The 140,728-nt window shown below is 37.5% G+C and overlaps 5 protein-coding genes across 5 annotated transcripts; 2 read left to right on the top strand and 3 right to left on the bottom strand.

Annotated features, from left to right (window-relative positions):
• Nucleotides 1-23,834: 23,834 nt before the first annotated feature.
• LOC139708390 (uncharacterized) lies at nt 23,835-28,878 on the bottom strand. Its single transcript, XM_071620343.1, has 5 exons — nt 28,873-28,878; nt 28,675-28,813; nt 26,444-27,553; nt 24,541-24,959; nt 23,835-23,942 (listed from the first exon to the last, which is right to left on the bottom strand). The coding sequence occupies exons 1-5, from the start codon at nt 28,876-28,878 to the stop codon at nt 23,835-23,837; spliced, it is 1,782 nt and encodes a 593-aa protein (XP_071476444.1).
• A 2,205-nt stretch (nt 28,879-31,083) lies between these two features.
• On the top strand, nt 31,084-31,804 carry LOC139708387 (uncharacterized). Its single transcript, XM_071620340.1, has one exon. It carries the CDS (start codon nt 31,103-31,105, stop codon nt 31,802-31,804), a length of 702 nt encoding a protein of 233 aa, XP_071476441.1. The 5' UTR covers nt 31,084-31,102.
• An 11,481-nt stretch (nt 31,805-43,285) lies between these two features.
• On the top strand, nt 43,286-73,675 carry LOC139708386 (inactive ubiquitin carboxyl-terminal hydrolase MINDY-4B-like). The gene is made up of 12 exons (XM_071620339.1): nt 43,286-43,459; nt 46,109-46,207; nt 47,015-47,134; nt 54,424-54,524; nt 56,239-56,419; nt 57,815-57,880; nt 60,450-60,520; nt 60,882-61,026; nt 64,570-64,668; nt 69,899-70,079; nt 71,960-72,038; nt 73,627-73,675. Exons 1-12 carry the CDS (start codon nt 43,343-43,345, stop codon nt 73,673-73,675), a joined length of 1,308 nt encoding a protein of 435 aa, XP_071476440.1. The 5' UTR covers nt 43,286-43,342.
• Nucleotides 73,676-81,258: 7,583 nt separating this feature from the next.
• LOC139708388 (dnaJ homolog subfamily C member 3-like) lies at nt 81,259-96,031 on the bottom strand. The gene is made up of 11 exons (XM_071620341.1): nt 95,843-96,031; nt 94,643-94,753; nt 93,036-93,235; nt 91,566-91,709; nt 90,422-90,603; nt 89,920-90,039; nt 88,988-89,093; nt 87,710-87,830; nt 86,416-86,545; nt 85,410-85,555; nt 81,259-84,696 (listed from the first exon to the last, which is right to left on the bottom strand). Exons 1-11 carry the CDS (start codon nt 96,015-96,017, stop codon nt 84,560-84,562), a joined length of 1,572 nt encoding a protein of 523 aa, XP_071476442.1. The 5' UTR covers nt 96,018-96,031; the 3' UTR covers nt 81,259-84,559.
• Nucleotides 96,032-103,467: 7,436 nt separating this feature from the next.
• Nucleotides 103,468-122,548, bottom strand: LOC139708389 (aminopeptidase NAALADL1-like). Its single transcript, XM_071620342.1, has 13 exons — nt 122,361-122,548; nt 118,762-118,975; nt 116,228-116,606; nt 115,427-115,549; nt 114,103-114,253; nt 113,126-113,296; nt 111,078-111,176; nt 109,543-109,742; nt 108,905-109,033; nt 107,313-107,441; nt 106,555-106,750; nt 105,314-105,476; nt 103,468-105,103 (listed from the first exon to the last, which is right to left on the bottom strand). Exons 1-13 carry the CDS (start codon nt 122,530-122,532, stop codon nt 104,938-104,940), a joined length of 2,292 nt encoding a protein of 763 aa, XP_071476443.1. The 5' UTR covers nt 122,533-122,548; the 3' UTR covers nt 103,468-104,937.
• Between the last annotated feature and the right edge of the window lie 18,180 nt (nt 122,549-140,728).

The following is a 140,728-nucleotide window of genomic DNA, read 5'->3' as shown; positions in this document are numbered from 1 at the left end:
AGTGGCAACTTTAATGCCCTTCTCATTCTCACCCGACGAAATTAGCAATACACTCAGGTCTGCATTATGTGTTGGCTGACCTGTGATTTGGCAGAGAACGTATTTGAAGTCAAAGTGAGCTGGAATGTGATTCTGCGTAGTTAAGATTTGCGATACACTTCACCAAAATTCTTTCAAACAAATTCATCTTTGTGTATGGTATATCTATTAGGTAAATAAGAACTTATAGGCCTACAACAGAAGATTAATTTGGGGGGAAAGAGTATACCTCAAACATCATTAGGGATATTTGTAGAGTAGCCTGCGTCAAGTAAAGTTAAAGTCGATATATTATAAATGAGAGAAGCAGACAGACAGACATGCAATCGAGCAGAAGGATATTGTAAACACGATGCCTGTGCGAATCTGATGCAGGGTGTAGGGAAAGTAAGGGGGTCTAGGAGAGAGACCAGCAATCGTCAATCATTATGCCCACAGTGTTGTGACATTCTGACAAGGGTGCGACTAACCCCCCTCCCACCCCCCCCCCCCCCCCCACCCCCCTTTCATTTCCAAGCAATATGTTCTTCACCTAGTCTTTGGACAGGCCCAACTGCACCTGAACATACAGCTTACACTCAAGTCTGTCAAGATTCAGCATAATATAGTAACATGATTTCCATGATGATAAATTGTCATAAAAGGAAAGGACACCTCTCATAAGACAGGCCCTGATTATTTTCTTTATATGCCTAACAATTTATTGGTCAGTCCTCCAATACAATTTTGTATAGCCTGGGTATTTGAAAGCTATTAGCCTAAAATTAAGAAATGGTTGGTTAAAAAAAAAGAGATCCAGCAATTCCATGCATGAAGAGGGTTCCAAGAACTTAGTGTAGATGTCCATGCATTTTGCACTCGTTGAAGTTCCATCTGTAAATCTATATCACACCTTCACAATGCAAGCTGTTGCCCCTGGATAAAATTAGTTTTCTACTTGAAGTGTGAGCTGCACAAACAAGTACAAATTACCTTTCTAAATGAAAAGGAAGAATTCTTTTCTTGTGGGGCTAGGTGGGGGGGGGGGGGGGGGGGGGGGGGGGGGCTTAGCCCCACCGTTAGTACTGGACTTTCCTTAGCCCACTTTCTGTTTACACTTGTTTTTGCCAAAGTGGGCTAGCCCCACCGATAATCCCGTACTATCTGGCCCTGCAAAATAGCAGGGTTAGCACAGCAATTGTGGTGCCAAGCAAGCGAGTGTAAACAGAACGAAAAAATAATCCGGGGCTAAGCGACGAAGACGAAGTCCGACCCCCCACTGACCAATCAGAAACGAGGTAATCAAGTGCTGCCGGTGCATGCGTGTACTTGTACCGTGCACAGCATTATCATGAATATTCATGTGGTTTGGAAAGTCCGGGGCTAAGAAATACAAGTGTAAAAAGGTCAGTTTTCTCCGTAGCCCAGGACAAGAGCTTAGTACGGGATTTATTGGCGAATGTAAAAAGCTGAAAAAATTGGTACGGGACTAACGATAGTCCTGGGTCAGAGAAAGTACGGGGTTAAGAAACACAAGTGTAAAAAGGGCTTAAGAGTACTGCTCCCCCCACCCCCCCCCCCACCCCCTTTGGGGTAAGATATCATAAACAGTGGATTAAAAACATCCTCACAATCTAAAAAGAAGCAACAAGGGTAGGCTTTCTTCATATCATGTGAACCTTTGACAAAACTGCTAATTTTCAACAGAAATTTGAGCTCTCTATGTAACATTACTGAAAATATATCTGTGATTCATTGAGATGTAGTAATTGAAGGAGTTTTAGGTTTCCCTGAAATATCTCTAAAACGAAGGCTAAACTTGCATTACTATGCATTCTTGCACAAATGTGTGAATTCCAGGGAAATATATAGACAAAGTAAGCTGCAGGCTTTCCCACAAACAAAGAACATAAAAGCAAAAGTAATCCCTTAATCCAATGTGAGACACTAATAGCCAATAACATATCCACAATGAACTAGAGATTGTAATTTGTCATCACTGACAAATTAAGGTGATCCGATTTTTTTTTTAATCAATGATTCGAGTCCTGATCGTAATAGGCATGACAATACAAGTTTCATCTGTGTTTAGAGACATTGGCCGTGTGAGGTTTGGATTCTCATTTAGAAAAGGGAGTCATATCTGCCATCTTTGGTACCAATTCTGTATACACTGAATAACGAAGATACAGCAACGAATACATATGACCTTTGACCCACCTTTACACTCCCAAGATGGCATCTGAGGAAAAAGTGGTTATTTTGTGAAATGATTCTTGCGACATCGTCTATATTCGTGTGCAAAATATGGCAAAGATAGGACAGGTATTCACCAAGATGCAAAATGCAAAGTCTTAGGTACAACATAAAATCTGGGAGAAATTCACCGAAGGGTAAGTGAGAGCTAGTGCTCGATAAAGAAAAGCATGTCGATTTTCACATTAAAAAAAAATCCCTCCCATAGAGATAACACGTCATAACGAAAATACAGAAAGAAGTACATATGACCTTTGACCTCACTTTGCACACCCAAGATGGCGTCTGAGCAAAAAGTGGTTATTTTGTGAAATGATCCTTGTTACATGGTCTTTGTGTGTGCAAAATATGGGAAAGATAGGACATGTATTCACCAAGATACAGGATGAAACATTTATGACCTTTGACCCTAATTTACTTACCCAAGATGGTGTCTGATTAAGTAGTTGTTATTTTATGAAATAATGTACGTGACATGAACTAAACATGTGCAAAATATGGGATTGATAGCCATTGTTGTTGTTCATCTATTGCACAGAAAGTAGTAGAAAGAAAGAAAAATAAAGAAAAAAATATGTTATTTTATAGAAATTTGAAGGAGAAGCATAAAAAAATCAGAAAAAGATAAAGTTAGGAAGGGAGATTAAGACTAACTAAAGAAAAAGAAGAAAAAAAGTGTTTAAAAAAATGAAAAAAAAAATATTGGCAGGGGTGAGCCTCGAACCAGGGACCTTAGGATTACGAGTCGGATGCGCTATGCAATGACCTATTTCATGCTCCATAGGCCCTGTGTATTAAGCAAAATGACGCTGCATCGAAGCCACGTGCCATTTTCAACCAAGTTTTTCGACGTGATGCCGACGTCGTATGAAAAAATGAAGGGCACACTTACGATAGCCCAAAGTCTCAGCTACAACATACTAAAATCTGGGAAAAATTCACCAAAGCATAAGTGAGCTAGTGCTCGAAAAAGAGAGTCATGTCAATTTTCACTGCCAGAAAAACTGCTCTCCCATAGAGATAACACGTAAACTGGTCAAATTCTACAAGGATACATTCAATCCATTTTTACGAGGCGATGACGTCATCCAATCAAAATGTTGTTTTTACATTAATGAAAGAACATTTCATAAGCTACAACATACTGAAATATGGGAGAAAATTGGCAGAGGATAAGTGAGATACGCTCGAGTAAACTTGTAATTTGATGACGTCATTTTGAAAATTTACTTTTTTTACTTTATTAAGAAATTTGATATCTTTTAATCATTTTGTCAGCATTGCCTACCCATGAAATGACATGTACAACTCATCAGCTTTCAATATATGTAAAGAAAATGAGGGGTCACCGTCCATCCTGACGAGTAAAATCGGATTTAAAATTGGCAGTTTTTTGGCATAGTTGCACTGTATATCGCCATTGACGCGCGCGCGGAATTTCAACTTTGACGGCCCCGTATGACGTCATATTGAGTCGGATTGACTTGAAACGTGGTATAAATATTCCTTGACATTTCAGACATGCGATCAAAGTAAAAAAACTGGAAATTTCAATTGCATATGAGCTGTGCGTGCGTATATGCGCGCGCGCGTACGCGTCCGTCCGATTTTTTCAATTTTTCAAAAAATGCTCCAAATGGTCTGAAACGTGTGCAAAAAAATTTTGAGCTCGATTGGAGCATACAAATATTTCAACGCGCGCGTACGCGCACGTTTTAAGAGAAAATATGAATTTTGAGAACATGAGTAGAATGCGCATAACTTTAAATATATGTGACGTAAATTTCATTGAAAAATTCTATTTCATTAATGAGATATGATTGAGAATGTGTTTTCATATAATGACGTCATAGTGACGTCACGGTCGACTGATCACAATGATACATTAGATTTGCCGTCTTTGGGACATGATGCATACATGATATAATTTTGAAATTGACAGGCAGCGGACTTTCTGAGCTAACCTCTGCACAACTTTTGAGGAGAAATAAAGAAGAAGAACTAGAGATTGTAATTTGTCATCACTGACAAATTAAGGTGATCCGATCTTTTTTTTAATCAATGATTGAAGTCCTGATCGCAATAGGCATGACCATGCAGGTTTCATCTGTGGTCAGAGACATTGGCCGTGTGATGTTTGGATTCTCATTTAGAAAAGGGAGTCATATCTGCTATCTTTGGTACCAAATCTGTATACACTATAACGAAGATACAACAACAAGTACATATGACCTTTGACCCCACTTTGCACAACCTAGATGGCATCTGAGCAAAAAGTGGTTATTTTGTGAAATGATTCTTGTAACATGATCTTTGCGTGTGCAAAATATGGGAAAGATAAGACATGTATTCACCAAGATACAGGATGAAACATTTGTGACCTTTGACCCTAATTTACATACCCAAGATGTTGTCCGATCAAGTAGTTGTTATTTTATGAAATAATGTACGTGACATGAACTAAACATGTGCAAAATATGGGAGTGATAGGGGCTGTTTTTCTTGAGTTATTGCAAAGAAAGTTGCAGAAACATAGATATATCTCAATACATCGAAGATAAGCTTTAATTTCAACCAAGTTTTTTAACATGATTCCGAAATTGTATGAAGAAAGGAAGGCACACATTCGATAGCGCACAGTCTCAGCTACAACATATTAAAATCGAGGAGAAATTCACCGAAGGGTAAGTGAGCTAGTGCTCGATAAAGACAATCATGTCAATTTTCACATTTAAAAAAATTCCCTCCCATAGAGATACCACGTCATAACGAAGATAAAGAAAGAAGTACATATGACCTTTGACACAACTTTGCATAGACAAGATGACATCTGAGCAAGAAGTAGTTAATTTGTGAAATGATCCTTGTAACATGGTTTTTACGTGTGCAAAATATGGGAAAGATAGGATATGTATTCACCAAGATACAGGATGAAACATTTGTGACCCGCTACAACAAAATGGTCCTAAAGTCGCGAACGGTCGAAGCCGTGAAAATCGAGTTTGAAGTCAGAGCATCAAAATTGGTCAAAACTTACGATTTTCTGAATTTGACATATTATTAGAGTCTAACATGTCTTCTATCATCTGTAGAAATTTTGAAGGAAAATGATGAAAGGAAAGACCAAAAAATAGCGATTTTCTGGGCCATGTTTTTTTTTTTGGCGTTTCAACGAAGCAGAAACGGGTTCGAACATTTGGATTGAGCGCCACACATAGGCTCCGCCCCTAACAACGACCAGAGTGATCTCATTGGTCAGTTTGCTGCTTGCTGCTAACCGAAGCGTGAAGCTCGCACATTGCCCAGTCGACTGGTGCGTGCAGGCGGGGTGCGCTATGCCCAGCTGCTTCTACTGGCATCCTAGTTTATACTGATTGGTCGGTGAGGAGACCGCCGACGCTGTGTTTGAATGAGCATTTCGGGGGTTGCTAGGGCTTACCTTCTATTGTCCGGAGACTTGCGTGTCCCTTGATCGCGTTTGTTTCACAATGAGAACTTTTAGGGCGCTTTTCTCGAAACAGTGATTTCCCGGACGTCTCGACATACTCTCTTTTAAACATAGATATATCCGCAGCTGATTATTTCTATAAGATGTGTTACACATCAATTTAAAGCAGAAAGAATAGGGAATTGTGTCATGCAATTTTCAAATAATCGACTGCGCCCGACTTTAGGATCATTTTGTTGTAGCGGGTCACATTTATGACCTTTGACCCTAATTTACATACCCAAGATGGCGTCTGATCAAGTAGTTGTTATTTTATGAAATAATGTTCGTGACATGAACTAAACATGTGCAAAATATGGTGGTGATAGGGTATGTTTTTCTTGAGTTATTGCATATAAAGTTGCAAAAAGAAAGAAATATTTCAATACATCGAAGATAAACTTTAATTTCAACCAAGTTTTTTGACGTGATCCCGACATCGTATGAAAAAACGAAGGGCACACTCACGATAGCCCAAAGTCTCCGCTACAACATATCAAAATCTTGTAGAAATTCACCGAAGCATAAGTGAGCTAGTGCTCGATAAAGATAGTAATGTCAATTTTCATTTCCAGAAAAACTGCACTGCCATAGAGATTACACGTAAACTGGTCAAATTTGACAAGGTTACTTTCAATCCATTTTTACGAGGTGATGCCGTCATTAAATCAAAATTGTGTTTTTACATTTATGAAAGAACATTTCATAAGCTTCAACATATTGAAATTTGGGTGAAAAATGGCAAAGGATAAGTGAGATACGCTCGAGTAAACTTGGAATTTGATGACGTCATTTTGAAAATTTACTTTTTTGACTTTATTAAGAAATTTGATATCTTTTAATCATTTTGTCAGCATAGCCAACCCATGAAATAACATGTACAACTCATCAGCTTTCAGAATATGTCAAGAAAATGGGGGGTCACCGTCCATCCTGACGAGTAAAATCCGATTTAAAATTGGCGGTTGTTTGGCATAGTTGCACTGTGTATCCCCATTGACGCACGCGCGGAATTTTGAGTTTGACGGGCCCGTATGACGTCATATTGAGTCGGATCGACTTGAAACTTGGTAGAAATATTCCGTGACATTTTGGACATCCCATCCGTGTAAAAAAACTGAAAATTTCTATTGCATACTAGCTGTGCGTGCGAATATGTGCGCGCGCGTACGCGTCCGTCCAATTTTTTCAATTTTTCAAAAAATGCTCCAAATGATCTGAAACGTGTGCAAAAAAATTTTGAGCTCGATTTGAGCATACAAATATTTCAACGCGCGCGTACGCGCGCGTTTTAAGATAAATATGAATTTTTGAGAAAATGAGTAGAACCCGCTTGACTTGAAATATATGTGACGTAATTTACATTAAAAAATTCCATTCCATTTATGAGATATGCATGAAAATGTGTTTTCATATAATGACGTCATAGTGACGTCACGGTCGACTGATCACTATGATTTTACTTGAGCTGTCGTCTTTGCGACATGATACATATATGGTATAAGTTTGACATTGATAGCCAATGCACTTTCTGAGCTAACTCTTGCACAACTTTTGCGGAGAAATAAAGAAATAAAGAAAGAAGAATAAAGAATCAGTACAGATACAGAAGGTGATCCGAGAGGATACTCGGATCACCTAATTAATGCATCTTCTCTTGAAACCCTCTTAACCTTCCAACAGAGCCTGATCATTACCTTTAAAATGTTTCCTAATGTATTTTCAAGGATGAAATTTCCCTCAATTCCAATACACACAGGACTCATCACATTAATCTCCAGCAGCATCCTGTACCAGGTAAAACGATCCTACGAGAATCTCTTTATCATCGCAATAAATTGAGTTTATCACATCCAATGAGGTAATAAGATGGGGTTGCTATTTGCATAAAAGTCAGGTTCAAGGAACGAGTGCCTCTAGAGTTGCATCCACCTGAAATAGATACCACAGAGATAAAACAGGAAAATAATTATCACAGTAAAAAAAGTAAACTAATCCCTTAATTCATCTCTTGTGGCTACTATTCATCAATTGCAGAAGCCAGATGATACATTATGTATTTCTTTAATGTTTGTTTCATCTTGATGAAATCAAAAGACAGCAAGCGGTTCTTGGTTTTATTCCCTATCAGTTATGGGGTACATGTCTTGTGAGTTAGAGACGAATTTAGATCAAAAAGAGAGAGAAAGAGATAATGGAGAAGAAAGTACAGATATATTCATCTCACACACACACCCACACACTTAGATGAATGCAAATACTTTTGTTGTGACAGCTACTCCACATTTGACATATTATATGGCTTTTAGCAAACAATTAGTAGTCTGGGAAGAGAATAAGACATGGTGGCTTTAATCCAGTGAAATTAAAATGCGGTGTTTTGTGTTCCTTTTTTATTTTTGCTACCATTTTTTATGATACTCTCTTTTATATTTATTGAAGGCAACAAACTGGGCTGAGAAAATGAATACTAGAAGGGAATTTACAAAGATGATCAGATGTTTCTCTGCAAATCAAGACCCGTAGAACTAAACATCTGGCACCATATGTTACAATAATTTCAAACGAGCAAGACACTATAAAGGCATAACTACAGAGCTCTGTAAAGTCTACTGAATAGATGAAAACATGTGCAACGGTTCTTACCGTTTGTGATTATGTTAATCAATAAAAGCAACGACAATGTGAATGCAATAAAAAATGACATTATTGTATAATGTATCTGCATATAACTCAATACAGCTACATCTCAATTTCTAAAACTCTCAAACTTGAGTTATGACCTTTTGTTTCTCACAGAACAAAGGATAACAGTGGCTCTACTTTATTGCTAGAGGCTTGGTGAATAGGAAGGACTCTTCCAGTCTAATGCACTATCACATACTTGCAAGTACTATAAGTTATCATAGGCCTGTAGGCCACCACTTTTTCAATGAAAGCTTCACTGTACAAGAACTGTATTCTGGTTCCACTGATACTTTTTCTCCCTTTCTTTCATCAAAGCACATCCAGGCATCTCAAATTTGAAGCACCTAGTGCCACGCTGATAACAAACCTATAATTAAATCACTTTGCTTCGTTATAGCGGGATCCGGTCTTTTGTCACCCATGGAGGAAGACCAGTGATAAATCTCGTCTGCCGGAATTCACGGGGAAACATGATGCCGTGATCCTGACTGGAACATTCTCTCTCCGGCTTTTCAATGGTTTCTATCACGACCCATCTCTCCCTCTCTCGCCCTATCTCTCTCTTTATCTCTTTGAATCTGTCTCTGTCTCCTTATTTCTCTCTCTTTCTCTTCTTTAAGCTCATTTTCCATCTTTCTCTCCCTGTTTTCTAACCTTTTCCCCCACTAGACTTTGATCACAGTCACCTCAAAAATTCTGGCAAAAAATTGACTGCATGTTTGAGCATTCTAATCCATACCATTGTTCGTAAAGAACCAAGGGGAATAAATCCCCTTATTGCATGCAAATTCTAGCGGTATATATGGAAGGTGAACAACTTGATCCTTCTCATCCTTGATGAAATTTTTCCAGAGCATATTACTAATTCCCTCTCTCATGTTACATGAATAAATGCTGCTATTACTCTTGGGCAAAAGAATTGAAAAAAAAAACACACCACAATTTTTTATGGCATTAAAATATTAGGAATGAGTTAACAGATCTTTAGATTGTATAAGAATTAGAACCCTCGGCAAGAGTTCCTTGAAACAGCCACCAAAATAGTTGAATGTGTGTATTACCCCCCCCCCAAAAAAAAAGAATATATATATATATATATATATATATATATATATATATATATATATATATATATATATTTATTATTTTCAATAGTTTTTAATATATTTCAATGAATACTTGATAGCTTTTATAGGTTTGGGTTGGTTGGGGTTAGGGCTATGAATGGTTGCACTTCAATACTGCATTTTTGTTTGGTGGCTGTCCCAAAAGGAACTCTAACTGAATCTTTCTTCAGCAGCTACATGTAGTTTAATTTAGCACCTCCCTTTCAAGATGACACTATATCCTCAATTTCAAATCTGCTGTCACTGTGTCTTTCGAGATGCTTGAATACTAATCACACAATCATTTAATATTTCAATAATAACTTGGCTGCTTGATGCTGTCATAAGTTCATGATAGCTTTATGGTACCAAAGATACTTACTTGAACTTTTCTTTGAGTGTAGAACTTAATTGGGTGGTCACACATATGATCTTTATCACACATATATATAGGAATGAGGTTTAGGCCTATTGTCTACTTCATTGTTAATCTTAATTGCCAGTACCGGTACAATGTTCACCAGCAACATTCTAAGCCCAATCCTAAATACAACACACTGCTATAATCATTTGAGTCAACAGTGGTATTTTCACTATTTTCAATGATGAATAAGATTAAGAGACTCCAAGTTTTCATATAGACTTCATTCTATTTCCCTGTGTCTTAAATTGCTCTAGATCTAGTTAGGATCTATATTTCCCATACCTTCAAATTCCATTATAATTAATCATGCATCTACATGTCTACCACCTGTAGATCTATTAAACAGTTACATCTACCAAGATTTAGCATCCTTCGACGGATGTTGAAGTCATATAATTGAAATTCTAAACACCACAGAAAACTCTCACCGAATAGGAAGAGATTGAGTACGTCAGAAGTAAGCAATCTAAAGGAACCTTTTCCTTCATTTACTGGCGAGTAGTTACTTCACACAATCGATTGCAAAGTGCCCCTCTCCTGCTGGGCTGTGGTTTGGGGGAGAGCCGCTTGCCTTGATGGGACCCCTACTGTTTTCACTTCCTGTTGCCAAAACTTTTCCCCCGTCAGTCATCGAAATAAAGCAGAACAGCTTAAAGTTTACATCACAGTCAACATTCCTCATGTCAAAAATTCACGCTTCCACCAAGCCGTAAATCACTCAACAAGCCATCCTCACTTACCTATTCTAATTTCTGTCCAGGGAGGGATTCGCAAGATCACGGGCACTCCGCCTCACCGAGAAACTGGCTTGGGGTCCGGCAGGGCAGACGACACACAGCTCAGGCGTACACAGCAGAACGTCGATGTAATAAACCTTGAGAGAGCGAGCTCTATGTTCATCGAGAGACAACCCAGTCAGAACAAACGAAGCATGCCAGCAATGCCGCGAAAATACCAAGTTGACATTCCAATGCACACAAGTTAGTCGGTGGTTTCATTCACTCGCATCGCCAGCATTGTCGATGCTCGGTCATGCCTGTCTCCGACACAAGACGGTGTGGAGGAGGAGGTTCAGTTTCTTTCAAGCGCCTAGCGCCATCTACGCTACAAACATTATAATGGCTATAAAAGAGACCAATATGAACTCAGTATACTGTAGACTGAAAGTTCCTGAAGAGGGTGACACGACATTTTGCTCTATCGACAATTGCTCCGGTCTTATTTTCTCCAAGGACTTCAAAGGGTTAGGGAGAGGGTTGTGATAGGGATTTAGGTTAAGTTTGATGTGAGGATGAGGATTAGGGTTAGGGTTATGTTTGAGGGGAAATTTAGGTTTGGCTTAGCATGTAGATATTTTCATGACAGCAATTGTCACAGGAGCAAATGTCATGGAACGCCTGTAGATGTCAGCAAAACCTTTTATCAGCTTTTTTTTTCACTCAAAGTTGGTTGTTTAGATGCTTTCTGCTACAATCTAGTAGGCTTATATCATAAGATTGCTTCTTCTTCTTCTTCTTCTTCTTCTTCTTCTTCTTCTTCTTCTTCTTCTCCTCCTCCTCCTCCTCCTCCTCCTCCTCCTCCTCCTCCTCCTCCTCCTCTCCCTCCCTCCCCCTCCTTTTTTTTTTTTGGGGGGGGGGTGCATGATTTTGGGAGCACGAGGTAACCTTGGCTATTTTGGGGTTCATATGACACCTGTGAGAATTCATGTTCGCATGTTATTTTTTCATTTCATTTATTCATATCTTTTTACATTCATTTTTTATAAATGGCAAAATTCAACAGAGGCACATGTCCTTCGAACATGCATACAATATCAGCAAGTTTCCCCTTAGAAACATACAAATGTGATATCTTTTTTGTTTAATTTCTGAGACTCTCTATTGTCCAATCATCTCTCTCACTCACTGTCTGTCTCTTCCTCTTTTTTACTGGATCCAACAAGATCCCAGGTTATCTCTTACCATAATCTTCTTTTTTTTTTCATTTGTATTCAACACTTTTATACAATCACTCATTTAGACATAAAAATACACTCACTCTTATCTTTTAAAACTCTGATATACTACAGTATAGGTACAACTAGTCAATATTAATTTGACACACATTTACACACCTGCACACACACACACACACACACACACGCACACACACACACACACACACACACACATCAAACCTAACATGATGTTGACTCATAAATAATACAGATTAATATTTCTTCCAATGTCACGTATCTCAGACATTGATATTGATATCATATTGTTATATAAATTTCTTATAATTATGTGACCCTGCACCACAAAACCAACAAAAAGTCGCCAGACATAGATTTTTAGTTAAGGTCAGATTCTGAAAGAGCAAACTCTAAGCTTTAAAATGATGTCTAACTCAATTCAGATGGACTCACCTAACCTATCTAAATATTGGAAAGAATGCACACACTCTGGAAAAGTGTGAACCGAGAAAAAGAGGCTCTGAAGTACAGTCTATTCAAGCGCTTAATCTTTACCAAGCAGCGCTAAATGTGCAATGAATGGAACAAATAACAGGATGATAACCATCAGAGCAAAACAATGAAGGGATTATAAGATTAAGCTGAAATTGTGCATGCATTATTAACACAATCGTGCATGCATTATTAACACATTCTGTTGATGATCAATGCCAACTTCCGAAGAAGTAGCATCATTCTTTCTAAAGTTATTGGAGTTGAAAGTGATAAGCATGGACAAGGTTTTTAAGAAATGAAAAGAGGACTCTTTGAGAAACACCTAATCACACTATTCTACCACAAAGTGTTCTAGAAAAACTGCTAAAACCCCAATTTCCTCGTTTTATGATCCCAAACTTTAGTATAATGTACAAGAAGACTTGCTCTTTCAGAAACTATGAAAAAGTCAAGATTGGCAAGGTTGACCTATTCCACCTATTTTCATCTCTCACACAAAATCAGTGCGTGCGACTTTTTGTTCGTTTTGTGATGCACGGTCACATATGTTTATATCTATGTATTTATGTTACACCTGTGTTCGGTATGTATGCATTCTATGTTTGTACCACTCTAATGTGTATGCATGCAAACAAAACAAATTTCCCGAAATGGACAACAAAATGAAACTGAATTGAATCGTACTCGAAATTCTGCTACTGAGAGACGAATCCAACCCCTGACATAAAACGGTGAAATCTTGTTACACTAAGGACCATGCAAATTACCTCGTTTTATCATGGTAACAAAAGTAAACAAACAAGGACACAAAAGAGTTGGGACCGGCAATATTACTTTGTTATAACATGATTTTCTTACCAGTATATCCACTCTCTATTTGACGGGCTTCCACCGTACAAAACAAATTTCCTGGAAGACAGTCTTGTAAGTTTGGCAAATTGCAAAGTTTTATTTCATCAGTGTTTACTCTATCTAGCAGCAATAAGGCACATGTATCTATTCCATTTGCTTCTTTGCACTCACTTATTGAGTGGTGGCGAGTGCAGATTTCATTAACTTCCATGATCTTTATAACATAAGAAGATTTGATTGCAATATGGGTTAAATGCCATTCTTAAACATTTGTAAGTATAAGTCCATCATCAGAGCAAAATAAAACCATTCCAATGATACCTTACTTGTTGCATAACAAGGAATATTCTTGAAGTTACGACTAAATATATTCCATATTTTCTTATAATTTTCTTTGTCTTGCTAACAGGTTTACTCATAAATATTTAACATTGACACAAATGGAGTTAAGTCATTTTGCGATGAAACTCTTCATGTGATAACAACACCTGTATGGCATTGTGTGAAACATTGTGTCACAATGTCCATACAATAGGGAGCTTTAGATTTTGACGCGCGGACGTTTGAGACAACAAGTGCGCTGGACGTTCTCCTCTCCCCTACATCGCGTTGAAAAGTAGCTTTAGATTACGCTGGGACGCAACGTATAAAAAATAAAATGGCGCCCCCATATGATCGGTGCATGAAGTAGTTCTCTACGTTGCAAACTGTGTGGACGTAAAAATAGCCCAGTATGCGTAGTGAAAAACTCAGGCGACGCAAGTTAAAAATAGATCAACTTAACGCGCGCTTCTGCGCACGCTCAGAGCATGTTTTTTTCCTTTGACGTCCGCGCGTCTAAAATCTAAAGCTCCCTAGTATCAAACACAACTGACGATATTATATTTCATACATATTCCTGGTGTAAACTCTTTGTATAGGTAAATGGTTGATTTACCGTAACATAAAAAGAAAAAACAAAACAAAACCAAAATCTTAAGCTTCCCACATCCAGCAGCGCACAACATGATCCAGAGATAAAATGCAGCCAATAATGCCAGAATCACATATAAAGCTAAACATTTTGTTGCAGTATTTACACAGCCATAGTTTCCCTTGTACATGTTATTTCATATGCAAAGCTAAGACAATGCAGACAACAACAAAACAAAAAAACCAAAACAAAACAAAACAATGCAAAAAAAAAAAAGAAGCCCCAAAATGTCCCCAGCAGAAAGCTCTTGGCAAATTGATGAAAATGCTCGGAATGGTCATAGTACCTTTTTTGCAAACAAGTAATTTCACACAGGCTTATACTGAGTCAATTACAGTATCATTTACATCCCACATTCAGTTATACAATACAAACACACGTCAGGGAAGTGTTAGAAAAGGAGAGACAACTCTTCGTAATTCATGCAAACACATGTTTTGATTCAAAGCGTTACAATGGGATGTCTAGTATTCCACTATCCGCTTTGAAGTCATGCTCTGCACCGCTCTAGTTGCAAGGCGAAGTTTGGAGACGAAGAACGCATTTCACCTTTCGTTGAATTACAAGCTTTATTTCCACGTAAAATTTTAAATGAAATACTCAAATTGATTAAGAGTAGTTTAGGAAAGAATTCAATATATAAACATGTATTTCTAGTTTCTTCGTAATGCGCAAATTGAAATGAAATGAAAATTAGGCCATCTTAAAAACCTAATATTTTTCTATAATGCGCACATTTCCGCATGTTAGTTTTGTATCCTTTAATCTGGGATATTTTGATCTTTCAAATAAAGTACTCCGCTAAAGCGTGCACCAGCGTGCTTTTAAACTATTTGCTCTTAAAATTGTCAGTTTTACACTGCATTTTGATTCGCTGCTCCAATTCAAGGTACACAAATTCATTGTTGCCATCAAATTGAAAGAGAGAGAGCGAAATGCAGTAGGGGCAAGTATTTCTAGATGTGAGAGCGCTTGTCCCGATTATTGATGCTCTCTTTTGTCAAAGCACCTGATTTCCACCTGTAGTTAAGCGCATAACTTCTCGGTGGTGCCGCGCATGACTTCAAAGGAAAGCAGCAGTTGTCTCTCCTTTTCTAACACCTCCCTGCACACGTTATGCATCCATCCTTTGTCTGTTACCTACAACGTTGTACATAGAGTGTCCAATACGAGCCTGTTTTACAACTCCTGTGGACGTCCATAGATCACTGTACTCACTTTGTATCCAATGTTACACCCTATTTTGTACTGTCTTATGTGCACATGCACATACTATGTGGTGAATTGATGTCATCCCCTCACAACTTGCTTTACAGTTTGTACATAAAGTTTTGAAATTTCTGGTTTTTCCTTCAAACATAATACAGTGGAATGCCCCAGTCTAATATCCTGATATATCTGACAAATTATTATTGGGAAGATATTCCACCAGGAAAAACATTTTGTGTTACACTTTTATACCACAAAATAAAATTTTCATCATTTTTTTGTACACAAGCAACAGAAAATTGTGAGGTGATGACATCATCAGCTTACTCATTTACATATTCATATCAACTGTTCAAGAACTGTTTTGCACAAACTAGCACATCTTTGACATTTCACACAAATTCCCTTACTTTTGATCAAATTTTGACCAAATTTTCCCTGTTGTGCTTGTCTCATTTTACTCTTTCTTTTCAGTTAAATTTAACTGGTCTGGAATCCCCCCTTTAAACATACAAACTCACTTCAGCATGTACTCTGACACACCTAAACATATCCAGGGGCTAATGATTTTAATTGATAAATAGTGAAGAATTGGATGGAATTAGACAGCATGGCAAATTCATTCAATCTATCCATGATACAAATTATATTGTACTTGGATGGCCTTATAATTAATGGACTATGAGAAAATATTGCCCTCATTAGGACCATAATTATATTAACATGTCTGTGACACAGCAATATATGGCCCTAGCTTGTCCAATGCAGTTTTTTTGGTATCCCATTCAATGACATCTAATATAACATACTCATCATTTCATGGTATAATTACATGACAAAATACATCTCTGCTGGAAGCAAACTTGTTCACTGAAAGTGTTTCCACATCATGTAAATACTCTTGTCAATGTCGTCTTTTTCCCTTAAAAAACAAAAACAAAACAAAACAGAAAAGAAGAAGCTATTCTTATTGCTGACTTCACAAACATCATTCCCATCAGCTGTGGCCCCTTTCTCAATAAAATCACATATAACACAGACAAATTAAATAATTTTAATTTTTGGCACATTAGGAGAAAGATTTTGATTCATTGAAAATGCATTACAAGACCTGATTCCCCCCCCCCCCTTTGAATATTCATGTAGAAATCTCGATTTTATCACACATTTCAAGGTAATTCTTCCTGACAATGCTAACCTATAGAAACAAAGAGAAATGCAACTTTTTTTTTTCAGATGTAATGTCGCCTGAAGCATTGCAGCTGATGGTTTGGAAATGTATGATAGAGGCTCAAATTAAAATAGAACAAAACAGAACAAAAATCTACTCGTAAAAGTCTCTGAGACTTTATGTGTTGATTGAAGCTAAACAAGGGTTGATGTGGTAGAACTTATAGCATCAAAATAATTCATTTTGTCACTTGATGTGATAAACCTAAATACATCTCACACATTGAATAACTGGAAGACATTTGGCAAAGACAAAGGTAAATTTGATAACTCTCATATTCTCAGTGTTAAAACCACCTGTTGCAAATTAAATTGTAAAAAAATATGAGAATTGGTAGAAACTGGATAGATTGCAAAATGGAACTACATTCTGTATCACCTTCTAATACAGTGGACTCTTATAATAAAGAATGCTTAAGAAACCAAATCTAGCATTGATAATGTTTTGTTGTATTTTTTTCTTGCAGAAAAGATAAAATCTTTGTGTTTGACTGTTTTTCAAACCCCGATATAAAAAAAATACAAAGAAAAAATGATATAACAACATTATTTCACTGGTCTTAGAGAGTATGATGTTATTTCAGTATCAGCATCACTTTATTGCTTTCAGCAAGCATCTGATTTCCTCGTTTGATTTCTACCTTTCGTGTGCAGCAGTCACAAGAGGCAAGTTATGATGAGTGCAGAAGATGAACAAGTTGCTAAATTCATCATAGACTCTCCTACAAACATCGCATCCCATCTGGCACATCAAACTTATATCCCGTTTCAAGTTCCCCTGTCTAGGAGGATCTCTGGAGGACACCTGAAGGACATGCCAGACGAAAACAAGCATTTTTTTTTTTAATACTACCTCAACGGGGGGTGAGAGAGACCCTTGTTTACAGTCCCCCAGTCGTCTAGTGCAAGGTCGGTATACGTTTCTATGGAAACCAGTGGGCAGGAGTTTCTCCTCGAGAGAGAGCTGGCAGTTTCTCATGTGCACATACTGTATGCGCACTCCGCCACAAACACCGCATCACCGGAAGTACCGGTATGTGCTGTGTTCACCCTGGAGACCATTTAGAGTTCCCTCATCTAGCGCAAGTCTAGCACAAATCCCGAAGGTTGTGCTAGACTCACGCTAGGCTGTCTAGCGCAATCTTTACCTAAGAGTCAACCCAGATGCTTTGTGCCGTGATCATTTAGAGTCCAAATATTCTGGGGTGAACACAGAATGTCTCTCAGAGGTTGTACCATGTTTGGGGGGACTCTTAACGGGGCATATGACTTCCTCCCCAAAATACACACCTAGAACACACATCAAAACGTGTCAAACTGATCTTAGTACCAATATCTAAGGTAACTCAATGAATACCCAATAGTCAAAATTACAATCAATTACGAATCCTGATCTGGTGAGGGCCCTTGTGTAATAATAGCATTACTAAAACATGTTTTTATCATGAAATGCAGAGATGATCTTAATACACAAGCAGTTCACGCCTATGGAACAAAAACTTCATAAAACATTTGCAAAATATGAATTCATCTTTACTTTACTTAAATATATGCTTGACTTCCTCTCAACCAGGTTCAATTATCTTTGTATGATCTAGCTGGGGGATGACTAGTAGTGGTAGCACCATAAAGTACAAGTAAAACAGAAAGGTGAGTAACCTTTATCAGCAATACCTTCATCATCATTATCATCATCACCACCATCATTGGTATCATCATTTATCATCATCATCATCATCACCATCATCATCATCATCATCACCATCGTCACTATCATCATCATCATCACCATCGTCATCACCATCATCATCATCATCACCATCGTCATCATCATCATCACCATCATCATCATCATCACATTCATCATCATAACTATGATTTATCATTAGCATTAGCAGCAGTAGCTTCATCAGCATCAGAAATTACTATCATTCCCACCACCATTACAACATTCATCATCACTGCCATCATTGATGTTTAGAATTTCTCATAAGTCCAAGTCTTTTCAGAGACATCACTGTCTTCTCGAATGAAAAACTTTTCGTACACTATTGATATGGACATGCGCATCTCAAATAGGCATCACAACTGAAAACCACCACCACGGAAATTGAGAAACAGTTCGTTGGCATGTGTTAACTTGCTTTCTTTGAAAATTGTGGCTTTCTTCTGTATGCTCGTCTAACTGAAAGTGTTATACATTCATTGAGCTTTTCAAACACCATTCTTGTATCCAAGACAGAACCCCCATGACTTTGTTTGCCACTCAATCACAGCTGATTCATCAATAGATTCAGTTGTCAAAATTAAGAACGAGGAAATTTAGAAATATGACATTTCATTCATAACCATCGTGGCTCCAATGTTTATTTATTTGTCTTCTTTTTGTATTTTTAACAAATATGTTTTATTTGGGGATAGTGGGAGGTGGAATTTGCTGCAGTTTTCAGAAGTTTAAGATCCATGAGCATCATAGGATGTCTCAATGATTAGATGAAGCAGAGCTAATGAATTTGATGACATTTTACTGAAAGAAAATATAGTGATTTAAAATCTGAATACATTCTCATATGCATACTTACAAGTTGCCAAGCAATCCTCACAAACATATAAAGAGTGTTACACCATGCTTTCAGTTCACTTCTTTCAGAGGAAAATAAATCCTTTAAAATTATCCGGGTTTGAGAGGAACACCTACTGACACTTCTCATTATTACAGCTGACGACTGCTTTGGTGTGGAACACACTAAACTTTCTACCAAAACAGTTTGTAAAATGCTACTGAGGGACATAATTATAACCTCCCCAAAAATGGAATTTTATCAAACCCTGAGGATGGAAAATTCTATACATTCCCTTCCAACAAGAGCCATCATCTATTATATTACATTGTATATGGGTTGGTCAGCAAGTGGTGGCATATGACTAAGTCATCCAAAACCTGACTGGTCTTTGACTGACCAATACACAAAAGTAAAAGAAAACAAAATAAGGCAAGTTGAAAGCACAAAAAAAAAATATATATATATTTTCCTGGTATAAGACAGTGGACAAGGGATGATTGTCACACCACGCATAGGGACTGAGTTGTTCATCTAGGGAATATACAATGTAACCACTCTCCAAGAGGGCTTCTCCTGGGATTGTCATGTGACCTTATCAGGTCAGGTGACAATGAGAAGGTCATGTGACACATGGTCACATGACAGGACAGAGTCTTATCCTCTGGTGACAGGATCCCCAAGGCTGTTCCTGAGAGGCTGCTTGGGTCTGGACCCCCAAGATGAAAAGTAGAACTGGAGGAAACTCAGTGATACGGGGTCTCAATTCATGATGGCGTGTCAACAGTGGCACTCCTCATCTCATCTGTATTTATGGATGTAAAAGGGGGGGGGGGTGAGCAGGAGAAAATTTACATCCTGTGTCTAGACTTTTTCTATCAGAGAAAATGGATCATCATGTGAACTACATGTAACATGGAAGAGGACAGCCAGTCTTCATAACACTGCAAGCTTGCTTCATACTTTGTGTATGAAAATTTATAGAATCAGCTTGATTATGAATGGAAAAAAAAAATTCTTTGCCTTGAAAGGTTGTCATGCACATCCCCATACATTTTGAAATGGCTAAAACAGCATGAAACACTCATAACGACCAACTTGGAAACGGGCTAGTGGGACTACAGCATCTAGTGACGGTTTCTGCCATTTGCTTTACAAGATTCTGCCACAATGGTTTTTTTTTATTCATTTGACAAACCATATCACATATCATATCATCAGCTTTTCAATAATATAATATGATTGCAGAAAAAGCAAAATCCTTTAATGTTTTGTCAAAAGTGTAACTTCATACATGTAACTTCATGTTCATTGCTCTTGTTCTTTAACTCTTTATGTGCCAGGTTTGCACCTCCGACTCAGACGACGGCGTGCCAACTTTGCATATTCTGCTCAAACGCACAAACCCGCCCAAACAGATCGATAAATCGCCAAAATGCCACAGTACAATGAAAGCGTTTCTCGGGATTCCATTCCTCTCGTCTATAGCTTGCATTTTATGTGGGGATTGACTAACAAGCAGTGTTTCCTACTGGATTTGCATGTAAATTCTAAGTTTCTGTCACTGCTTTGTGTGCAAAAGTCATACATTTACAGTAATACAGCTACTGGGCATTTGAAAGAAAAGCAATTATAGATTTGCCATAGAATTTACATCGATGCAAAGCTTGGCATTTTCTTTACAACTTTGCTCACTTCGTCTGCAATTTCACATAAATCTATAAAAGTTATATAGATTTGAAAAACAGAATGTTTTCTCAACGCACGACTACATTGGTGTCTCAGAATAATGTGGCACACGGGGGGTTTCCACCATGGCACATAAAGAGTTAAAGGAGGATATATAGCAACACCATAACGACTCACCGGAGGAGGAGTCTGTCTCTTCATTCTCCCCAGTCACCATGGAGTACACGGGGTCTGCCTCAGCGGTACTGCTTGGATGCAGCTCTGATCTTTGTGATACCTCATGCTGCAAAAGTTGAATCTTTCAGGAACAAAAATGACAAAGGACGGTACCCTTCGGTCACAGCTTTGTCACATTATGAATTTAAGCATCTGTTTCTAGGGGCATTTCTTCTCTTTATGAAATGACATTAAGAAAAAAACAAAACAAAACAAAACAGGGAAGATGAATCATGTACATATAGGCCCAAATACACAAAGATATTTCAAATCAAATCCATGGTTTGAATTTAGTCCATGGACTGACACAAGCACAAAATAATAGGCATACCTTTCACATGCACGTGTCAGCGCACTTTCACTATTGGATATCTATTTGCGCATGTAATTTGCATAATCCATGGACTAGATTTGAGCAATCTTTGTGAATTCTGGCCAAAGAGTCATTCCGATTTCCTATTTTTCCCTTTCTTAACGCTGTCCTCAGAATGACTGTGATATTAAAAACTGGAAAATGCACATTTGCTTCTCCTTTCCAACTGGTGTAGCAGTGTAATTAAGCAGGACATAGGCTTTGTACTCCTCTGAGGGTGTAAACCCCAATTCATTATCAACCATCCATACGTCTAGAGTTCAGTTGTACGTTTAATGGTCACTGGATGCGGCCATATGCCTCAAAATATTGTCAGTATCATTCAAAACTAGAAATGTCGCAATGGCGACTGGTATGCCTCCGTCATAATGCATGGTTCTCCTAATAGGTGTATAGTGCAATGCCTTCACAATGTGTGATGACAGTTTCACATATCTGGCAAAATATTGAAATGACAGGTTTGTCTCAAATGTGCTGAATGTTCACTTTTCTTGAACTAGGTTTGCTATATCGTCTAAGAGTGCAGGTACATGTATTTGGGGATTTGAGGATTTTTACTTGACCATGTTTATGCATTGAGTAATTTTCAAGGTAAGAAACGTGTAATTTCAGTATAAAATAGAACAATTTTTGCATTTTAGCCTGGCATTTGACCATTAACCTTTCACCTTTTGACCCTTGACCTTCTGGCAGGAAATTTCCCAGAGAATCTCCATTAGGTAATACACGCATTTATTAAGTTTCAAGAAAAATCCTGCATGCATTGCATATGAGGGAAATAGTGAAAGTTTGAGGGGTTGACCTTGACCTTTGACCCATGACCATTGACCCATGACCTTCTGAATTCCCTAAATAATCCCTGCTAGTCAGTACATGCATATGTACCAAGTTCCATGAAGATACCTTGAAGAAATTGCAAGATATGGAAAAAAAGTTAAATTTTAACATTTTCACCTGACCTTGGACCTTTTGACCTGGGACCTTATGACCTGAAACTCTCTCTGGAGAATCTTTATTCAGTAGTACACATTTACACTAGGTTTCACGAAAATACCTTCACGCATTGCATAGATATGGGGGAAATAGCAACATTTTTAGCATTTGACCTTGACCTTATTGACTTCTTGCCAATTTCACTCAAAAACTACTGACTTATTTATCCCATCATACATCATCAATGGACCAAGTTTGGTGAAAGTTGCTTCATCCAGTCTTAAGCTATCGTGTAAACAGATAAATTTGATTTGACCTTGATTTTTGACGTTTGACCTCTGGCCGATTTCACTAAAAAAATAATCAAGTAATTGCATCATCATACGTCATCCTTGGACTAAGTTTGGTGAAATTTGCTAGATCCAGTCTTGAGATAACTCGTAAACAGATAAATTTTAGGATTTGACCTTGATCTTTGACCTTTGACCTCTGGCCAATTTCACTAAAAAACTAATGAAATAAAAAGAAAATACACAGGGTTTAAATGTTAACTTAACCCTAAAAAGACTGGGCTATTTTGGTAGCTCGAAAGACTGGGGGGGGGGGGGGCCTAAAGGGCCCCCCCTTAAGATCTCGGCCGCGGATCGCGCGATCGCCGCGAAAATTTGCACAATGGTAGTGTGCGATGTAATCTACAAGATCATATATTTAAATTTTCCAAAATAGTCTTCTTTTATTTTATTTTGATTAATTATGTTAATTTATGCGAGAAATCAGACTCTTTGATCTAAATCAGTAAATAAAGCTCCAAAAGTGCTCATTTTTGGTCTAATTATTCTTTGTGGCATTCTTAGCAAATGTACTTGAAAAAAAAATCGGTATCAAAATTAATTTCTTATTTATTTTATTGTTTTATGAATTTCTTATGTATTTCTCTGTTTTTTCGACCTTTTATTTTTGTTGTTTTTTTAAACAAAATTTGTGGCAGACACTTTTTGAAGCATAATACTCCTAAAACAAATTAATTTTAGCCATTGAGAGTAAAAATAAGCATATTTATATGAACCATGTGAAAAAACTCAATTTGCATCGACTTTGTACACAAAATCACATTTTTGAGCCGTTTTCGGCCTCACGTGCATGTACAAAAAGTTACGTAACTTCAGAACCATACCCCCGGGCGTCACAAATTTGGTGTCAAAATGTGCGGGAAACTCGAAAGAAAAAAGTCATAGAGCATGGCGGCGAGAGCATTGCGTGTTGCAGAGTAATCGCGCGAAATGTCGAGGGGGGGCCTTTTAGGCCCCCCCCCCAGTCTTTTTAGGGTTAAGCAATACTAAAACAGCTGATGGGCCTCACCATGAAGACTATCATACCTGTCTTCCTATCTCCTCACTGACAATGATAACATTGCCTTCTTCCTTGCCACCTTTGACTTGTCCTACATTCAACTGCATCGTCTCGTCCACAATGTTGTCCTGGAAACAGCCACAGAAAGTAATAATGGTAATGATAATATGCTCTTGTAGTTGTGGGAGGCATTACACACTGATGTCCCAGGGCTACCAACCTCTGCAGATCAAAAAACATACTGATGCACAGTTACAAACCCATTTTGGAGGAAAAAATCATGCTTGGATTTTTTTTTTAAATGACATAATACATCAAAGATTTCAAATCAAATTTCATTTAAAAAAATATAATAAATGAATAATTAAAATCACCTTTAAACCATTTTTCCTTACTTTCGATAAAAAAAAACCCAAATTATTGTAAAGACACACTAGCTGCCACCTCTGGTGTTCCTATGCACTACTACTAAAGCAAAAAGATTCCTCCATTATCATGAGACAGTGCTGTTTTACTTTGAAAGTGACCTGTTACCCAAAATGCAGACTTGTAACAGTTTTCTCATTGTGACTCTGTCAACAATTACGCCATCAGGCATTTGCCAATGAGCAAAGGTAATGCAAGGTAATACTATGTTAGCCTTCACGACAAAACACACTGTATGGTTCCATTTCTCTTCCACCAATATCAAATGAAATGTAACTCTGTCGTCAACAAAATTCTTACCGCTACCACCATCACTGCATCATTGCTTGCAACGTCCCCATCACCACTCGATTCTTCAACGCTATCTTGCGATTCTTGATCGGCTCCTAGAACCTCGATGCCGTCAATCACGAGGTAGCTGCCCGCATCGGGCTCCGGCACGTCGTCCGACGCAGGCGGCACGGTCATGGTGTCGTCTGAGTCCGATGGCGGCTTGACCCTGACGGTGTAGGACGTGTGGATGGGTTGGGAGCTGGTGTTGAAGATGCGCCCCTCTTGGTGCGCCTTCAGGTGGATGCGCATGCGGTCCTTCCACGCCGTCATGAAGCCGCACTTGATGCACTGGAGCCGGAGGTGCGAGTGCTTGGACATGTGGGTAATGAGATGCTGCTTGTTGGCCGTGGCATAGCTGCAGACGTGGCACTGGTGGGGCTTGATCCCTAGGGGGAAGCATGAAGCACACTGAAGAATATATGTAATTTATATAATATTGGATGCACTTGAGTGGTATATCAGATATATTGCATTCATCAACATGAATATTGCACGAGTCGAAGACGAGTGCAATATTCATGTTGATGAATGCAATATATCTGATATACCACGAAAGAAATCCAATATCATTATTATTACACATACAAACCACTTTCCACGACGTCAACACCACATTCAATTTCAAAAAAAAAAAATGAAAAAGGGTTTCACTCACATTCAACATGAAAGTGATCAAAACGTCCACGGCAATTCCTTCTCTGTTAAATATGCTCTAAAAACATCTAGAGCACTTTTTGTTGCCTTTCGTGTGTTCAACGCGTCTTTTTCTTTCAGAATGTTTTCGAATTCGTCAGAGTCTAGAGTCGCGAACCGTGGAGGCCGCCATTGTTGTTTACAAAATCTAACCTTTCAACTTGTACACGGAGGAACAATATAGTACAGTACAGTACAGCATATCAGCGAGCGGACCGCAGACCGGGCCGCACAGACGATTTACGTGTACTCCTATGGCATTTCTCAACCTCATCGCGCATTTCTCAACCTCATCGCCCAATGCCACTGCACTTTGCTTTCTTTGCAAGCGATACTGCGCATGTGTATAAAGAAACATTTGAGTGCGTTATTGACAGCAGAGTACAATATTGGAAACAATATTGTACTCTTTTTCTCCATTGATACGGGTAATGTAAAATGCATAGGACAGGTATTATGCTAACAATATTGCATGCCATTAAGCAAACCCCTTGCAGGAATATTGATACATGGTTTTATTGTATCGAAAAAGTGGCTTGTATGTATAATAATTTTGAATATCATAATTGTATATATGCTTATTTCATGTTTTAACCCGTTGAGGATGGACTGATTTTACTACGACACACATTTTCCATAGACACTTGCCCAAGTATACTGTAAAACGAGGAATTTTTGCGTGCATTTTAATTTCGCGAATTATGCGAGCGCCAAAATTCGCGAAATTAAAATGCACGCGAAAGCTTTTGTCTACACTACATGCATTGAATGCCAGTAGCAATTCGCGAAAATTTCATGCCACAAAAAAGGCTGTCGGCTCCAATTCGCGAAAATTTCATGCCGCGAATATATCATGTTTTACAGTACTCGGGACTCGTTCTCAATGGGTTAAGAAAATATCTGCACTGCACATGTACACTATTTTGCAAGGGTGTTCTCTATCTTTCAATTTCTTTTTTTTTTGTGGGAGCAGGAATAAAATATTACTATTTACGTAATAAAAAAAGTTTTGATAAAAAAGACAAATCATATAGATAACACTTTTAAAAAAATTTCAAGAGGCCCAGCGTTAGACTCTGTTACTTCTCACTTATCATGATTACCCATTTTGTACCTATATGAAAGTGGAGTTTGTTTTGCAACAGCAGTATTTTGTACCCACTAGTCAATACTTTACCTGTGTGCTTGGCTATGTGCACACGCATCTGTGACATGTTGATGGCGGTGTAATCACAGTGTCCACATTTGAACGGTTTCACCAGCGAGTGTCTGGCCATGTGTCTCTTGAGGCTCGTCTTGTAGGCCGTCGCGTACCCACAGTACTCACACGTGAATGCCTTTTCGGGCATCAGTCGGTTTGGTTCGTGTCGCTCGCTGTGCCGTTTTAAACTGTGCTTGCTTTTCGTTCTGAAGTCACAGCTTGGACATTTATATTCAAAGGTGACCCCATCTGAACCATCATTTGACTTCACTGGTATGGGAGTGACTGGAATGCTTTGCTTTTCCCCACACCTGTGCTTCTCCAGTTTCTTTGCGGTGGTGGCTTCGATGCCGCACTTGTCGCACCGGAATTTCTTGCTGTGCCGTTCCATGTGGGCTTTCAGGTTGGCTTTGGTGGTGGTGGAGAAGTGGCATCCTTTCATGTCGCACTGGTAGGCGCGCACTCCCTTGTGTTTGTCCACGTGGGACTGGAAGCTGAGCTTGTACTGGGTCTCGTAGTCGCACTCAGGACACTTGAACCGTTTCTGCTTGGAGTGCCGCCACATGTGGGTGTCGAGGTCCTGCTTGCGGGCCGCCGAGTAGGGGCAGTGGGGGCAGGCGTGGGGGCGGAGACCCTGGTGCCTGGAGAGGTTGTGCTGCACCAGGCTCTGCCTGTAGATGCTGGTGAAGTCGCAGTGGAGGCAGCGGAACTGCTTCTCCGGGTCGTGCTTCTTGCTGTGGGTCATCAGGTCGTGCTTGTACATGGTGGTGTAGTCGCACTTGTCGCACTTGAAGATCTCCGAGTCCTCCAGATCGCTGAAGTCCATGTGGCGCTTCAGGTGAGTCTTGAGGTTGTACCGGTGGGGCGTGGTGTAGGAGCACTCCACACAGTGGTACAGCTGCTCTTTGTCCGGTCTGGTATGGGTCACTCGGTGACTGAGGAAGGCGTGTCTCTTGGTCGTGGTGAAGTCACAGTCTTCGCACGACCATGTGACAGGACCTGATTTTTGTGGTGCTATCTCCACGGGAGCAGCTTGATCCTCCTCCTCGTTTCTAGCAGGATCGCCCGAATTGTTCAGAAGAAAATCTGCAGAGGATGACAAGACATCAACCCCTTATTCTTTTTATTACAAAACTAGAAATGATGCTATAGTGGCTGGTATGCCTCCGTCATATGGCATTATTCTCTCAGTAAGTCTGCAGTACTTTGCCAGTACGTTGTGCCACTGTGAGACGACAGTTTCACATGATTGGTAAATAATCATTGTCTGGTAATAACATACAAGTTTTCATGACACTATTTTGAGCATCTTTCATTTTTGACCTTTCCTGCCATGGCCTATTCAAAATTTTCCCTTCATAATCTTAACTGGTAATAAATGCAAACAGTATTTTTCTTGAAACACCTTTAGGCATTGCACAGATATGAGAAATATAGTGAAATTTAGAACTTGACCTTGACTTCATGACCTTTGATCTTGAGCATGTGAACCCACACGTTGATAGGCACAGCTTTGTCCACTTGTAAATATTGTACACATGCCAAGTTTCATTTAGATACCTCTAACGATTCTTAAGTTACCTCATCCACAAAATTTGATAACAGGTGGCAGGACGGGTGGACAGACAGACAGACAGATGGATGGACAACCCAAAGACATTATGCCTCTGGCGACACTTTGCAGCAGAGGTATAAAAAATATTATGAGAGGGGGAAAACTACTCACAGGCACAAAAAGAGTAGACTTTCAATGTTGTTTTTCCCCCATGAGGGGAATATAGGAAAAATAACAGAAAAACATAAAAGCAAGACAATTCATTCCTTGAAACTTTAATACCTGTTTTGATCATAAGAACATCAGGATTACTCGTTTCTGCTTGATCGTTTTCTTTAAATGCATTTGTAAGGTTTGTTGTCTGGAATATTGTCAAATTGTGACAAAGAATAAAACAGTCACTACTAAATTTAGCGTGTTTCATTGCCTCCTTTATACTGTCAGTAACTTTTATCTTTTGGTATTTTAATGTTTAAATTGCAATATGTATACGATCTGATTTCTGTTCAATGTCTTGTGAGTACATTCTATTTCAAAAAGTCTCCGGCTTTACACTGTGATTTCTACATGATTGTTATTACTCAATAAACGTATGAATTAAAGAATTCTAATGAACCATTTAATGCCATTTCTGCTTTACTTGTCGTCTCACCATCCTTCGCCTCCTCCATCTGTCGGGGAGCAGGAGCAGCTTCAGGCGTCATGGAGATCACTTTCATCTTCACCTCGCTGCTGGACGAAGTCCGGTCCTCGTAGACCAACAGAGTGGTTCCTGCTCCTCCTCCTTCCCCCTGGCCAAGGGACAGCGTGTAAGACGGATTCTGTCCTCCAAAGTCACCCGTGACTTCACCTCCATTGTCTTGGGATCTCGGGGTCGGGTTGGAGGCAGAGGCATCATTCTGTATCTCCTTCTCGCTCTCCTTTGCCCGTTTATCTGCGTTCTCTTCATTTTGGTTCTTCTGTGCCCTGGGCATCCTCACCTCCATCATAGCAACCCTCCTGCTCTGTCTTCTACCACTCCTTGATTTTTCATGAGTGGATAAGCTCTCAATTCAGATTGGAGTTCTGTTAAAGAAAGGATAATCATATACAAAATTTGTAAATAAAACTCGAAACATTATTAAAAAAATCACAGGAACAAACCCAAGGCTAATAAAATCCCTGTATCTAGAATTTGATTTTTGTTTTTGCTCTATACCAACATTCTACAAGAGGAGGGCAACACTTTTGAGGGGGTCAAGTAAAAACTGGTGTGTGTCATCTTTAGGGGGAACATTTATTACGAAAGAAATAATTATTGACCCAAAACCCTAGCTGCCTACTGGAGTAGATCCTACGGTATTCTGGAATCCAGCATAGCGTTCTATTAAAGCAAGCTGCCCATAATTTGACCATAAACCGACCCTGTCCAAAATTTGACTGCCAGTTACATGTGAAACCAATCATGCACGCGCACGCAGTCGCATTTTGGCACAGGAGGTCACCGGTCAAACCTTCACTTGCAGCTCGTGCAGGTTTTTTAAACCCCATTTTGCAAGCTTTTCCCCCTTGCTTGTTATTAATACCAACTTTTATTAATATCAACTCACTCGAACAAGTACAAAAGTCTGCAGCCCGTTTTGTCCTATGTGATTACAGCCCAACATCATCTTCCACAGCCCTAGTAACAGCACTCGCATGGGATAGCCTTCACTCTCGCCGCCTTCTTGCACAATGCACACTTTTTCACAAAATCCAACATCACCTGGTTGCCATGCCCCTCCCACCCGATATCACCCCAGCTAACTACATTGGAAGACAAGATCACCAACTCAAATACACAATCCCTAGATCCATCACTGACTCCCACAAGTATTCATTCTACCCAAGAGCCATAAGACTATGGAATCGCCTGCCGGGACCCGTAGTAAGCACCGCCAACCCAACATTATTCCAAGGAGCTGCTTTGCCCATCCTCAGGGCAATGCAGCCTCCTGCTGGATCAGCCACTGCGTAAGAGGATCGACGCTGTTTTTACTCGCACTGAGCACCTATACTCACATTTTATTGTATGATAGTGAGACATCTTTACATACACTGAATGACACCCCCTCATGACACACAGTTCGAGTTCATCCCAGTATAGCTTCATGTACAAGCTGCTCCAAGGGATTACTACATCAAGGTATCAAGGTAACAGCTAAAAAACAGTTAGTTAGACAGCGACAGTCTAGAGTAGTCTAGATAGCCAACTGTCAAGTTAGATGAAATAATAGTGGTAGTAGAACCTATCATGCAGACTCTATGACTATGCTATGTTGATTGCGATGCCATTGCGGTCACTACTCCAGATACTTGCTCATCTCGGCTCACCAGGATCAGGAAGAAGACAAATTTTGTCATGAAGACTTAACACACTGTATGTCAACCCCTTTTGAACCCGACTGGATCTAGACTAGATATAGACACAGTCTAGTCGAAATTTACTCTAGACCACTGTAGACTAGTTATTGAGATTTGACTTGAATATGAAATGAATCTCCCTTACATGCATCTCCTGTAAGCTGATGGAGCACATCCTAGCAAGCAACATCATGGCGCATTGAAATCACCAAGACATCCTGTACCCACTCCAACATGGTTTCAGACAACAAAGATCATGTGAGCTCCAGTTGTTGGGGTTGGTGAGTGACCTGATGAAAAGCCTACAAGAAGGAAAACAGACAGACATCCTGGTGCTGGACTTCAGCAAAGCTTTTGACAAGGTCGGCCACCAGCGCCTCCTTCAGAAGCTTGACTACTATGGAGTTAGAGGACTCAGCCATCGTTGGATTACCAGCTTTCTGAAGAACCGAAAACAACAGGTACTTCTCGATGGCTGTAGATCATCACATGTTGACCTAGACTCTGGAGTACCGCAGGGGTCCGTACTAGGTCCGTGTCTCTTCCTGTACTTCATAAATGACCTGCCTGACCAACTTAGATCAAAGGTCCGAATGTTTGCTGACGATGCCATTGTCTACCTCACAATCCACTCGGATGCGGACACCAAACAGCTGCAACAAGATCTTGACATGCTCGGTGAATGGACAGACAAATGGATGATGGAGCTGAACACCAGTAAGTGTGAAGTGATATCAGTCACTAGGAAGAGGAAACGGATAGTACATCAGTACAAACTCAACAACTCAATCCTGACCCCTGTGGAAGCCACAAAGTACCTCGGCGTCACAATAACATCAGACTTAAACTGGAATAAGCATGTTGACAATGTCTGCCAAAAAGCTAATAACACCCTGGCCTTCCTGAGAAGAAATCTGCACCTCAACTCACCGAAACTCAAAACCACAGCATACAGAACACTGGTCAGACCTCTAGTTGAATATGCCTCCTCCGTGTGGGATCCATCAACTGCAAGGAATATCAGCAAGATTGAGATGATCCAGCGGAGGGCAGCCAGATACACTCTAAACCGATATCGGAATACATCAAGTGTATCATCAATGCTGCAGGAGCTGGGATGGACATCACTACAACAGAGACGTGAACATCTGCATCTTGTGATGTTCTACAAGATCCACACCCAGCTTGTACCATTCAACTGTGAGGCTTTCATCACCAAATCCACCAGACCATCCAGAGGTGTGAACACCCAAGGCTACCACATCCCTCAATCCCGGACACAACAGCACCAAAACTCGTTCTTTCCTAGAACTGTTAGATCCTGGAATGCCCTCCCTGACGATGTTGTGACGGCCTCTTCAGTTAAAGGACAAGTTCACCTTCATAAACATAAGGATTGAGAAAATGCAACAATATTAGTAGAACACATCAGTGAAAGTTTGAGGAAAATTGGACAATCGATTCAACATATTTTCACTTTTTTCGCATAATAAAAGAGCAATTGACTTGCCTCTTTCTAAAGGCAGGGGGAATAATATTACCCATAACATTTATCGGTAACGAGTCAGGGGAATGTGTACTTTTTTCAAAAGATGGAATTTTGTGAAATTCTCTTTATATTTTCCTTATATTGTTGTACGCATGTGACATCTAAGTTATTCATACACTGCAGTAGTCTTCTCATCCAGCGGGTACTGCACAAAAACTTCAAAAATTCATAACTTTTGAACGGATTGTCTGATTTTCCTCAAACTTTCAATGATGTGTTCTACTAATATTGCTACATTCTCTCAATCCTTATGTTTATGAAGGTGAACTTGTCCTTTAACGCCTTTTGTCTCCTGCTATCTAACGGAAGGCAGCAACAGCTAGAATCGAGGCAGTTTTTACTTGCACCCTGTAAATTATTGGCACATGCACCTTACCCCTATGACACACACTATCACCAAGTTCTGCAAAAGTCTTCAAGGTTGAAGGAAGCAGACTACTGACAAGAAGAAGAAGAAGAAGGGAATATGGCAACACGATATTCCAACAGTCCCACACCTTTACTTTCCTGTGAACTCGGCTAATCATTGCACTGATGCGGATACGGGTGACTACAAATTTCTGTTGCCATGGCCATGGATTCTGTTGCCTAATATTTCTTCCCTAGTCATGGTACATCATGCAGATACGCCACTTACATAAGACAGAAACGGCAATATGGTTTGTGGTAACATGATCATCGAATTACCATTTTCACAAACGAGGTCTGCCAGTTCCGACTGGCCGCTTGGCGTTTCCTTGGATGAAAAGCAAAGCACGCACAATCAAATCCGCAACACACACCACTGCACTATATGTATACCGAACCAATAGAGGGCGGAGTGCGTCAACGATGTACGGTAGTGCATCTAGTGCATCCAAAGAGCTTTTCCCAAGTAAAGTGGAGAGGAGAAAAATTTCTTTGAGTACATCTTAGTCTTCTTCAGAGAAAGGGTGGATGGTGATGGCATAAGGTCTTTCTAACTGACTTCCATTGGTTAAATACACCTTATTCAAAAGCACGTTACATTGATAAATCCTTAATACCACCATCATCGAGATCATTATCATCGTTGATTCGTTACCATCGTCACCACCACCACCATCGTCACCACCTCCACCAGCATCATGGGGGTTCAAGTCGATTGTCGTCTTCTTCACAATCTCATTGTGTCGCACATGTTTTCTTTCTTTCATTTTTTTTTCTTCTGTGTACTACTACTGATTACCACTAGCACACCCAATATAAAGAAATTTACTCTTATCGTTGGCATCAGGGTGCCACTCTGTCACTGACATCATTATCACTGTTACCTTCACTATCTCTGCCATATCACCAATGCCGTCATCAGGAATCTTCATTTGCATTTTCATTATTCCTCATTGTAGCATATCCTAGGCCCGTAACTAGGGGGCTGGGGGGGGGGGGGGGGGGGTTCCTTTGGGTGTTTTTTTTTCTTCCTCTTCTTTTGCTTGTCAGCTGATTAAACCCGGAAGTGGCACCAGAATCACTTTTGCCCCCCCCCTAGTAAAATAACGTAACTGAACAAAAACTTGAAATAAAAAAGTTCCACTTTTTCTAATATTCTTAATCCCCAATAAAAATCCCGATGCATCTTTACTGTCACTTAAGGCCTAAATCACCTACATCATCAGAGTATCATTGTCACCATTATCTTTCGATCATCTCTCAGTATGCGTATAATGTCCTCTTTTGAACTTCCTCACATTCTTCTTTCGCAGAACAGTCTTCTTCTTCATTTCCTTGTATAATATGCTCTAAATTTGATATCGAGGGGTCAGGGTAAATAATGTGAGCTACACAGTGTCAGAGAATCGCCAGCTCAGCAAATGTAAGTGAATGAAATAATAATGTTCAATATTCCGAAGGTTCATAAAATCCGAAAATGAATTAAGGTTCGTTATTCCGAAGGTTTGTTATATTATATTCCGAAACACCAAATTCCCTGTACATACTCTTTAAATTACTTAGATTGAGATGAGGGACAAATCCCAAATAAGATTGAAAGTGTCAGTCTAAATTTAGAAGTCAATCAATTTTCTCAGTCTAATTTTGAATTTACTAACTTACTTGGATATTCTTGGGTGTATAAAGAGACTGGAAGCAAAGCTTAACTACTGTCCCTATACGATATTTACTGTTCTGCCCCGTCTCAGGTATAGGGTTCAAACTTGATTGGGTTATTTCTCCGATATCTTTCTAGGGAAGACTTGAATTGGTTTATGGTGGTAGCGTTGATGACTTCCTTAGGTATAGCGCATTACAATTGTTTACATTTCTTATTGAGAAAGCAGACTGCCTCAGACTAGAACGGACACGTTGTTTGAGACCATGACCTCTTGTTGTTGAACCACTGGCCAACTGGAAGAATTTTAAAGGATTTCATAGTACTCTGTCGAAGCCTTTCAGGATTTTGAATATCCAAGATATGAGAGTAGTGTGGGACGGGGATTTCCCCCTCCCAATCGAGGGAGCGTTTGCATTTTTAGAATGGAAATTCAACGATCTGCATGGTGCACACATTTTTTGGAAAATGTGGGAATTTTTTCCGATCCAGTAAGTTAGATGATACTTTTTTTATTATCAAGGTTGCCAGAGAAAGCCCCCAACAAACTCAATTCTATGATTGTTGCTTGACGAAGGAGATAACCCTCTCTTTCATGCGACAGCCTTTTCTTTTGTTGGAAGAAACTCAGCGATCTGGTGCACACTAGTCTTTTGGCGGCATATTTGGAAAATTTTCAATAAAACATGTAAAAAGCTACGATGGTTACCTATTCTGGTTTGAAAAAAAAAAAAAAGTTCCAAACAAGTTAAATTGCGTAATCGCAGTGCGATTCTCTACTTATACGCAACAAATTGATTTGAAATCTCATTGTATCTATAAGCGCATGCACGCAGCTCACAGACTCAGCGGGGGAGTTTGGGATGGGGATATGTAGGCCTACCCTTCCCACACAATGGAGCTTTTGAATTGACTTTAGAATTGGCATTTTGAAAGTCTTTTGGAACTTTTTAATCAGTTAAGCAAGCAAAATTATATCCAGGGGAAATGTGAATGGCTACATCGTTGTATACATATACATGCTGTAGGCCTATATCTTTCACGTCTTATCAGGGATGTGCGTCTTCACTGTATATAATATAGATTATGGAAAATAATAGCGCTCCCTGGAGATGACAAAACAAACGGCAGTGAATGGAGTGGTGATAGATATCACGATAATGCCATGTGTAGTATTCTCACACCACTACATTCTTTTTACTGTTAATTAACTGATCAGATATAGGCCTAGTATAATAATGTGACAATATAACAGTTTGAGGAATGGGGGGGGGGGGGGGGCACTGCGAGGTACCTCCTTGGTTTGGGGACTGGCTCTCTCGATATCTCGCCCAGCCATTCACTCGGAGTCAAGTTCTCAACCATAAACACCAACCTATAGCGGGGTGGGGGTTAACCTAGGTTGTTTGTACAGAGTTGGACTTTATCTTAAAATTGTGAAATGTAAGATCATTCCTCTGTTTCATTTGGAGCTACTATTATGGGAAAAGATTTTATGGCTTTCTATTCTTTTTTTTTTAATGGCGCGGGGGGGGGGGGGGGGTGTTGTCAAGCTGACCCTAGGCAGCATGGGGGGGGGGGGGGTGTTTGAACTCCCTGAACACCGTCCCTCCCCCACCCAGTTACGGGCCTGTACTAAATAAACTACTGTCTTTTTTATCTATCTATTTTTAAACCAATTTCTAGACCCTTCTCTTCCGATAGGCTCTAGCACCAATATAATTCCTTGTTTTTACCATGGAGCTACAAGAGAAGTTTCGTGCTTTTACCGATATGGACCTATAATGTGTTTATACCAGTGTATAAAATATGGAGAAACCCCCCCCCCCCCCTACACACACACACACACACACACACACACCTCCTACCAGTACCACCTCCCTACCAGGGAGGTGGTCTTTCACTATTCCTTCACGAGAAACTGTTCTCATCAAGTGGCAAGTCAGTATACTATTGCTGAATTAACACGAAAGTGTAAGTAATACGACCCGGCTAGCTCTGTATGGATGTTTTTGTTCTCTTCCTCGCGGCTTGGCCTCACCCCTGTCATGTTTTGGTAACCGCAGAAGTCGACCCGACCTGCATCCATTCCTATACTGTACAACCAATCACTTTATGCCCTTTATCACATCAGGTTCATGATGTACAAAAGGCGAAGTTCGGTCTGCCAGCTTTTCACAGGAGTCAATGGCCTTGGAGGCAACTGAAGCGGCATACCCAACACCAATACGATAAACAGGATCACCGGATCATACGGTGCACCGTTGATGCGATGCAGACTGCCAGTTGAGATGCAGCATATTTGTTCCTGACGGACGTCCACGCCGGCTGAAACTGTTGTTACTGTGAATTTGTGCATCTGGTGGTTTAAAGTTACTGACAGGTGAATTGATCGAAGGTAAGGTTTGAATTTGTCAGTCTAATTTATGTCGGGGTTATGATGTGTTTTCAAGATATTTCGTAAGACGTAATTTAGGGCGAATACACTACAACAAACTTCAGGCCTTCGGCCGTGCGACCCTGCGACACAAGCGCTCTTCCGAGAGCGGAACTCTATTGATTTCTCCCCCGACACGCGGGGACGAACATTTTGAAAACCCGCTGGCTGTCACTCTCCTCTGCGGGATGTGAAAATCTAAACCCGTATTTTTTGATGCGGGATGTTTGTACTTGTAGGGTGTAAGCTATACCTCTATCTATTGTTTTTGAATACGGAGTGCAGATGTGATAGATATCTTTATAGGGGTAGAATACCACTTTTTCCGTACTTCCCAATGCCTTCCCCATGCAATTTTTAGAATTAATTTCATTATTACTGCATTTTTTTCGTACAACTGGACACTACACTGGTCCACAGCTGTCAGTTACTGTTAGTATGCTTTTTGAATATTACTTTAGAAAATATGTTTTAGATGATAACATATTTTATGAGAATTCTTTTTATTAAGTATGAGTAAAGTGTGTGAAATTTAAGCCAGTGTAAGATGTTTGCCATATTTATGTGCATTTTACCATGCATGTAATAGTGTGGTTGTTTGTTGAATTGTTTGTTTGTTTGTTTGTTTGTTTTTGTGTGCAGAAGACGACAGCCCTTGGACACAATTTAAGAATATGATTTTGTTGCTTCATGTCTCTCTATTGTATAGAAGAGTCTGGATATGTATGTGGATAGAATTATCATAATGCCAAAGGTCCAGTTTACCTTTGGGAGCAGTGATTTCAAAAATGTTCAAGATATCACATTTGATGCATATGTGTAGGTCTGTTGTATCACAAAACATCCTGCCATATAAATTTTTTGCATTAAAGCCTAAAATATAAGGAGATATCAGTGTTTTTCTCAATAAACCATAACTGTAGACAGTTTAGTCTGGAAACATTTTTATTGTAACTATTGTTCACATTTTGTGTATTTAACAACACTTAAATACAGATTCAAATTTTGACAGTGGTTGTTTCTATATAACTCACATATTAGAACTATTTTAAAGTACTAATGCTAGATTTTTGTTTCATCTGCAAATGGTAAATTATGCCTTTAAACTGATATAGCTGATACATTTCATTTCATAGTACATGTATATCTCTCTCTTTCTATTTTTCTATTATATTGCCATCTCTGCCCATCTATCACTGTCTGTATCAGTCTGGCATTTATTTCAGTCAATCCGTCAGTCTAGAAGGCTGCCCTATTTAACAATCTAGAATATTCTGTAATCAATAACCATCTTCTAACAATTAGATATTCAAACTGTCGAGAGTGAAATCTCTCTCTCTCTCCCTCTCTCTCTCTCTGTCTATATGAAGAGTTTGATTGCAAAAAGGAGTAAGTGACATTTTTCAGAATTTTAAAATTGTCCACAATCAGATCCGAACAAACTAAAACCTTTCCAAGGAATATTCTTGAAGTTATGATTAAAATAGCCCTTATTTTTTATATTTTTTCCATTTCCTATTCTTTAATTCATTATACATTTCTATCATCTATCATCTGCATTCCTTTTATTCTTTCAATTATACTTGCACAAATCTTACAATAATTCAGTTAATCTTCCATGTACTGTGTGCTAGAAAACATAGTAAAAAAAAGAATTTAAAGATGAAATGTATAGAAATACAGCATGTGAATGTGACATGTATTTCTTTAGAATGGGAAGGAAAGAATATGAATCCATATCAACAACTCACATTAGAAAGATTCCAGATATCATAAGATGGCAGAAAAAGAAAATTCTTTGGAAGAGAGAGGTATCTTTTACACAGACAGTCAACATGATTTTGTTGATTTACTTTTAAAAATCCATATGAGCTAAAATTTTCAGTAAGATCTCTCATTTGCCACTTAGATGTCAAAGTTAATATTGCCCTGAGTCTTTATTGTTTTGTTATGAGAGTTTGAATGTTTTCATAACATTCATACTGCTATAGGGAAAAAAAGAAATACAATTCAAAAATCTCACAGTGCAATTTTACATACTCATCTACCATAATAAAAACTCATGCTATTGTGAGTGAGGCTCTAACACTAAAAATAGACAAATGTAGGTTCTGTTTTTCAGCATGTTGCCTTTTCTTCAGCATTTTGAGAATTGAACTTTTGCGGTCATCGTTGATATTCATTGATGCTTCAAAAGACAGATGTAATGTTTTGTACAATGCACAAAATGTATTATCTCAATATGTGATGATATATTTCACTTTTGTTTGTAGGGACACTCTATATCATCATATTATAGCCATGGGACAGATATGATCTGTAATTTCTGTCTACTGCAAACAAAGTCCACGGATATTAAAGGGAAGGTAAACCCAAAGAACAATGTGGATTGAGTGAAAGCAACAACATTAGCAGAACACATCAGTGAAAGTTTGAGGAAAATCGGACAATCGATGCAAAAGTTATGAATGTTTAAACTTTTGGTGTTGGAACCGCTGGATGAGGAGACTACTAGAGGTTATGACGTATGAGTGGACAGCAATATAAAGAAAATATAAAGGAATATCAACAAAAATTCACTTTTCTAGCATTATGAAATGGCACTTGCCTAACCGCTTTCAGAAAGCAGGGGGAATAATTGCTACCCTTAACATATGTCAGTATCAAGTTGATGGAATTTGTGGTTTTCATGAAAAATAATTTTTTTGTGAAAATTTCTTTATATTTCCTTTATATTGTTGTCCTCTCATACGTCATAACCTCTAGTAGTCTCCTCATCCAGCGGTTCCAACACCAAAACTTTAAAAATTCATAACTTTTGCATCGATTGTCCGATTTTCTTCAAACTTTCACTGATGTGTTCTACTAATGTTGCTGCTTTCACTCAATCCACATTGCTCTTTGGGTTTACCTTCCCTTTAAATTGTATAGGCATTGTATATGATCAAAACAGATGAGCTCAGAGTTCCCACACATCTTGATACAGCAAAGAAATACGAGAGCTTACATTATGTATAGCTTCTGCAGTTTAAGAGTTCAAATGGAGCTACCCAGCCATTGTGCAGCAGTTGTAGAATTTTCTCACCCAAGTTTTCTTTGTCAACCATAGTTTAGTGTGTCAATGATTCCTTGATGGAGCTTGTCCCACAGTGGTTTGGCTTCTGTGCACAAAGAGGTAATCAATACTTGGTGATCCCTTTTGAGGAATCTCTTTGAGGGCGGCCATTGTTTGTTAACACACAGAGCCACCAATAAGCTTCTGTTTGATGATTGAACTGCTGTTTAGTGTGTGTGTAACTGCAGTATTTCCCCCCCCCCCTTTTCTTTTGGCCCATGATGACTTGCATATTTCCGTCTCTTGGGATACCAAAATCTCAGACTTAGATTTCCATTGCATAAAAGAGCAGTGAGTGTTCACCTTAATGTCCTAGTAATAGACATATTTACAGAAGTGATATGGTGTGTTTAGTCTACTGTTCCCATTCAACATGCGCAAAATTATGTCACTTACTTACACGGTATCAAAGACTGAGGACAAATCTGTAAGATCAATACACTGTTATTTCCCCAAACAAAGAGAAGGTTTACATAGCCTTGTCGTTGTCTTATGCCTGCACGCTCACACCCTAACCCACACAAACACACACACATGAGGGACTACATAATGAAACATATTTTGCACAGATGTTTCAACTACGATTCTATCTTCATTCTGCAGCTGTTATGAGTAAAGCATGCTTATACAAATGGTCCATGTTTTTTTTCACCTGCATTTTATTGATGCAAAAGCATTAGACATATTTTTGTCAGGACATGCACCTTATTCAGTTGGTATATGAATATATCTTTCTATTCACAACAAAAGCATAGAAGGAAAATATATTTCAAAAGATATGCCATTATCAACAAGCAAATGTTAAATTATAGTCAAACATCAATGACATGAACTATTAGCCAAAGTCCATTTCACTTAGGTTGGGTGTGTGAAGCACAAATTGGAAAAAAAAAAATGTATAAATGAATGGAAGTATTCTATGGATCAAAAGAAAATGAAATACTGGTAATGAGATAAAATATAAAAAAAAGTCAGCACCTACTGCCACATGATCTTTATGAGCTAACTGTTTTCCTGATTGATGATTTGAAGATAGTGTGATGAACTTCCTGACATGGACATGGACACCCAAAGAGAACATGAATTATGAATGAGACAAGAAGGTTGAATTAGCGTATGTAAGAAATGAAAGGACAGAAGCAGAGAGAGATAATTATATAAAGTTGTGTTTAGATAGATGTCGTAATAAAAAATACATCAAAGTGAATCTGATTTGAATGAGAGAAATTGGAGTAGAGAGCACACAAGTAGCAAACAAGGAAAAAAAAATTGTAAAAATCACTCAGGTCTGTAGATAGATAGATGAATAGAGAGAGAGAGAGAGAGAAAGAGGGAGAGAGAGAAGGAGAGAAGTCTGTACAGTAATATAGAAAGAGAATGAAAAATAAAAAGAGACAGACATACAAAAGTGAGATTGACAAGTATCATGCAATTACTCTAATTCCCAGATGGCAAGATATTAAAAAGTGGTGTTTGAATTGCTGCGGTTATAAAATGCTGTCGCCAGGCGAATTCAATTTGCAGAATTGCCCCGGCCATGAAAGTTTAACCAGGTTTTGTGTCCATTCAACGAGGATAGATTGATGGATGTCATGGAAATGGGATGCACGTCCACGGCAGGCTTTCGTGACGCTATGATGACAGTGAGCGCACAGATATGCAGTTAATTTCATGATTAGACAGCTCTGTCTATAGAGGAAACCCACTTGATGGAAATTTGAAATGCTGAATAGGAACAGTCGTAATATATACAGCAGCATAATTGCTCTGGGAACTAGACGTATAGGCACAATAACTCTGAATGTGGCCCATCTATTTAGATTTGTTATCAGTTGTTGCTAGGTCTATATATTTCCATATTTCCCATTGTTATGAATGGGCAAAAAGAAAAGACCCCAAGAAATATTGTTCTATTCATCAAAATGCCACTAACGTATCTGTTAATGGTTATCATAATAGCCTCTCTGTAAAATTAGGTACAATGTATAATCTGACCTCAATTCTTGTATCATCCAGGTGCTGTCACACTGTGAAGTTGAGGGAAAAAAATTATTTCATACTCCATTGGAACTCCTACAAACCCACACCAACAAAAACATGTTCTGAATTTTACATTGGGGAAAATGTTTCAATTTTCTGGAGCAAAAAAAAAAAAAAAAAAATCTTTAAAAGTTAACCTGTTGAAGACGAGTCCCGAGAATACTTGGGCAGGTGTCTATGGGAAATGTGTGTTATAGCAAAATTAGTTCGTCCTCAATGGGTTTAAAAGTACGGTGGGCTGCGTGTACAGCATATAGACTACACAACAGTTGTGATGTGCGCTACCTACTGATGTACATTGTAGCTACCGCTGGGTCGGTAGCTTTCACATGTAAATGCACATAAATATCGTTTCTCCCATATCCAGCCAAATTGCTCATATGGGCGGGCGCCGGTCGCGACATCTAGCCAGATAATAGAGGTCGCGCTGTATGTTGGTATTGACCTTGATGGGACCTCTGTCAGGGTATAGAGAGTGAAACAATTTAGGAGGATTACATTGAGATTACAGGTGGAAATGCCATGGTCGCATTAATGTTGTCACTACCAGTTATCCTTTAGAGATGTCTGAATACCAAAGCAGCCTATTTTTTCCCCCATTGCTACTCATGGACAAATTTTGAATTCATGTCATGATACACAGGGGTTTCATTACTACAATGCTCTGTCTGTTTCCTTCTCGTTTACATGCAAACTTAGTAATGATTTTTGCATCATTAGTGATGGTAATAACAGTAGTGGTAGTGATTGGTTGTAGAATCAATTAGTATCATTATTGTTAGAGTAGTGTTGTATGAACAGTTATTATCACTGTTATAGTAGTAGTTCTTTTTGTTTTTGTCAAAGTAGTAAATCATGTACAGCTGTACAATGTTCTTGTACACTAATTGTACACTAATTGTTCCTGAAATGATCTACATTTGCATGGCATGCCATGCAATTAGATGAGGTTATCAATTTTCCTACCATAAGGGTAGATAAGTTACTAATGTATGTGTTGTTGTTTTTTTCAGTGAAATACTTTTTTCTGCATTTCCCTTGCTTTCCATATCCTTACCCCCCCCAAAAAAAAATTCTCTACAATAATTATTATACTGATTTGTATAGCCTCTGTCATGCTTCTGCTAGTGTGAAGACATTACTTCATTCTTTCATCTGCTGCACTTGTTGCTGTTGCAGATTACAAACCAATCCTTGCTTGTGGGAGGATCCAAACAGTCTTTATTTGTGGGCAGACCCAACTTTTATTTATTTATTTATTTATTTATTTATTCATTTATTTATTTACTTATTCATTATCATTTATTTATTTATTTAGTTATTTATTTATTCATTTATTTATTTATTTATTTATTCATTTATTTATTTACTTATTCATTATTTATTTATTTAGTTATTTATTTATTCATTTATTTACTTATTTATTAGTATTCATTTATCAATTAATTAATTAATTAATTTATTTATTTATTTATTTATCTATTTATTTATTTGTTCATGTATGTATGTATATTTGCATTTATTTATTTATTGTTTATCTATTTATTTATTTATTTATTTATTTATTTATTTATTCATTCATTCATTCATTCATTCATTCATTCTTTCATTCATTTTTTTTTTTCAGGTGGTGTCATCCAGTCTTGGGGTGTTGGGAGGAGCCATTCAACAAACAAACAGAGGTATTGGCATCTACTGAGGGTGGGGGCAGGACCCAGCAGGGACCATCAGGATGTCTGCCAAGGGTGCGGTCCCGGCAGCCTCCCCCCCGCCAGCTCTCTACAAGCTGGCTGCAGCCCTAGAGAATGCCACGCCTACCAACCTGTTCGCCTCTGCTGCCCGACCTATGGTAAGCTAGCTTTGGGGCATTATAACCTGTTGTGCTCAGCTGGAAAGCAATATTGTCTGGAAAATAATATTGAACAGTGAAGTGATATTACATAATCCTAATCCTTATTATGTCACCCTGGCCCTCTTGTTGGACCAATGCACATTGCTACACTAAGTGGGCTTGCCAACTTTACAGGTCAAATTAACCTGTTCTGTACAAAATTCTGAAATTCCCATAGACTTAATACACAGGCCACCAGGTTCCCAGATGGAACGCATTAAGATGGATTACCGGTACTGAATGCTGATGATAAAGCTTGGTATGTCAAGTTGTGTGTGCCTGAGCACATACTGAGTTAATGTATGCAAAAAGTTTTCAAAATTGCTCAAGAAATGCTGTGACCTAGCTCTTCATTTTGTCCCTTCCCTTACTAAAAGGAATTCATAGAACTCGCATAGGCTATATAAACCTGGGCCCTGTTGCATAAAAAGATACCATCATACGTACGGGCCCAGGTATGGCAATATGTCACAAAATGAACTTCTTCAGCTATAATGGTTATTTCTCTTATTTTAAAAGGAAAATTACTTGTAACAATGCAGTAAGCATGAAATGAAGATTATATATTTGAAGGAAGAAAATCATTAGTATTTTTAATTATCACTTATATGTGGTATCAAGGAAACCGAAAAGCCTGAGAAACATGCTTGAAACTACAATGGAAGCAAACTGTGCTGCATTACACTTAGACATGACTGGAATCTTCAAATAAATGGTTCTGCTTTACTACCAAACCAGTGCTAGGTTTTGCTGTTCAGAGTGTTATTTGAGATATGCTAAAGGCAGAAGACCCTTCTTTTTTTTCCTTTTGTCTCAAATCTTCTGAAAAGAAGGGTGTCCATAGAAATGTGTTTAAAGTTCTTGAAAAAACCTCAAAAGGTCAGTGTCAATAAGACTGAAATTTAAATATAGATCGAATTGATTTCCACAAGTTTGGTTCAATACATGCATATTGATTTGATACACAAATGAATGACAGGCAGAGATTAATAGATATAGAGAGAACAAAAAAAGAAAGATAGATTTAAATAGATACAGAGAGAGATAGAGATAGTGTGTATGTGTGTGTGTGCGTGTGTGTGTGTATGTGTTAATAGCGTGAGATGTTGTCCTGTCTATATGTGTGTGTGTGTGTGTGTGTGTGTGTCTGTCTGTCTGTCTGTCTGTCTTTGTGCATGTGTCTCTTATTTGTGCTTAAAAGCATACATCATCCAAACATATTGCGTGCAGGTGTCCGAGATTGGATGTAATGATGCCTGAAATACGACTGCATATGAGAGCGTTTACAAGGTGCGCCAGGCACCATTGCCATGGTAACTGATCAACTTTGCACGTCCAGCCAGACGTGGCACAATGAATTATGCACCAGTGACTGCAGGGACTGCCCAACCTGCAAACAATTTGGATGCTATTAAAACCAAAATGTGCTTCATCAACGTCACGACCATCTTTTATTAATGTTAAGTCACTTCAGATGAAATTCTTGTCTTGCTTTACGGTGGTATGACGAAGATGATTCTCAGCATTTGAATTGTATGGGGCCATGTTTCTGTTTAAAGAGAGAGAGAAAAAAAAAAACATTCAAAGGGGCAGACTCTTCTAAGAGGGGTATGCAGGGTTCGACATAGACGGTGGCCTCGAGGCCACAAAGAATTGATATCAGGCCACCAAATTTCCAAAAAAAGAATATCTTTTGGTGGCCCTATCGGGCACGTAAGAATCAAAATGGATTGATATATTTCTATTCAATTTGGCCACTATTTTCTTCTTTTTTTTGGGGGGGGGGGGGCACAAACATTTCAGATAAAAGATTTTAGTGGCCCAAATGGACCGCCAGAAAAAAAAGTTTGTGTCGAGAACTTAGGCAACATTGCATTGAATATAACATATTTTCTTTCATGTATTTATAATGTGTGGATCTATGAAAAAAACTAACGCAGAATACATGTAAATGTGTACAAATTAATATATTTTCTATCTTGTGGAATGATATACATAATCAATATGTATGATCCATATTAAGACTTCAAAGGCTTTTGTCATATGTATGAGAGCTCATCATCACTTTTTTGAACAACAACAAAGAAAAACATTGAAAAATTTAATAACACAATAGAAATGACAGAATTATTTCATCAATATGTTACCCAGGATTAGACATGAGTATAAAATAGACATATCGGAATCCTAAAGAAAAGTAAAACACAGTATAAAGTTATGTTTGGATCTCATATCAGAATAGCCCCCCCCCCCCCCCCATCCCCCTGCAAAAAAAAAAATAATATCAAACTTAAATAGTGTAATGTATGTGTTCTCTTTCTTGTATTACTGATGATCCATGGATTGTGAAAAGAATATAGGATTTCAGGTATTATACTCTATCATGTATTGATGAATAGATTTTTGACATAAGTCGAGAAACAGTGGCGGATCCAGAAGGGGCTGCACCAGCGGGTGACCTCTTTATTTTTTGTTAAAACCAATGATATAAAAAGAAAAAAAGTGGGATGCTGGCGCCCCCTTTAATTTTGTAACTAGTGCCTCCCCTTTATGGAATTCCTGGATCCACCGCTGTGTAAATATTCTATTTCTTCAATTCTTATGCAGACTTCTAAAGAGGAGTTTAAAGTGACAAGGACCAAGGAGCAGGCAGAGCTGGAAGAAGGGGAAGAAGCAGGAGAAGATATCTCGTATGAAACGGCACTGGTGAGTTTTCTTCTTTTTATTCTACTGTAAAGCAAGAAATATTTGCGGTATGAAATTTTCGGAACTTGGAGCTGACAGCCTTTTTTTCATGGCATGGCATTATTATGAATTGCCACTAGCATCCAGTGCATCATTCATAGTGTAGACAAGATCTTTTGTGTGCCTGTTAAATTTGCGAATCTTTGCTGTCATGAAATTCATGAAATCAAAATGCATGGAAATTTCTGGTTTTACCGTAATGCTATGTGTGCCAAGGTGAACACCCCCTGTTTGCCAGATTATTCCAAGACAGCAATACTTGAGCACTTTTTAAGAATATACTGTATTTCAAAGCCATATTATATAACAAAGTTATCTCATAAGCAAAAGGGTAAACATTGCCATATGAAGATGGATGTAAAACACGATCCATATTGTGGGCCATGGTGTTTGAAGCAGTTATTATTATTTATTACTTCTTTTGCAGACCTAAATGCCAGTACATTATAAAAAAAAGATAGTTATGAGAACACCTCATTATTTATTGCAGTCAAAGTCCACTTCATGCTAAAAAGAGGTAAAAGTGATGTGTTTTTTATTGTAGTTTTGTGCTCTGGCTCGTTTCTGGGCAGTGGTCATCAATCAGGAATGCCTTTGTCATATACCATTCAGATATGAAGACGAGTTTGATCTGTCCACATAGCAGGACAATAGGGATATTTTGTATTTGAAGCTTACCAATCATCAGGGAGTTAAGTTTGCATGACCTCTGACCTGTGCATGACCTTTGACCCTAACTCCCGCTTGGTTGTTACCCTATACTTGTAGGGTATCAAACGCATGATCTATGGCTCCAGGATGTTTATGGTGGACCACGAATGGAAGAAGGCCTCGTTCCTGAGGCGGCCTATAGGGGGCACTTTTCCTTACGGACTACTCATGCCTAAGGTGAGTTTGTGAGAAACATGACAAAAATGCTTTTAAAACCTCATGGAAATTGTGGAGAAAGAATAAAAAACAATGTACACGAAGAAAAGCAAAGTATTGATAGCACCTAAAATGGTTGCCACTCTTGAAAAATCATCTACTTATGGACACCTTTAACCCTATAGTGCCCAGGCACCTAGCACCTTTGTTTGTCTAGCTCTCAGTTAACCCTTTTTGTGCCAGGGACTTTGGAGTGTGTGTACAATGGTATTAGTAGGGCAGATATGTAACAGAAATTGGTCGAAATGCTCACATCCGGCGGAAAGTATGAAATTTTGCATATAGGGGTATTTTGGGGCGCTGATTTCAAATATTGCCGGATCCAAGAGATCTGACCACGGGGTCGGCCGCCATTTTGAATTCCAATATGGCCGCCATTACAAAACAAATTCAAAGATCACTATCTTCAGTTCTGAATGACCTGTGGCACCAAAATTTGGTACACATGAGCGTTTTGACACATTGAATTTGATGACAGATTGATTCGGAGTGTCTGACAAACATCGAATGGCCGCCATTTTGAATTCCAATATGGCCGCCTCGACGAAATATTCAAAATCCCTCTCTCGATTTCTAAGTGGTGAGTGACCCTGAAATTAGGTGTAAACAAGTATTTTAACATACTGAGTTAAAATATTAACTGATGTGATGTGTCTGACAAACGCAACGCCTGCTATTTTGAATTCCAATGTGGCTACGGAGGCAAACATCACGACTAACATTCACGGGCATGTCAAAAAGTGCAGCAAAAAGGAAGCATAATGCACCTTTCACTGACGTCACAATGTAAATACATCAGCGCGCACTCTATCAGTTACAAACGCGTGCTCAATCAGGTAGCCTAATTTACAAACCCGAGATAGAGATTTTCAACACTCCAACATGGCAAATATGTATTAAATTCAAATTGGCTGCCGTGCAGCTTGTCAGACACATCAAATAAGTCTGTTGTTGAAGTCATCATATCTTCATGCTTTTATATATCAAATTCCAATGGCTAATGTCATTCAGAACTGAAGATAGGGATCTTTGACGGCGGCCATATTGGAATTCAAAATGGCGGCCGACCCCGTGATCAGATTTCTTGGATCCGGCAATTTTTGAAATCAGCGCCTCAAAATACCCATCTATGCAAAATTTCATACTTTCCGCCGGATGTGAGCATCTTTTTCACATATCTGCCCCACTATATGGGTTTTCTGTGCCAGCCAGCACTCAAAGCCCACGAAGGGTCAATCCCCCTTGACTTGTAATTAAAAGTTAGACAGCAAACTCAGACATAACAATGCCTCAGTCCAACAGGAAGGACATTGTACCACAATGGGGATTAGGGAGATTAGGGAGATTAGATAATCTCAGTTCATTGACAGTTAGTTTCCAGACATCTCTACCAGTCAGCAAAGAAATCTCTCCAGGGTTTGTCCAATTGACTCTTGAAGGACAGTAAGGGTTAAAATTAACTTGATGTTTAAGTGTGTGTGTGTGTGTGTGTGTGTGTGTGTGTGTGTGTGTGTATTGGTGTCTTTTCTGTGATATAATAATGTCACTGTCATTGTGACAGTGACCACCATGTTGTAAAATTATTCTGTCTGGATTATTTGAATCAGATATCATGTTTTCATTGTGCTTTCTTTGTTATTGTATGTGGTAAAGAAAAGCAATAATTGAACTGAATAAACAAATAGATAGAAATTAAGCATTCAGAAATCCTGTTCTGTTCAGTGATATTTTGCTCTAATGGTAAACATACACATACACACTAACAGAGACCTACTCACACTGACACAGACATCCCAGACCTGTACACTGCACTAACACAGACACTCTGACATAGACCTATGCACACACTACCTCAGGCAGACAGTCAGACAGACAGACAGATAGACAGACACAATAGATTCCAGTATGTTATTTGAATTAAGGCTTCCCATAGCACCACCAAGTTACCTGCTGGTGCCCCGTCGGCATGTCTCTTTGCTGAATCATTCATCACACACTGTCCCGACCTCCGCAATTAAGCTTGGTTTCATCGTTTCCACGACAACGAGAGGAAGGGTTAGTGATAGCATCAGTGATGGCTGCATCACGTGTAACCATAGAGACGGTTGTCAAATAGGATGAGATGGTCCCTGGAAGGGATGATAAAGTTCTTTAAAGCCCTTTTACATGCATAAATCATTAAAGGCATTCAGAAGCAATATCATTTTTTTTCAGTTGTGGATGAATTTTTGCCCAAGATATTTTCAATTAAGTAATTGCAGCAACACACGATATATATATATTTTTTCTTTCTTTTTACTTTGCACTTTGTCTGAAGTGAAAGGGGAAAATGGAATTACACCTGTATATGAAATGTAGAAAATTAGCATTAACAGTCAGTTCATATGGTTTACATAAGAAGTATCCGTTCTTCCAAAAATTTTGTTTAGTATTTGTGACAAAAGAAAGTGACAGGAAGTTTTACAAACTCTGGCAGTCGGGAATTAAAGCTGTCATTATATGATTGATGAGATTTTAAAGAGAAAACTAAGGACTTTCCACATATTATGTCACTTAAAGGACAAGTCCACCATCATAGACATGTGGATTGAGTGAAGGCAACAATATTAGTAGAACAAATCAGTGAAAATTTTGGAAAAATCAGACAATTCATTCAAAAGTTATGATTTTTTTTAAAGTATCTGCGCAGTCACCGCTGGATGAGAAGACTACCACAGTGTATGATGTCACATGCGTATGACAATATAAGGAAAATAAAAAGAGAATGTCACAAAACTTTACTTTTTGAATAAAGTGCACATTTCTTCGACTTGTTACTGATGTATGTTAAGGGTAATATTATTCCCCTTGCCTTCTGAAAGAGAGAAGTCGAGTTTTCTTTTGTTATGTGAGAAAAGTAAAGATATGTTGAATTTTCTTTATACTTTCTATATGTCGTTTTACACATTTGACATCACAGGCTATAGTAGTCTTCTCATCCAGTGGTGACTGAGCAGAAACTTCAAAAATTCATAACTTTTGAATGGATTGTCCAATTTTCCTCAAACCCTCACTGATGTGTTCTACTGATATTGCTGCATTCACAAAACCCACATTTCTGTGAAGGTGAACTTGTCCTTTAACTTTGTCATTACAGCCAATGGTATCTGCTTTAATGTCTTGTGCACTACCTGTACCTTTTTTTTCTTTTCTCTGTCACATTTATATCAAACTTTATAAACATTCCACATTCTTGTCATGATGATGATGATGCTGATGACTGAATGATGATCACCATTATCATGATATTTATAATGTTCTTTCATCTATATTGTCGTGATGATTGTGAAGGCAACAATGGCGGATCCAGGCGGGGGTGCACCAGGCGCGCACCCCCTCTTTATTTTTTTGTTAAAACAAAAATAAAAAGTAAAAATGGGGGGGGGGGGGCGCATACACCCCCCTTTAATGTGGTGCGCCCACCTTTAATTTTGTAAAGGCGCCTCCCCTTTACGGAATACCTGGATCCGCCCCTGTGGTAATGATGATAATGATAATGATTACCATTATCATTCACACACCAATTTGCAATATATCTCTACCAAGAATTGTCATCCAATCAAAAAATATGTAAGTCAAGGCTTCAATTTCATAAAAAGCTTTTGCCATCTCATTAAGCTGAGATGATCAAAAACTGAAACCTCAGGGCAGCAAGAACCAGACTGACCTAAAAATTTGCTGATTTCTGGAGATGTCGCTGTCACTCAATATTTCATTGACTTTGCCCAGTCAGCCGGCAAAATGCTGAGAGGAAGTTCTACCAAAGAGCAGGCATCACTTGATGATGCTATCAATGTTTGAACCAATTTGCTGGATGTATTTTATGTATGCGTGAACTCCCAAGGTGGATATAGTTCTGTTTAGGATGCTGGATCCATTAAACTAGTCTGCTGATCTAAACTGTACTTGACTTTTCTCTTGCATCGCACTTAAGATTACCCTTTGATGTGTGGATTTTAAAGTCACTGTTTACTATTAAATTGCAGATGAAACAAAAACCCAGCTTTAGTGCTTCAAAATAGTTCTGAAATGTGAGTTAGGGATAGAAACAACCAAATGGTGTAAAAAATGTAATCAGTATAATTAATGTTAAGTATTGTTAAATGTACAAAATGTGAACTACAGTCATAAAAAACATTATTTCCAGACTAAACTGTCTACAGTTATGGTCTAGTGAGAAAAATAGTGATATCTCCTTATATTTTAGCCTTTATTGGAAATATTTTATATAGTAGGATGTTCTGTGATACAACTGACCTACACATATGCATCAAATGTGATAACTCGAACATTTTTTGAAATCACTGCTACAATTGGTAAACAGTACCTTTAAGTCCCCACATACAAATTTGCCTATAGAGTACATGCCCAATCTATATTGCCTGCAAACAACTGAAATGTGTGCAAGAGAAGATTCAATCATCTCAAGTGTAACAAGGACAGTAATGTTTTTAACTTGTCGTACAAAATGTACTTTTGTTTCCGTGAACTTGAAAAAAATAATGGGTTTGCACTCTGAGACTATTTACCTTACAATAGACATCTGTTACCATGGTGCTGATTACCCTTGGGGCATTAGTTGTGTCAATACCGTCGTTGATGAGTAGAGAATCCATATATTCTAGCGGAATAACATGGGAATTAGGCATGCTCTAAGTAGCTGATCAAATAGTGCTAATTAGATAATGCGAGATAATTCCCCCGAGTTAGGCATCCGGAGGAGATGAAGTTAGCTGTATAATGAGCAAGCCTACAAAATTTGTTGCAGTTAATAGTGATATGGCTTCATTATTAGCCATTGCCCAGTTGCCGACCTTCAGAAATCGATGATACTGAGAGTATAACATCAGTTGAGTGTTTGTTTGTTGAATAATTAGACATCAAGAACCATCCTATGATTACAATCTTCTTGTTCAGACACAGTATCAGTCCTGTCATCACCAAAGCTTCAGTCAGTGCATTCACTGAATTTTCAATGTGACAGTGAGGGTAGCTCGTTAATTTCTAGGAGGGATGATTTAATACATTCAGAGGATAAAATTTCAGCCCATTTTGTCTGTAATCCCTCCTCTCGGAGACGCTGACAATTATATGCGCATGCAAACACAGCCACTGAATAGTAACAAGTTGCAAAAAGCAGGGTTAACGTTCTCCAATTTTTTTTTTCCATCCACCCAGTATGCAAACAAGTTTGTGTGATGATGTCAAGAAAGGGCTTTTTACACTTGTAAATTTTTGCTTAGTCCCGTACCAACGGTGGGGCTAAGGGGGGGCCTTAGCCCCACCGTTGGTACGGGACTATCCTTAGCCCACTTTCTGTTTACACTAGTTTTTGCCAAAGTGGGCTAGTCCCATCGATAATCCCGTACTATCTGGCCCTGCAAAATAGCAGGGTTAGCACCGCAATTGTGGTGCCAAGCAAGTGTAAACAGAACGAAAAAATAATCCTGGGCTAAGCGACGGAGACGAAGTCTGACCCTCACTGACCAATCAGAAACGAGGTAATCAAGTGCTGCCGTTGCGTGCGTGTATGTGTACCGTACACAGCGTAATCATGATATTCATGTGGTTTGGAAAGTATCGGACTAAGAAATACGAGTGTAAAAAGGTCAATTTTCTCCTTAGCCCCGGACAAGAGCTTAGTACGGGACTAATTGGCGAGTGTAAAAACCTGAAAAAATTGATACGGGACTAACGATAGTCCTGGGTCAGAGAAAGTCCGGGGTTAAGAAACATGTTAGTGTAAAGTGTTGAAGTAGAGTTGAATCAAAGCTGGTCTTGATGTGATTTCAGTGCACATTATTTTGGATGTGATGATAAAAGGAGACATCATAACACATCAATGGTACAAAGCACTGCCTCCTAGACTGGTGTAAATATTTTGCTGGAGGATACTTCTCGCCTACTACACTCTCCCCCTGTTCAGACACAAGCAAGTTCATACCAAAACTCAACAAAGAAATGACATACTGGTATAAAGAATCATCGTATAGCCAACAGACCATTCAGACGCTAATCTCGACCGTTCTGAAAAATGTCGTATAAATATGCAGTTTCCCGCTGTGCATGCTGTTATATGGTCATGAGTGACAGCTATGGGGTCACCTTTCGTGCGTGCTCCCATTAAGCCCCACCCAGTTATACCGTTCTGTGGTCGCCATATGTTCAGACGCACAATGGACACGATGGAATGCTGATTCGTTATTGAGTTCTAGTTCGAAATGATGCTCTGACCATCGTTTCGTTATACGTCATTCGTTATACGTTGTTTCGTTAGTCAGCGTTCAGACGTATAAATTCATCGTATAGCTATACCGTTTTGGTATAGCTATATGGTTCTAGTATCAATTTTTTGCAACTGAAAACCCTGTAGGTATTTTGGAGGTCACAGCAGGATAACCTTTACAGCCAGGGTGTTTTGGATCATGTTTCTTATCAGTCATGCTCCACATAATGATGAAGAGATCTCTTCTCAACAGTGTTATATTTCTGTCATAACCTAATGATGTACAATGGTGTGATACTACAGACTGTACATGTATGTTGTACCGCTGCACTTGTACTTTGACTTAATTGTGTTTGGAAGATGTTTGAGTTGTCATGGTAACACATTTGTCAAATATTATCTGACTTCAAAGCAGAAACATAATTACAGTATGGTATATCACCATTAGATTTTTAGGGATTGTCTTTTATGTTGTGTGACACCCAAATTTTGATTGCATTTATTTGTATGCCTCTGCCCTAAGAGATGATACTGTACATGTTTTGCTGGGCTTTTATTTTCGCCATTTGGGTGTTATTTGCAAATTTAAAAAAACATGAAAATATAAATTCAGATCCCACACTGCATCCCACAATTGCAAATTTAATCACTCATAAAATAACCAGGAAGTCCTGATCAGAGAAAATTTAGATTTGCTAGATAAATTATAGTCTATGGCATGTACAGTACATTATGATTTTTGATTGTCTCTTTGCCTTTCTACCCATGACGGATCTAGCTACTACAATGAAAAAAACAACAACAACAAAGAACATGAATGTTCATAAATTCAACTCTGAATATAAAGATGATAATGGGTTGCCATGGTAACAGAAAAAAATTACTTGTTCCAAAGTTTGCATAGAATGTGTTTAGGAGCAATGACTGAATGAACCAGAGATATAATCCTTATTATTGTTATCATTCCTTTCTCTCATTATCAAAGGATAAGTCCCGAGGATTACTGATAGCAGTACAGGCTCAACTCATTCACATCATTCTAGCAGGAGAAGAAGAAACAAGCCACTCAGCACTTGACCCAGCAAAGTGAGTGGATTTTAATCACATCCTTTCATCTCTCTTCATCTCTTATCTGTATCTTGTCCTTCCTTCTCTCGATCCTTCCTTCTATCCCTCCCTCCTCCTCTGTCTCTCCTTTCCTCTTTTTTTTTTTTACAAGGACTCTTTCTTCTTCAGAATAGAAACGGAACATATTTTCCTTTGATCTGTGATTCTTTGTCTTATTTGTCTTTGGTTTATTATATGTATATGATACATATATATGAATATTTTGTATGTATATATAAACTATATTAATATATGTATATATATATATATATATATATCATGTATATGTAAAATATATTGATATATATATATCTATATATGTGTGTATATGCATGTATATTTGATATATGAGCACATATGTATATTTAAAGGGGAAGGCTAGTAACTGATCAGTGGGAATCAGTGGAAATGCTAGGAGATGATTGTTCCAATCCTCAAGTTATGGGATTCATTCAAGAGTTCATTGTACATCTATTGTTGTGTGAAAATGATTTGCTTCAGAACGGTCTCATATTCAAGTAATGTGCAGATTAATGCTCCGTCACTGACCAGGGACGCTAACCTGGAAGCATTAAACTGCACATTACTTGAATATGAGACCATTCTGAAGCAAATCATTTTCACACAACAATAGATATACAATGAGCTCTTGAATGAATCCCATAAGGATTGGAACAATCATCTCCCAGCATTTCCACTGATTCCCACTGATCAGTTACTAGCCATCCCCTTTAAAGGGAGAGAGAGGGAGAGGGTAAATGAAACTCATACCCCTTTTATACTGGGCATGACTTTTAGCTCGCTTCTGAAGCGAGCTAACTTTAGCTCGGGCCAAGTCGTTTTATACTGCCATTCTCGACCACCCAAGGTTACGTGCGAGACCAGACCTATCGCCCCCCCCCCCCCCATTAGCCTGCTGTCCTTCCAATGAGCGCGAAAATTCAGTAACAGTTTTCATGCTTACTTACGAGTACGAATTCAGTTCCATTGTTATACGGTACGTTACTCGTGAAATTCAACCAGTCATCGGCATATATATAGTGTATACGTACTGAGCTGGTCTATTTTTTTTCTTACGATTTAATCATGTCGTTTGCTAGTTAAAAGAGTTCATTGCATTGAGAGTTTTACTGAACAGTGAACAAACCAATGCGCGGCGTAATACACAGCGCGCCGGTGGCAACAGTACAGCAGTAAATGTACATATTGGCAACCTGGAAGCACTGTACCCGCTTTCGGGTCACGGGTCAGTGAATTTAGCTGTGGCTACACTCGCGAACCTTTTATACTGAAGTTAGCTTGGACCTGAAGCTGACCTGATCCACCCCCCAGAGCGGACTAACTTTAGCTTGGACTAACTTTTTTTCGACCTTTTATACTGAGAGTTAGCTCGCTTCAGGTCCGCACCTGAAGCGAGCTAAGGCCCAGTATAAAAGGGGTATCAGTGTGAGATTGGTATTACACAAATTTTCAGTTGTATGATCAGCCATCCTTCATTAGTTTATTCTCCAACATGGATTCATTTGAATCTATTCTGTTGACATGAAATTGTATGATTGTATGTGGGTTTTTTTTAACAACAATAAGCCATTAATGGTTTGTTTATGATCCCAAATAGAATGAAAATTCTAGGTAATCAGTGAGTCATGATTTTGGGCCCATGTTTGATGTCCAATTCTATTTTTCCTGCCAGAGTGGCAGCCCGTCTAAAGCTGTCGTCTGAAAGGAAGCAGCGGAGAAGTTTTGTCGAAGCTCTGACCAAGATTCTCTGGCGGGCCGGTCAGGAGAAGAAGGCTAAGGTGGTCCTGCTCTACTCAGCCTATGCTGGTCTCCTCTACTCCGAAGAGAAGAGACTCGAACACTTCATAAAGACGGTAAGACAATGGCCCGGTGTCATCTTCATTCTGGTTTTGTTGGTTAAGTCTTCCAAGTGTGCACAGTCTATAGCTGCTCTCTAACATTGTCAAAAATTTAGCCTTCCAAGCATAGACTTTTAATTTTTTATTGTCTTGTACATGTGTTATTGTATAGGATATATCCAGGGCTCAACATTAGCAGTAGCTCTTGTACATGTGTTATTGTATAGGATATATCCAGGGCTCAACATTAGCAGTAGCTAGGTGGCCCAAGGTCACTCAAAATTAATGTCAGGCCACCAAATTTCAAAGGCACGTACCTTTTGGTGGCCCGATCAGGCAACTAACATTTAAAATTTATTGTTACATTTGTTTTCATTTCGGGCCAGTTTACTTCTTTTTCAGGCCACCAAAATTTCAAATTTCAAGATATGAGTGGCCCGAACAGGCCACCAAAGAAAAATATTATTGTCGAGCCCTGATATGATCCATAATTCAGATGATCTCATCATGATGCATACTGTACACTTCATCATGATCCTTCCAATCCATCATCAAAATGGCTTTACCTCTTGTTTAAAAACCCCTATGATAAACTCTAGTTTTGTTACTGTACAAATATTGCTCTAACACATTATTCTCTGAGTGTGACTGTTTCAACAATGGCTTGTATGATTTATTGCTTACTTTGGAACCTGTTAACCAAAATTTGTTTATGATTTTTGTGACTTGTAAACTGAAGGAAGGAAGGAGTTATTTCAGATATTTAAAGTGACATGATAACAGTCAGGTGTTTTATTCTTCAGAAAATTTTATGATAGAGTTAAAGACTTTTCCTCTTGTGAAAAGCAGTTGCCCATTACAGGACAATGTGTTCTGAACTTTGAAACCATTAGTATTTCAGACTGGTAGATATTAACTATAGTCGTCAGCTTTCATTTATCATATGGGTTTCTCTAATGCTGATGACTGACAAATTAAAAGTTGACTTTATTTGAACAAGTGCATTTTCAGTGCCAACGCTTAAGAAAATCATGATTTAACTGGTAGTTATTACAGCAGAAATGGGGGATGGATAATATTTCACCGCTTGGAAAATTATCCATTCAAGAGCAGTGCATACATTGTGGGGGGAAAATGGAGTTGCCAGAATATGTGCAATTAAGCATCATGTCAATTGGAGATTTGAACAAACAATGAGTGACGGTTACCACATTAAGTGCTCAGGGTTTAGATTTTATCCCATAATTGTTTGTTTTTTATTCAGCATTTTGAAACATTAATAACAAAGTGAGTCCGGACGCAACTGTGGTTTAAACTAAATGAGTTACAAAAGCCTGATTATGGCCCCAAAACGTTAAAGCATAAATGTACCCCTAGTTGATTTGATCTGGTTATTCCCCTATCATCCAGATTAAGGTTGTGGAGTGTGTGACCTATGAACGGCTCAGAAAGGTCATGGAGAAGCGGCTGCACATGGTAAGTGATGCCAGCTAGTCGTTGTCGATCAGAATTAGATTTTGAGGAGGAGGAGTGGATTGTAACGTCATATTGTTATCATCTTGTTCACATACATGTGACCGCCCAGCTCAAACCCCACAAAAAACTTGCAGATAAGGATTCTCTGTAATGGACCAAAATGTGTCATTTGGGTTGACCGACTCAAATTTTCAAAGTTTGTCTTACCATGGAGAGTAATCTTTCCTTAATATCCTTCTGTCGAAAGTTTGTGGCTTAAAACAACATTGGGAAATTCACAGTTTTTCTGAGCCAAATTTTTTCCAACAGGTGCTGCTTTCACTGTGAAATAGAACATGTTTCATTGATAATCCTGCACAACATGTCCTTATCTTCAAAGCCTCTTCTCTCCCTTTTCTATGAAACTGCACCTCTCTTGTATTTCAATCGCTTTTAGAAGAGTTTAGGATGGTCCAATTTTAACAAGTTATATATCAGTTTGAGATCCCACTCTTTTTAACTATGTAGAAAAGTGGAAATTCCTGTTGGCCCACTTCTTGTGGGTTTTGAGCTTGTTGACCACATATGCTCATTGTTTTCATCTTTGTTAATAATCTGATTGTTCAATCTTTCAGGCCTTTATCATCGGTCTCCTTGCTTGAGTTAGGCATGGATGACGCATTAGTCTCCATTTTGATTTGATTTGTTGCTAAGGAATGTTGCTATGATGTTCTCTCTCTCTCTCTCTCTCTCTCTCTCTTTCTGTCTGTTTCTTCATCCATACCTTTACCTTACCTACTCTCATTCTGTCTTTTGTCTCCTCTTGTTTCAAGCTATCTTTCTGTTAGATACAAACAAACAACTGACTGAAGAAGAAAATATGAATATTGGTACATTGCACTCAGCATTGATACATCAAATACTTCTGTTAGCTGTATGTTATTGCACTAATTTCATTGTGATTTTGAATATTCATTTCATTTCTTTCTTTCCCTTGTATTCCATTCTTTCCCTTTCCATTTTACTCTTCCATTTCATTTCATTTTGTTTTACTTGATTTCATTACCTTTCATCTCTTTTAATTGCATATAATCTTTGCATTGGTCTATTTGGAATACATGGAAAGTTCTTTTGTGTGTGTGTGTGTATGTTCATTCACACATATCAAGGATGCAGTACATAAAATGATCAAGAGACATGATAATGACATATGCAGACATGTAGGAATGTACATTTTGCCTTAGGTGAGATAAAGGCCTTACTATGCAGATATCCCTGCAAACCTTCCAAAAACCTTCAAAACAACTACCAATGAATGTGCTTACTAAATTCCACTGGCACTACACCCAGAGCCAACTTGTTGCTGTGGCTACCAGAGATAACTGATTGTCAGTGTTGGTATCTCTCTCCAGTGTTGTGAAAGGTCCCAGAGAAGGTTTTCTTTTGGCGTGTGTTGCCATAGTGATAGATACACATTACATTTTTTTTTGCCATGTAGTAATACTTGTCAGTGTTAGCAGAATGCAATTGAAAACACAAAGATATTGGATTCCCCCACCCCCCCCCCCCCCCCCATCACTCAGGGGAGAACTGGGGCTCAATTTGAATGTTGTCATTGTCATGGTCATTACTGGAGCTTTATATGGTGATTACCTTTCCTTTCAAATTATTATTTTGTTGTTGTGAGATAATTGTCAATTATTTCGAGTTCCCTTTCTCATTTAGGCTCTACACATGAATATGCACACACAGAGTGTGGGGGATTTGCAGAGCTCTTTTATAATAAACCATCAACAAATGATTGATGAAATAGACAATACGTTTAGATGTAAGGTTAGTGGATGAAATGGAGATTAGATCAGGGGCCTACTTCATAAAGGTGCCAGCAAATGTTATTATAAGTTGCAATAATTGCATATTATTGTATTTTGCAAAAATTGCATATATTATTGTATTTTGCAATAATTGCAGTCAACCATAGAAAGAGGCAGGAAACAACCAATCACCTGCTAGTAATTGCAATAATACAGTTGTTGCAATTTACAATAATTGAAAACATCTTCATATAATGGCTCTCGGAGGCATTGAGAACTATTTATGAATGACAAGAGATCCAGCAATAATTTGTTCTTGTTGTCAGACTTGCAGACTGGAGTTTATATCTAATAGTGCATTAAGTTTTGTGGCATGTTGATAATCATTTATTTCAAGTCGATTCTCATAAGGCCAGCAGTGTGATTGATGATTGTACATTGGTTCAGCTTTGGGTCATGGGATCAAAGGTCAAGCAAATATTCTAAAATTTCACCTGTTTTCCATGTTTTGAAAGTGACTCCAAGTATTGTAATGAAAATTGGTGCATGATTACTAGGTAATGATTATTTACTAATCATGTAAAATTGTGGTCATCACATTGGCAGTATGATTTGTAGACCTATTGGGAGAATAATGTGATATGGCAGAGGCATTCCAGTCGCCATAGTGACATTTCTAAGTTATATCATGCATTGACTCATATTCTATGTTGAAATAATGTTTTACATATCTACCCCTGTATAATATGTTCCTTTTCTGGGTTCCAATTTTCCAGTTTGAACATCGAGATGGAGGTGGAGCCCTCATGTTTTTATACAGCCTTATCCTCTCAAGAACGATAACACAGTAAGCTACCACTTTTATTATTTTTTTAATGTTTTTTTTTTCACAATAGAGCTGCCTTGTGTTTGTAGGCCCTATGTGTTTATGTATTTCTTTTTGTCTTTCCTTTTTTTTTTGAGGTCTTTGCCTAGTATTACTAGTAAGTAATTAGATATACGTTGTTGTGTATGAGAACACTACAAACTACAAGCTCTGCCTTTGCGCTTTGGCATTTGATTAGCAGAGGAGTTCCAATACCTTCTAGCTGCCATTTGCCTGGGTCAAAGGTCAAGATGAAAGGATATGAATGAGTTATGATTACAGTATGATGAGGGCTGCCGGTAGAACGTCCGAAAGTGATTTGGTGCTTATGTTTCTCTGCTAGACTCGAAGATGACCTGCAAGGAGACGTTCTGATGACCGCTGATGACCAGTGCTCCCTCTCTCTCATCAATCTCATCCTCAATGGTCAAGCCACACCCTACCTGTTTAATGGAAATCAGGAATATGACCTCAACTCGAAACCTCTAGTAAGTTGTGGGTCAGGGCTTGATTGAATAAAAATGATAAGTTAATGTAAAACTGGAAATTTTCATGTGCGTATGTTTTCACGCTCAGTAAAAATGAATTTCTCATGTTTTTTATACCCCCGCCAAACGAAGTTTGAAGGGGGTATATAGGAATCAGCAGACGGTCGGGCGGTCGGTCGGGCGGTCGGTCGGGCGGTCGGTCAGGCGGTCGGTCGGGCGGTCGGTCCGTTGCAAATCTTGCGTCGCGAACTACTTCCTCAGTTTTCAACCGATTCCCATAAAACTTGGCACAGATGTGTGCCTTGGGTTGTAGATGTGCAAGACGTATTTTTTGACAGTACCCAAAAGTACGTTGCCATGGTAACGGCATATTATGGGCAAAAATGGGTACAAATCTTGCGTCGCGAACTCCTCCCACAGTTTTTGATCAATTTTTATGAAATTAGGTACAGATGTTCATCTGAATATGTTAATGTGCAAGACACATATTTCCGCAGTGGCAAAAAGTGCATTGCCATGGTAACGGCATGTTATTGGTAAAATATAGGGCAAAATGCTTCATGGCAAAACTGCTTCATCAGTGTTCTTCCAATTCTCATGGAATTCATATTGAATGTTTGTCTTAGGATATAGGTCAGCATGACACATTTCTTGACAGTGACAAAAAGTATGTTGCCATGGTAACAGCTCACATATTATGAGCCAAAATGATGGAAAATTTTGTGTTGCAAACTACTTCCTCAGTTTTTGCCCAATTTCCATGAAACTTGGTACAGATGTGTGCCTTTGGTTGTAGATGTGCAAGACGCATTTTTCGACAGTACCCGAAAGTACGTTGCCATGGTAACGGCATATTAATGGCAGAAGATCAAGGAAAGATCTTGCGGATTTAACTACTTCCTCAGTTTTTTGACCAAAGCTTATGAAATGTTGTGTTGACCAAAGCTTATGAAATGTTGTTTGGCGGGGGTATAACCAGTCGCTGTAGCGACATTTCTAGTTATTTTGTGGAATCAAAGAGATGAAATATATTATGTACTATAAGCAAAATATTTGCATACTTTTATTTTTGCACTAGTTTCCTGATGCATGAAATGCATGAAAATTTTCACTTTTTCAATAATATGATAGCAGTTCCCATGGCAACAACTAATTAAGCCCTCCCTTTGCAGTGGGAAATGAGAGTTTGACCCCAAATTAAAATCTCTCATGTGTCCCAAGTCCAGGGCATCAGCAAAGCATTGACAGGCTTACAGGGATGTTTTAGCAGTTACTATGGCAACAGCTGTTTAACTTTGAATGACTTCTGGTAATTGTCATGGTAATTTTCTGCTGCACATGTGAGGGGCTGGGCATTATTCATGAAATCTCATAAGTGGTGAGCCCTAAAACGGCTTTCATTTTTCATTATGTAGTGGGGGCGCTGTGGCATAGTGGATAAAACTCCTGACTCCCGAACGGAGGACCGTGAGTTCAAATCCTGCCCAGTGCTTACATCCTTGGACAAGATGTTTTTACCCACAATGTCCCTCTTGACCCAGGTGTATAAATGGGTACCTGGCAACGCTTGGGTAATAATAATAGCAGGGCCCTCTGGTAGAGCAGTGGCAACACTGAAGAGGCTACCCTGGGTAAATACACTGTAAGACCTTATTATTATTATTATTATTATTATTATATTCATGGCACATGAATTTGAACATGCTGGAGTGGTACTAACAAAAAAAAAACACCAAAAAACATTAGAACATGAAGGCAATTTCATAGTATAGCTTCAGAGTATGTACATGCCCATGATTTTTTAAGTATTGTTATTATCTTGGCTACTACTAAACACTGAATAATTGGTGCTTATTTTTATGTCGATGAAGGGCAATTTGTCAATCAGTTGCAATAAAAACAACTCAACTCAAGAATTCATCAATTTGAAATGCAATTTAATTGTGAGAGAAACAGATTAGCTGAAGTTGCCCATTAGCTTGCAATCATCGATGAAATATCTGTCTATTGCTACTCTCATAAATACTTGTGTCTCTAAGTTTTCTAAATGCCGCGTGTTTGCCTTTCAGGCATTGCTGAAAATTACAAATCATCTATCTTATTGTGATTTTTTTAAGAAAAATTTTTTGACTGATGAGTTTTCTGCATTGCCATGGTAGTGAAGTCAACTCTGACTGATTGGTGATCACAAGCTAATGGGCAACTTCAGCTCTGTTTTATTCTTCACATTTTGGTTGAATTGTTGCAGAGATGGAGCAAAAATTAATCTTTATTGAAACTGATAAATTGCATTACATGTAAACATGCACTGATCGATAAGTTTTTTAGTAGTAGCCATGATAAAAAGATCTGTCTGTCTGTTTTATTCTTCATATTGTGGTTGACTTCTTGCAGAGATGGAGCAAAAATGAGTTTTTACTGAAACTGATTGATAAATTGCCCTACATGTGAATAAGCAGCAATAATCAGTTTTTAGTAGTGGCCATCAAATCATGGGCATACCAACTTGGGCTTGATTCAAACCAACAATATCCTGATCACCGGACAGGTGTTGTATCCACTAGGCCACCGAGCTCCCACTCGACAGCCAGTGCTGGTTCTAATCCATATGTGACCCGCTACAACAAAAGGATCCGAAAGTCGGGGGAGGACAATTTTCTGAAAATGGCATGACATAATTCCCTTACTCTTTTACTTTAATTTCATATATAACAAGACTCATAAAAGTACTCGGTTGCGGAGATATCAATGATTTTATTAGCGCATGTCAAGTGGTTGAGGAGATCAGAGTTTCGAGAAAAACGCCTTCAAAATTTTCCTTCTGACGCCATCATGATTGCGGGGAGGCGAGACAGTTTTAACCGCTTGACAATAGAAGGTATGTTTCTAATGACCTCCACGATGTTCATTCAAGCTTATCGCCAGCGATCTACGCATGACCAATCAGTAATCAGGATGCCACGCACTGACCAATAAGATCACTCCTTCGTTGCTAGGGGCGGAGTCTAGCTGCGGCGCTAAATCCAAATCTTTGGACACGTTTCTGTTACGTTGGAAGTCGGAAAAATCAAGGCCTAGAAAAACACTGATTTCTTGCCTTTCCTTTGATCATTTAGCTTCGAAATTTCGACAGATGATAGACAAAACATTGGACTACCAAATTGTGCCAAAAACAGAAATCTGATTGTTTTGACCAATTTTGATGATGCAACTTCAAACTCGTTTTTCCTGGCTCAGCTGTTAGTGACTTTAGGATCCTTTTGTTGTAGCGGGTCACATATAGCATGCATCAGGTACTGTGTATTCATTCAAATTAATGAATTCTTTCATCAATTTGTTTTTATTGCAACTGATTGACAAATTTGCCCTGCACATGATTTTTTTATCATTTCTACTACTAAAACTCTTATTAATCAGTGCTTATTTGCGTTGATGTAGGGCAATTTGTCAATCAGTTGCAATAAAAACAACTTCAATAATGAATTCATTAATTTGAATGTGTGTGAGTTTGTAATTGATCAATTGTTCTCTTTTTTTTTACAGGATGTGGTGAGGCGTGGCATCCAGAAAAGAGCAGAAATTGGAATTCTGGTTGTAGACAGACCTGAGGGGAAGGATGCAAAAAATCACAAGAAAGTTCTGGTAAGGTGCAACCAATTAATGATGATACTATTATAGTTTTTCTATTGTGCATTTCCCAATAAATCTATCAATGCACTTTACATCCAAATTTGAAATCAAAGGGAAAATAAGAATATTTTCAAATTCTTTTTGAGTATTGAAACTGAGGGTGATAAGCAAAGTTCCTTTGGTAAGGTATTCCATGCCTTTGGCCCATAAAATGAGAAACTACACTCACCAGCCTTAGTTTTAACACATTGTATCTGGACTCCCTGTACCAGATAGAGTGTTGCATCTTGCATTGGCTGGTGACCTTAATACGGTGTAATGGTGCAAATTTGACCGTCATGTCCCTACTGTTGTCTGAATGCAGTAATCATTTTAGAAAGAATTGCCTGCCTTTGTAGAGTGAAGTGGTTGAATCGCAGTTGTATGGATTACATTAAATTTATAGTAGATGATAACTATGAGAGCGTAGACCTCCGCCAAGAAGCTACTTTCCACCCATGATCTTGCTCTTGCATAGAGATCAGTGATTACCACCCATAGGTATGCATGCTGAAAAATCGCCCGATTTCCCAATATAGAAGCCTTTGTTACGTTATAAACCTTCAGCTGCACGGCGCGCCTCACTCTAGGAGAAACTATGAAAACCTCAAAAATGCACGGCGTGAACTTTAAAGTTCATTGATCCTACCTGCCAAAATAGAAAAAATCCTTCATGAAATCCATAAAAATGTCTGGATCACAACCAAAATTTAATCATCCATTCCTTGTGTAATTCTTAACCTCTCCTGCAAATTTCATCTAAATCTGTGCACAACTTTTTGAGTTATTTTGCACATGGACAAACAAACAAACCAATGGTAATGAAAACATAACCTCCTCCCTTGGCAGAGGTAATGATGAGAGACAAAGAAACGAAAAGAGAGAGAAAGAGAAAGGGGAAAAGAGAGAGGAGAGATACATGTACCAAGAGCAAAAGATTAGGTAAACTGCATCGTTTAAAAATTTATGTGTGTATATGGGTCAGAATTTTGAACGATGTACAATTGAGCCAAAACAAGGCAAAATTTAAAAAGTAGGAAATTCTCCAAATCATTCATCTTACCTGAAAGAGTATAAGTCAAGCTTTAATATGAACCCAATTATACTAGGATTTTCCCAGAGGAACAAGTTTTTATTCACCGCTGAAGTTTACCATGTCCAGAGCAGCGAACGTCCGTGAGGAATAGTACTGCACATACATTTCAATACCATTTAACATAGTTTCCAAAGATCTGATTCAGTTCAAAATCCTAACGAAATATCTTACGGGACATGAGTACGTGATTGCAGAATATTAAGCTTGTACTCTTAACCTGTACGTAATGGTAGACAATTGATGATTTAACTAAATTCGTCATTTCTGTGGAAATATTGCTCTTCCGCTAAACACTTTCTTAACTTTACGCGCATTTTACAGAAACTCAATATTTTCACCTCTTATTTCACTATCCCGTACTTTAGTCCTCACTCCCAAATAATAATATACCTTTTTAAGATGTATCTCATCTGGGCAGTCTCTATAACCCAACAAACATAGCATAGTTTTCATCACGGAGGTTCGCATGTAGCTCACGGACGTTCGGAACAAACAAGATATTGAACAATGCAGCTCTCTTGAGTTGGAAACGCATTCTACTCACAACAAACAGCAATTTCATGTCGAGAACAAACTCCTCTGCAAAATCCTGAATAGATATTACCAATTCTCAATTATATAAGCTTGTTTATTTTCTCATACTGAGGAATCAAAGAAAACAATTTTTCCATCTCTCGTAAATGAACGTACAAACGTACGTGTAATCTCAGTGACGTAGTCCATCCTTGAGAACGATTATATTTATCAAAATTTCGTTATCATGAAGTAAATATTCAGGTCCTAAACTTGTTATATAAAGTCTACGATGCAAAATTTGCTTTTTATATAACGAACATGGTCACAGCTAAAATTATGACAAAGAATTAATATAGAAAAACAACAGAAATGTGCTAAGTTATAGAAATACGAAGTTTAGCTGGGGAGGGCAAACGAACACGTTAGGAAGAAATCCCTCTGTGTTTGCTCCTTGTGTTACACACTGTTACTGAGGAGAATTTGTGTTATTATATTAGTCAGAAATGATAATAGGTTCGATACTGCGAAGTTTTGTCATAACAAGACACAATAAGTCCATATAACTTGGATGGATGTTTGTGACTTCGACATTATACAATATGATTTGTTATAACAAACCTTTTGTAGCGCGTCATTTCAGAGGCTCGTTAGTCATACAGTTTGTCAATACGAAAATTGATAGAGTTCGTATAATTATGAAGCTTTTTTTATTCGATAAATGATAGGAATCTCCGAAGGTTAATCGAAAGGCTTATTAATTGGAACATGAAAAATTATGTTCACTTATCCAAATGTGTAGAAACAAGTTAACAACTAAAATCGTCCAATTTCAAAACCTCATAATAACCGTTTTCACCTAAACGATTATCAGGCCCATTCCACTTTTAGAAGAACGGACCTAAAAATAATGATCCTTAATATCTATTTTTCGAAGAACATTTCTAATAACAAACCTCCTGAATTAACTACATTTTTTTTTCATTTTGGAATAACAAACCTTTGGAATCTTTGGAAGAGCGAACGTATCAAAGTGCAACCTTAAACCTATTCTTAATCATTACTTTTTTTTTACATGTGTTTTCAAAGTAAGCGCAAAAGCACAAACAAATTGATGATCTCTCTGCCTCTTAAATGTAAAATGAAAAAAAAAATCTTGGAAAAAATTACAAATGAATATTGCTTTTCACTGATGAGTATAAAACAGCACCATGTGATGATAAGCGGAGGATTTGTGTTTTCATCAGACAATAATTGTATACTGCATGATTTTTGTTCGCTTGTGACGGAATTTCGATGAATAAAACACATAAACAAATAAACAAAAACTTCTCCAGAGGAATTTGGTATAACGGGAGTGCACTGGCAATTCTTTTCTCTGTGTGTTGGAGCTCGATCCCTTCTCTGTTTCTCAGTCATTTTCATTCAACTGCTTCCACGTCCTTTTGAAACTTTTCCGTTTCTTATTCAACACATGCTCATTATAGACTTCTTCCGTCATTATCCTGAATGTGATTGCGTAGCACATTTCGTATTTGTTTTGGTTTGTTTTGTTTTGTTTTTGTTTTCTGTTTGGTCGCAGCATGTACAAGCTATTGAGGGAATGAGAGAAAAATCGTCATGAAGGGAAAAATAAGAATGAATTAAGGCATTTAATATCATGACAATTACAGCGAACGTCCGTTATGGAGACCAAAACTGGATGTGTTCTGTTTGAGACGGCAGCTACCATACTCAAAAGATAAACACTTAGAGCACCTCTCACTAAAAAGTGGCACTGATCTTCTTTCTCCTACTATGTAATCCATTGACTTATTCAACCAACGAACATCCGTGAAAAAAACGTTTTCCGTTTGTTAGTACAGGTAAATTGAGTGCTGAACGCCATTCACTTTCGGGTATGAGCGGCTCCGTGATTTGGTAATATTTTCAACTAACATTAATCTTATGTGCAGTGATATATTTGTAATTGTTAGAAATTTCCTTTCTCGGACAGAACGTCCGTGAGCGAAACTTTCAGAACATGTAACAGTACAAATTGTCTCCAGAACCTCATTAGAAAGAAATTTAAACGCACAGAAATTACAGGTTACGCAAAATTCCATTTTCCTATAACTTTGTTTTAAGTGTTTAGCTGTTTTTTGTATAATTAGAGGGAAAACAAGCGTAAAATTGTGAGTAAATTTTCAATTGTTTGTTCATCATGATCACATAACGCCTTAAAAATTCTGAAACTACTGCTCTAAACTCGCTGTTTACTTTGTAAAACTTTATTTGTCGCTATTCGAGCCAAAAGTTTTAAAGAATACAGGACACTTTCGGGACAAGTTATCCCTATCGGAGGGGTTGCATACGTCACGGACGTTCTCTGGAATTATCACGGACGTTCGTTCTACTACTAGGGTCATGTTCCAGGACGGATAACTAATCGGCAGAGAGTACCTAGCCTTCCTAACTCTTTCAAAAAATTGAAAAGGTATTATCAATGCAAATTATAAGAAATTTGACATCCTTACAACATATGTATTGCTCAGAGGGGGATCAGGAGGTGAATTTTCAGAGAAAATATTAATTATTTGCTTGGTTTTTGATGAATTTCATGGTCCAAAAACTGCGGACGAACCTGAGCCCGCTCCAAAAATGGCATGCAGCTCCTCGGCTAGAGAGCCAAAGGTAAAATGCACCTTCGCCATCAAAGCAAGATGGTGTCCCACTCGAAAACGTTTTAATCATCACGGACGTTCTTTTTTTCTTGGAGGTTCGTCAAAAAATATAATTTCGGTTCCTATTTGACAAAGGATGGACAGAAACTCAAAACAAACATATTATCGTGTTGCTAGATCTTAGTTGATTACGACTCAGAACAATATCGCCAATAACGTTTCATGGGCTACGATCTTTATTAGAAAATAGCGGAAGCACATCCGTGACGAAGACTGAGTATAATTTTGCATAAAAGAATATTACGTCCCATGTACAGCCAGCAGACGTACAATTTTTGCAGGATATGTTCATTAGTTGGAACACCAAATTTTCATATACGTTACAGTTGGGACGACAAAGTAGAATTTGCAGCAGCGATAGAAATAAAAGCATGACGGACGTTCGTCTGTTTAGGACTTTGATATTTTAATTGTTCTCTGTAATTTTATACGTGCTCATAAAGTTCTTATAATTTTGTGGTACATACCCATGATATGTCAGATCCAGAACATGGTCAGATATTAGATGCCACGTACCATTAAAAATGCACATCATTAGTTTGAAAAACAAAAATTATTGTGAAAATAGCGTTTTTACCGTATTTTTACGCTTTAAGTCCTTGTGAAATGAAAAATATCAGGCAAAAGTCAACCAAACCATATATTTCCTGAAAGGAAATTTACCAATCTTTGAGATGACATGAAAAAATCTGGTTTCTTAGATCATCCTGGCGTGTTCTAAGGGAAAGAATGTCATAAGGTACGAAAATTGGCAATTGTACATCGTTCAAAATTCTCACCCATATATGTTTGTTAATTTTAGATCCTCATCTACTTAACCTCCCCACCTCCAACCACCCACATCCGATACCCTTTCCCTTCCCCTTCCCAGATTGGCAGCATGCTGAAGACACCCATCCGCCCCATCTGGGTGCTACGACTGCGGGGGCGCTATTCGCTCTTCTTCTGCTGCAACCTGAACCTGAACAGAGACTGGCGGAGCGAGGCCAAGTTCCACCTCTCCTTCTACACCGGTCAGCCAGAGGAGAAGGAGGAGGCTCGACTGACCGTTGGTAGGTCTCTCTCTCTTTCTATCGTTCTTTCTCTCTCCTTCTCTTGCTCCTCCCTCTCTCTCCATCCCTCTCTCTCCATCCCTATCTATTTGTGTCTGGTTGAGGTGAAGATTTAGCTTTTAACGTTTTGCGAGATATTCAGAAACCACTCTATGAGATGTGAAAGAGCATGCAATTCTAAGGGGTATCAAAAGTTTATTTGATGAAAATCGGTTTGGAAATGGCTGAGATATCCAAAAGCAAGGAGAAACAAAGAGAATCTAATAAAAGGCGTGGCCTGTCGCCTTTTGTTATTATCACTTTTTTTGATATCTCGGCCATTTGAAAACCAATTTTCATTAAATAAACGTTGAATCCTTCTTGAAATTACATGCTCTTTCATATTTCATAAGAGGTTTCTCCTTATCTCACTTAGGAATGTTCAAAACATGAATCCCCACCCCAACCAGTACTGTACAGTCCCTTTAACCCATTGAGGGCGGGCTGATTTTGCTACAACACCCATTTCCCATAGACACCTGCCCGAGTATACTCGGGACTCATCCGCAACAGGTTAAAGCAGAATTCCAGGCCAGTCGCAAGTTAGTCAGGAAAGAAAAAGTTCAAATGTTACAAGCACAATAGTGAAAATTTGATCAAAATCAACTTAAAAGTAAGGAAGTTATGACATTTCAAAAATATATTCATCTTTGCAAAACAGTTTGTGAATAGTTGATATGAATATGGAAATAAGAGAGCTGATGATGTCATTGCCTAACAATTTTTCATCTCTTGTGTACGAAAAAGTGATAAAAATCTAATTTTTTTTTGTCATAACAGTGTAAAACATCATGTTATTAATCCTCGCTAAGTAACTTCAAAATGATGATTATTCAAGCAATGTTGGAATTTCAGATTTTTAGACAAAAATCTGGAAATTTCTAGGTCTATGTACAAACTATATGGCAATGAGGCAATGACTTCACTCACTATTTGAATATTCAATTTGCCTGTTCGAGAAAAGAAAAAAAAATTCTTAATTTCATAACTCATAATTTTCATCCACTTTTAATAAAGTTTTCACAAATGTTATTGTAAAAGTTTACTTTTTCTTTTCAGATTAAGTTTTGACTGGTCTGGAGTTCCCCTTTATAGTGCCATATTTTGTCAGTATGCATAAGCAATAACAGTTTTAAGAAGTTTATGAAGTTCGTGATATATTTTCATATGTAATCTACTGTAAAAGTGAATATTTTTCATCCATTTTGCATGATGTGGACAAGTTACCTTTTACTGAAGTGTGTGTTGCAGTATGCTGTTTGAAGTGCTTGCTCAATTGTTGTGATTATCCATGAAATTAAAAACACTTGAAATTCATCTCACCTAGCGGAGTTAAAAAAAAATGATAATAATTGCGTAAAAATATCCACTCTTACAGTATCCCATTCTGGTCTCTCTCTTTGAACCCATTTAAGCAATTTTTCTAGGAATGTCTCTCCTGATCTGCCATTCCCTTTCTTTCCTGTCTCTTTATGATAGATACATATGTATGAATGGGCTTTAAAGTGGCTTCATCTTTCTTGGATAGCCCTGTCCAATATCGTTAAGAGTGATAGTCAATGCTTTCATGAAAAATTGATCTGAATGAAGTAGTCGCCTAATGAGATGGGGTCTAGGTCTCAATGTGAACGATGTTACAAAAGTAATATTGTGATTACGGCATGTCTCCTGTGGCAAGGGATGTAATGGAGGTCACCTGCACATTTACCGTGTAATGAAAATTAATGATGCATAAGGTTGAAATGATGCATCTGTGAGAGGGAGGAATGAGCGGATCTGTAATTGCTGGAAAAGAGACATTAAAGGTCATTTGTCTGCATATGTTTTCTTCAATGCCACAGATTCAAGGATCAGGTTACGAGATGAGAAGAAGAGAGATGATAAGGTCATACCGGTGGTTGACGAGTGCATCAAGGACAGGTGAGGGATTTCAATCTTGCTTTCTCTTTCTCTGTCTGTCTGTTTGTTTGTCTCACTCTCTCTCTCTCTCACTCTATCTATCTATCTATCTATCTATTTATCTATCTATCTATCTATCTATCTATCTATCTATCTATCTATCTATCTATCTATCTGTCTGTCTGTCTATCTGTATCTCTCCATCTATCTATCTCTCTCCTCTTTCATGTTCTGTCCATCACATTTCCCACATTCCTTTCCTCTTCTTTTCAACTTGTTAATACCCCTGTTTTAAGGGAGAATAAAACCAAAATAAATGTTGATTGAGGGAATGCAGGAATATTAGTAGAACACATCAGCAAAGTTTGAGGAAATCCAGACAGTCCATTCAAAAGTTATGAAGTTTTAAAGGGATGGTACAGTATTGGTGGAGACGAGAATTGGGCTTTTAACTTTAGAAAAAGAAAAGAAAACACTTATGATAATAGTACGGAGCATACCATTTTAAGAGGAATTCAAAATTTATTTGATGAAGATCAGGTTTGGAATGGCTGAAACATCCAAAAACAAAGTAAAACAAAGTGATCGTAATAAAGTGTGGGTCCCACACTTTATTAGAATTGCTCTTTTTTGGATATCTCAGCCATTTCAAAACCAATTTTCATCAAATAAACATTGAATTCCTCATAGAATTACATGCTCTTTCATATTTCATAAGAGGTTTCTCATTATCTCACCAAAAAATGTTAGAAACCTTAAATTAGGTCTCAACCAAAACTATGCGAGCCCTTTAAAGTTTCAGTGCCACCATTGCTGGATAAGTAGACTACATCATTTTTTGACATCATGTGTGGACAATGATATAAAGATAAAGAAATTCAACATACTTTTACATTTGTAGCATAAAGAAAGAGCAGTTGATTTTCTCTTGCAGAAAGCAGGGGAATAATATTACCCCTAAAAATGTCAGTTACATGTCAACAGAAATGGTACTTTCATAAAAAAAAGACATCTTGTGGAATTCTCTTTGTGTTTTCTTTATATCGCTGTCCATACATGACGTCACAAGGTGATTTCTGTCCTGCCTTTTGTCAGGTTTATATAAGCTTCTGACCATATGGGCATTGAGAAGGAAGGAATCCCTGGGATCAACATGTACTAAGGTTTTCATAGCTCTCTTAGTGAAAGCACTGGTCTAGCAATCTGGAGGTTTCAGGTTCAAAATCTGGATGGAATCCCATTTTCTTTACTCTTTTTTCAGTTGTATTATTATTATCATAATTATTATCATAATTATTATTATTATCATTATTATCATTATTATTATTATTATTTTTATCATCATCATTATTATTATTATCATTATTATTATTATTATTATTATTATTATTATTATTATTATTATATTTATTATCATTATTATTATTATTATTATTATTACTATTATTATATATTTCTAGTCACTTTCTCCTTGTTTGTATTTATTGATTACTTCTAGAGTGACAATTGAGCAACATTGATGTGTATAAATGTTTGATAAAAGCATTTTGAATTAAAAAAATTACTCCATGAATGACAAAAATGTTCTTATCTCTTTGACCGATTGCAGGTGGCCAGGTGCTAATGTCGACTGGAATGGAACACCTCCGTTTTATTGATCAACTGCTCAATTGACGTGGACGTATCCAATCTTATCATGTATTGGATCTCCTAGCCGTACAATCAGAGATGACATGATGAAATTGTTGTCATTGTCTATGCCTTCTGAACATCATTCTGCCAAAGGAACAATGTTAGTTGTTTGCTTGACCACTTTTGTTCCGATACATGTGAATGCCCCAGATCCATAGCAGCAGCAGTTTTTTTATTTCTTACTCTCTAGACTGCTCATTCTTTGTATGTGAGTGTTTGGCAACTTGACACTTTTTGGAGCATTTATATGGGACATCCGTACCTGCAATCTTGTTTTGTTTTGTTTGTTGTTTGTTTTTGTTTATTTTTTTACAGAAAGTTGGTTGTTCTGTGCAATGAATGCAACAAATCAAGCGAATCAAAATGACCCACAATGTAGATGTGATAACAGTGCATCTAATTTTGATCCTTGTTTTATAGTCTGTCACCATGCTGGCTGCTTAGCATCCTTGATTTGATTTGATTTGATTTGATTTATTTTTCCAGAATAGTCATAAGTGATAAACAAATGAAACAACATAAAAAAAAATAACAAAAATGTGAAGACGCAATATATTACAACAGTTCTTTTTGAACTGGCAAAAATTATGCAATAGGTTATCATGTAGGGAAAAATTAAACTGTAAGAAATTGCAAACATCAAAACTGTCATTCACAGCCCATAATCATGCCAGCCTGATTGATTTAGTTAGCTATCAATTTCTGGATTGCCTTGCATTTCAACTTTCCATTTTTTTTAGTAAACCTTTAATTTTCAGTAGTTTTATGCAGACCACCTCTTATTTTTATTTTTTTTTCTTTCCTTTGTGGGGCTTGGGTTGGGACAGCTGTAGTTTGTATGACTGCATTTAAGATTCATGGAAGTGCATAACAATTCTTGATGCAGCGCTCATCTTGTTTAAAATGAAATGTAAAAAGAAATGAAATGAAATGCATTGAGGATGCCTAAACTTTCTAATTTTGAACACTTTGTAACAGTGTCCCCATTGCCTTTTTGTTTATGGAATCCGAAATCTGGCTCTGATTTAAAGTCCTCACACTTTCATCACATTCATTCCTATTTGATTTCAGTACTTTATAGATATTTATATCTTATTGTGATCAAATTGTTATTTGTGATCAAATTGCTGTTTATTGCTATAGGTTAACAAAGCTGAGTTGAATACATTTTCTCTTTATTGATCAAAGAATACAAATGTTATCTTAACCTAGAGATGTGTTTGAGTAGCAAACAGTATTTTTTGTTTTCATTTGAGGTCTTTTGGTTTTTATCTGGCTGTGGGAATATATGATTAACAAAAGATATGTTAAAGAACAATCAATTTGTAACGAACAAGAAAACCTTCAAAAGATCAAGGCAGCTTGCTGTAATTATTTGCTGGCATGTGCATCAGTATACACAAGCACTTTTGCTTATTTGTTTGTTTATTTGTTCGCAAAGTTCTTATTCGGCTATGGAAATACATACTGGTAATTAACTTGAAATGTTGAAGAACAATCGATTTGCCATATATAACAAGAAAACCTTTCAAAGATCAACTTGAGGCAGCTTGCCATAATTATTTGTTAGTGTGTACATCATGTGGTACAGATGCACTGTTTCTTTGTTTGCGAAGCATCAGTAGATATCAATAGGATATTGGTGCTTTGATACAGATTGCTTTGATACATATATAGAGATACATATGCAGAGATACATTGATTTGATTGATGTGATTTCATTATTAGATTTGATCATTGTTTTTCAAGCCATCATCATTGTACCTTCAATTGGAGTACACATATTCATTTAAGTGCAAGGAATGCAATTCAGTTGTATGCATACATTTAATGAAGCTAATGATGAGACATATTCATCATAAATGGAAGAGCTACTGTTTAACCCGTTGAGGACGAGTCCCGAGTATACTCAGGCAGGGGTCTATGGGAAATGTGTGTTGTCGCAAAATTAGCCTGTCCTCAATGGGTTAAGGAAAGTTAGATGTGCATGTAGCCCTTTATAGAGAAATAGATTGATGTAGATGCATGTGACATACATGCAGATGACTTGAAAGAGAATACTTATATTTCCAGTATTTAACCTCATGTTTCAATTATGACATGCATGGACATTTAAGTGCCATTTAATACAAACTTTATTGAACTTCTTCTTTTTTTCTTTCTGGAAAGTAAAGTGTTGCAGTATTCATGTATGTAGTATACTACATATTTGCCTCTTTGAGTGTGTAATGTCTGTGCTTTTTATGAATCATGCAATATTTCTGTCTTGCCAGTATTTATATGTGGACCCTGTGATTTCAATTTTTCGTATAATGTGTTGAGTGATTCAATTGTTACCCGCTACAACAAAAGGATCCTAGAGTCGCTGACGCCTGAGCCGAGAAAATTGAGTTTGAAGTCACATCATCAAAATGGTCAAAGCAATCAGATTTCTGTTTTTGGCATAAATCTGTACTCTAATGTTTTGTCTATCATCTGTCGAAATTTCGAAGCTAAATGATCAAAGCAAAGGCAAGAAACCAGCGTTTTTCTGGGCCATGATTTTCCAACTTTCAACGTAACAGAAACGTGTCCGAAGATTTGGATTTAGCGCCGCAGCTAGGCTCCGCCCCTAGCAACGAGGGAGTGATCTTATTGGACAGTGCATGGCATCCTGATTACTGATTGGTCATGCGTAGACCACTGGCGCTAAGCTTGAATGAACATCGCTGAGGTTGCTAGGAGCCTACCTTCTATTGTCAGGCGGTGAAACTGTCTCGCCTCCCATTGATCATGATATCATTGGAAGAATAACTTTGAAGGTGTTTTTCTCGAAACACTGATTTCCTCAACCACTTGACATGCGCTGATGAAATCATCGATATCTCAATAACCGAGTACTTTTATGAGTTGTGTTATATATGAAATTAAAGTAGAAGAGTAAGGAAAGAATTTCGTGCAGTTTTCAGAAAATTGTCCTCCCCCGACTTTCGGATCCTTTTGTTGTAGCGGGTCACAATTGAATATCTGTTGTATCTGGCCAACATTTTAAGAGAAAAAATGTTGACTTCTACTCAGTACATTGTCTCAACTCTTCCATTCTTCTTTTGCTGTATGTATAAGATTATACTTCACTTAAAAAAAAGAGAGAAATATTTTTATTCCAATCTTTCTTGTGTACACTCACATATACTTGCAGAGAATTAGTAATCGCACTGTGTCCTAAGATATGATGGCACTGATACATGGTTACATATTACATTGCAGTGGCGGATCCCCCCTTTATTTTTCGTGGAAAACAAAAGAAATAAAAAGAAAATAAAATGAAATGAAACCCAGAAGTGCCACCAGAAATATTAGTCATGCCCCCCTTTACAGAATTCCTGGTTCCGCCCCTGCATTGTACGTGTATTTTGAAAGGGGACATATGCATTATGCGTGATCATATCAGCTTCTCCTGTGTCATTTTAATGTATATACTGTGGACTTCACATTGCTTCAGAATCATGCAACATACACTGTATAACAGTGTAGATGATTATTGCATCCTTTTAAAATGTATGGCAGTATGTCCCTCTGATAGGAGGCTTGGATGATTAGTGACTTCTGGTTTTAGAGACATTTTTGTTAAGGAACTCTTCAAGTGCATTGTCCTATAAAAAGGAAAGTACTGTATAATGTATATCCAAACTGCCTAGGTTTTAAGATAACCATGTGACAATATACTGATGAACTTTTCTGATCAAATTATACCCTCCCATGTTCTTCTTTTTCTTTTTTTTTTTTTGCATGACAAGCAGATATGGACCTCTGAATGGACAAATACAAAATGTTACTTGTAAGTGTGTGTATTCTTGCTGCTTTGAAAAACCACTCCTCATACTGCTGCACATTGCAAGTTTATGTGTAACATTTACAATGTTCACAAATTTACAGAATACCATGAGATTAGTGGGAGCAACATCCCGATAGCTGCACCCATCACATTATATAGCACCCTTTTGCTCTTTTATGGACATTAGTACAATATCATCAAAAGAATAATGCTGCGTGTTGGAGAAAGGGTTTTTTGTTTTTATTCATTTATCTGCCTGCTTGATCTGTCTGATTATTTCTAGTCTTCAATTTTACCAAATGCAAAGGAAATCTCAACAAAATTTGTGAATCTTTCTCTTTTGCAGTGTTGTGGAGTTTGAGTTGGGAACTTTGAAATGCTTGGAAGAACTTTTGAGCTTTTTGTCATAGTTACACTTGAGTAGGAAACTCCAAATTTCAAACAAAAGTGTTTGCAAAGAGGGAACAGCTAACATACATCAATGTTGAAAGTGCTTATTTTACCGGTATATAAGAGTATGTATGTTTGTGTGTGCCAAATATGTCTTTGTTTCATACAAATTTTAAAAAAAAAGTCTTTATGATCCCCAAATCTTTGACCTCTAGTAATATGAATTCTGTTTAAGATACCAGATATTTAGAGATGTTAGGATACCAGATATTTGGACATGTCAGGGTGCCATATAAAACAAAAGGAAAAAGCTTGATGGTACAAAATTGTCTGTGTTCAAAGTGTCCATATCCACCTATAGAGGTGTATTTAGTTTTGTTTGATGTAAATTCTTTTATACCACTCTTACCTCATTCCATAGATATGTAAAGTAGAATGCAATATGTAAATAGCATTGTGTGTACTGGTATAAGTCTGTAGGTTCAAACTCTGATTTCATGTAGTCTATATTACATGTATGTGGAGTCATTTACATTGTTCCCTATTTATTCCTTTCCAACTCATCATGCTATGAAATCAACTTTTATATATTTTTCTGCCAAGGCAATTTACGATACTTACTCTCGCACAACAAAGTGTCAGTGCAAGCTATTTGTCTTTGATTTTCATTTTCATTCATTTATTTTTTCCAATTCCAATAGATTGGTAATTGGTAGTCTGCATTTGGTATAGATTCTGTGTCAAGTGCTGGCAGCTGCATAGGGATACGTGTGTTTGTTGAAATTGTCACTGACCTGGTAGTATTGTATTCATTGAAGATGTCAGAGTCAAGCAAGTTTGTAACAAGTATCAAAAAGAGAACAAAAAAAAAAATGATGGTTGATGTCTTTCCTTTGACATGAAAGGACAAAAGCTTATTTTGGGACATTTTTTGTAGTGTACCAAGAGTCCATGCTTTGAGACTTGTGCAAAGGGAAAGCTGCTGGTTTTGGTTATTGCAATGTTACAGCCGTGCTGCCTATTTTGGTGGTGAGACTAGAAAAGAGCTGTTTCTGTGTGTGATGCTGCACTTGCTTATCATGTTGCCCCTGTTAGATCATTGTCATTTGATGCTCGCAATGTCTTTATATCTGTAGGCATACAAATCTCTTTAAGATTCAAAATTAGCAGGTACCTGTTATACTCTATCTACTTTGCACACAACATCTACCGTCTCAATCGCATGCTTCATAATAGTATATCAATAGGAAATTATCTGTGAGAGCTGTTAAAAGTGGTATAGGGGAACCTCGTTATAACAAGGACCCAGAACCCACAAGATTACTTTGTTATGCAATGTATCAGGTTTTCTTGCTATAGTGGGGTACAAAAACACGAAAATATGAAGGAGCCGGGACCTGTAAAATCGCCTTGTTATGAGAGGGTTTTGTTGTGTCCAACCTCTCTATAACAAGCTTCCACTGTGTACCCTGTCACCTTCTGCTTTGTTTCTACACTCTCTGTATTTTCCATTCAAAAGTGCCTATTGTGTACGTGAACAATGAAATCATATATTTGATGCATGATACGTGGTCAGTCATCATTCCTAGGTAGTGTTCTTTTGACAATGTCATCTTGCCTTGGAAATCATATCTCTTATCAATGAATGAAATGAAGAATAAAAACAAAAAATGAAATGTGTTGGAAGTCCATGTGTCTTTCATTTGCAATTTTTATCATATGATAATGTGTGATGCTTTATTGTCATATTTTAGTTATTTGTATTGTTAAATGCCCCTGCATCCCTAAACATGTGAAAATATTTGGGATAGTAGGACACAGTGTCTTTTGGCTACTGGTAACTTGCAGTTTGATGACATACAATCATATACATTGTACTTTTTTTCAATTGGAAATGATAAACAAGGTAGCAACCTGATCCACATGAAGTCCTACATTATCACAACAGTAGTTAGGTTCACACGCTGTTCCTAAAAAGCTTGTAGTTTAGCACCGTGTGGACGCACTCGAAAGTTAGCAGTTTTAAAGTTTAGTCGATGATTAGAACCACAAGACATCTTAGGGTTTACGCTCTCTCCACAAGCCACGACGGGTCCCCACTCGTAGTTTTGCTCTGTGTGGACACAAAAATCGACGCGCTTGTGAGTTAGCGTGAATCTCGCGTCTTGTTCGCTGTGCTATTTTGTATGGGCACAAGGTCGTCTAGCAAAGACTCTGCACTTCCGTTGTAATCATCGAGTGGGGCTCGCTCATAAGTTGTAACTTAAAGTTTAGGCATACATGTGAACCCGCATCATGATTTCACGAGTGGAGCTAATCATCGACAGCTAAGTTTTCGACCTAAACTTCAAGTTTGGCAACTGCATGTGAAAGTAACTATTAAAAATGTGATTGTAAAACCACCACCTATTCTCTCTAGATTCTTTCTTTCGTTCTTTCTCTTTTTTCTTCACTCTTCTCTTTCTACATACCACACTCAACAATCATCTAGAGTGACATTCACCGTGTATCTTTTCAGCTCTCAATCTTTTTCCGTCCATTAATTCATCTGTCCTAACCTTCTATCAATCTACCATGTCTCTAAGAATCCATCTTTATCTCTCCATCTATCTATTTGCTCTCTTTCTATCTAAATATTTGTACATCTTATCTGTCTTACTGTATTTACACTCTTTTACTTAAGATTTGTATTAAAGAGATCAGCATTTTACATGCACAAAATTATAACAAAGTATCTTATAAAATGACAAAGTATCTTATAAAATTCTTTTGTAAAGAAAATCTTTTTATTTACATATTATTCATCTTGACCACATGTGAGAATGATAAAACCATCCCTTTTCTCTGATTCACTGCCATGAATCACTATAAAGGATTTGATTTTGCTATTACATCCAGCCTAATCAGAAAATAGAACTACATCATAGACTGGTCAAAGTACACAAAACTTAAATACACACAAGACACATAAAGATACAACAGTCATCATTTGAGGTGAACTGTAACTAACCGAGAAACTTCAATTCCCATTACCAACATTTACTGGTCATTTGTGTTCTCATACAGGAATGATCCAGGATTGTAAAAATACACCAGGTATATTGCTGGCATGTAATATGGCATATAAAGTGAAATCTGGTCTCGTATAACACTCGATTCCATCCACAGTTCGCCAACGGCATGACAAAATTTGACACTGGATGGTCCCTAGATAGACCCATGAGAAATGGATGATGTCTACATGTACGCATTTCCTCTCAAATTCTTTCAGCTCTTTAAACACCAATCTGCTACCTTTATCATGTGGTGGATAATATGGTATGTTTTGATACCTTGCGAGTTCCCATGCCGGCTATAATATTCCTTTTTTCTTTTTTTTTTTACATCACCCCAAAAGTTTGGTGAACGATAAAATCTCATCAAAAGAAGAAACACGACTTGAGACAAAGGTTAGACACATTCTAGACCAATAACTTATTGCTGTCTGTTCGCTGTCATTAACTTTAAGTACACCCTCTAGGATGAACAGAAATTCAGTGGTCCATGTTTGGAAGGCAAAATATAACATGCTTCATTTCATTGGATTGTGGCACTTCATTCCAGCCTGGTGTTTAACTGCTATAAAATATACTCACTGAAGGAGAACAGTACTTTTGAAAAAATAGCACTCCACTAACATTGAGAATTCTGTTTCAGTTTGAATCTATTGTTCCTACCCATAGACAATCACATTCCCATGACTAAAGTTGCTCACTTGGCAATGAAAAGGACGAGATAAGGTGATGATTCAAAAATATTCCCACCCACATACATGTAACTATTGGAGGCTTTCTGTCAAAAAAAGGAAAAGTTTCTGCCTCCTTGGTATTTATTCAAATTGATGAAATTCCTCTATGGAGTTGTTTTTATTGCAACTGATAGACAAATTGCCCTACATCGACGTAAACAAGCACTGAATATTATTGATCAGAGTTTTAGTAGTAGTCCTGACAAAAGAAGTCATGGCCGTACATACTCGATTATTACCACAGGAAGTCTTGGCGGCAATCTCAGCCATAATTATCGTGATCAAATGACTGCCACTGGCTGTATCATGGAAGGAACATTTCATTGTGGATCCCTTAACCAAAATCTCTTCCACCACAGCACAAGAGAATTCAAAAAATTGCACTGAAATTAGTAGTATAACAATCAGAGAGCGAACGTTACTGAATACAGGAATTTTTCTCTTGCTCTACCGGATGGAAAAGAATGTAGAGATAATATGAACATTCCGTTTAAAAGTTTGTACTTCATTATATATTCTATGGCTTTGAGCTCGGGTGTCACATGACCAGCAATTGCCACAAGTATCTGTGTGTACAAGCTAAATTAATGAAAATGAGGCGCAATATCACTGCCTATACCCATCTAGCTACTTGTACAAGAAGTAAACATATTGGCTGATACAACATCTGTTTGGGAGAGAAAGACGTAACTTTTAATACAGTAATTCAAAAGGAACCATTGACCATTAGTCGCTTTTTTATTATTTACCTGCTCACTATGTACATCTGTAATAGATTTTTTGCTACACCCCAATATTTTCTGAGAAGAAACATAAAAGAGCACACAGATATATGCATAGGTGAGAATTGGTACGGTACAATTGTAAGAAGCAGTCTTTCATCATAATTATGGTACAGCCCTAGTTGAACATAGAGAGACCAAAATTTCCTGTCTTTTCCCAAACAATGTGTCTACTATTGGCCATCAATACAGATCATTCCAAACCATATGTAGGACTTCAATGAGAGGAATTGAAAGTGAGGACAACGGACACTCTTGAAAGCAAGGATTGACGCAAGAATCCTAGTGATCATGTTGACTGCAAAGTAAAATACTGCCCTCTACTGGCTGTTTGGCACACAGGCATGTACAGTTGTAGCCAAACTGAATTGACTATCTATCCACGACACAGCCAGCCCCTTTTATATGATATATGATTGCAGGACTCTATGGGAGTCTTTGACCATTCACCCTAAGGCAGAGTGCCCACAAACATTCTCCCAGACGTATATCGACACGGCATCAATCAAAGTTTTGACCTAAGAAGTGGAAGATGTATTACCCAGGGATCGACATTACTGGTGGCCAAGGGCCACTAAAATTTGATGTCGGGCCACCAAATTTCCAAAAAGTCTTTCTTTTGACAGCTGACCAGGCAGATAGAATTTAAAATAATTCTTACATTTCCCCTTATTTTGGGCCTCTACATTCTTTTTTGGGGCCACCAAAATTTCAGATTCAAAGACTTTGAGGGGAGAAAAAAGTTAATGTCAAACCCTGTGTTTAACTGTGATGTACATTGACCTTTCTCCTTGGAGGACTAGAACAGACGATCAATTACATACTCTTGTGTGTGTGTGTGTGTGTGTGTGTGTGTGTGTGTGTGTGTGTGTGTGTGTGTGTGTGTGTGTGTGTGTGTGTGTGTGTGTGTGTGTGTGTGTGTGTATGTGTAGGCATACATCAAACATAAAGAATCAATGGAATAGATAGAAGGCACTAGAGGTGTTTGTAAGAAAACCATCACTACAAAGACTAAGAATTTATGATAATGATTCAAACCATCTTTCATTGGCAGAACAAATATCAACTTTGTTGAGACTAACAGAGTCCTATCAGTTCATTATTTGGGCAATAAAATGAGTAAAATCATACAGTCAGCAGGACTAATGCCATGGTGACCCTTAGAAGCTGGACTGACAAGTCCCTATGATGTGTCATGGTGAGGCCAGCACTGATCATTCAGTGCAGTGCACTGGACATCCAAAAAGCGTGGCAGCATGCACCATGGAATAGTTCCCACCACTTCCTTCTCTGTTATTAGTTTGGTACAATGTGTAAATGTGGGCACGTGCAGCATTCTCATGTATCACAGCACACAGGAGCACTTGTTGGCTTCTGGTTGGGATTTTCACTCCTTACACAACTAAACACTCCAATAAACTGTGTAGACATCTATCCTTGTACCATGTAGAATGACTAACAAAGGACCTTGTTATTCATTTACAGCCAACGTTTTTCCCATGAAATGATGAGGTGTCCCCTCAGCACTTCCAATACCAAGATATAGAGCCTCCGGATAACAAATTGTTCTTCTGTCATATTGTCCACTAATTTTGCTTTCCAAAGGGACAGTATAATATTTTTTTATGTCCAGTCCACTGCACCAAGTCATCAAAATTTATGGGAACAACTACAAAGATTACTCTCAATTTGGAGCAACACATGAGCACATTTGTTTACCATGAATCCCAGATGCCCTCAGCAATACTGGAGTCACTCAGACGCTATGCTATGATACCATAACATTGAGGAATGGTTTACACAGTGAAACCCTATGTATGACAAGAGTTAATTTAGTATTATTCTGAAAAGATCCACCTGTGCACTGGAAAGCAGAAGACGCATTGTAGGTAGAGAGTCTCATTGTCTCTGAAATGTACTAGCTCAGGCGCTGGTATCCCACAATGCATAGCAGCGACGATGAAACCATGGTAACACGCCACACGCTGAAAGGAGGAGGAAAAAACATGTATTGGAACGCACAAGGAAACAGATGAATGTCCAACGAGACGAACGAAAGCCCAGTGGGCACCCCGAGCTAGTTGAAGTGGAACTTGAACTGGAAACCCCCACCGCCGAAGGGGTTGAAACCGAAGGGATTGTGATGGTGGTGATGCTGCTGCTGCTGCTCTGGGTCCAACGGGTCTTCACCTGCATCAAACTTTTGCCTCATCTCTGCAAAAACAAGGCAGACAAAACTTTTGTTGTTGTTGTTCATTCAAACACAATAAACAAAATCAAATCAACTGTTATCCATATTTCTGCCACTACCAGAACTCATTTTACATCACTAAATTGCTCTTTCCAAGTGCTTGCAAGTTATGTACATAAGCTAACAATACTACATTTTTCTTCTCCTTTCTACGTGTAGAAACCATGGGGGAATAAACTCACACATGAATTCATCAATGTCCATAAGATATGATATATATTCCTGATATTTCAGCAGCAGTGCCATTTTCTTAGTCCCACATATTGCATATATTGCTGAAGTAAAGCAACTTGTAATCATCTCTAAAACACCAACAGTATGTCACACATCAGATTGGTATTTTATTTCAATCATGATGCTTTGTTGTGGTGGAGTATTTCTTGGCTCCAATAGTCAAACAAACAAAAATCAATAAAATATAAAAATAGTAGAAAGAAAACAAAGCAAGTCAGGTAATGATAAATGAGGGTACAAGAATCAAGATGTCGAACTGTAAAAGTGGATATTTTTGCATGAGCAATTTTTCGCACTCAGCTGAGTAAGGCGAGTTTGACATGTTTTGGATATCGCAGAATAAGACACTAATGACAGGCACACATAGCCAGCAAAGATATTTGTGTGCTTTTATTTTTGTGCTAGTTTCTGGTTGTGCGGAAATTTCCCAGTATTTTATTACCTGGATCCGTCAACACCTCCTTGGCATCTGCGATGTCCATGAACATCTTCTCTGCTTTGGCCTTGTCGTCACCTTCGTGCTTGTCTGGATGCCACTGCATGGCGAGCTGGCGGTATGCCTTTAATATATCTTTCTTGACAGCATTTCTGCAGAGGCAAATATTGGTAACGAGAATCTAATTTAGTGTCATAGTTCATTTGTGTACTCCTCATTTTATTGTCTCTTACATCCCAGAAGTGACGATGTTTCATGTACTCAATTCATCAAGCTGTGGCTTGACACTAAAGGCATTATTTACCATTTGCAGATGAAACAAAAACCCAGCTTTAATGCTTCAAAAATGTTCTAAAATGTGAGATAGGGCTAGAAACAACCAACATAAAGATGTTAATCAGTACAAATATACAATCAATGTTATGTATTGCTAAATATACAAAATACGAACAATAGTTATGCTAAAATTGTTTCTAGAATAAACTGAGAAAAATACTGATATCTCCTTATATTTCATCCTTTATTGCAAAATGTTAATATGGCAGGATGTTTTGTGATACAACTGACCTACACATATATGCATCAAATTTGATAACTCGAACATTCTTTAAATCACTGCTCCTAATGCCTTTAAAGTGTGTGACTTGTACATGGATTGCATTATAAAGGCTTTGTTGATCATCTAAACATTTTTACTTTAAGAGTGGGTGTCATGTTGGGTTACATTTGCCTGGAGAAAGAAAAAATGAAAAACATCAAAACATTTGCATGGTCTCAAAACTACACATCTGGTATTCAAGTATGGGAAACTGACTTCTCTTACTGAGGCTACAAACTAATATTCTGAGAGTTCAAGGGTATCAAATATCATTCTACGGAAGAAAATTTTAATTCCTGACATTCTCCTCAAAAAGGAGTTTGCTCACTTGTCTCTTGGCAGCGCTTATAACAACATGCTACAACAAGCACACTGGAAACGTAACTGTGGAAACTCATGACATGCATCACTCACCTTTTAACACCTAAAATTTTATAATAATCTCTCTTTTTGGACTGTTTTAAGAGCTTCTGTGATCTGTCGAGACCCTCTTGCGTTCGTTGTGAGTCTTCTATTTCATCTGCCTTTTGGTAACTGCTTACAGCTGCAAAGACAGGGCACAGAAGAGGATGCAAGCTTTAATCACGTAAATGGGGAAAAGTCTTCTCTCCGTTGCATAAAAACACATAATCAAATAAATCTATTTCATAACTGCAACTTCTTCATCATCTACATGAAATCCTGCAACTTTTTGTTGCTGTGGTGATTACAGTAGCATCCCGAGTTAATTATTTTTGCAGCAAATTTTTGTTTTCTTCCAAAAGGCTCAGTGTTCAAAGTTTATTTGCAATGGAAAGAAATCAAAATATTCAAATACAAGCAAAGTGAACTTTTACTTTACTTACAATCCACTAGAAGCATTTTGAATGCAAATATAGGTACATCACCCTAGATAGCAAAAAAGCAAACATAAAACAAAAATTTCCAGACTTTCTGTGCGCCTGCAACACAGCAATGCCGTCATTTACATACATTCAGAATATGGCAATGATTTCTTCTTTTTTTTTAAATCTGTTATATTTGAAACATGCAATAACTTGAATTAAAATCCTGTTGTTGTTTTTTCTATCACATAAGATGAATCAGCACGAACGAGTCTCTCTCCAAGACTTGTGCACCTTTTTAATACAAAGGAGCACAAATTCTGAACATCAATCATATAGATTATTATCATTAGATGCAAGAAACACCTGCATCTTCCCAGAAGTAAAAGTTGCAATGAAAACATCTCGACGGAAGAAATTCTTGAATTTGAATAACAAAGCAGTACCCGCTACATGCTATAAGGATTAGAACCAACACTTGCTTTCGGGCGAAAGCTCGGTGGTCTAGTGGAGATGACGCCTGTCCGGTGATCAGGAGGTCGTAGGTTCGAATCCTGCTCGAGTATGTACGCCCATGATTTTTTATCATGGCTACTACTAAAAAAAAACACTGATCAATTCAGTGCTTATTTACGTCGATGTAGGGCAATTTGTCAATTTGAGTTGCAATGAAGTAAAAGTATATTTGCAAAAATATGATTTCACAGGACTACATGTTTCAGTTGGTCTGTACAGCATCCAGAACTAAAAATGTTGTTGAGCAATCTTGCCTGATTGCCAATCAATGCATCATGCCATGAATTATTGTATCCTATAATGAATGACCAGGAAAACTTCCAGAATGAGAGAACGACGATAAATGAATAATTCCCCGCATATCTCACCTTCATCATACATTTCGTTCTGTATACATGCTTCTGCTCTGTCTATTAAAACATCTACATTTTCTGGATCCTGCTTTAGAACCAGACCACATATCTTGAGAGCCTCGCTAGTATGTTGTGCCTGCAGAAAAAACACAAGAGGATACTAAAAGACAGCTCAAGACAAAATTGTCATTTGTTTCCGACTTCAAACTAAAACAAACATTGTACTTCTCATAAGGGCTCAAGATTCATCTTCCCCCATTTGGTCTTTGCTTACAATAAATCAAAAGGCTCTACCAAGAAAGTTGCATAATGCGATTTGTCAGGATAATAAGATGCTTGGATTATTTTGAGATCCAAAGTGTGAAATAATGAACGTCGATGTTTCAGACTTTTATTCTGGAAGCAACCTCCCGTTTGGTAGCAGGTAGAACGAACCTCACTAGTATGTGATGATCACCACGTGTCCTAGCAGTAGTATTAGCAAGCAGCTAATATTTTCTATGCATAGGTCTCCATTTCAAAGCAAAAATCAATAGTTTCTACAGTTATATAGGAACTATGTTTTATCTTCAACTATGGTAAAAGAAACATCAGATCACATGAAGAACATGTAATTTATCTTTGTCTCCCTCCCCCCCCCCCCCCAAAAAAAAAATATATATATATAAACCCACATTAACTATTTCAGTCACTTCCAAGTTGCACTGCACACTTATTTAATCTGAATCTAAAGATAGATCTCACATTTGATGCAGAATTTACAGTTGACTAAAAAATGTTTTCACAGTTGCATTGGCCTTTCAACCACGAGACCTAGAGTACAACCTTTAAAGGGATGGTATAGTATTGGTGGAGATGAGGATTGGGCTTTTAATTTTTTGTGAGATACCACAAAACCACTTATGAAATAGTACAGAGCATACCATTCTAAGAGGAATTCAAAGATTACTTGATGAAAATTGTTTTGAAATGGCTGAGATATCCTAAACAAAAGCAATCCAAATAAAAGGGGGAACCCACCTTCTATTAGGATCGCTATGCTTTTGGATATCCCAGCCATTTCAAAACAGATTTTCATCAAATGAACATTGAATTCCTCTTAGATTTAAATGCTTTTTAGCATTTCATAGAATGGTTTTTAAATATCTTGCAAAAAGTTTAACACTGAATTCTCCCTCAACCAATACTACATTATCCCTTTAAGAGAGATTAATGAGTTGTGGTTTCTTTTCTTCCAATTCCAAAACAGAAGCAAAGGGGAAAGTCCAGGATTCAGAAATGCTTCTTGCCTACCATTCTGTGGGCGTGACATATCCTGGCATTGGCTCTGATTTCATATATGCCTCCGCTTCCTGCCGTCTCAATTGCCGACTCGAGCTTGGAAATTGCATCATCATATCTAGCAAAGGGTGGCAGAACACAAATGATTGCCAAATCAGTATGATAAATCTTGCAACATACTTATTATACACAAATACGATGACAATACTTGGGGAAAGTATGAGATATTACTCATTGCAGATCCACTTTCTGAAAAAAAAAAAGAAATCTCCTAATTTTCAGACACCCAGTCTTTTTATGAAATAAGTTCTCAAGTGATTGTGGCAGTTAAAAGAACTGTCACACTGTCATATTAAATTTTGGAAGAAAGTTGTATATGAGAGTTACATGTTTCATTGCGGCAAAAAAAAAAAAAATGAAAAAAATGAAAAGAACAGACCTCATATATCATGCATCAAACAGATGATGTTCAAATAATTTTCAGTACAGAATAAAGCTCTGTATCTATCAAAATCTAGACTATGTCAGTATTAAGTAAATGGAAAATATGCAATGTCAATGAAACCATCTAAACTTTATCTATTGAAACAGACATTGATTAAAAGAAATATTACAACTATATTAAATGTGAATCAAAAAAATACAGATAATATGGAAGAATTTCACATAGAGACAGTAACCAATGCTGCACATTGGTATTGGTCAGACGGTCCCTGACCAGTAAAAATTCTTCTCGGACCAGTAACTATTTTAGGAATGGACCAGTAAAACATGGAAAAACTGGGTACCTATTAGTCTGACCTGTCTGTCAGACCAACAGAAAAAATGGTTGGTGTGCAGCCCTGTAATAACAAAGCTGTCGAAGACCAATTCCAATTTAACATCTTAATTCCAGAACTGTTTATAAAAAGGTAGATAGATGCAAAGATTACTGCCATTCTTACCTGCCATCCCTAATAAAATTTTCCGACGCGTCCAAAAATCTCTTGATTTTCTTTAACAGTTTGTAGAGGGCGAAGCATTCCTTGTGATCGGGATCCAGCTTCAGGCACTCTCGGATATCTCTGTAAGGGAAAAACAGAGGGGAACCAAGCCGGCATTAATTCTTGATAGTGAATGTTCATTATGTTTCCTGTAGCAGCCAAGATCAACATCAAAACTTTTATCTTTTTCCGACCGCTTTCCATCCTGTTTCATAGACACTTTTGCGACTGGCAGATTTACTAAATGTGTTCAAAATTACAGATTCTGCTACTTTCCCATGAGAACCTAGTGACTAGCTACTTCTTTGACGTCAAAAGTTGTTATCGAAGATGATATTTCAATTCCAGTGTACATGCATTGGTTGTTCCTACATGTATGTTGAGACAGCCTCAGGCATTCTGTCTGGTTGTCAGATCAATCTTTGCTGCTGCATTTTATTTTTTTTAATTCAGTGCCACTCACTCCAAGGCAAAGTCCAGGTCTCCAAGGCTGTCGTGAAGTCGGCTCATCTCAAGGTAGACCTCCGTGCTGTCCGGGACCAGTTTGGTCACCGCCTTGAGGTCGTCAATCATCTTATAGAGCTCCCCCATCTCGTGGTAGACCTTGGCCCGTTTCCTGTGCATCTCAGCATTCCAGGGAAGATACTGCCGGGAGGAGGGGGAGAGCGATGTGGATAAGTCCACAAAATATTCTCTTTGTGAACGGAAGCTCACAGAATTCAATGATACATTGGCTACAATGACTGACACATTGGCCCAAATTCACGAAGGCAGTTTAAACTTAATAGATCATAGTACAAATTTAGACCATGGTCTAAAATAGGCATGAAATAGGCGTACCTTTGACATGTGCATATCAATGTGCGTTTGCTACCGGACATCTGTTGGCATGTGCAATCTGTCAATCGTATTCATCCAGAAGAAATCTGCATAAACCGTGGTTTCAATTGTTCCACCTTCATGAATTTGGGTCATTGAGTCTAAATGCAAAGGTTTGATCTCATTCCGTGTGTGCCCCTGACAAATCAGCATATCTTATACACCCCATCTCTTTCACTACCCTTGATTCATGACAATAACATTGCACACACAAATCAACTTGATTTGAAAGCATAAAAATTTTCAGGTTCCTCACATTTAGCTCCACACAATTAAGGATTAAACACATCAGCATTGATGGACAATGTACCACAATACATACCTACCTATAATAATATAAAGAAAATATAAAGAAAATTCATCATATTTTCACTTTTCTTGAACAGTGAAAGAGCACTTGACTTTCCTCTTTCAGAAAGCACTTTTAACAAATGTCAGTGAAGTCGAGGGAATGTGCACTTGTCATAAACAATCAAACTTTGTTGGATTTTCTTCATATTTTCTTTAGATTGTTCTTCAAAAATGACAATAAAAAAAAGATGCAGTAGTCTTCTCATTCAATGATGGCTGCAACAAAACTATTTAACTACTTTTGAATGGATTGTCATATTTTCCTCAAACTTTCACTGATGTGTTTTACTAATATTGCTGCACTCACTCAATCCACATGCATATTTGGGTTTTATTCCAATTAAGAATGTAAGGATGACCTAGTGGTCAAAACCTACTAATATGACTCTGGAGTATGCATCCAGCGCATCAACCATGTTGTTGGCAGCAAACATCTGGTCTCCGATCTTGATCCTCTCCTCTACGGTGTGGGTCAAACCAAGCTGCTTATCAGCCTCCTTGTTCAGACGGTCATATTTTAACTGGACAATGAGGAATCAATATTAAGTCACATACCATTATGTCAGAGGTCCTTTGTCTGTTTGTTTGTCTTTGTTGAGATGAAACAGATGTATGGCAGCCATTGATGAGAAATAATGCAGGCAAATCATAATTATGACTAATATGAATCATTTTGCACAAGAATATACCAAGCAGACTAGTACAACATATTTGCAAATTAGAATGACATTTCGTTTGTCGATTTTGACAACTGTGTTTCCAGTCTGTTGACTTTGTTCTGTAGAAATCTTTGAAGGATCAACCATTGTGTTTACTTTTAAGCAAAAGGATTTGTGTTTGTTGCAGAAATATCATCAAAATATCGAATGGATAACATACTGTACACACATTTGGGATTCGGGCTGCCATTGTTGTTTAATAGTGAATTTATTAATCAGTAAAGATATATCAATGTCTTTCTGCATATATATTTCTCAAATATAACAGAGAAAATTAGCACAGCTGTGCACACAACTCAGTCTCCACGGGTGAGAGTTTGGTGGGAAATTACACAGTGGTGTTTTGTAGGCACCTATCAAATTCATCCGGTGCATGTGTCACATCAACAAACCATGAAGTCTAAACAGATATTTGATACATTTGTAGTTGCCAGCTGCAGACTCCCATCTGGAGTGAGAACTGATCGAAAAGCTGCAACATCTCTACTCAGCTTTCTGCAGCTATTGCAGCATTTCACTTCACAGTGTTTGGTACGGATTTCAGGTCCATTTGCCCACATTTAGACGTTACCTAATGGTGATAAACTTCAAGCCCCACGTACCTACCTTGTCATTGTTAATTTATCAGATGTTTGGTTAATGATCACGAACAGTATTAAGTATGACACTGTTTAAACATAGTAAATCTATTTTATACTTTTGTTTTTCTACTTTGTTTTCAATCTTCTACGGTATTTCAAATGCAAATTCTCAACAAAAAAATGACCCAAATTACACATAAACCCTAAATCTTGTACATCACCCTTTCCTCTCCTTCCTGCCCCCCCCCCCAAAAAAAAAATCAACTCATACAGATCCCTATCAACCTTTCACTTTCCCCAAGTATGGTGAAGAAGAAGATTGGTCAGACATTAATTTCAAGTACTCAACCTGTTGAGGATGATCTGCTTTTGCTACAGCATGTATTTCCCAAAGACACCTGCCCGAGTACACTCGGGACTGCACTTCAACAGGTTAATTTAAAGTACTTCATCACTACCACGTCATCTGGTCTGGCATCATATCTGCTGCCACGCCCACTGTCTGTCTAAAGGCAGACTTGTGTCGACGTCAACCTCATCAACTCACCACTGATTCGTAGTCCTCTCGTGCCTTATGTATGTGTCCCTGCTTGAAGAGGATGTTGCCATGGTTGATGATGGCCGGAGTGAAGTCTGCCTTCAGGTCCATGCTCTTCTTGAGGTCCGGGAGCGCAAGCTTACTCTTGCCCTGGGCCAAGTAGACTGCTGCCCGCTTATAGTAGACCATGTAATTATCAGGGTCATTGTCTGTAGGGAACAACAGTAATTTCTCATCTAAAATACAAACCAGTCTTGATATCTTTTGAATACTGTATCAATCCCATCCACTAGTCTTTGTATTCTAACAATATCACTAGTATGCTGAATGTGAAATCTTAAAACTGTCAACGACCAGTTTGGATTGCAGTCAAGACTATCCCCAAAGTTCAGAGTTGGTTAGGACTGATAAAATACCATAAAAATGCAAAACCTGTAACACCTAAAACATGTGAAGCACTACTGTCATTTACAAGAAAAAGCATTACATTATATGCTTGTAGACCCTAATCATAACACTCTTTCCTCTTTAGGCACATACACTGTAAATGAACTTTTGTATCAAGTTCATTTGTACACTATACTCAGACAAATGAGCGGATAATAATATAATTACATTCTTCCCTTAATGCTTTTATATTATATATAATCTACCATATGTCAAAAACAAAAATTACAACGGGACCCTCCACAATGATAACTTTAAAAACAGTGTATCAATCCAATTCTCGGTATCGCCAATACCTTGGTGCCGTGCGCAGAGCAGCGTTTTAGAAGCATTATGGGATAGCTCATGGGACAAACTTGCTCCGGTTTTGGCTGGACATGCACTCAGATCACGCGTTGTCTTTATCTAGAGGTATTTTTGTTGAAGATTTCTTCACTTTCATGTGACCAGCACACTGAAGCCCTGCAGTAGTGAACCATGACTGTAGTGACTGCAAATCAGTAAAACTTAGAAACTTTCAACTTTTTTAAGCTGAATTATAGCCAAGAAAAAAAGGGGCAACAACAGAAAAGCAGACAAATAACTCCACTGAATCGTATGGGAACTGCCGACTCACATGAGACAACCGGAAGCAAACAAGGGCACCGAGGAATCCCACAGTGCATCTGTGATAGAGCTCTTCAGCGTGCGCAGAAATTTTCTGCGCATTGGCGATACCGAGAATTACAATTTCAGGGTATGAAACTGTAACTCATTGCCCACATCTTAATACAGAAAACCCCCATCCGATTTGCTTCAGTGGTCAAAGAGAAATGAGGAGTTTCGTAAAGCATGTCAGGAATCCCTTCCCTCCAAGTTCTGTCCATTGTGTTCACACATTATATGCAGTTCCAAGACCATCCAAGTGCTAAACTTGCCAAAATCAAACACATGATATGCCTTACAATAAACCACATTTCTCTGTGACCACTTAACCAAATTGAATGGGGTTTTCTGTAAAATACATTAGAGCTAAAAAGATGTTGTATTTCAAGATCCTGAAGTAGCAATTAGACAGTTTAATCATATTGGGAGTTATCAATAAGAAAATCCAATTGTAATTTTTTTTGGGACATACTGTACTAAGCACCCGGATTCGTATGATACCAATCTGGGTTAGGATCCCTTACCTATTGCAGCATTATATTGGGCCAGAGCATCAGCAAGCTGTCCGGCAGCTAACAAGGTGTTGCCATTTTCCATGTATCGCCTCGCCTCTGCTTCTGACTTAGCCTCTCCATCTGTAGAAGCAAACACAATTCCACAAAAATAAAAAATAAAATATTTCTTTGACAAGGTGATATTTTGGGCCCATCACACAATGTAGGCTACATATATACATCTATTCTGTGATGTGTCATGATACAAAATCTATGTTTGCAGTGCATTATTTCACTGACAACCTGAATGAAAATATTTCTGCCCCAACATAAATTCGTCATCAATGTGGTCATCTTACAGTACTCAGTTATAAACAAGTAACTAACAATATAGCAGTAATGAAGACAGAAGATCACAATTGAACAACTCAGCTCAATATGTGTTGAATTCAACTCAGTCATAATATCTTCCCGTCAGGAGAAAACATGCATAAAGTTAGAATTCCACTGCAAATTGAAATGGGCTGTAACCAGGTGGATGTAAATCGCGATGAGCAGACCGCAACCATTGGCATTTGGCCACATGGCACCACGGCGCTAGGAAAGGCCAACGGGAACCTGCATCATCAACAATGTCTTCATAAAAATTAACCTAAGCAAGTGATCAATGACCAAGACAGAAAAATCCGTCTGTCCAGAGGAGTCTTTTATCATTTTTTTGACTCCATCGGCTCTCCTATAGGAGGGAATTCCGTGAAGCCAGATGCAGTCTCCGTGGAACATATCCCGACGACCAGATACAGACCGCTCTTTCGGCCAGATAATCAATGATGACCATGAATAAATGCTGACAAGGTGATAAGGCCAGCTTCCGATTCTCATTCACTGAAATTCTATATCTACATTTCAGTTTAAATTACTTACAGGATCAGCATGATCAGGAATACTCAACTGCCACACACACTAAACACTCAGTAACACACACAAAACATACAACCTGTTACTCGTTCGTTAGGCATGTTTGGTTTAACAAGAATGTTACAACTACTAGACTAGGGCAACACAATATAGCGGATGTCGGATCAAGACTATCTAATCTAAATTACTGTCATTCGACATTCTCCAATTCTGTCAACTGGACCAGCCAGCCACTCTGTTTGAGCCAGCTCCAGCATACTATCTAACGTGTGGGACTAAAACGAAACTAGGAACTTCAGCTTTTTATCTCACCGTCGTAATGTAGAGACAAGGTGACCAGAAGGACTGGAAGAGAGGAAAAGAAGCTGTGTAAGTTAATCATCCTAAGTCCTCTGATAAAGTTCGAACATGTGTGGTCCTGACCGTATAGCAATCCCAAAGATAAAAAAGCTCGCGGTGCGGATTTCCCCGTGCTTGTTGATTGCATGCAACGAGCGCGACGTGACCCCTTTCACAATAATACGTGTCTTATGTGGCTGTGCCAACTTGCAGTGACACAAATGTAGGCAACAATAATTACGTAAAATGTTCTTTTAGTTATTTCATACAACTAAAAACCAATTAAAACTAAATATTTTAGAAAGGAATTATTTTTTTTGAATGTATGAATAAATATTAGTGCATTTATATTTCATTGAAATATCTAAGAAATGAAATCTTTGAGATTTTAACAAAGTTTGCGTTCAACGTGGATGTGGTAGAATTTGATTGGTCACATAAGGAGAAAAGTATACAGCACAAAAGTAAATGGCATTGGAACTTTGGGGGACACACCCACTCGGAAGATATCCTGGTAGATATTTGTCTCTATTCAAGAGACGTTTATTCGATGTCAAAATCAGAATAGGAATGATCAACAGTGAGAAATCAACAGTATTTGTATAGGATAAGGATTTTTTTTTTAAAATCAATCCTGCACCACAGCACCATTATACATTTTGCACGTGTTCAGCAACGACAAATTTGATGTAAAACGCCTATGTAGCCATGTGAGCGCACAAAGACTGAAAAAAAAGGAGATAAATCTTTACTGCTTTCTATGAACAAATAACTATGCAGCATAATGTAGAATACACTGACAGAAAAAGTCTAAAATATGTAGGCCTCTTTGGATATCTATGTTTTGTCCATTCATCTGCATATCCACTGTTTGACACATAATAAAAAACAACAACAAAAGGGAAATGATCTGATCATGGATTTGGAGACATCTCCAACTATACAGAAAAAAAAGGAATGTTGATATGTAGCATATTATGTTTTCTCACAAAAATAAACTTATAAGTGCCAGAAAGTGTTCTCCTTATTTAGTAAGGTAATAAATTTATTCCTCAAATGCTTTTAAGATTAGCAACATATACACATACATGTACATACATACAGTGTACATACATACATACATACATGTATAGTCCTACATTTTTTTTTTTTTTGGTCAATCTTTTATTTTTCTTCCTTTTCCATATAAACAATATACAAATTAATTTATCACAAAATACTACAAATTTCATTATGACAACATAAATTCTATGATTGTCAATATTATGAATGAAAGAGGAAGAATTTTTATATGAAAAAGGGAAAAGAACAAAGGTACCCCCACCAGACCCAATATCCGGTGACTGTGCACACATTCTCACTTCCTCAAATGCTTAAATCACAAAGCTACAGTGCTCATACTGCCAGGGAAGCATTAGTTATGAGTGTGTAAGAAGGTAGAAAAAAAAAGCATACAAACAACACAAAAAAAACCCCAAAACAATTACAACCTATAACCTGCCAAATAAAATAATCTGAAAAGTTATTCCCTACCGGTAACTCATCCCATTTCAGTAAATGTAACTCTATTTTACAAGTCATAATCGTTAATTCCTTTTCCTGATTTTATAATCTACAATCATCATTAAAAATGTCATTCATTGAAGGCGGCACTCCTTTTGATCTGGACAAATATATGATATATTTTATAATGAATATAATGGAATTACACATTTTGATTCCATGAGTTTCCTCGGATCCCCATAAAATCAATTTCAAGTCACTGCTGTCTATTGCCCTCATATCTAATCTAGGCCCTATCTGTTATTTCTTACCAAGTTCTTTGAACTTTTTCACAGAACAGAAATATATGTGGATATGTCTCCTCCTCCTTTTTTTTCAAAAGGAACATGATTTATCAGATGCAAATACAAATCTATAAAGGCGTTCTTTAGTATATAAGGCACCATGTAATGACTTATATTGACATTCCATGTACTTCTGCAAATTAATTTATGTTTCATTCTCAAAAGTATTTCCTTAATTTCTTCCTTCCCAAGGTTATATTGATTGCACCCACCTCATATTTGTGAGTTATAATCTTCCTGAAGTTGTCTAATGAAATAATTATATATTTTTTACGAATTTAAATCAGACAATGTGCCTTTGACCCCCAATTTTTACCTTGTAATCTAATACCAAAATTATGAACATCAACCTGCACATGATCTCTTATTTTCCAATCTTTTGGAATAACTTTAAACATATCATACACAAACACACATACATGCATACATACATACAGTATGTGTACTGTGACGAACTCGCCTTCTCGTCGTGAAGTAAGAGAGTGTATTTGACTGTCTGTACAAATGCCTCCGCGAGCCGTGTCAGGATGGCCGAGTAGGCGGGGTTCGTTTTGTTGCAGTTTACAACGATCCCTTTAAATTATTAAAACTACTAGTCTGTATGCTACCATGTATTATGTTCTGTCAGAAGCAGCTCACCAACACAAGCGGCACACATACCAAGTTCAGCATCACTTAAAGTATGCCACTCCCAAACGTCACTTGTAGAGGATGTTAAATTGGTACACTTATTTTGTTACCAACTTTTACTACCAACTCTTGCTACCAAGTTCTGCTACCAAGTTTTGTTACCAACTCTGCTACCGACTTTTGCTACCAACTCAGTCACGCTAACGTGGAACACCTTTCACAACCATATGGTGGCACAAGTGTCGTTGATGGCACGGGGTAAAGTGCTGGTATCGCACCGTTACCAACTTCCTCAGGCGACGACTGGAACTTGGATTGGGCACGGACTATGCGACAAGTCACATTACCATTATACCCGAAATCCAATGACGACGACTGGAACTTGGATTGGGCACGGACTATGCGACAAGTCACATTACCAATATACCCGAAGTCCAATGACTTGCTAGTTGGTCTTCTCAGGAACATGTACCACTACTCTCCAACCTGTTGTATCGTGGTAGAACACTCAAGAAGACACAGTGAAGTCAGCATTACAGGAACACATGTACAGTTTATTACATGTAGAAGCAAACAATAACACATTGGAAATGTATCATACACGGGCTACTTGTTGCGGACTATGTCACACAACGGCCACTTTATATGCCTCTCCTCCTATCGCGGAGTAAGGAGGCAATCCCGCACGGCCGTGGGCATCGCGGAAAATACCCGCAGTAGTCGTTCAAATTATTTACAATGTTGGCGTGGTTACAAAATTCGTACAATGATTATACGTTTTAACAGTATCTCTTGTACATGGTTACTATAATTCGGCATGTATCATCGGTCTAAACCGGAGTTGGTATTGAAATAATCCAAACTTGCCCATGACAAACAAGTAACCACATATCTAATAATAAATATTAAAACTCATAATAATGCACTACCACATTACAGCATTTGCCAAACGTTCCAATCGTGCCCCCTTTCTATGCTATAGGCACAATCGATCATAACAAATTATAATCGAAACGGTTAAATCGAATCGGTTCCACCGAATTTCGTTACAGTACATATGTGCATACAAACTTACACACATAGCCTACACATAGACACACAAACATCTGGCCCCTGTTTCATAAAGCTGTTCATAAAGTTACGTACGATTTTACGAATGACTTAAATATGAGAAACCAAGTGGGTTCCCTATTCATTGTAATTTCAATAGCTAAAGTTGACATTTCCAGATGATAAGGATTATTCTTACACGTTAACACATGTTTTTAGTTGAAAGTGTATTTTTTCCCAAAAAATTAAATATTGACATACAGTCGTAATTTGTCAAAAACGTATAAGAAAAAAAAATGGGCACACATTTGGCACTTCACATTCCAGTCATTTGTAAAGTCATGCCTAACTTTACAAACAGCTTTATGAAGCATTGCCCTGGATGGATAGACAAAGAAAGACAGGCAGACTGATCCAATGGACACAGACAGTAAACCGCATAATCTATCCCATGACTTGTAGTCGATTGAATTGATATCTCATATCATTTTTGCTTTCTGATGGACACTCTGCTGTCCATATGATCATGTAGTGTGCATTTTAGCTCATGCACTATTTGCAGTAAGAAATATGCATCTTTAAATGTATATGTGTGTATATTACTTTTATGTGCATATGACATGTGCATGTGCATGCATCTGCATGGAAAATTTCTCTGTTTCATGTACCATATGCATGAATATCTTTGGTTGTATTTCAGTTCCACAAACCTAGCCACCAGGACTCTGAATAGAAACAGATATAAGTGCAACATAACTTGTACTGAAAGGAAATAAAGCAGCTTAGTCACATCGGTCCAGTCATGAACTATGACAAAATATTTATTCAAAGTATAAACAGAAAAAAACATTAAAAAAAGAAAAATATATATATATATAATCACTAACACACTCATATCAGACAGAAAGGCCAAACTTTGTACATGTTAATTGTGGAAGACATGAGAATTAAAAGTCAGTGCACTTTAGCCACACTGTGATTCTTAACAGCACAACCTTGTCATTAGCAATAAATACAAATTCAACATGTTTTACCATTAGTGAAATAAGACAAGACTTTTGGGGTGTAAATGACAAGGGCGATTGTTGTTTTTTTTTTTCCACTAAAACTGATCTAAGACTACAGAACTCATTTGCATACTTACAAGTATACATATGTCTCAAGATGACATGATAATTCCTTTACTATATTGCCCAAAATTTAGCAGTTTCACCAAAAATTTATGAAGGCACTTGAAATCTACAGCATGTGTACTCACACAATATGATGCTTTAAAAAATGGGGCAGCTTATAATTTTTGATTTCATAATCATAATCACTTTCATAATCAATTTACAAAACAATTTGATATTGCCTATTTCTTTTTACATCTTTTATGAAATACACGTACACTCTAGATCACGTAACAGAACACACTTGTTTTACTTCAGTGACTGGTAAGAAATTGCATAGCACTTCATTATGAGTCTGTACAAACACACACTTTTTAATTTTATTTCAACACCTTATACATACAAATAAAATTGTATACATTTGTATGCCATTTTCATTTTTATGCTGCATTTGTACATCTAAGAGTAATAAAAATTTAATGGACTCATCTTATTGCATAACTCAGCTAACAATGGTTTACAAGCAATCCCTATTGCTTGTTGATGAAAGAAAAAAAAATATATTATCCAATAATACATGTCCAATTAAATCTGGTTCAATTGTCTTACTGAAGCTGCCATGACTCGAAGCAGAATAGCTATACCTTATCAAGCTATAAATACTAAAAATGTTGACACAAGAAGGAATAAAAAGAAGCTTCCATCAATCTCTTTTGTTATTTTTTTAACTTTCTATTATGTAAATGTCTGAGATAAATTCCAGTTTTCACGTAAAGGGAAAGGGTTAAAAAATGGATGTTTCAAAGTAATGTAAATGTGTGAGATAAATTCCAATTTTCAAGTAAAGGGAAATGGTAAAAAGAAAAATGGATGCTTCAAAGTAATGGCAAGAATCTGGCCAGAATCGAAAAGGAGATGAAAGAACTATGAAATGCAAAGTTGTTTTTTTTTTAATTCATTACATGAAACTGCTCCTCAGAACTATGGCTTGATTATCTCTTACAATCCTTCTAGCAATCTTCTAGCAACCTTCTAGCAACTCCAAACTCATCTTAACTCACTGTGCCACAAACTCATAATTCCTGGGGTGATTGATCACTTCTATATGCTAATCCATTCCTCATGGAGTAAACTCCAGACAGACATTTGTAACCAGTCTTCTCTTAGTAATTTCAAAATTTCCCTCAAAAACCTGGTTAATTTGAGGAGCATTTCTGTAAATATTTCCTTCATCCTCTTAACTCATATCTTTCTTCATAATGTACACATTCTTTTTTTTCGGCTTTTTTTTTGTTTTGGCACCATGGGCATCTCTTCATGATGTATACTGGCACATAAGAAGTATTCATAATATTACTGACAGTGCTTTGCTTTTTTTTTTAAAAGCCAACTTGCAAGAAACTCTTAATTTTCCCATTTTTCCAAGGTCAGAATCTCCAGTTCTGTGCATCAGAATGTCCTAGTACTCACCAAGGCTGGAAAATTGCTTCCACATGATGACATTCAGCAAATAAACGTGATACTGATATCCAGGTATAATAAATGATCAAATTTTTCAAAATATACATTTTGCATAAATAGACTACAAAGCTTATCATACTATCTTGCATATCATGATAAAAAAAACATAATACAAGGTGTATCATTTCATGCAGCACTCTGACATTGAAAGTGACTACAGACTACTGTCTCCATACCTCTGATACATAAATCCAGGCACATGGGGAAGGCACGAATGACATAATATAAATATAAGCTGAAATCATTCTATCTGAGTAATACCGTGCACTCCCGTTATAACAACATGTTTATACCGAAATTCTCATTCTAACAAACTAAAAATTCAGGTCCCAAAATTATCACCTTTATATCTTTCCAAACTTTATTGTTCGACTACTGTAAAAGTGGAAATTTTCGCGGTGTTGACATTTTCGTGCATTTTGCGCAACCAGAAACTATCACAAAAATAAAAGCACACGAATATTTTGGCTTGCCATATGTTCCAGTAGTTGAGGTCTTGATTCCGTGGAATTAAAAACATGCAAACCTGTTCTTCACTGGCTGAACGCAAAAAGTAAGTCGCGCGAAAATATCCACTTTTACAGTATAATGAAACTTTGATATATGAAAGAAAACTATTGGTTCCAAAGACTTCGTTGTAATGGGAGTGCACTGTACTTGACATATTATGCATTGCAAAACAAAATAATGATGAATTGAATTTGATATTGCTGCCTTTCAATGATCACACAAACAGGAAATGCAAAAGGAGAGCAACACTGTATGATGAAAAATTGAAATAAAGAACAGGAAAGAGAGAGAGAGATAGATAGATATACACATAGAGATATATACCAAGGAACAGGAAAGAGAGAGAGATAGATATACACATAGAGATATATATACCAAGGAACAGGAAAGAGAGAGAGATAGATATACACATAGAAATATATATACCAAGGAACAGGAAAGAGAGAGAGATAGATATACACATAGAGATATATACCAAGGAACAGGAAAGAGAGAGAGATAGATATACACATAGAAATATATATACCAAGGAACAGGAAAGAGAGAGAGATAGATATACACATAGAGATATATACCAAGGAACAGGAAAGAGAGAGAGATAGATATACACATAGAGATATATACCAAGGAACAGGGAAGAGAGAGAGAGAGAGAGATAGATATACACATAAAGATATATACCAAGGAACAGGAAAGAGAGAGAGATAGATATACACATAGAGATATATACCAAGGAACAGGGAAGAGAGAGAGAGAGAGATAGATATACACATAAAGATATATACCAAGGAACAGGAAAGAGAGAGAGATAGATATACACATAGAGGTATATAATACATCAACAGAAAAATCCTATGATGTGACATAAGTGTATTACATTATACATTACACATCTTCATATATACATTAAAAATAATGTTTGCTTTCTTGGAAGAAACTACAAGCTCTTGGAGGAATGTGTTCCTTTCCTAAATTGTTGGCAATTGAATTGCATAAATATATCTATGTACACATTTATCTTAGTGTCATATTTTTTGACAATACTGGAAGTGACTTACTTTCTAAAATAACATATTTTGATATAACAATGTCTGTGTGTGTCATACAGTAGTGCACCTCTATAAATTTGAAATCTCAAACTACTACCAAGATCTGATTTAGGCTGTTGCCAACAATATTCTAAAATTTCCAAAGAATTTATACAGGATGTCAACTGTTTCCAGTGACAATAGCTTGATTATATATGTGCATGTAGCTAAAGTAGTACCCCAAAGCACCCTCTCTCTTCATTAGACAATGTATATAACATGACATGAACATAGCTGTGCACATGTGTCTTTTCTTAAATCCACCAGGGTTAGATTTGATAATTAAAAGGCAAAAATCACCTCCAATGTGCTCTCTGTTTGTGAAAATTTTCATGATTCAAAATGGTATCTTACAATTGCTTACTCGATAAAAATCTACATGTGCATTTTTATGTAATGGTAAAGGGATTCATCTTGATTGTAATGTGTTAAGCTGAAATGCACATTATCTATACTGTGGGTGACAAGACTCAACATATTACATTGGGTATCAAGTCAAAGTGCCACCAGACCTTTGCTATGATGAATAATTCCAAGTTTCAATGTACAGGAGTGGGAAAGAATGTTCCCTGACTGTTCAATGGGATATCTTGTGCATGAGCGGGAGGTGTCAAGTGGAAGCTTAGAGACCCAAGGTTAAAACATCATATCTGTATCAAGGGCACACACACACACTTTGCAAACACAGCCATGAGTCAATACAATATAGTAACAGTCAAATGGAATGTAGGAGCAAAAAATGAAAAATAAATAAGTAAATAAACTATGTGCAGATGCTCTATGTGGTTGCATTTTAAAACCTCTTGGAAGAATAATGAAGCGGGCTTAGAAAATGCCACATCAAACAAGTACAATAACAATTTTACATGAACAATGCCAACACAGCTGTTGAGATGGTAAAAGAATTGAACCCCAGAATGACACTTTTAGGGAATGCATATGTTAATTTTGTCATATGACCAGCTTGACATCTGCTAAACCTGTATCACATTTCTCACAAACACACAATAATTGATGCTAAAGTACTTTGAAGCACACACTCGGCATCCATCTCATATATTTGGCCTTCCATGTTTGTTTGGAGCATAAAAGGAGGACATCAAAATGCAATACTCTGTGTAACTCTGATGAGTGCTGGAAGACAAAACTGACGTTGTCCTGCAAACCATCATGAAAGCCTCTTGGAGTGTAGCAGGAAGACTTGTGGGCAAGTTTAAAAAGATGCCAGGTGTCACGATTTCATAAAGTTCAATTTTTTTGCATCAAAACAGGAAACAAGGTCATGAAATGATTTGTCTCCTTGGCCTTCATCATGACAAAGTCATCCCCAGGGACTGGGTTGCTCCCTGGATGGTGCACTGCAACCTGGAAATGGTCTCCTGCATCATCTCCATGGTAACGCCATCTGTCCCATTCCTCATCATGTTTGACACGGTGGAGAAAGTTTCAGTGGTGTGCATTCCGTAAAGCACAGTTCTGCAAAACGAAAATAGGAGAGAAAATTGAAATTATTTTCCATAAAATTTTTTGTTTTGTTTTTAGTTTTATGCTGAGGACAAAGTGTTAGGTGGATGACTATTAAACAAGACTTTTAATTCAATATAATAACAAGTTGGTCGGATATTCTGCTTGATTAGCTCTTTGTAGATGTTACACCCTAACCCTCATTACGATCCATCTCCTTACCCCATTCCATCGGATCCTGTGTCCATGAAAGAGCGCTCCAGGTACATAAGACGGCTGTTCACCATTGCCATGGTTACAGGGGAGCTGATGGAGTCTGAACCGATTACACCTTGAAGGTCCTGCACGGCTGACATGAAATCTGATGCGGCTGACCTCAGCATGGCTGTGGAAAATGTAATTCAGAAAGAGATGAAAATAATGATGATGGTGGTGATGATAAAGAAGATGATGATGATGATGAAGGTGATGATGATGAAGGTGATGATGATGATGATGGTGATGGTGATGGTGATGGTGATGATGATGATGATGATGGAGAATATGATGAAGACAATAATGGCAATATACATGACTTTCTCACAAAAGTTTCTCATCAAAGGAAGCAAATTGCATGCTGAGAAGTGAACACATATAACCTATTATATGTTGATTAAAACTTTTCACTAAAAGAATAACTTGTGTTCTAAAATCAAGTAATTCTCTCTGTCTTACACTAATGTGACATGTAGTATAGAATAACTACAACATTATATAAAACCTTGTAACTTTTTGATGTGCTTTGTTACAATATTTCACAAGCCTAACTTTATATCAAAATAATAAGAAAAGTATTTTGGATTTTCTTTTGATTTTATTTTAATGAAATGCAGATATACCAGAAGGATCTGTTTTCCTACAATACTGTATTGCCATGTATTTCACAGAGTTTTTGTTCATCTGAATTTCATGAGTCATAGGCTATTAACAAATTTAACAAGCAAAAATACTACTACATTACTGTTCCCAACATGAATGCGACAGGCACATGTACATTTCTCTGTTTGTTATTGTACTCCATATTTACAAATTTTAGCACTCAAAAGATTGTTGGGAAGTCCCAATTTGCAAAAAACATACTTGCTAAATATGTGGGGTAAACAGTACGTTATGGTGTCATCACATTTGTTCCTGCTTTCTTCAAGGACTTAGGGTTAGGGTTATGGTTGTAACAGGGGGATAGGTTTAGTTTGATGTGAGGATTGGGATTAGGGTTAGGGTTATGTTTGTGAGGAGAATTTATGTTTGGCTTAACATGCAGATACTTCATGGGAACAATTGTCGCAGGAGCAAATGTCATGGAACCACAGTACATACCTTATACTAGAGAGGATGATGACAATGCAATTACCATAGATAGTAACAACAGGCAATAAGCAATCAGAAGTATTTCACATAAATTATCTACAAATGAAACCACTCACTCATTCCCATGTTGTCGGAGGGCATCATGTCACCGAGCACCGCATCGAGGTTTTCCACGTAGGTCATGACCGTGTCCGCCATGACGCCCGCATTCAGGCCCAACACCTCGTCGTCCGCCAGGGAGAGGACCATATGGAGGCCCAGCTGGGTGGATACCATGCTCTGAATCCTAGCCCCGTCCGGAGTTGGGACAGTCTGCAGGCAAAACATAAACACGCCCATTTTCTTTTTCCTCCAAAGTCAGTGCCCCTTGCATCTTGATGCAAACTATAACAATCAATACAATGCTACCAGACACATTTTATCTTCTTATATGGGAAACACTGGATTCAATCTCATACATCAATTTCTTTGTAATCGCTGTGCACATATCAGTTATCTTTCCTACTGCACTCTTCCTTTACAGCTACAAAAGTTAGTGACACTTGCAAATTTATCATTTTTTTAATTTCATTTTCTTTAGTTTTGTAGTGGTTTTTTTTTAATTTCCCTTGTCAAAGAGCTGTATCATGTCCATATAGAACTATGCATTACCTCATTATTCTTTGATTTTTAATACCCAGGTAATGTTTCTCGCAAATATACCATCATTGCTACCATCATCATCATCATCATCATCATCATCATCATCATCATAATACCCAACTGTCATTCATACATTATCTATGCCACCAGTCTAAAACAAGCCAATGATGCTATTGCTAACCTCTAATTAACAAACTTAACAATGAAGTCAAACTGATGTAGTCTTTCTTACTGGGCTGTCGATGAAATTGCTCTCGGCTATCTGTATCTGTGCCGACGGGACACCGATCATGTGCGAGAAAGCGATGTGATCGCCTGACCCATCCAGCACACCAAGGTTGACCATGGAGGCAAGCCCAATCTGTGGTGAGGATCATAAAATTACATGTGACTCACAAATCAGGATGGAACATTATTATCTTCATTGTCCTGTAAGCATCGTACCTACATTTGAATTTTTCTACATACCAGTATACATACGCAAACTGCCTGTTGTTTAATAATCAGCTCCCCAAAGCCCCCAAGAAAGCCCAATACTGCAAATGTACTCAAATCTGCAGAATTTTCTTTGAAATCTTTCACGTAATACATTCTTGATACTTTTGACAAATGTTATCATCATTATTTTGTATCTATTGATAATGTTTAAGAATTATACTTCTTAATTGTTTTTGCTTATATTTCTTGCTGAAACAATACTATGGTGTATAAATACACAGGCCCTGTGGGATAGCAGTTTTGCTTGGAGCTGAATGTGGCCACTGTAATTGCTTTTTAAAGAAGACATAAACAAAGTAATGCAATTCAAGTTTCAAGTTTCAAGTTTCAAGTTTATTTTTATTTTCATATTTCCATTTCTCAGTGATGGGATCACAAAATGATTGACAATAAAACAAAAGTACAAAACATATACAACCATATCTTATGTTTGAAGAAAAAAAGACAAACTAATATTACACACAAATATAAATGGTCATTTTCATCTGAGGATATCACAAATAAATGTCAGAAATATGATGGGGCCTACATAAAAGCAATGACGCTTGTAAAAACTGTAGGTTCCCGAATTTATAGGCGTGAAATTATACGGAGAACGGACATGTTTATCTCGACCAACTTAAATTGTACCAGTGCAAAATCAGTATTAAAAACGAAAAATCAGTAATCAGTATTAAAAAAAAAAATTCATACAATGGCACAAAGGTTTGTCTCAAGATAATAGGTATTTCTCATTCTGGGTATAGTTTTGTAATTGCTTCAACACAACTCAACTCAGAAACCCTTTTTTCTACTGAAGTCAGAATGCAATGACTTGTTTTGAGTGGACCAGTACCATTTCAATAAAAATTCAAAATAAATGCAGTCTTACTGTATGAATAACACTACTTGAGCATTGATTCAAGCAGTTCTTTTGAGACAGACTCAGGTGTATGTTGTCTGACTCACATTCAATGCTTTGCTATTCTACTTCTATTGCGTACCCCTTCCATCATTTTGCTGTAAAATCGACAATTTGGAGCACTTCAAAACCTCACTCAAGACTTGCATTATTCACTAGGCATTCAATCGCTAACTCTCTTGGAGGTGTCTGGCTATGAATGCTTTTTAAACAGATATATGGCACCATACAAATGCTGTAAATCATCATCATCATCATCATCATCATATCATCATTGTCATCATCTTCATCATCATCATTCATCATCATCATCATCATCATTGTCTTCATCATCTTCACCATCACCATCACCATCACCATCATCAAAATAATACCAAGAACCTGTCAACTTAAATGATAACTACCAAACTCATGATGGTTCTCACCTGCTCTGCAGCATCCATGACCATTCCCTGGAGGAGGGGGGATGACTGAGCGGCTATCATTGACCCATCCGTCCCTCCTCCAAGATTGATGTATGCTACTGACCGATCTGCCAAGACCATTCGGTTTTCCTTGGAATAAAAAGGGAAAAAATAAACTTGACAAAAAAAACAAATCATACCAGAACCAAGTCATATCTTGACCGGCATCAAATCAATCCAAAGAGCTTCAAACACTGCTTCAAACAAATTGCTCATGTAAATAGCATACCTGATTAAAATGGGATAATGTCACAAAAATAATTCTTCAAAGGATATATCCTCCACCTGGAATCTACAACAGCTAGAAGGTGACATGACTGAAATTGTCTAGATTGATAAATTTTGAACAGAATTTCTAGTGTTATATTCATAAATCATCAATATAACATTTTAACTACAAATATTAATTACCAGAGGTTATTTATAAAGAATATAAGAAAAAAAAAAGGTGATTTCCTGTTTAACCCCTTCATAACCACCATTATATTCTGTTATTGACATTGTACAAAAAACTTGTTGCTGACGGGATTCAAAGAGAAATGTTTATCTTCAAATTTGAGCCACTGCGGATGAAATCATAAGGCTACAGACTATGATACCTCGGCCCATTCTGTTGATCCTGAATGGCCAAACTCCGAGCCTTCCCACAGTCCAATCATGACAGTGCGGCGAGGCATCCAACCATCTGACATCATCTCGCTCATGACCCTCGCCGCCTCCATCACCGCCGAGGAGGAACCGGAGGCTACCATGGCTGTCATCGTGCTGGTGTAGTGACCACCCAGTAAGACGTACTGATCTACAGCAGAATGTATTCAAGCACATTAGCACTTATCACTTATGGTATGCTTCCACTTACACTGCGATATCTTCCATACAGTCTTTGTACGAGGTTGTGTTAAAACTAGTTAAGGTATCAAAATATTGACTCGAGGAATGTATTTCGTCGTTATTTTCATTATTTCAAGGATTGAAACAATCATCCCCCAGCATTCCCACTGATTCCCACTGATCAGTTACTAGCCATCCCCTTTATCCCGTTGAAGATGGGCTGATATTGCTACAAAATGCATTTCCCATAGACACCTGCATGAGTATACTCTGGACTTGTCCTCGATGGGTTAAGCTTCTCTGTTGCAACTGGCTGTGGTTGCATTATTCCAGCTAATATATGAAGGATCTGTGATGTAGCTGTAGCAAGTGGGTTGACAATCAAAGACTTGAAGATGCTCACGTCTATCGATGGACATCAGGATATGACACCATTTTCATGATGGCAATATCTTTCTCTATCTCTCTGTCTCTATTCATCTATCTATCTCTTTTTATCCACTTCTCTATTTATATATCTCTCTCTCTATCTCTCTATCTTTATCTATCACTCTCTCTCACTCCATCAATCTCTTTATCTATTTCTCATCTATCTACCTCTATCTACCACTCTATCTATCTATCTATCTATCTATCTATCCATCTATCTATCTATCCATCTATCTATCTATCCATCTATCTATCTATCTATCTTCCTATCTATATCTATCTATATATCTATATATCAATCTATCTTTCTCTATCTAGCTAGCTCTCTATCTAACTATCCATCTCTCTATCACTCAATCTATCTATCACTTTATCACTCTATCTATCTATCTATCTATCTAACTATCTATCTATTTATCTACATGTGTATCTACTTATCTCAAACCCTCATATAGGTAATTCCTGTCCTTCTTTGGATGTACAGTTATACTCCTGTCATTTTTTTTCATTTGTGTCATTTCTTAAATTCCATATAATTACATCAAGGAGCATTCTGATATCTGTCAAATCCAAAATATCTTATGAACGAACAAAATTGAAACAGTAATTCTGTAATGTTTTATCGATTAACAACATACCTAGTAAATTGGAGTCAGGATATATTCTTATCCAGCAATTAATTACAATACACATTATTTTTATCTCATATCATCTTTACAAATCAAATGTGAAAGGTTGAAAGATCCCTTGCATAGTGTGACACTAGACTGCTGCACTAACACTCTTTATAATAATTTTTAGATAATGGATATGTAACTTGTCTGTTTTTCTTTAACCTTGTCAAATAAAAATGACAAGACACTATGCAACCTACCAGGCTGTTCTGTTCCTTCCAGAGTAGCTACGACATCAGTAATGGGTTTCTGGATGATGTCATTGTGAACATCAAGTTCCACATACCATGACTGTCTCGCTATAAATGACAAAAATAAAAAAAATATAACACACTCCATGTCCATTAAAATAGAATAGAATATCATCATGCTTTCATCAATAACTCAGCTGCTAATATTGCATTCCTGTTTACAAAGTCAACATTGCTAAATCAATTCTTAGAGGGATCATATGGTTTTGGTTGAGACTAACTTCAGGTTTTCAGTATTTTTTTGATGAGATAATGAGAAACCTCTTACATGATATGAAAGAGCATGTAATTCCAAACGGAACTCAATGTTTATTTGATGAAAATTAGTTTTGAAATGGCCGAGATATCCAAAACAGAGCAATCCTAATAAAAGGTGGGACTCACCTTTTCTTACGATAATTTTGTTTAATTTTTGTTTTTGGATATCTCAGCCATTCCAAACCCGATTTTCATCAAACAAACTTTGAATTCCTGTCATAGAATGGTATGCTCTGTACTATTTCATAAGTGGTTTCTTGGTATCTCGCAAAAAAATTAAAAGCCCCAATCCTCATCTCCACAAATACAACACTGTTCCTTTAAATAGCTTGATGCAAGGATAAGACTTCTTCTTCCTAAACTGATGTCACAAAAAGGATGTCCACTTAGAACTTGTGTGCCATTTGTGACCCTGCACCTCAAAACAAACAAAAAGTCGCCAGACATGAATTTTTAGCTAAGACCATATTCTGAAAGAGCAGACTTTAAGCTTTAAGATTATGTATAACTCAAATCAAATGGACTCTCCTAACCTATCTAAATATTGGAAAGAAAGCACAAACTCAGGAAAAGTGTAAACTGAGAAAAGAGGCTCTGAAGTACAGTGTCTATTCAAGCGCTTAATCTTTACCAAACCGTGCTGGCTGTGCGATGAATGGGACAAAAACAGGAAGTAAACCACCAGAGTAACAACAATGAAGGGATTATCTGATTGAACTGAAATTAAGAATGCCTCATTAACACATTCTGTCCATAATTAATGCCAACTTTCAAAGCAGTAGCACTATCTTTTCAAAAGTTATTAGAGTTGAAAGTGAAGAGTGTGGACAAGGTTTTTCAGAAATGAAAAAGGGATTCTAAAGACACACCTAATCACACTATTCTTCCAAAAATGTTCGAGATAAACTGCTAAAAAACACACTTTCCTGCCCATTTTATGATACCAAATTTTAGCATAATGTAAAAGAAGACCTGCTCTTTCAGAAAATTATGAAAACGTCAAGTTCGGCTAGGTTGACCCATTTCACTTATTTTCAGTCCTCACGCGAAATCAGTGTGTGCGACTTTATGTTCGTTTTGAGGTGCACTGTCACATTTGATCCTTTCTGTGACAAGGGTTTTGGACAGTGTATACAATGTTATGGAGTTTTTGCACCAATCGTCACTCAAAGCATACAAAGGGTTAATGGGGAATTTGTGAGGGTATGACATCATAACCTCATCTCATCTCATTTGCATAAATGATTGTGACAAACACTTTGCATGAAACTTCTACTATTATGTTTGCCTACTTTTAAATCAACTTGAAAGAGGAGCTTAATCACTTTATAAATCTAGATCAAAGTTATGGAGTCACATGATTAAATTATAGATCACATGATCTGGTGGTGACAAAAAGACACATATCTGGTTCTCAGCTGAGAACCAGAAGGGCATTATTGTGTTCTAAGATTTGAGCATAAATAAAAAAAAAGACAAATTTCATGAAATATAAAGCCTATCTAATTAAAAGTGAGTAGATTTATAAGCATTGTTCCAAATATTGGGTAAAGCCGCACCCTTGTGGTTTTGATTTTTAACATTTTCCCGAAATTAAGATAATTCAAAACTGACACCATAATGTAGAGAAGATACAGCATGATATCAATAAGTCAATACAAAAAAAAAATTGTGGTAAAGTCCTTCTGGTTCTAAGCTGATGATATGTGATGTCATGATGTCATAGCAACTTGTCTTACTATCTCCTGTGAGTCCAACATGGTAAGATACATTCAGCCCTCCAATCCAGGCTTCATCAGCTGGAACACCAGTCATATTGCTCAACAGCATGCTGGCGGTCTCCATGGAAACCGGCTGCACAGGAATGCTGGGAAGGTTCGCCGAGTCCATGGAGGACCTGTAAATGCCATCTGATGCCACAGAGAATGAGGAAATGGGATGGCAGAAGATATACCACTTTTAGACCTACACATCGTTCATATTTCCTGGTTCGGGAACAAAGAATCTAATGATATTCCAATACATATTAGAAAACAAGATGTCTGAGGGCAGGAATTTCCTGTTACAGAACTTCCTTTCCGAGAAAATGAAGACAAAATCATTCTCATTGCAGTAATTAGTCTCCATACAGAACTTTCCATCACGTTTTGTGCTTAATTTTTCCAATTATTAGGCACAGTGGCTTTAATATCATGTACTGATCTGAATGTCACATTCACAGAGCACAGTATCAACTTATGACACACCTTAAAAAGATATACATTATTACATGCATAATTTTTCAATACAGATTTAATATCTTGTGTATGAATATTTAGATGAAGCTATCATAATCTCAAAATAATAACATGCAAATAAGCAATGAAACACAATCATACTTCACTTCTTACAAATACACATACATTTCTCAAAAATACGCATTCCTTCTGATAAAATCTGAAAGGCAATGGACATACTGATCAATACATAATACTGTAAAATCTGTTATTTTCACAAGGGTTCAATTTTCATGAATTTGCAAATCACTGTTGGGCCATGAATTTAACAAAACATGAAAAAATATCATGAACGGACATTCGTTAGTGCACTTACTATAGCTTCTATGTCAAATGGCAAAAACAATATCTCAAGATAATGTCTGTGACCTCCTTATTCTCGAAAACATCTGTATTGAAAATAACAGCTTTAACAGTTTTGTAATAGACATTTGACTTACCAACTGAAGGACATCCAGGGGTCAGAGGGTCACCCATCATTCCAGACAGGTCAGGGGTCATGACTGAGGTCATTGGCATCTCAGAGGTCATATCATTGGGGTCAGGATACAGCAGGAGTCCCATAATGCCATGGCTGGCAGCAAGGGTGATCTTTCTCAAAGAGAGAAATGAAAAAGAAAATAGAGTTTTTTTAGTTTTCTTCAATTTGTCTCTCTTTAACAAATGAAATTTGTAAGATCACAACTGCTGATCTGTAATTTAACAAACATGTTGGAAAAAATAAGAACCATGGGATTCAAACCTGTCATTTACTGCTTTCCGGGCAGCGACACTACCATCAGCTAAAATACCCAATGAAATTATGAATTTTCACTAATTTTCATGACACAGTTATTGAACAGTTGATATGAATATATGCAAACAATAAATAGATGATTTAATACCCTCATTATTTACCATACAGAGTGTACATAAAATCATGAAATTCCCATTTTTTTCTGATCAAACACAATTTTGCCCCTGTTTAAATCTTGATAGATCTGACTGATCATAATTAAGTTATTCAATCAGGAATAACATTATATCCATTCTTTATATATATATATATATATATATATATATATATATATATATATATATATATATTAAAATAGTTACATTTTCATATATTTGTGTTATTCTTATCATTGTCATTATCATTATCATTATCATCATCATTATCTAAGTAGGTTCCATCGTATATACAACTTTAGCATTCATTGCCAGATTCCAACTTTCATAGATCGACCACTATGTTCCATATGTTTGCAATATTTTATAATGCTTCCTAGCTGGATATCATGTATAATTTCATTTTGTAATATTATGCCTCCTAGCTGGATATCACATATTATTTAATTTTGTTATACTGTACGAGCTGAAATTTTCGCGGTGGTTTTATTTTCGCGAATTTCGCGAATCGCCTTTGAACCGCGAAAATAACAACACGTGAAAATAACAACGCGCAAATAGTTACGTTCAGTTAGACCTTCGCAACCGCGAAATTAACAACACGCGCAAATGTCCTCCAAGTAGCAATTCGCGAAATATCTGTACCCGAAAATATCTGTACGCGAAAATTTCAGCTCGTACAGTATTTGATGAATTTTTCATCAAGAAATATGAAAATAAATTGAAACTAAAATTGAAAAATTGAAATTATCATTATCATTATCAGTATCATTACCATTATCATTATCATTATCATTATCATTATCATTATCATCATCATTATCTCTGTATCTTAATATAATCATAATTCTTAATACATGAAGGTAGAGATACCTGCTCCATAGCACTCATTCCACCCTGCCGGGCTAGACCAATCTTTCCTGAGACATCAACGCCCAGGTCTGCCATAGTAGCATAATCCTCTTCATTACCATGGTTAATGTAGATCAAGTCTCCCTGGAGTGAAACCAATGATGAAAAACTATAACACAACAAATCCCTTCTTACGATGATCCATTGGCAAGCACATAGTTGTACGTCTACCTATATTCCATTAAAAAATGAACCTATAGTTTTCATTTCATTTATTTTCAAGCATACTAATGAAATCAGCAGAACAAGCTAAAATGAATAGTTCAATGATTATTACTAATTAGTAATTCAAATGCATTATTCACCATTTGCAGATGAAACAAAAACCCCAAACCCAGCTTTAATGCTTCAAAATACATGTAGTTCTGAAATGTGAGTTAGGGATAGAAACAGCCAGTGTGAAAAAGTTAATTAGTATAATCAATGTTAAGTATAGTTGAATATACAAAATGCGCACAATAGTTATAATAAAATTGTCTCTAGACTAAACTGTCTTCAGTTATGGTTTTGTGAGAAAAATAGTGATATCTCCTTATATTTTAGTCTTTATTGCAAAATTTTTATATGGTAGGATGCTGTGTGATACAACTGACATACACATATGCATCACATGTGATAACTCTTTTTTTTAATCACTGCTATGAATGGTAAACAGTACCTTTAATTTCAGTGGATTGATCTGACAACTGACACGTCCTGGACGTGTCGTTGTGATTAACACAACAACAACAACAAAAACAAAACAATAAACTCGAAAATTACCGTCACAGTCCCCGAGGCACTGTATGGTGTATACACTGGCATTGACGATGTGCTTCCTTCGCTGCTCACGATCATTGAGTCCACGTTAGTCCCAGCAAGTATGTTTTCCTGGGGACCCGCAGACAGGCGCATTGAGGAGATCTTGTATTGCGGTCCTGTCGTGGCCCCTCCATAAAAAGTCACCGTCTGTAAGGTGTTTCCTTCGGGGTCCATGGTTTTGAGCATTGTGGGCTGCGACATGTCGGGGTACGACACGAGGGCGCTGTACGTGGACGTTGACACCTTGAAGCCCATGGAGGTGAGCTGATCGACGATCGTTGTGGTCAGGTTGCCCGCGCAAGAGGATCTTCCCATGATGCATTGCTCACTGGTGTGTAGACTGAGACAGAAAAGTTGGATACTAGTTAAAGACTGGTGCCAGTGTGCTTAGAAACACCAAGAGGGGAGAGTGGGGTGAACTGGGACGCAGAAGAAGTGGGACACCTCTTATACAGTTTGAACCAATCAGCTTTCAAATCTTATCGCTTGTTAGGCATTTGGCATGAGAGTACATGGATATGGTAACTGCTCCACAACAACAACAACAACAATATTGATTTTTTTGTCACTTTTTTTGTTTAGTTTTTTGCATTCAGTGTGAAGTGCTTTCGGAATTCATTGTACGGCTTTAGCAGGCACTTAGCATGCTATATGTAGGCCCTAGGCCTGTTCCAATAATTTGCATTAAAAGATTTTGCAAAATTAGCTAAATTGTGATGTTAGTCACCATTTTGAATTTTTGGGGGTGCCAGGGTGAACTAAAGGGACAGCATCACTGTCCCATTTCTCTGTATAGTCAAAGTTATGATAAAAATATCAAAGATTTTCTTATCATTTTCTTTAAATTCTGGATGCTTTTCATGCAAATGTCTCAGATGGACCATAATGGATATATCACATTTTGCAATGAAACTCTTCATTCAAACCTAGCAAAATCAACAACAACAACAACATCACAAAAATAAAGCAAAACAAAACCCCAAGAAGACAGGTGCTAGGGCAGTAGTATACTGGTTAATATCATACGACAATATCACTCCATTTTTTTTTAACTGTCTCATTACCACATAATAATTAAGGAAGGTCACCACCAATGCACGGTTGTGGTAGCACTTCACACAAATCAAACAAACAAAATAAAAGCCAAGAGAGGAAACACTTCTAGTGTTTTTTTAAAGCATAGCCTGGTATTTCCTTCCGCTTCTCCCTGGCTCATAACTTCCTGACTGTGAGGTGAGAAGAGGAAGAAGCGTGTCCTGAAAGAGGGGTTACCAACGAGGGATGCTGGAGTTATAAACTTCCGGAAAGATTCCACTCGCTGACTGTTTTTTTCTCTAGTCTACTGAGCTGTTTGCAGGAATTTGTGAATAGCTTCCCAAAGAACAAACCTAAAATCATAAAGGCATGTATCAAACAATTTGCAGCACAGTGTACTACCTGTGGGAACCATGTGCTGAGTTGAGCATCAATATAGACTTTTCACGAGTAGAGGGAAATTATTCAGTTTTTACTTAAAGCCAGACATTGGAATACTGAATATATACTGTATGATATATTTCTTTCATATATTACACAGCCAAGTTGTTCACTCATTCTTGCGACACATAATTATGCCTTTAACGGGGCAAATGTATAAAGGTCAGTCACTTTCATGTCAAGGGCTGGAACACACTCCATAAATCATTCATACTATTTAAGTCCTTCTTGTGGTTTATGAAATAGATTTTAACATTGCCCCATCTTATCTCAAAGACTTGATTTCTCTCCGCTTCTCTATACTTCACCCAAATCTTTCCATTTTTCCTCTAGGCTGCAATCATCATATGGCCCTCCTACTTGTACCTGTCATGGTTATAGCACATTTTCTGTCACTTTGTTATTTCTTTGGAACAAACTGCCCTTTCATGTTCAAATTACACATTCAAAGTGTAGACAAGTTAAAATCAATGCTCAAAACTCATTGATTCAATCAATTGAAATATTCCTTCTCTCCTTTGCTTATATGGAGTACATACCACAACATTAGTAATTATATTCCATATTTTAATTCAACTTTCTTTATGTTTCCAATATGCTTAGAAACAGCCGCATTACGTGCTAAATAAATGACATTTATTATCATTATCGTAATTTGAAGTCATTAATGCAGTTATCTCAGTAGTACTGGCAACTCTAATATATTGTGCTTTAATAGTAATTTGTAATTTGTGCTATATTTTGTATTATGGTATAATTTGTTTGTTTGTTTGTAAGCACATTGAAATTCTTTTCAAGTTTGAAATGTGCTATATAAGAATTTGTTATTATCATTATCATTACAATTTACAGTTGTCATGGCAACCTCCTCAAGCTCCAGGAGACTTGATGAGAATGGATTCATAATCATAACTACAATTCTCCATGAGGTAATGTGTTACTGTTAGTCACATGACTTAGTGGAAAAGCAAGCCTGCTCATTGCCGGTGCGATATACTGTATTTTATAACAACTCTCACCTTTCATACTCGGCTATCTGTTCCTGCGACACCGCCATCACCGCCTCCATGCGCATGGTCTCTCTGGTTTCTGCTGTCATGGCAACCGCCGACCTGCTCATGGCGGAGTGGGTGTAGTACCCGGCAATGAAACCAATAGCGATGGCTATCAGCACACAGGCCATGGAGCCCATGATCAGTACTGCCGTGTTGGATGCATCCTTTTGTGCGTAGGCTAAAGTCAAATTTTGAAATGAATGTTATCACAATTACAGATTCCTCTGGGAACAATAAATCACATAGAAAGTTATGGAGAAATCAGTAGCATGCACATTATGCATGGAAATTTTACATGGTGACAATGTCACACTCCACAATGTTTCCCATTTAACAATACATAATCTTGACTAAATTTCTTCATTTTTTTGTACTTAATATCAAGTAGAAAAACTTGAATCCTCTTCATTTAATTTTCTTTGCGCTTAGCGACGATGACAAATGTGTAGAGTGTTGTAGTTGCTATTAAATCATTTACCAAACACATGATTTTATGGCATATTTTCTACACATACACCAATGGGACAGTTGTGTGTCTATCATAATATGTGACAGTGCACCTCAAAACAAACAAAAAGTCGCCAGACATGCAATTTTAGTTATGACCACATTCTGAAAGAGCAGACTTTAAGCTTTAAAATGATGTATAACTCAAATTAAATGGACTCTCCTAACCTATCTAAATATTGGAAAGAAAGCACAAACTCAGGAAAAGTGTGAACTGAGAAAAGAGGCTCTGAAGTACAGTGTCTATTCAAGCACTTAATCTTTACCAAACCGTGCTGGCTGTGCGATGAATGGGACAAAAAACAGGAAGTAAACCACCAGAGTAACAACAATGAAGGGATTATCAGATTTAACTGAAATTAAAGGTGCCTCATTAACACATTCTTTCCATAATTAATGACAACTTTCAAAGCAGTAGCACTATCCTTTCAAAAGTTATTAGAGTTGAAAGTGAAGAGTGTGGACAAGGTTTTTCAGAAATGAAAAAGGGATTCTGAAGACACACCTAATCACACTATTCTATCAAAAATGTTCGAGATAAACTGCTAAAAGACACACTTTCCTGCCCGTTTTATGATACCAAATTTAAGCATAATGTAAATGAAGACCCGTTCTTTCAGAAAATATGAAAAAGTCAAGTTCGGCTAGGTTGACCCATTTCACTTGTTTTCAGACCTCACACAAAATCAGTGTGTGCGACTTTATGTTCGTTTTGAGGTGCACGGTCACATATATGACTTATGAGCACTTCAGCAAATTCATTGCATTTGGGGATTATTCTCTAAAAACATATTGTATATGAAACTTGGAAATTCATCAACCTGTTTCTTTAATATTTCATTTATATATATATCTGATTTTTTATGAAATATTTACCATTCTGTGTGCTTAATTTTGTTGTGATTAATTATCAAAGTCATTGTGGACGTGGCATGAATTTGGACTTCAAGATCATTATGCCAAGGGAGCTAAATCTGACTTTTGCAAATTGGCAATGTTACATCAATCCTCTGGATTTCAGAGGTAAGCTAGAGGACTACAGCCACTAAAACCAGGAACTAAAAGTAGCCAGGAACTGTCACTGAGTCACCTTCCTAACAATACAAAGGTAGGGGTAATCCCTAGCTCTGATGTGAAGGTCTAAAATTCCTGGCTGACGTTTTTCATTGATAATCATCAACCGTCACTGTGCCTTGTTAACGGATTGCCCTTGCACTGGACAGCTTTCTCCACCATCTGGTACAGATATCTGGAAACTTATTGGCAATGAATAGAGACTACCAAATTCCCCTAAACCCTATTGTGTCACCATGGCCTTCCCATTGGACTGAGGTGCATGTGACACTTGAGAGGACTTGCTAATTGAAAAGAAGATCAAGTTTGGATGGATAACCTTGGTACAAAATGCCGATGAAAAACGTGACAAGCTATGCTACAAGTCTGGGCACAAGGAGGGTTAAAAGAATGGTATGATTTTGGTAGAGATGGGAATTCAGGTTCTAACTTATTGCAAGATAATTAGAAACCACTTGTATGAAATACTAAAGAGCATGTAATCCTAAAGAGGAATTAAAAGTTTTCTTGATGAAAATCAATTCTGAAATGGCTGAGATATCTAAATAACAAAAGAAGAAACAAACTAAGCAAAGTGGTCATAATAAAAGCTGGGACCAACTTTTTATAAAGAGCACTTTGTATGTTTTGGTTTTTGATATTTCAATAATGATTTTCATCACTCAAGAAAAAAAACAACTTTAAATTCCTCCGAGAATTGTATGTTCTTTGATATTTCATACAAGTGGCTTCTAATTATCTTGCAAAAGGTTAAAACCTGAAACCGCATCTCAACCCTAAACTGTACCATCCATTCAACTGACTGAGAATGGTTTTGGCCAATTAGTTTCATCATGCTCCAAAGTAAACAACTCATTTTCACCACAAACTTGATTGATTGAAGCAAACATCAAACCAGAGGGAAATTGCATTCCCACACATCAATCAATGTGGTTTTCTCTCTCTGTACATCAAAAAAAGGAAGCAAAGTTAAGAACTGAATCATAAATATTCCCCTCATTACGTTATCAGCCCTAGAATTGTTGCTACTGGTTATGAATGGGTTAAGTTCATGTCCATAAAACTTGTGGGTTTTGTTTTTTTCGTCAACTGGCAGGGTAGCATTTATAGCAGTTCCTGTAACACAGTTTCCACAGCTTTACATTGTCTTCCTATAGGGAAGTACTTGAGCCATATCAGAAGCACAACATGTACCAACAATAAATGAGTCTGAATTTGTTTTCAGTCCATGTTTGGCTTCATTATATTGGACATGTTTCAATTCCCCATTCCCAATATTTGGAGTGAAGATATGTAAAAATACTTAAACATGTCATCTCCTTTCTCATTTGCCCCCTTGCGATCTATGTAATCCCTTGTATCTTGTATCTTCTCATTTCCATATGGGAACAAGTTGTTGCTGTGGTCAAATCATGGTTGTATGACTTGTGTGTGTATGACTTGTGTGTGTATGACTTGTGTGTGTGTATGTGTGTGTTTGTATGTGTCAGTGTGTGTGTGTGTGTGTGTGTGTGTGTGTGTGTGTGTATGTGTGTGTTTGTGTGTGTGTGTGTGTGTGTGTGTGTTGGTAAAACTATCAAACCAAAAAGTGTCTGATAAATATGAAAATTGCCATTGCCTACTGCTCTCCTGTCCACAGCCAAAAATCAAATGAACCTAAAGACACTGTTCAAACTGTCATCCACACACACACACACACAAACATACACACTTTAATGATTATTCTTTATTTGAATCTTATTTTGTTCGATATCAGCATCATATTTACAACGAAACAAATACAAAGGCAGCTACATGTAGTATTCCACTCACCTGTGCTGCCTAATCACATATAGTATGCAGAGAAAGATTTCATAAAAAATGCAGATTCATGTAAAACAAATGAAACAAAACAAACACACATGTATGCACACACACACACACACACACACACAAATAGTATACAGACATACAGAAAGTATTTGAGGCAGTTGGTCACACACCTGAGGATTTTTGTCTCTCATATTCCTTGTGCCCGTTTCCTGTCCCATCACTGACGGAAGTCTCCTCCATCTCCGGACCCGCCCCATCTCCGCCAGCGTTGGCCTGTCGGAGGTCGTTCTGGAGCATGAGAGAGATCTCGTCTCTCACAGCAGCATGCTCTGGAGAAGACATCTTTGGGGCTCTGGTTCCTCTCAGAATTCGATTTCAGTTCACCTTTGTCTGTCTTTATTTGTTCAGTGTTGGCACCCAGTCTGTGCACCAATGTATCACGCCATCAAATCACAGCGTGCAGCCGTCAATAAATGACAGTCTGAATTCAGTTTCAAATCCTCAAAAGTTGAAGCACCGCCGTGAAGTTTGACTAAAATCAAGAATGGAAGAAAAAGAGAAAGACAATGGTATGAATGATCAGATTGGAATACAGTTTAATAAAAAGAATATTTGAAATCATCTTTACTCGTGTATTTTCTCATTGTATTGTTATCATATAGGAATAATTGTTGTAAAGCGCATGGAGACTTCAGTGTAACATGCACTACATATCAAGCATAATGTATTATATTATTATTATCATTACTATCATACAGTCTGTATCTAATCATCTCTTCTGGTGATATATTTGCATACTTCCACCATTTTATATAACACAATTGTAAGAAATATCACTGAAGTTCTGATTATTATAAAGCTTTCTTAATGTAGGATTTACCCCCCAAAAAAAAAAAAAAAAAAAAAAAAAAAATCTGTTGGAACTTTTACCATCTGCTTTCCTCCAGAATGTAAGAGATTCCATTTAGTAGAGAAATTGGAAGGAAAGAAGAAGAAAATCTATGAAAAAAACTCTTTTTTTAGTAAAATGATCTACAAGAATTTTTGTGTTTCCTGCAAAGGTGCTCTGAATAGGTCTGTAAGATCAAAATTAAATATTGAAAAGCAATGGTGGGAAAATTACTGTAAAACCAGCAATTTCCGTGTGAGCATGAAACTTTCACAAATTTCACAAGGAGCAGAGATTAATTTATGAAAGTAAAATGTACAAGAAAGGTTTTGTCTACACAGTGGATTGAATGCTAGTGGCAATTCACAGAGTGTTTTTATGCCATGAATGTGTCTGATTTAAAAAACATTTGGGCATCAAAGTATTCACTTTGAATGAATGCAGAGGTCACTGATCAATGCCCATCCATACCAAACTTTTTCAGTGAATCACCAAACAAACATTCCTTCTATTGAAACAGAGTGTGGGCTATTTTCAAATCTCAGGGGAGTTCTATTTTGACACAAACTGGTAGAGCATACAATTCAGCCATGGTTGAGGTTTCAGTGGCTTCTGTGACATACGACTTCCCACCTTTTCTGCATGTTTATGCTGTATACAGGCAGATTTTCAACAGCACACAAGAATGCCTGCAGGTATTTTGTTTTGAAAAGAGCTGCATGTTTTCAGAGAAACAAAGCAATTTGCTGTGTGCTTTGTACTCAGCTGTATTTGCTCCCAAAAAATAGCAGCCTGCTGGGCAAAACTAGCCTGTAAGTCCCACACAATAAAGATTATCTACAGGGAGAATTGTTATGTAAATCTTACTTCCAGGTCAAACAGCTCAAAACTGAAGAGGCTTATACTCAAGGCAAGGTGATATGATAAAAAGCACACTGCCTCAACACAAATAGTACTATTCAATTCAGACGTGCTTGTAGTTTTCACAATATTATCCATTAATTGTTAAATAGCATTTTCTCAAAACAGGTCTGTTTGGTAAGATTAATACAAATTGCAACTGATATATCAGATTGATACTCATAGTACTTCCCTTACAATTAGACAGAGAAGCATTTACTTATTTTGAGCAAATTCACAATTAGGTAAATAAGAAACACCTTTGATCACATATGGGCACAGAGATGTTAATTCTGCATACACTGTACCTGGCACACTCACACTGTTCAAGATTATACTTTTTAATTTTCCAAATGAATGCTAATTTTTGAAAATAAATAAAATCTACAACTTTAACAAGAAAAGGGTTTTAAAAATACATAATTTCCTGCTCTCTCTCTATATATATATATTACATCAATACCGTAATATACATATATATATATATATATATATATATATATGAAGGGTTTGTTTGTAAAAACCGATAAGTCCATTTTTGAAGATTTTGAAGTACGATCTCTGTCATAATGTACAAAATAATACCTTTAAAATGATATATTGGTTACTACATATAAAGGTATATTTTTGAAGTTATGGTCAAAAGAAGCAAAAATTTTCTTATTATACTCTTTATTTTTCTTGACCTTTAATTGCAAATATCTCCATTTTGCAAATATGGACTTATCGGTTTTTGCAAACAAACTCTTCATATGTATATATTTCATATATAAATACATATATATATATACAGTCAACAACAAAATTATTCATACCCCAGGGAAATTTTTGGTTTTGAGCAGATTTCTTACAAGGATGGAGTGATGGTGACTGAGTGTTATATCTCAACATTTCTATTGTTATGCAAATGAGGTGAAACTGGAATTAATGTCAATTTATAGAGGACAAATAAGAGTAAAAATTTAACACCCAATCACCATCACTCCTTCCTTCACTTGTAAGAAATCTGCTCAAAAATTGTAATTTCTCAGGGGTATGAATAATTTTGTTGTTAACTGTATATTATAATTACACACGCACACAATTGTGCGCGCATGTGTGTGGATTAATTGGTGTATAATCTGTGCTCAGAAATTAGTGGTATCTCCTTGCACAGTTTCAGGGAAACTGATTTACAATACATCGAGTTCCCTGGCATGCCATACATTGTATCAACTTTCAATGTTTGGGGAGATCTTCTTTGTACAGAATGACCTTTGAACTCATCTCCATCACTAGCTCCGACAGCAAACGTGTTTATTTTAGAGAGCTCTCTATTGTGAGAGTACGTGTGAAGAGACACGTTCACAGTACACATTCACAATCAAGCTGAGAACCGTTTGCTGCTTCCTTTAAATGGTCATTCTACCAGCAGCGGTTCTCTTTCTTAAAAGAAAAAAAAGAAACAACAAGAATAAAAGAACAAACACACTTCCTGCACGTTTTTCTTAAAATGATATCTTCACATGACCCAAAAGAGTTTAAACAGAAAAGAGATCAATCACCAGATCTTTAGATACAGGGTATTACAGGCATACACATTAATCACAGCACACTAAATGTCTACTCAATTCTTAAGTTATAACTGTTTCACTTTCTGCTTTTGCATGATTTCTTCTTCTTTTTTTGGATCTCACACCATGCTCTCCAAACTCAAATGAATATTGTGTGTGTGTGTGTGTGTGTGTATGTGTGTCAAATGTGGTATGCACTGCAATCATAAGGCTAACTTCAGTATGCTTGAAAAACTGTGGAATAACTCTTTTGTTGAAAGATAAAATTGTAGGCAGATGAAAATATTCTTATCTAAATTTCTTCCACATAACCATCATATGCATGTTATATCCAATTACATAGGACTCTACATAATCCATATGAATCTTATTTCCCAACATTATGAGTCACCAAAATTTCAGATTTAAATATCTTGTTTTGAACCAATAATATGGGCTTTCAGAGAATTCATGTAAGTGTCGAGCCCCTACACAAAGCAAATATGAATATATGCAAATATATCACATATATACAGAAATAGATGAATGCTGTATTCATTGTTTACATGTGGGATAGTTTTTGATCGTGAAAGCCACCACCACAAAATTAATGGTTTCAATTCTCCTTCAATATGCTATCCTTCAATCCAATCATTGCACAGTCACAAGTACATTACTTCAAACAAGTTAGTGATCAAATGCATTGCTGAAATTGCATATGCATATATATGACATTAGCTTTTATACTTAGCATTTAATACATTTACTGTAAACCATATTCTATTAAAATAACAAATTATTAGCCTCACTTGTTGTCCTTATTTTCATTACTACCCCTGTCTACAGAAAGTGAAAATGGATGATAGTGCTGGAAAAAATAAAAGTCACTGCTATGCTGGTATCTCCGCAATCTCCTCTAACCATTAAATAATGTGTGCATGTATGATGTAATAATAAACATAATCATGTAGATGACATTGAATTTCCCCAGACGCCATGGTAGCTGGATTCTGTTGAGGAACGATGCTCAGTTAATTCCTCAGATGAGGCTTTCACCAGTTTTCTGACATTCCACCACTGAGCAAACCGTATACGATCTACCTCCTTGCCCCCTCACGGCCTCGTGTGTCACGCTTGCCCGTCCAACTGTGTGAGCTCCATGCGATGCCCGCGGGGCCGGGAGTCAAATGATGTGCCAACCTGCTGATTGCCAGTGTTGGGATCAATTTATAACACCTGGATCCGGGTCAGCTAGTGGCATCAATCAATTTACTTTAGAACGTCACACTATTTTACACGAACACATTAAAACACAATAACGATTGTACCGGTACATACTTCCACTAATAACAGAGATTATCAAAACTTACTTTGAACCATATTCTAAGATGTACAATTCGCATCATACCTCTGTGATCTGATTCCTCCCATGTGGAACAGTGGCTTGTCTGCCTCTCGAATGTACTGGTATGTGGAAGTCGGAGATGTAACCAGGAAGAAGAAAAAAGTTCAACGGATAATAATATCAAAAACTGTCATGCATGCAACGCGTCCCGAATTGTTCACGATACTAAACTGGTACTACCCGCAACTCGGAGGCCGCTAGGCCGCTGCTGGTTTATCTTTCGAATGAACCTCTCTGCTCACCGTTTCAGGTTGTTGATCATGCGTGCAAGCTGTCCGCTGTCGAAAGTTTGAGCATTCACAGCACACACACACAACCACTCGACATCAACTTCCGACTTTCTAGCCAATCCGCGAATTACGTAAGTTTACGAGCCTGTATAGCTGCTTTCGTCATTCGCACCAAACCACAAACTCTGGACGTACGGGAATCACTTGTCAATTCAAAAACCACAAGTCAATCGTCACGCGAAATATCCCAGATAATCTGCAATGGATTTCACTCGTATGAGATAACAAACACCGCACAGGATCCGTTCCCAAATTCCGCTACTTCACCTCAGCTTACTAGTATTGACCACTCCCCGCCCCTAGCTCATGTTTTCAACAGGTGACCCAATGTACACCTCGACTCAAAGAACCTTCTACTGTAATCATATCTTCTGCGCCAACTTTGTGCTGGATCAAATCGATCAGCCACGATCGAAAGGCCAAACACTATCATACTGCTTTGAAAGTCGGTCTCTTTGAATGGAAGAAACGGGGCGAAAGCCTTTATTCGCACCGTGACAGTCGCCCACTTCCATTGAACACAATGTCTTGTCACTCCTTTCTTCAACGCTGTCTGTTTTTCTGTCTTTCTGTCTCACCCTTTGTCCTCATTCCACCTGAACTACAATATGTGCGCTAAATTTACGCTTTGTCGATTTAGATGTTTTCTGTCAATGCGCTGTTTGATATACATTTTTAATTAAAACAAAACAAAAGTATCGCATTCCATGCGTCTTTACTCCTTGCATTTACAGTTTGCAGTTAAAAAAAAAAATGTGTGTTCTTTTTGACGGTGGAATTTCTGAACATGATACGTGATTGGAATGTGCAGCTAAGATGTGTGTTTTTTTTTCTCTCTCTCTCTCTCCCTCTCTGTAATGCGAGAATGTACGCGGTAGCCTCATCATCTCATCATAAGATTAAGAGAATGACGTATCACGATCCAAATAAGTGTGAAACTAGAAACATTTATACGTGCTTCTGAGTCAGTTGTGAAGTGTCAGGTCAAAGTACGAATACGGAAAAACAAAAACAAATCAGTCATATCCTTTTGAGAGCCCACATGTAACACTAAAACTAAGAATTACGTCGATACTAGAACAATACAAAAGAGTATACCGAGTCAAGAGAAGAATTAAGGAAACGCGTGAAAGATATCGAGTCCTAAAATTAGATGATAAAAGAGGCCTTTAATAACTTTATTTTCCGCAGTTACACTATTCTGTTAGAACTTGATCATCCGCTTAATCATCATCCATCACACAAAAAAAAAAACCCGATGCGTTCGTACTTGATGTACATCGTAATTGAAAAGATAACAAAACTCAAGAAGAAGCGAAAGCACTCGTTGGATACTTTCTTGCATAACCTTTGAAAGACTGTCGCATACAGTTTGCCTCCATGATTGTGACCACTTTCACTTTTTGGATAAAACATGTCATTTACTCATGTTCTCATTCTGTCCAATCTGAGGAAAATTATACTGCTCAGTTCTTTTCAAAGTCAGCTTGCAAATAAAGTGGGATTTTCCCTCAATATCTGCAATCAGATACAAGCTGATTGCCTTTAGCCTGGGTTTCCTTCCAGTCCCTTTATCATCTCAGATTCAGCGTCGCTTGGAGGCCAACTTGAACGCTTCCTCAATATCTAAAGGGCTTTTTACACTTGTGTTTCTTAACCCCGGACTTTCTCTGACCCAGGACTATCGTTAGTCCCGTACCAATTTTTTCAGCTTTTTACACTCGCCAATTAGTCCCGTACTATCTCTTGTCCGGGGCTAAGGAGAAAACTGACCTTTTTACACTCGTATTTCTTAGCCCCGGACTTTCCAAACCACATGAATATTCATAATTACGCTGTGTACTGTACACGTACACGCACGCACCGGCAGCACTTGATTACCTCGTTTCTGATTGGTCAGTGAGGGTCGGACTTCGTCTCCGTCGCTTAGCCCAGGATTATTTTTTCGTTCTGTTTACACTCACTTGCTTGGCACCGCAATTGCGGTGCTAACCCCTGCTATTTTGCAGGGCCAGATAGTACCGTACTATCGGTGGGGCTAGCCCACTTTGGCAAAAACGAGTGTAAACAGAAAGTGGGCTAAGGATAGTCCCGTACCAACGGTGGGGCTAAGGCCCCCCCTTAGCCCCACCGTTGGTCCGGGGCTAAGCAAACATTTACAAGTGTAAAAAGCCCTTTTGGTGCATTCACATTGCAATTACCGTAGTATAGAATCCATGGTAATTCGTTGCTACCTTTTTCATTCACGAAATATCGTGGTAATTCTGAAACCTCAGCTGTCAGACAACTTGTCGTCTCGTTTGCCTCAATTTTCACAACTTTAGACAAAGATCAAGAAAGGTTCGAGCAATTCCGATCGCTCCTCATCCGCTTGCAGTTTATGAAATGTACAACGCGGCATCAAAAACAGGGGCGGATCCAGGAATTGTGTAAAGGGGGGGGGGCGTAACTATTATTTTTGGTGCCACTTCCGGGTTTCATTTCATTTTTTTCTTTTTATTTCTTTTGTTTTTACCGATAAATAAAGGGGGGCGTGCGCCTCCTGCGCCCCCCTCTGGATCCGCCACTGAAAAAGCACCGGACTCGATTTTGCGGCATACCCGCCCTTCTTCCAGGTGGAATCCAGTACCAAAGTGTAATTCTCCGGTTCTCATTTACATGCAGGAGACATTACTTTCTCTGCAAGACGCAAAAGCGTGAAATAAGGAAATCACACAGGCAAACAAACAAACGAATGAACGAACAAACAACAACAAAATCAAATGATGTGAAGGAATTACGTTAAAAGTAACGATGTTACGGCGTTGCAAAGTTACACATGTTTTCTCTAAGCAGCAGTTGCACCCAGTTCATTCAGAATATAGCGCATGCATGTAGGCTAATATCAGGATCAAACTTTGTGGTGTTCGAGAACCTTCTCCTTACAGATGGTTATACCCTGTGAGCCCTGATTTTTTGTTATTTTTTTATTAGGCACTCTTATTCTTTGAGGAGTTACGTAGGGATTTACGTATATACCCCAATGTCAATATCCCGTATATGATGATAATGACTTCCTCTAGAATTCTGGAATCTGAATAGCAGTCAGCTGGATCGCCTTCAACTTAGAATGATATCATTTGTTTCTTGGTCCTTATCCTACCTTTTCAGAAAAGAGTGTTAAATTTGTTCCCCTTTCATTTTCATTTTTTTTTCATTTCTTTTTTTTTTCTTACAAAAAAGGGGGCGCGCGCGGATGTGCGCCCTCCTAGATCCGCCACTGCAGGTATATACCGTATGTCCCCCCCCCCCCCCCCCCAAAAAAAAAAAAATAAAAATAAAAATAAAATTACGATGGGACCCTCCGTAATGATAACTTTAGAAATAGTGAATCAATCAAAATACAATTTCAGGGTAGGAAACTATAACTTTTTACCCACACCTTACAGTAAACCCCATCCGATTTGCTTCGGTGGTAAAAGAGAAATTCGGAGTTTTGTAGAGCATATCAGGAATCTCTTCCCTCCAAGTTCTGTCCATTACCATTCACATATTATGAAGTTCTAAGGGGGGGGGGGCATACTGGACAGTGACCTGTATATAGAAAGACAGACAAACCGACGTCGGTGAAACGTTATCCCTTTAGCGGAGGCTATATGAATTACCCTCGATCAATTTTTATGAGCTTCAAATGAAATCGGGAGGACAGGGCATGATATAGCCTTGATGATTGTCTTCACGTCTACAAAGACCCGCTGTCGTATAGAACCTGAGAAAGACACGTTCACACTGACATTTATTATCAGCTCTAACCTCAACTCCTCCCATTATACGACAGAGACTAAATCTACGTGGTTACGAGTTCATTAGCGGGTATTGATCCTTACACGATGGCCTACAAAGTTACCATCATTAAAAACCATTCTGTTCGTCGTTCAAGCAGTCTTTCTCGTCATGAACACAGAGTTGACGAAAATAAAAGAAACAAAACTTCTTCGATGTTTCATGACGATCGGACTAACCTTAAAAAGTTATTAATGGAGTTACAAAGATTGTATCTGTGTTCGGAAAAACATAATAATAATGATAATAATGATAATAATGATAATAATGATAATAATAATAATGATAATAATAATAATAATAATGATAATAATAATAATAATAATAATAATAATAATAATAATAATAATAATAATAATAATAATAATGATAATAATAATAATATTAAGAAGAAGAAGAAGAAGAAGAAGAAGAAGAAGAAGAAGGAAAGTTTAATTAGTGGGATACATATTATAATGACGGGCTTCAGACCGACATTTTTCTCTTTCCGAAAAAAAAAATAGCCGTCGTGATGAGGTAACTTGAATGTATTACCTGATTACCCATGCGCCCTCATATTTATGCTATGACCAGGGAGGTGGGTGACCACCCTACTATGACGTATGATGTTCAAAATGTGGCTCTGTGTTAGCATGGTCATGCAATTCTCATTTCTGTGAAACTTCATTTTTCAATTATATTTCGTTTCAAAAGTCCAGACAAGCCGAGAAGATCCCCGCATATCTTAAATTTCATTCATGCAAACAAGCAAACAAATGAATCTATTTATAGAAGCGCACGAGGAAACAGACTTGTATCCATGTATAGATTCACGTTTGCCCACATTCTTTTCGCTCTATTGCCCCATGGTCAAAATTTGGGCTTGTCAGCGTGATAGTGAATGTCTCCCTCTACGATAAAGGTATGAAACGAGACCACAGTAAATTCATAATTAATTTAAATAATAATCTCACTACACTCTCCCCACTGGAGAGGCCTTTGATTGTGGGACCACTGCTCTTTGGCATCTCCTCATAATTCCGTGTGGTCGAGAACGTCAACAAGTTTTTGTTAATATAGGATTGAAGGGAAAACCATTATTTGAGATGAAATTGTGTTGTAGAGGGAGACACTGCAAATTGAAGAAACTCACACCTGAACCAGCCCTTCACGGACCCCTCTGAATATCTTTCTTTCATTTAATATGCTTGTCCGCCTTGGACTACTCAACAGAACAATGTCGGAATTTCGGAGTTTAGGTATTTGTTCCATGTTCATCATGTCACTGTCGACAACCAATGACAGGTTCGAGTCCCACTGCTTCCTTTTTTTTCCCGACATGTTTGTGGGAACTTACAGATCAGCAGTTGCGATCTTATCAAATTTACAATTTGTAGCGGGAGACAAATTGAAAAAACTCACACCTGAACCTTCACCCCTCTGAATAATATTTTCTTTAATATTGTAATGATGTTTTGCAATAAATGGAGAATCGGTGTGTGTCTTGCCGTTTCCCCTTATAGGCCTGCTCCCCTATACACTCATCAGCAGAAATATCAGGATTTTATAGGCTCAGTAAAAAATATCACAAACAGAGGTTCAAAGAAATAAGGGAAAGAAAGACAGAAATCGTGAAATAGACAAAGAAGAAACGATAGGACCTGAGATATTGCTAAGGCACACATGTTCTGTTAATTCAAAACACACTGACTTCGCATGGATTGAAAGGTGAAGATATTAGGTACATGTATTAATTTTTGAGATCTGCCCATGGAGAGCACTCGACCCTTGCAATAGAAAAATGTCGGGTGGGGGTGTAAGAATATTGCAATTCTATAAAGATAGAGAACCCCCCAAAAAACAAACAAACAAACAAACAAACAAACAAAAACAAAACAAAACAAAACAAAACAAAAACAAAACAAAACAAAAAACCAACAACAACAACAGCAGCAGCCACAACAACAACAACGACACACGATCAACACCTAATTTGTTGGCCTAATTATTGACACTATACTGCTTCTCCTTTATGTAATAGTTCTATTTTCCTTCTTCTTCCTCTTCTGTGGATAAGCCTATCTCCTTCAATAAGTCGAAGATTCTTGCAGACAACTTAACTGTATATTACTGGTATCATCAACATCATTACCATTTTTTATCCTTGTACATAGACATCAATTTTCGGCAGAATATGGATTGGATCATTTATATATAGTTTTCTAGCAACTTTGTGAATGATGTGTGACACATTGTGGGAGCCGGGCGCCTTTGGATGTTTCTATACAGAGAAAAGTGGCGCTATATAATAAATGCTGTTTCATCATCATCGTCGTCATCATCGTCGCATCGTCATCATCGTCATCGTTGTCGTCATCATCATCACCATATATCTGCAATGTACTGTACTATAATGTTTATTATGTTTATGCACATTCTCATAACATGCCGGGTTGTATACCAAGGTACTTATATCTGTGTTACATCTTTCCGTTTCCCTTTGATAGTCTACCTCTATTTTATCTCTTTCTCCAGGGACTTATTTTATCCAAGCTTAGTGGCTATTGAATATATGTTTCTCCCACTAAAATCAGTATGATTTAATTAATTGCCTAGACACTGTAATTTCTGTTTCATTCCCCGAATAATGTAATAATATTCCGGAATAAAATACTCTATCATGTCAGATATCTGAAGATCATTGCGATCAGATTACACTTCTTTACTTACAAAACTTGTAGGGTCTAATCCCTCCTTCTTATTGTACTGCTTAAAAAACAGCATATTTATTATCATGTAAATAATTACCAATGATGTTCCAGACTTCAATGTGTTCACAAGAATCCTATAAAAAGGATTCTAAGGTATGAAGAGATCAGGCTCTTTGCATTTGCATTGAATAAAAACATTGTTGAAATTCATTCTGTGTAGGACGTACATTATAAATTACTTGTAATCATCCCTGTTGTAGGCCTAATTAGTTGCTTAAAGAGTCGTTAGTTGAATCAATGAAATATTATAAACAGGCAGTTTCAGAATGCGTAAACACTGATATTCAACTCGGTCATGGCCGTTTTAATTAAAAAAAAAAATTATCATTCTCACTTGTCATGGCATTGTAATGCTTTTGCCGCAGATGGCGATGTGTAAAATCGACAGACAATACAATTCATGAATCGATTCAAACGTAGTCCGTCGTCGTGAAGAACTCGCTAGGGTTTTGTGCGGAGAAAACGGCAGCTTGCTCTTCCGGGGTTCTCCACAGCATTCTTTTCGCCAAATTCAGATGCGACTCAACTAGCGATTAAGATGGCGGTCCAAGTCCCTCATTCGGGAGGCACGCAACTACGGTCTCTCGAGAAAGTCCTAGATGAAGCCCAAAAGTCAGGAAAACTCAATCTGAATGGAAGGAATCTAAGGGATTATCCGAAAAGTGCCGATAAGTACGATCTATTGGACACAGTGGAAATTGGTAAGTCGAGGCTAGGCGCGACCGTTCGGCTGGCAAGCTCTACAGCGAGCGCACGGCGCGGACATGCAGCCGCGGATAACAGATCGGCTGTGGCTTCGAAGTCGTGGCTGCTGGTGCAAAACCCTCATCTAGTGGAGATCAATGGGCAGAGACAAGTCACTCTCTCTAGTGTTATGGCAATGCAAAAAAAAAAAAAAAATTGGCAATAACATTTCGTTCATAGCTGCGAGGGAATACAATAGATCCTACAGTCTGCTGCCTACAGTGATCTCATTTGGACACTATTCCTGCGGCCCACCTAGATCTAGTGACCTACCTACATTGTAAATTTCTGTGTATGGTTGAATAGATCGTATGATTGTGTCACACTTTAATTCTAGACTTAACACATTTAAATCTTGATTCTTAGATTGATGGATTTCTTGGGCAGCAATATTCATTGACAAAGTGTGTGTGTATGGTTGCATGTCTGGATCCTAGTTATACATCGACACCCTACGTTTTTCTATGAATAGAAGTTAAGTTAAATATCTCACAATATATTTGCCTGAACTTTTACTCGCATGTAAGAAAGAAAATACTCTGAATGCACAAGCGCATATTGAAAATGTGATTTGAGGGATGCACTCTAATATAAACTGCTTCAAATGAATGAGATGTTACTTTCCTGCACTCGTTAGTGCTGTACTTTGAAACCAACACCCCCCCCCCTCTATTGCCAAAATGTGTGAAGTGCATTGTAGATGTAGATTATCAAATGCTTTTCCAACATGTAACGTTAAATTCATTTATAATCTACACATCAAAGGTATCATTGTTTTGCTGTTGCTATTGTTCATTATCAGATTTTTCAGTAATATTTGGATATATTCAAATCCTCAGTGAAGAGTAGAAAACCACTGCACGTAGTCTCATGCATGCATTTTTGTTCTTTACGCGTAATGCTATAAATAGAGGGGTGTCGGTTTCAATGTAAAGTGTTGATGTGTTGGACACCTACCATGCTACATACAAAACTTGCATGAAGATCAATAGACAGAAAAATCTGTCTGTCCAGAGGAGTTTTTTTTACTTGCGGCTCTTCATTTAGGACTACTCTATAGTAGGAGGGGATTCCGTGAAGCCAGACGTAGTCTCTGCGGAACATATCCTTGACAACAAGATACAGACCGGTCTTTCGGTCAAGTAGACCAACATCCTTCTCTGTATTGTAGCATCGATCCTCTCTACTCACTAATCTTTTTCTTTGTTTTAGTTGGCAGGGAAGTATACTCTTGTGTGTGTGCTTCACTTTTGTTTTCTGTACAAACCATGCAGTACTCAAGAGTTTGGATGCCATTGCACTGGTACTATTTTAACTGGCATTATGCCATGTAGCTCTGGTTCAAGATCAGACTTCCAATATTTGCTGATTTGGTATTAAAGTAGCAAGAATTAATTTCAACAAACCAGATATAACAGTGTGTGGATTCAAATGACCTCTTTCCTTGTTGATACTTTGCAGAGCTCTTAAAGGTAGGGAATCCCATTTGCATGCCTTAAATGAAGAGTTGTATAAATACAATGGTATGTTAAAGAGAGTATCATTTTAGAAACTTCCATAAAGTATTGAAAGTGGAAGGTAACATTTAGTACATTTTTATTGACCGTTAGATTTTGAATTGAATTTTTTTCGGGGCTCACCGTAAATTCCAGTACATTACTAGGCTACCTTTGCAGACCCATGCACTGCATGTGTGTCCATCATGTATATTTTGTGAAGAAAGTTCATCAAAACTTACAAACATTTATACATTCTTGCCACACACTCTATATATTATTACATCAGCTCTTATACTTTTAGATTTGTGTTTATAGATAAAAAATACAGAAGACTGCAACAAAAAGGCTTTTAGTGTGGCTGACACACAGAACTACTGAGTAGTTGAGTTTTGTGCATTATTCAAATTGTAGATAACTGTTGACTTCCAAATTTCTCAGCAGTGACCTAAACAAGTCCCCTGAGGTTCATATTTAATGTTTTGCTGCATTTTGGGAGGTCTGTAAAAGGTATCCCCCACCTTTAAAGTAGTTCTGTTAGGATGAGAAATTGTAAACCATAAACTGTAATGCAAACATTAAAAGAAATTAATATAGATCTACATGTACAGCAATATATAAGCTGAAATTGACAAAGACGTACAGTGTAACTAGTATGTGGGCCTGACACACCTTGTGCTTCTTGGTAAGAGATGGAAAATTCCTAGCTTGATGCCTAGGCTCCCTGAAAATTATGTTACATTATTTCATCATGTCCTAACAAGAGAGTTTGAATGTCTTCTTGATTTTGGAATGATTTTTGCCCAACGAAATGCATGTACAGCTAGTATCTGACTCTTCTGATCACTCTTTGGAATCTACCTGAGTTTGGTTGTGAGTGCATGTTTTGTTTTGTTTTGTTTTTTGGTCTTGTAAAGCCTCATTTGTATACATACAAATTTGTAGGTGCCTACTATCTCGCCATCATGTCATTTTGTGTGACTTGGAAGAAAATTCAAATTATTGTTTTGTTTTTCTGTAATTGCTCTCCAAATACATGCTTGAGCTCTGCTAACTTGATATGTCCTATAGTCAACCAGAAAATGGCCCAATTCATTTTGTTGACCAGGCAGAATATAAGATGTACATTGTAATCCACACATACTTTCTTTTTAATTAAAAAAAAAAAAAAAATCTGATTTCAAATGGAACTACACTTTACAGGAAAGGGCCTAGGGCGATGCTGAATATCAGTGAATTCTATGGGACATTGATCACTCTGAATCAGATACTTTGTTTCTTAACCTGTTGAGGACGGTTTGATTTGCTAACAACACACATTTCCAATAGACGCTTGCCTGAGTATACTCGGGACTCGTCCTCAACGGGCTAAATCAAATAGCTAGCTGTGTGCACACCCAATCTTTATAGAATAAAAAGACCTACAATGTGTTCAGTAATTGCGTTTACACTTACCAAAGGACAACATGTATCATCTTATGTACATTTTAGTTTTTTTTAATAATGGTGTGAGTGCTCTCTATTGACATGAAAAGTGTATTCTTGTAGACAGGCAACTGCATGGATACAATACACAGACAATCATCCCAAGTGGGAACTGCCTAAACAAGTGTCTGCAGGTACACGGTTTGTACACACATACAGTACAGCTGTACACACACTTACACACAACACAATACAAATACAGCATTTGCAACATAATTACGCCAAGGGGTAAAAGGTCTCAGGGGAATTTCTGAAAATGACTAGTGTACAAAGTATGTGTAACAAAAGAGTTCAGGGTTTGTATTCACACCCTGTTGCTAATAAGGTTACGTAGTGTAAGTAGGCCTACTTGCATACGAGGATTCAGAGACTAGATTAGGATTATCTTACAGTTTAACTGCAGGGCTTCACTTTTCCGAGCTTACTATTTTGAGAGGCTTCAGCAAGTAGAGCCCATTGTTCATTGCATTGATTGGAGAATCAGTGTGCATATTATTGTTTTAAAATCCTTTCAGGTATAGAAGGCAAAAAGAGGTAGTATCATATAATTGAAATGACTAACTTTTTCTCAACCACTGAGCTTAGTTCAGCATGAGCCAGTAAAGCGAAGATGCTAGGCAGTTTTGTACTTGTTTTCTGTCCAAATTCTCAGTCCCATTACCTGAGTGAGGACCAGAAATTTTACAGGTGGTTTTAAAAGCAAAACTCGTTTAAAATTCCTTTTAAAGATTACATAGGTTGCTTTAAACTTATTAAATGGTAGTTTACACTATACCTGGGCCCCGTTTTATCAAAAGATAAAATTGATTTTAAATTTCCTTACTACACAGGCTGACATAGACTTACAGTTGAAACCAATGTAATCAATTTTAACTCTTCATAAAACAGGGCCCTGTAGTATCATCCAGGCCTATTCCTTTCAGCATGTTGAATGACTCTCATTCTGAAACACTAGTGTTCAATATCCAGTTATCACATTATCAAATTGAGCTTACAAAACAAACCATCTATCTATGTCAAGTGCATTGCTTTATTGTATAATATAGTGTAGATCATGGCAGTACCTTGCTAACTTTACAGCGGTTACAATCTTGTCGTATAGTGTGTGGAAACTATTTGTACTTGCTCACAAAGACAGCATGTAAAAAGGCATGCAGCTATGCTACACAAAGAAGTGATAAGCAGAGTATAAAAAGCATGGATGAATTGCGTGCTTGGTTATGGCCAATAATAGTGTGCAGTGAAATGACCGAACACAATAGCAGCTCTGGGGGGACTGTGTATAATGCACCTGATATAAACTGATTGTGTAGATGCACTGTCTTCCATATATTATGTGAAACAGTTTTTGCTCTGTGGTATGATCAGTACATATGGAAAACCTCATTTCTTTTGACTTCTTTGGCATTTTTATGAAAGCCATTCATCCATCCATTCATTTATTCATTCATCCATGTCTTCATTCACTCATCCATGTCTTCTTTCATTCATTAGTTCATTCATTCATTGAATCATTCATTCATTCATTGAATCATTCATTCATTCATAATTGTATGGCATAGTGTGCTGGGTTGATGCCAGTTTTCTGTTTCTTGAAGTCACCACGGGGGGGGGGGGGGGGGGGGGGGGGGGGGGCTGGGCTAGGTGGGTGGTACCACAAGGAGATAATATCATTCACAGGTTTCTGGTGCATTGTTATGTTTTGTAGTGGATGAGAATGTGCAGTACATCAGACATACATGTACTTAGAACTATTAAAACAGGATAGAAAGCCCATCTCTATTCACTCCATCACACCCTTTTGAGATTCAAGCTGTTATCCTTTATAGACTAATATAGATAACTCACATCAACATGTCAAGACAGCAGCGCTGCTTTGCCATAAGCATGCACCCAGCGTATACCAGTAGTTTAAGTTCCAGTAGGTCTGTGGTCAGCACATATTCTGGTATGATCTGCCTTCATTTCAGTGAGCACTCTATAAAACAGTGAAAGTATCACAGGAATGAGGGAAATTTACCCTCAATGACACTGCCAGACTGTATTAAGTTTAATGGACGTACTGACAACCTCTGGACACATGCCTTGTCCATTTCTATAATGTGTTTAGCATGTGGCTGTCCTGAATGAATTTAGAATGGCATCTTGACTGACTGAGATGATAAATTGATGGTAGGTCTGGCTTGTGATGGGAAGTTATGAAATTGCTTTCCATGGAAAATTGAGCAAACACTGTACATTATACCAGAGAGCTGGATTTCTGTACTTTGTACTGTAACACGCTGCATTGCGCAAAATATGGAAAATTGTGCATTGGGTGTAGGGCCTACATGTAAACAATCGCCGAGCAAAACCAGACGTAATTCAGATCATATATCAATTATATTTCAAACATGCATCTAGGCCTACACTTTTTGTATGATTGTAGTTGTCACATTTCATTCTGGTGTGTATTGTATGATTGTGCCAATCACTCCCATATTACCCTGCCGTGCAAATTAATCCCACATATTTCTACTATCAATTTATGATACCTAAAACTCATGCAAAAGTTTGAAATGTACTGGTCTTTTTGATGAGGTGAGATTAGTTTTGCAAGAAACCCTGAGGTGCTTCTAAGCCTTTACTGTTTACCATTGGGAGCAGTGATTTAAAAAATGTTCAAGTTATCACATTTGATGCATTTGTACAATGTACACTGTACAAAAGTTTATGATATGTTTAAGGTCAGTTTAATACATAAAAATATCACAAAACATCCTACCATATGAAAATTTTGCAATAAAGCCTAAAATATGAGGAGATATCACTATTTTTCTCAATAAATCATAACTGTAGACAGTTTATTCTAGAAACAGTTTCATTACCAGCGGTATAACTATTGTTCACATTTTATCTAATTATGTACAATTGTATAAATACCAGTTACATGTACCAGCATTTACAATGATTAACCATGATTGATTTATACTGATTAACATTTTTACATTGATTGTTTCTAACCCTACCTCACATTTTAGTACTATTTTGAAGCACTATAGCTGGGATTTTTGTTAAACCATTGTATGAACAAACAAATTTATACAAATTTCACTAGGGGATTCAAATGGACACTGTCCATCTATACTATACTGGTCTGGGCACCTATTTCATGAATTTCTTAACTTACAAAAGTAGAATAATGCTGGGCTATTACAATGGAACTTTATATCAGGTTCCTATATC

The sequence above is a fragment of the Diadema antillarum genome, unplaced genomic scaffold (genome assembly GCF_040938485.1).
Source record: "Diadema antillarum isolate AM-2024a unplaced genomic scaffold, OU_Dant_1.0 seq00001331_RagTag, whole genome shotgun sequence".
Taxonomy (NCBI): domain Eukaryota; kingdom Metazoa; phylum Echinodermata; class Echinoidea; order Diadematoida; family Diadematidae; genus Diadema; species Diadema antillarum.
The sequence above is the reverse complement of the archived record's forward strand: the minus strand, read 5'-3'. Positions and strand labels throughout refer to the sequence as shown.

Excerpts from the sequence above, each read along its gene's own strand:
- LOC139708390 (XM_071620343.1), bottom strand. Across the intron at positions 27,554-28,674 it reads GATGGAGGAGGCGAAGGATG|ATTTTCTTCTGAACAATTCG; the intron begins GTGAGACGACAA and ends CATCCTCTGCAG. Across the intron at positions 24,960-26,443 it reads GCACATAGCCAAGCACACAG|GGATCAAGCCCCACCAGTGC; the intron begins GTAAAGTATTGA and ends GCTTCCCCCTAG.
- LOC139708387 (XM_071620340.1), top strand. The coding sequence starts at position 31,103 with ATGATGGAGCTGAACACCAGTAAGTGTGAAGTGATATCAGTCACTAGG.
- LOC139708386 (XM_071620339.1), top strand. The coding sequence starts at position 43,343 with ATGTCTGCCAAGGGTGCGGTCCCGGCAGCCTCCCCCCCGCCAGCTCTC. Across the intron at positions 47,135-54,423 it reads ACGGACTACTCATGCCTAAG|GATAAGTCCCGAGGATTACT; the intron begins GTGAGTTTGTGA and ends TCATTATCAAAG. Across the intron at positions 60,521-60,881 it reads CTCTCAAGAACGATAACACA|ACTCGAAGATGACCTGCAAG; the intron begins GTAAGCTACCAC and ends TTTCTCTGCTAG.
- LOC139708388 (XM_071620341.1), bottom strand. The coding sequence starts at position 96,017 with ATGCAATCAACAAGCACGGGGAAATCCGCACCGCGAGCTTTTTTATCT. Across the intron at positions 90,040-90,421 it reads GACCTGGACTTTGCCTTGGA|AGATATCCGAGAGTGCCTGA; the intron begins GTGAGTGGCACT and ends TTTCCCTTACAG. Across the intron at positions 85,556-86,415 it reads AAAATTTTAGGTGTTAAAAG|AAATGCTGTCAAGAAAGATA; the intron begins GTGAGTGATGCA and ends TTGCCTCTGCAG.
- LOC139708389 (XM_071620342.1), bottom strand. The coding sequence starts at position 122,532 with ATGTCTTCTCCAGAGCATGCTGCTGTGAGAGACGAGATCTCTCTCATG. Across the intron at positions 111,177-113,125 it reads TGTTGGACTCACAGGAGATA|CGAGACAGTCATGGTATGTG; the intron begins GTAAGACAAGTT and ends TGTCATTTATAG. Across the intron at positions 105,104-105,313 it reads ACAGGATCCGATGGAATGGG|AACTGTGCTTTACGGAATGC; the intron begins GTAAGGAGATGG and ends TTCGTTTTGCAG.